The sequence below is a fragment of the Suncus etruscus genome, chromosome 4 (genome assembly GCF_024139225.1).
Source record: "Suncus etruscus isolate mSunEtr1 chromosome 4, mSunEtr1.pri.cur, whole genome shotgun sequence".
Taxonomy (NCBI): domain Eukaryota; kingdom Metazoa; phylum Chordata; class Mammalia; order Eulipotyphla; family Soricidae; genus Suncus; species Suncus etruscus.
Window position 1 is genome coordinate 165,625,426 of NC_064851.1, and position 144,179 is coordinate 165,769,604.

A 144,179-nucleotide genomic window follows, 5' to 3' on the forward strand; every position below is an offset into this window, starting at 1 on the left:
GAAAACTTCAAAAAGAAATGGCAGAACTAAAAAAAAGTAGTATGTGAAATAAAAAAAACTCATTAGAAAGCTTCATCAGCAGAATACCATCTGTGGAGGTCAGAATTAGTGAACTGGTAGTGAGCTGCTTATGTTATTATTATCCAAAAACAATAGAGATGAGGACCAGGTAAGCTAGTCTATGCAGGAAGCTTGCCACAAATAGTTGGGTAGTGCAGTTAGAGTAGAGTAAAAAGACTATGACAATGATAGTTACAAAAGATCACTTCACTCTGGACAAGAACTCAAAAGAGATAAAGTTATATGCATGATACCCCTTCAGTAACATTATTAAAATCCACTATGTCAAAAGGAAAACAAGGAAGTGAGAGATAAAAGAAAAATGTCTACAACAAAAGTAGGTATGATATAGGACAGGAGAGAGGTGAGGAAAATTGGGAACTTTAGTGTTGGGAAATGTACACTGGTGAAGGGTATTGTACATTATATGACTGAAACTCAATTTTGAATAACTTTGTAACTATATCATGATGATTCAATTAAAGAATATATTGACAAAATAAAAATACCTTTAATAAAACAATTACTATATTTCTCAGTAGAAACAGTAAATGCTAGAAGACTATTGACATCTTTAAATTCTGTGAAAAATTACTACTAATAGAAATGTTTACATAAAATATGCTTTTATATAAATGATGCAATTACAATATTTCAGATTAAGATAGTCTAAAATAATTCATTATTAGCATCTAAGAAAAAACTTTACTAAGTTTCCAAGGAAAATAAAAATATTCCAAATAATATGTTGGAGATGAGATCACTTTTTAAAACAGCAAACATGGAATTAAATGTTTTACTGAGACATTTAGTGAATAACAAAATGTCAATACTTAAATCATAATTTTTGAATGTGTAAACTTTCCTTGCAGAATTCTGGCTCTTGGATAATTAAACATTTAATATCCCCTAATTTTCCATGTGACTTTCCATGTATGGAAACTTCTGATTCATGTTGTATATCCTAGAAACAAATCATACTCACAGTTCAACTCAATGTGGACTTACAAGGTCTGTGATCAATTTAGAATAAGTATTTCTAAACAGCCTGCAACCATCCTCCTTCCCCAAATAGGGTAAAAGCAATTATTACTTGAAAAAAAATTAGAATAAAAGGAAATAGCACACATTTCTATGCTGATACAGAGAATATAATGCGATAACAGAAGGTTACCATACAATTATTTAGAGATGGTCTTTTGTTAAAAATCAAAGTCTATTTCTCAAAGTCTGTCATAAGTCAAACTCAACTCACTCCTCAGTCACAGCTAGGATTGGACCACCTCCATCTGAATAGAAAACTTTCTCTATTCTGCTTGTATGATCTATGCTCAATCAGCATTATTTGTGCATTATAAGGCAATGAATATTTCTATGTGTTGACCAAAGAAGCAACTGATTTAATTCAAACCATGCATGACTTGTGATGGAGGCCATTTCTGGTTCCCTGTCTACCTCCAAAGTATAATACCTCTATCTCCTAAGAATAATGGGATTAGGGAAGGGAGTGGTAAAACAATTATACAAGTCATGTCAATGGAAGAAGTTAGGGAGTGGAAGAGAGAAAGTAAGTTACGCATGAATGTGAGAAATGCATCTAAAAATAACCATGGTATTTTTAGCACAAAGAAATTTGACCTAAACTCATGATGAGTAAAACGACCAAAAATTTAAATTGTGAAATACTTGTATTACAAAACTGGAGTGAAAATGTGTAAATTGGGGCCAGCGAGATAGCGTGGAGGTAAAGCGTTTGCCTTCCATGCAGAAGGACAGTGGTTCGGATTTGAATCCCGGCATCCCATATGGTCCCCAGTGCCTGCCAGGGGCGATTTCTGAGCGGAGAGCCAGGAGTAACCCCTGAGCGCTGCCGGGTGTAACCGAAAAACAAAAAACGGAAAAGAAAATGTGTAAAAATATCCACGAGTGGTTAGTCTGTCTCTGGCACTGTTTATACTCATAATCAGGCTGTTCAAGATTTGCTACAGAAAGTACAAGCACTTCTTTTTTTATTTGTTTATTTATTTTGGAGTCACACCAGGTGGTGCTCAAGAGTTACTCCTGACTGCACTGAGAAATCACTCCTGACAGGCTCAGGGGACCATCTGGAATGCCAGGGATTGAACCCGGTCTGTCCTGGGTCATCTGCATGGAAGGCAAATGCCCTACCTATGATACCTATGCTATCACTCTGGCCCCAACAAGCACTTCTTGAAAATGTTCTGAGCCTCTGGCCTCCCAGCACCAAGAGCTAAAGAGAATGAAACTGCTGATTGCCTGGCCATGACCATATTTAAGTCTCCTGCAGAAGAACATGTGGCATTTCATACAAATATCCATTGTTTGCATGTCAATTATCATATTCTATGTAGACAGGCCAGAAAAATAGTTAATACATGTACCATTTGTCAGCCCTTAATTAAAAGAACACATGTAGCTGTGGCCAACCCCAAAGACTAATGAATTGTGGCAAATGGATATCACACATGTGTATTTAATTTTTTTTTTCAAAAAAAAAAAAAAAAACAACCCTATCTTCATGTGGTGGTGGATAGATAATCCCATTTTATACAGGAGTTCCAATGACTTCTGGAAGAACTAAAGCAGTTTTCACCTTCATGCTACAATGCTTTCTGTTATGGGGGTTTCTCAATCCATTAAGACAATGACCCAGCCTATGTAAGTAAAAGTTTTTCAATTATTTTGTAAGGAATGGCAAATCAAGCACATCATGGGCATCCTATATAATCAAAGAGGACAAACCATAGCTGAAAGAGGTCACAGGACTCTCAAAACTCAACTATTAAAATAAAGAAAAAATGGCGTGTCACCATTGACATTCTATCTTTAACATTACTGTTACTAAACTTCTTACATTTAACTCAAGAAGAAACCTATACCACTGCAAAAAGACTTTATAGAAGAAGATGCTCAGATACAAAAAATAATTGATTTACCTATGGGTAAAAATGAATAATGAATAGATTTGTGGTAATCTCCTCATTTGAGGAAAGGATATGATTATATTTCAACCAATGGCAACCTGGTCAGGAAATTCTGGGCCCCACTTTGCCTTTTCAGAAGCTGGATTCCTACAAATGAAAAACATCAGCCACAAACGCACAAGAAGGTAAATCACCCCTCGACAGACACACATCACTCAAAAGGACGTGAACAGGAAACAAACTGTGGCTACAACAGGCACCAAGTTTCTAACTTCTTAGCCAGACAGGTCTGATGAAACAGGGTAACAACAGAGAAATAATACCAAGCCAGTGAGTAAAAGAGTCATTGGAGTCTTTCTGCTTTTACTTCGTAGCCACTCTCTGCCATGTGCTCTTCCTCCCCAGCTCAAGCCAGAACTCCTTTTGTTACTTAAACCAACTACTAATCCTAGGTATGGGAAGGTCAAGTCAGATACAAAGGTAACTATCCAGGAGGCTTTTAAATATCAAAAGAAGTTACTAGGAAGAGGGAGTTGGGGGAACACTTTTTTTTAGAATTTTACCTCATTCACCTTTTATCTTCACCTTTTCTGTTTTAAACAAAACAACAAAAATGAGAAAAGTTACAAAATGTTTGTTCTTCTTTTCTCTGCTAGAGGCTTAAACCCCAGATAAGAACTCAAAGCATCAAAGTTTAAATTGTATACATCATTCAGAAAACAATCAGCCTTTTCCATATGTTATACATATCACAAAGTGTTTCATTGATTTCTCTGAACAAAAATATTAGAACTTTTCTACATATATAGTTTGAAATTATTTTTAAATATTTTCATATTCTTTTACTTTAATAACAATGTCATACTTCTCTGAGTATAGATCTTTCACCCTTTTGTCAAGTATAATTCAAAGTATTTTCTTTTATGATACAAATGGAAATAAAATATTTTTCTTTATATTTTATTTGAGACAAAATTTACAATACTATTAATAATACAATTTCATGTATTCAGCTAAATTTCTCTTCCTTTCTTCTAAATAATTACTTTCACATAAAACTAAAGTAGATTTTTATTTTATTTTTAAATCATTCTAAATGTAATTCTTTTTTATTTTTATTATTTTTATTTTTTCTTTATTTAAACATCTTGAATACAAATACGATTGTGATTAGGTTTCAGTCATGTAAAGAACATCCCCTTCACCAGTGCAACATTTCCACCACCAATGTCCCAAATCTCCCTCCATCCCACCCCACCCCCACCTGTAATCCAGACAGGCTTTCCAGTTCTCTCATTCATTCACATGGTTATGGTAGTTCTCAGTGTAGTCATTTCTATAACTGCACTCACCACTCTTTGTGGTGAGCTTCATGAAGTGAGCTGGAAGTTCCAGCCCTCCTCTCATTGTCTCTGAGGATTGTTGCAAAAATGACTTTTATTTTTCTTAAAACCCATAGATGAGTGAGACTATTCTGCGTCTCTCTATCTCTCCCTCTGACTTATTACATTCAGCATGATAGATTCTATGTACATCCATGTATAGAAAAATTTTATGACTTCATCTCTCCTGATGGCTGCATATTATTCCATTGAGTATATGTACCATGGTTTCGTTAGCCATTCGTCCTTTGAAGGGCACCTTGGTTGTTTCCACAGCCTGGCTATTGTGAATAGTGCTGCAATAAATATAGGTGTGAGGAAGGGGTTTTTGTGTTGTATTCTTGTGTTCTTAGGGTATATACCTAGGAGTGGAATAGCTGGATCGAATGGGAGCTCAATTTCCAGATTTTAAAGGATTCTCCATATTGCTTTCCATAGAGGTTGGACTAGACCGCATTCCTACCAGCAGTGGATAAGAGTTCCTTTATCTCCACATCCCGCCAGCACTGATTGTTCTCATTCTTTGTGATGTGTGCCAATTTCTGTGGTGAGAGATGGTATCTCATCGTTGTTTTGATTTGCATGATTAGTGATGAAGACCATTTTTTTATGTGCCTTTTGGCCATTTGTATTTCTTTTTCGTCAAAATGTCCTTTTCTTCTCCCCATTTATTGATGGGATTAGATGTTTTTTCTTGTAAATTCTGTCAGTATTCTGTATATTATGGAAATTAGCCCCTTATCTGATGGGTGTTGGGTGAATAGTTTCTCCCACTCGGTGGGTGGCTCTTGTATCCTGGGCACTATTTCTTTTGAGGTGCAGAAGCTTCTAAGCTTAATGTATTCCCATCTGTTGATCTCTGCTTCCACTTATTTGGAATGTGCAGTTTCCTCCTTGAAGATGCCTTTAGTCTCAATGTCATGGAGTGTTTTACCGACGTGTTATTCTATATATCTTATGGTATCAGATCTGATATCAAGGTTTTTGATCCATTTGGATTTTACCTTCATATATGATGTTAACTGGGGGTTATGTTCACTTTTTTTGCAAGTGGCTAACCAGTTCTGCCAGCACAACTTGTTAAAGAGGTTTTCCCTGCTCCAATTAGGATTTTTTGCTCCTTTGTCAAAAATGAGGTGATTGTATGTCTGGGGAACATTGTCTGAGAACTCAAGCCTATTCCACTGATCTGAGGGTCTGTCTTTATTCCAATACCATGCTGCTTTGATAACTTTTGCTTTGTAGTACAGTTTAAAGTTGGGGAAAGTAATGCCTCCCATTTTTCTTTTCCCTAGGGAGTGCTTTAGCTATTCAAGGGTGTTTATTGTTCCAGATGAACTTCATAAGTGTTTGATCCACTTCTTTGAAGAATGTCATGGGTATTTTTAAGGGGATCACATTACATGTTTAATGCTTTGGGGAGTATTGTCATTTTAATGATGTTAATCCTGCCAATCCATGAGCAGGGTATATGTTTCCATTTCCATGTGTCCTCTCTATTTCTTGGAGCAGGGATTTATAGTTTTCTTTGTATAGGTCCTTCACATCTTTGGTCAAGTTGACTCCAAGGTATTTGAGTTTGTGTAGCACTAATGTGAATGGGATTGTCTTCTTGACGTCCTTCTCTTCCCTATCATTTTTGGTGTATAAAAAGGCCATTGATTTCTGTGTGTTAATTTTGTAACCTTGCTATATGAGTCTATTGTTTTTAGAAGCTTTTTGGTAGAGTCTTTAGGGTTTTCTAAGTAAAGTATCATGTCGTCTGCAAACAATGAGAGCTTGAATTCTTCCTTTTCTATCTGGATTCCCTTGATATCTTTTTCTTGCCTGATCGCTATAGCAAGCACTTCCAGTACTATGTTGAAGAGGTGTGGTGAGAGCGAACATCCTTGTTTGTACCATAATTTAGAGGACAGGCTTTTAGTTTTTCTCCACTGAGGATAATATTTGCCATTGGCTTGTGGTAGATGGCTTTAACTAGATTGAGAAAGGTTCCTTTCATTCCCATGTTGCTGAGAGTTTTTATCAAGAATGGGTGTTGAAACTTATCACATGCTTTCTCTACTTCTATTGATATGATCATGTGATTTTTATTTTTCTTGTTGTTGATATTGTGTATGATGTTGATAGATTTACAGATGTTAAACCATCCTTGCATTCCTTGGATGAAACCTATTTGGTCATAGTGTATGATCTTCTGGATGATGCATTGGATCCTATTTTCCAGGATTTTGTTGAAGATCTTTGCATCAGCATTCATCAGGGATATTGGTCTGTAATTTTCTTTTTTGGCAGCGTCTTTGTCTGGTTTTGGTATCAAGGTGATGTTGGCTTCATAAAAGCTGTTTGGGAGGGTTCACGTTTTCTCAATTTCATGGAAGAGCCTGGCTAAAATTGGTAGTAGCTCCTCTTGAAATATTTTAAAGAATTCATTAAGAAATCCATCTGGGCCTTGGCTTTTCTTTTTGGGCAGATGTTTGATTGCAGTTTCAATTTTCTCAGTAGTGATGGGGGTGTTTAGATATGCTACATCCTCCTTAATTAAATGTGGTAGATTATAAGTGTCCAAGCATTTTTCCATTTCTTCTAGGTTTGCATGTTTAGTATTATAAAGTTTCTCAAAGTAGTCTCTGATTACCCTTTGGATCTCTGCAATATCTCTCGTGATCTACCCCTTTTCATTTTTAGTACGGGTTATCAGGTTTCTCTTTCTTTGTGAGTTTTGCCAATGGTCTATCAATCTTGTTTATTTTTTCAAAGAATCAACTTCTGCTTTCGTTGATCTTTCCGATTGTTTTCTGGTTTTCCACTTCATTGATTTCTGCTTTCAGCTTTGTTATTTTCTTCAGTCTCCCTATATTTGGTTCCTATTGTTTGTCATTTTCTAATTTTTTGAACTAGTCATTAAGTTATTCAGGTATGCCCCTTCGTCCTTCCTGTGTGTGCTTGTAGAGCTATAAATTTTCCTCTCAGGACTGCTTTTGCTGTTTCCCATAGATTCTGGCAGTTTGCGTCTTCATTATCTTTTGTTTCCAGGAAAATTTTGATTTCCTCTTTGATTTTATCTCTGACCCACTGGTTGTTTTGTAGCAGGGTGTTTAATTTCCAATTGTTAAAGTTTTTCTTCTGTGTGGCTTTGTAGTTCACATCTAATTTCAGAGCCTTGTGGTCAGCAAAGGTAGCCTGCAAGATTTCTATTCTCTTGATTTTGTGGAGGCATGTTTTATGTGTCAGCATGTAATCTATCCTGGAGAATGACTCATGTACATTGGAGAATTTTTATCCAGGTTTTTTGGGATGGAGTGTCCTATATATATCTACCAGTCCTCTTTCTTTCATTTTTTAAAATATTTATTGTGACCAAAGTGCATTACAGATCTTTCACAGCATCATTTATGGTACATAGTGACAATGAAAGAGGGGCATTCCCACCACCAGTTCTGTCCTCCCTCCACCCCTTTTCCCAGTATGCATCCCATATCTCCCTCCTCTACTTTCCCAGAATGCTAGTACAACTTGTATCTACTTTACAGCTTGTTGTAGATTGAGCATCTCTTCCACCGTCATTGGAGATAAAAAAGATAAGAAAAAATTTTTCTGACAACTACCAAAAGAAGAAAGAAGAGAGAGAAAAAAGAAAAGAAAAAAGAAGAAAAAAGAAAAAATGGACCCAGCAGATAAAAAAATCTCTAAATAATAACCACAAGAGTAAAAAAGAAAGAGAAATGTGGAAGAGAAAAGAGAATAAAATAAAGTCAAAAACTTACAAATCAAAACAAAACAAGAAAAAATATGGATGCTGAGAGGTAGGGTTTGGTGTTCCCCCCACTTTTTTTTTCATAGGCACAGTAAGCATTGGAAAAGAAAGGGAATTCCCATGGCCTAAGAAATTCAGGATTTCTCCACCCTTGAAGCATACCATCATGTGATCAACCCCTGGCTCCAAATATACTCATTACCCCATCCCAAAGGCTTTTTTGTGATGCCAGGAAAGTTTTCTCTCAGTTGTGTCTGAGAAAATCAAGCCACTGTAGCTAGTGATCTTGGTATTTGTGCAGGTTATAGGTCAGGGTCTAGGATAGAGTCTCTAAGTTCTAGAGGTTCCTATCCATTGTTTTTGTTGTGTTTAGTCTTCTGTAACACTTGCTCCCTGTTTCGTTCAGTCTCTAAGCCGAAGCCTAGGATATTATGAATCCAAAGGTTCTCTTCTATCTTTGTTGTCCAAGTTAGACCTCTGCAATACGACATCTTGTTGTTGTTTTATGTGTCCTGGCATACAGCCTACGGTAGGCTTTTTCTTATTAGTTCCAAGGTAGTCTCTGTTCAGTCATGGTTGTCAAAGTCAGTTTTTTATTGTTGGTGCTCTTATTTTTCACAGTTCAGAGGACGATATCTCTTCTGATTTCCATTTAGTGTTAGGTGATGTGATAGGACATCCTGGTCTTAGGTCAAGATTTTCTTTCCTCATTGACATATCAAAACTGGCACAAATTGGTGCCAGAGTAGTGTTATAAATCTCCCAATGGAGCTTAGTTCCTGGTGGTGTTGCCTGGAGCTGTATCAGTTCTATGTCAGGGATCTGAGGTTTCAGTTGGACTAACACTGTCCAATTTCCTGGGGACTGGTTGTATCCACATGACACATGTTCAGGATGGCAGGTACCCTTCTGCTATAAAAAGTGAGTTCTTATCCCTAGAAGATAAGATCTTGTTATTGTGTCTATGGTTTCTCCTTTTTTTTTTTACTTTGCCCATATAAAAACGTATGGTGTCATACTCTGTTGCTGGTGCTATTCTGAGTAAGGATGACAGGCTGCACACATGGTGTCTGTCATCTGGTTTTTTCTGAGCTATTATCCCAGTCAAGGCTTTTTGTACCAAGAAGCACTAAAATGGTAAGGATAGAGAAAAAATGTATATATTAAAATAGAACAAATAAATAAAACTGAGTTTTATTTATAAAGTACGCCTGCCCAGTGGGGCCCAACTGTGAAAAACTGTGAGTGTGACCTGTATATGTCTGTCTACTGTCCTCTTGTGTGAAACTCTTGCAAGTGGGGCAAAAAGAGGCTCCAGCGGAGCATGGCCGTGTCGCTTCTTTCTAAGGAAAGAACACCATTGCAACAAGAAGGAAAAATCACACTAAGAACAGTGTTATATCACAGAAGCAAACATTTCTCTCCGGACTGTCTTCTCTGTTGCATGCTCGGGCCTAAGATTTGACCCAGTGTGAGGCTTCATCCACGGAGGACTCCCCTCCCTTAGAGGCAAGCCAGCCCATCCAGAAAGGGAGGAGCCAGAGGAGTGTGCTGCCTGCGTCATATAGCCAATGAATACCACCACAATACGTAGAAAAACCCACAATACAAGTGTGACAACGGGGAAACAACGCAGGCCAGCATCAGACATAGAGAATGAAGATGACAATTCTGAGGACCAGATAATGACTGAACAACTAATCAACCTCTCAGATAAGGACTTTAGACTAGCAATATGGAAGGTGCTCAACAGACTCCAAGAAACCATGGATCGAGTTGAACAGAACACTAATAAGAACCAAGAAAATATGAAGGCAGAAATGACAAAACTCCAAACTGAAATAACATGCCAACTAACAGGACTGAAAAAGTCAGTAAACGAAGTGAATGACAAAATGGATAAGCTCTGGGACAGGGTATCAGAAGCTGAGAATAGACTTGGTGCTGTGAAAGATGAGATACATAACAATTCCATACAGCAGGAGAGATTGGACAAAAAACTTAAAGCAAATGAGCAGACAATGGAAAAATTAGTCAAAGAATGGGAACAGATGAAAATAGAGGTCTATGATAAGATCAACAGAAACAACTTAAGAATCATTGGAGTCCCAGAGACTCAGGAAGAAAATTTCCAGGAAGAATCAACGGTCAAGAACATCATTAAAGAGAAACTTCCAGAGCTAAAGAATATATGTGATCAAATCCTGCATGCCCGAAGAGTACCAACCAAAAGAGACTCCAGAACAACCACCCCAAGACACATCCTAGTCACAATGACAAATCCCACAGATAGAGACAGAATTCTGAAAACAGCAAGATCAAAAGGGGAAATCACGTTCAAGCAAGCTTCCCTGAGATTTACAGCAGACCTGTCACCAGAAACACTCAATGCCAGAAAGCAGTGGTATTGTGACAAGACTGAATGAAATGAATGCTTCACCCAGAATACTATACCCAGCAAAACTCACTTTCCGGTTTGACAGAAGAATACATGGTTCCACAGACAAAAAACAGCTCAGAAACTTTACAGACACAAAACCAGTCTTAAGAGAAAAACTGAAAGACCTAATCTAAGACAAGACTACCCAAAAGACACACCAAATTTCGAAATAAAGATGGTGTTAAATCCTAGGACAATTCTTTCTCTCAACGTCAATGGACTAAATGCACCAGTTAAGAGACACAGAGTGGCTAAATGGATCAAAAAACTCAATCCAACCTTCTGCTGCCTACAAGAAACGCACCTGAATAGTCAGAACAAACATAGACTCAAAATAAAAGGCTGGAGAAAAGTTATCCAAGCAAACAACACCCATAAAAAAGCTGGAGTGGCCATACTAATATCAGATAATGCAAACTTTATACTCAGGAAGGTTGTAAGGGACAAAGATGGACATTTCATATTAATCAAGGGGTACGTAGAGCAGGAAGAATTCACTCTCCTAAACATATATGCACTGAATGAGGGGCCAGCAAAATATTTAATACAACTGTTGACAAATCTGAAAAATAATATCAATTAAACTGAGTTAAAAAGAAAAGGTATTTGAATAAAACAAGTGCTGAAGGAGGCTACTTCTATACTTAGGAATACACATCTTAAGATATATTGTTATATAGGTATTGAGCTTCCATAGGCATTATAAGACTCCCAATTAAGTATTTTGATATATTCTTGTGGGGGGTAAAAGCCAAGGTACTTTTCGATTCACAGGTCTTGGAATTGAGTTTGAGAGATGCTTTGCTGCATTACGAGACCATATTGTGTCTTTGAGCTGGGAGTTTTGTGAGGCCGATTCCTGTATCATGCAACAGTCCATGATTTGGTGGGGATGGGAGAGGCAATCAAGCATGAGTCAGTAGGCGTGCTGGTTGTAGTTCTTTGCGGAGGCATGAGAGAGGGGACCCAGAAGGTGTCTTTCACTGAGGAGCTGGAAGGTAATCTGTTGGAGCAGGAGGTCAATATTGTTGCCTACCAAGTTAGGAACTGAGGGTAAAGATGGTTAAATTAGGGGAAGATAACAGATCAGGATTGGGATATGAGGGGATAGAAGAGACACAGGGGTAGAGGAGAGGCAATACATGACAGGGGCTATATACAACATATATATGTGTGTGTGTATATATATATACATATATAAATTGTTTGTGATTTCAGCTTGGAGTCAGTACGGAAAGTCACATCCATAAAGACTGATTTCAAAAATCTATTTGAGTATTATCATCCAAATCTTTGGTATTCTGTTTCCTTTCCTAGGAACCGTCTACAATACAGAACATTTTTAGATAATGCTTTAAAAGTATATTTGTACCCATGCGGTTATGAAAATGAGTATTAGTAAGAAAAGACACCGCTGTAGGGGGTCCAGTTGAATATGGGAGGAGTTACCCTACTCCCCACTTCCCTCATAGCCCAGTTGCCAGACCTGGCCCTGAAGACCAGTTTTGCATGGAGGAATCTCGGTCTCCTGGACTAAGTGGTCAGCCCAGGAGGCCATTGGCCAGCTGTCTGCCCAGATTCTCAGCCATACCCAGTAGGAGAGGAGCAGGATTCCTGGCATGTGGGATCGTCTGGGTCCAGCTGCAGCCTCCCTCTCCAGTATGAAAAAGCATAGGGGAGAAGTTTGTCTCCTCTCCATCCCCCAGAGATCAGGTGCCAGACCTGGCCCTGAAGACCAGTTTGGCATCGGGGGATCTTGGTCTCCTGGACTAAGTTTTCAGCCCAGGAGGCCATTGGCCATCTGTCTGCACAGATTCCTAGCCATACCCGTGAGAGAGGAGCAGGAATCCTGGCATGTGGGATCGTCTGGGTCCAGCTACAGCCTCCGTCCAGTCCTTTTTCTTCCATTACTCTTTTCAGGGCTAGTATGTTTTTGTTGGGTTTCAGTCTGGTTGACCTATCAAGTGTTGATAGGGCCGTGTTGAGGTCTCCCACATTTGTTGTGTTATTATTGGTATCTTCTTTCATATTTTTCAGTAACTGTATTAGATAATTTGCTGGTCTCTCTTTGGGTACATATATGTTTAATAGTCGGATTTCTTCCTGTTGCTCATATCCCTTGATTAGTGCATAGTGTCCATCTTTGTCCCTTCCCCCTTTTCTGAGTATAAAGTTGGTGTCATCAGATATTAATATGGCCACCCCAGCTTTTTATAAGGGTGCTGTTTGCTTGTATTAATTTCCTCCAGCCTTTGATTTTGAGTCTATATTTGTTCTGACTATTCAGGTGTGTTTCTTGTAGGCAGCAGAAGGTTGGATTCATCTTTTTGACCCATTTTGCCACTCTGTGTATTTGAATTGGTGAATTTAGTTCATTGACATTGAGGGAGATGATTGTCATAGGATTTAATGTCATCTTTGTAGATAAGTTTGCTGTGCTTGTTGGTCTCTCTTGTCTTAAAGTAGACCTGTCAGTTTTTCCTTTAAGACCGGTTTTTTTATCTGTGAAGTTTCTGAGCTACTCTTTATCCATGAAGCTATGTATACTTCCTTCAAACCTGAACGTGAGTCGGGCTGGGTGTAATATTCTTGGTGAGAAATTCATTTCATTCTGTCTTGTCACAATATCCCACCACTGTCTTCTGGCCTTGAGAGTTTCTTGTGACATGTCTGCTGTACGTCTTAGGGATGCTCCTTTGAATGTAATTTCCCTTTTTGATCTTTCTGCTTTCAGTATTCTATCTCTATCTGTGAGGTTTGTCATTGTAACAAGGATGTGTCTTGGAGTGTTTTTCTTTGGGTCTCTTTAAGCTGGTACTCTTTGGGCATGCAGGATATGATTGGATGTAGTCTGTAAGTCTGAGAGTATCTCTTTGATGATGTCTTTGACAGTTGATTCATCCTGGAGGTCTTATGGGCCTCTGGGACTCCAATATTCTGATGTTGTTTCTGTTGAGTTTATCAAAGACTTCTATTTTCATCTGTTCTCATTCCTTGAGTACTTTTTCCATTGCCTGATCATTTGTCTTAAGGTTCTTTTTCGATTTCTTCTGCTGTGTTGAGTTTTTCTGCATCTCATCTTCCAGCATGCCGATTCTGTCCTCAGCTGCTTTTACCCAGCTGTTGAGGCCATCCATTGAGGTTTTCGGTTGAGCTACCATGTTTTTCAGATCTGTTATTTCAGTTTGGAGTTTTCTGATTTCTGTGTTAGTGTTTTGTTCAGATTGATCTATGCTTTCTTTGAGTTCTACAAACATCTTCCATATTGCTATTTTAAGTTCCTTATTCGAGAGGTTAATCAGATGGTTGGAATTTTTTAGTCATTCATGCTATTGTCTTCATTCTCTGTGCATGGTGTTTGCCTGCAAGGTTTCCCCATTGTCACACTTATAGTGTGGTTTTTTCTGCGTGTTGTGGTCGGGTTCATTGGTTAGAAAGAGTGTGCCACCGTGAAGTGATGCCGCTAATTGACAGTTTTTGGGGGTGCGCTCCCTAGGCCTCTGAGGAGACCTTCAGGTATTCAAGGAACACAGACAGGCACAGGAGAGATTTCCCTTGAAATCCTCATAGTGATCAAAGGCACAGTAGGTCGGAGCCTCCTCAGGCCAGATAGCTCATCTTATTGGTTGGCGACCCCCCACAGCCAGACTTTACTCACTAGCTGGGCAGCTTCAGAATGCAGTTTTTAGGGGGTGCACTCCCTAGGCCTCTGAGGAGACCTTCAGGTATTTAAGGAACACAGACAGGCACAGGAGCTATAGTTTGAAATTCTTGGGGCAGGAACAATAGCACAGTGGTAGGGAAAACTCGAGACAGACACAAGTTTGATTTCCAACTTTCTGTATGATCCCTGATTCTGCCTGGAGTAATCTGAGCACAGAGCCTGAGCACCTCTGGGTGTGGCTCAAAAAGCTAGAAATTCTTAAACATTCTTAGATGAAGCACTATGAATCTAGAACATTCATTCCCTCACCATAAACTCTAAACAAAATCACAAGAACATTTCTGCAAAAATAATTTGAGAATAAGTTGCCATATAATAATGCACACTAAAACATAGCAATTGGGAAGCATTCACTAGGATAAATGAGAACTTTTAAAACTCTAACAACATTATGTATTTCCCCAGAATTATGCAAACCAATATTAAACCACTAAAGTTAGTACAAAATTTTCTGTTTGCAGTGGGGCATAAAACAGACAAAAGATCTATACAGATAAAAAATTTAACCAGTGCAAATAAGTTTAAATTTAATTTAACTGGTGCAAATAGGTTTAAAAGATTAGCATAGAATAAAATTAATTTTTTTTAGATGTAACCCAGGTTCAGGAGGTTCTGATGGCAGCTTCTCCTTAGTTGTGTTTTGACTGGGCTTGATTCCCCATCTTCTTCTCCATCTGTTAGGCTGCTGAGGTCATCTGTGACAGAAAGGCTTTAGGTTCCTCAGCTGCAATCTGATTAAGGGGAGCTGCTCATCTGCATGCTGCTGATCTTCCTACAAGGGAGATTTCTCTTTGGCTCCTGCCCCATCATAAACTGCTTCAGGTTGAGAGGCCAAGGTCCTCGCACAAATCACCTTTGCTAGAAGAAAGGCCATGGGCCGTGGCCTCTGGGAGGCTGCTCAGAGTCTTCAGCTCTCTCCCTTCACTGCCTAATTCTGTCCCATCTTGAGGGGTCTCTGTCGAATTCAGAACAAGTGTCACGTGTACGGATGTTCTGGTGAGGGTCTCTGCATTCTCAGTTCAGTTTAAGAAGGCCATGATTAGCCATTAGATGGTCAAAGGACTCACAATTTTTGGGGTTTTCTAGTGTCTCTGGGTTCTGTGTCACTGTTCAAACACCAGTTGTAAAATAAAAATATCTATGAGTGGTGAGTCTGCCCCAAGCACCATATTTCTAATCCCTTAGGCAGACAGGTCTGATAAGAGAAGTAGGGTAACAGCAGAGAAAAATTTACCACGCCAGTAAATTAAAGATTCATTGGAGTTATTCTGCTTTTAATTCATGGCCTCTCTCTGCCATGTGCTCTCTTGGCAGAGCATAGAGTTAGAACTTTCTTTATTCGAAGGAACCAACTCCCAATCCCAGATGGAGGAAGGTCAAGTCATATACAAAAGCAACTATCCAGTGGGCTTTTACATATTAAAAGAACTTACTGGGAAGAGGAAGTCTAACTTTTATTTAGGCTTTTACCTTACAAATGAGCCTTAATGTCAAACAATCAAATAAATGGAATATTAAATGTGGTTTCTCCCTGTAGAAAATTGACAAAAATGAATCACCTGATATTAATAAGTTTAAGGTATATGGTCAATTTTTTAAATAAATAGTTTGTCTATCTTCTTGGAAATGTGTTTATGCTAATAAGCTGCTTAGCAAATTTTTCTTATAAAATATTTTAATTTTGTCCCATTATTTGCAATGAAATAACCTAAGATCAAATAAATGTATTTATATTTTACTTTGAAAATAACTTTAAATACATCCCTATGTCTGCTGCTACATTGAAGCTGCTAATAACTTCCTTCAATGCAGTAGTCAAGTTTGCATATCCTTAAACATACAAAAAGAAAAGGCAAATTTAACAAGCCTCAAGAACTTCTTACATAAGATGTCTCAATTTTTATTTTCGAGTATTTACCTTTCTTACATGGGTTGCTATTTATTCTAAAAAAGAGGCCTAGCCCCTGAAATAATGTTGACAATCCTCCTCTGTGTTTCTTTCCCCCATGACTGTAGACATGTGACCAATTTGCTTTGGAAAAATGCTTCTTAATCCTGGCCAACTTTCCCCTACAGCCATGGTCTCTGCTAACATCCATACAGGAGAAACACTGCCAAATATTTCAAGCTTCAGAAGACATCTGAAATTCATTGTTCACTGCTTTCATGGACCACACCTTTATGAATACTTGATTCCATAACCAGTCACAAAACTCTCATGGAAACAAAGAATGATTGCCCACTACAAGTCTCAAAAGATCCCCATTGTCTCCTGTACTGTCTTGGTGGATTGGGGACTCAAAGGAATCTGGGAGTCATTTTGCCTCCCAGCCAGAACATATCGAAATAGTCCTCATTTATTATCCTCCTTAAATTATTGTCATAATGCAATTATGTAAATGAGGACTTGAAATCACACTGAGTATTTGTTCTGGATTTGAGGCAAATACTTATTAGATCAGAGCAGATTAAAGAAAACAAGAGAACCCACCAACTGAATTCAGGCAAGGGAAAGAGCATGAGAAATTCGCATTGAAACAGTTCCCAATGTGTTGCATAAATAAAGGTACGAACTGCAGGAGCATCCCTGCCCAACCCTCCACTTCTGAGAAAGCAGCTTGTTTAGTTGAAGGAATGTGCCAGACTCAGGCATCACCCCGACTCCACCCCGCAGCTTTAATCCGAATTCTGGAGAGTAGTGTATGAGGGAGGGAGGGAGGGAGGGAGGGAAGGAGGGAGGGAGGGAGGGAGGGAGAGAGAGAGAGAGAGAGAGAGAGAGAGAGAGAGAGAGAGAGAGAGAGAGAGAAAGAGAGAGAGAGAAGAACGAAGTGTGTGCATGTACGTGTGTGAGAAAAAGAGTAGAGTGTATGTTTGTGTGTGCGTGTACACACCACACATACACACAAGTGCATGCATGCACGCGTTCTTTTTATAATCACCAGCTTTCTCCAGCTCTCTCTCCCACCTCTCCCTCCTCGTGGCCCTCCACAAAGAAGCTCCAGCAGAGAGCAGCTGGTGCCCCTTATTGGCTGCCTTCCCAGGGTTAGGGGCTTTCACAGGAAATCAATGGCTGCTTCTATCCCCTTGTCCTGCGTTTTATGTGTAGACTGACACAGCCCCCACCACCCCAATCCATTCTGTGAAGCTATTTCCATTCAGATGTGCCTCTTTACAAATAGCGGAAATTAGTGGAGGGCCAGTGTCAAATGGCTTGTCACATCTTGTTTTCCATCTGTGGAAATCAGGTTTATAGTGTCCTATTCACAAACTCAGGCTCCTTTGGAGTTGCACAATACATTTCAGGAGTTCCATCAGGCAATGAAAGCAGAGCCTCACATTGCCATTAAAAAATAATCAAAATCATTAGGCTTTTGAGGTTTTTTTTTTTTGGGGGGGGGGAGAAGCACTTAATTTGCATTGAATGTGTTATTTTAATTGCAGCACGTCATTAATTCCTGGGCATTCATCTCTCTAATGCATAAAAGTATTCCTAGCTCATTTGTCAGTATCAGAGCCATGGGGCGTGAATGGTTCTGGTGATTTGGTGGCAATGAATGAACAACTAACCAAGCAGTGGGAGTGTGAACAATGACAATTCCATACTCTACAATGCTAATATCCCCCGAACTTCCACATAACAATTAGTATTTATGGAATGCAAGCCCCACTCCTGGCTCACCACTCAATGCTTAGCAACTCATTTAATCCTCACAAACACACATTGTGGTGATTTCTATTATGATCCCCTTTACAGATGAGGTAATTGAGGTTTAAAAGTGATTAAGTAGATGCTCCCTGTGTCACAGTTTGTTAGAGACAGAGCCAAACCAACCGACTCTCACTCGAGTCTAACAAGTGCCTGCTCTGTAGTACATTCCTTGAAAACTTTAATATTTCAGATTTGGGTTTATTTTATGGTGCTTACTGTGCAAATGTACCCAGAAAGCCAAGTTTAGATCTGAACTTAGTGCTAGAACTGTCTTTAGTCTAGGGATAGAAAAGTGAAATCAAGTGTGATGCATTTTACCGAATGCTTTGGATGCTGTAGTTCTGGGTTTGCTGTAAGAAAATAGCTTGGATATGCAAAGAACTGCACAAAAGAGGAAACTATGTAGAAGGAAGAAGATAAACAGAGGGAGAGACACACTTTCTTTATATATATATATATATATTTATATATATATATATTTATATATAGATATATTATATATTATATATAAATATGTAACTATACATTTATATGTATAATTGCTTTATTTAAGCATCGTGTGACAGAAATGGTCATAGTTGGGTTTCATCCATAGAATGTACACCACCTTTCACCAGTGCAACTTTCCCACCACTAATGTCCCCCACTTCCTTCCAAACCCCTACTCACTCCACCAGTCTCTGGTTGCTGGGGCAAATATTTTGCTTCTCACTCACTCTCTCCTCTCTCTCTCTTTTTCTCTCTCTCTCTGTCTCTCTCTCCTTTCTGACACAGTGTTTGCACTATTGTGAATGAGGGAGTGCCATGGATTCCACTTTATCCCCTTTCAGCATTCAGTTCTTCTTCAGAGTGGTCGTTTTAAATATCATTGAGACATACATTTTGAGAACAAGACAATGTAGAAATTATTATTTTTCTTTAGTAATTTATTTAAGCACATGGTTACAGAAATGTTTGTAGTTGGGTTTCAGTCATAGATTGTACACTACCCTTCAACAATGTAACTCTCCTGGCATGAATGTCCCCATTTCCCTCCTCCTCCCCACCTATCTTTTGAAAAAAATGAAGATAAATTTCTCATAGAAAAATTCCTATGAAATTTGTCTATACATGGATGTACATGGAGACTATTATGCTGAGTGAAATGAATCAGAAGGAGAGGGATATACATAGAATAGTCTCACTTATCTGTGGGATATAAAGAAAATAAAAGACAGTATGGTGATAATATCCAGAGACAATTGAGATGTGGATTAGAAGTACTTCCCATGATGCGAAGCTTAACACAAAGAGTGGTGAGCACTGTGGGAGCACTAACTACATAAAAGCAACCATGACAATATAGAAATTCTTGTGCCAATGAAACAGCTGTAGCATGGGTATTTAAGCAGGTCTCTTGAATATGATGTTTCTCCTGGAAGTCACCAGAACAGTTCAGAGTATTGTTCATGGAGACATTCAGATTGGTAAGGAAAAAGAATGTACAGATCCAAATCTTACCGTTCCACTCATAATAGAACAACTTTCCTCTTTAAAAACTTGTAAATACTGACCTCTCAGGAGAAAGTATGGAAGTTAAAGCCTTGCACACAACCATTCTTGGTTCAATACCCAGCATGACCTTTGGTTCCCTGAGCAGAGATTCAGAAGTAAGGCCTTTTTTTAAATGTTAAATAGATTTATTAAGGATATAGTAAAATCATATAAAAATTACCTAGGTCAGTGGTCAGCAATATTACACTTTTAATTTGGCTCTTCTGTGTGCTCCGCGGCCACTCCAGGAGTCAGGACTCTGTTCCTAGCCTCTGTCAGCGTCCGCCCTGTATGCAGCCCTGGCAGCCGGCTCCATACATCTCCAGTCAGGTCATGTGGTATGGGGGGCGTGACTTTCTGTCTGGTGCCATGCATTGAGGCAGCATCTTCTTTGCACTACAGACTGAGGAGCCTCACTAATATTATAATACTATTTACACACACATAAGATGCCATATATGTGTCATCCACAGATCCCCCCATAACAGTGCGTCATCCACAAATCCCCCCATAACAGTGCGTCATCCACAGATCCCCAATAACAGTGCATCATCCTCAGTTTTGCTTCCTTATTATTAAAAATCAAAACTTTTTTTTGAGAAAGGTGTTCACTATCCAGAATTAACAAACAATTAGTGGATTCAAAAACTGTATTTCATGGTGGATGTTACTTCACATCTAAATTACCTTAATAATAAACTACAGGGGAAAGGAAACACAGTTTTTTCGATTTTAGAAGAAGTTATTTCGTTTGAAAACAAAATATCTGGTTTTGCTCAAGATTTTGACAGAGAAACTTTGATTCACTTTCCAAGCCTGCTGAAACATCGCCAAGAAAATATTTCTGATATTGACATTACCTAATTTTTTATCTTTATTTAAACACCGTGATTACAAACATGATTATAGTTGTATGATTACAGTCATGTAAAGAGCACCCCCCTTCACCGGTGCAACATTCCCACCACCAATTTCCCAGATCTCCCTCCTCCCCACCCCCCTACACCTGTACTCGAGACAGGCTTTCCACTTCCCTCATTCATTCACATTGTTATGATAGTTTTCAGTGTAGTCATCTCTGCAACTGCACTCATCATTCTATGTGATGAGCTGCATGTCCTGAGCTGCACCTACCAGCCCTCATCTCTCTTGTCTCTGAGATACTGTTAAAAATGTCCTTCATTTTTCTTAAAGCCCATAGATGAGTGAAACCATTCTGCGTCTTTCTCTCTCCCTCTGACTTACTTCACTCAGCATAATAGATTCCATGTACATCCATGTATAGGAAAATTTCATGACTTCATCTCTCCTGATGGCTGCATAGTATTCCATTGTGTATATGTACCACAGTTTCTTCAGCCACTCATCTGTTGAAGGGCATCTTGGTTGTTTCCAGAGTCTGGCTATTGTAAATAGCGCTGCAATGAATATAGGAGTAAGGAAGGGATTTTTGTATTGTATTTTTGTGTTCCTTGGGTATATTCCTAGGAGTGGTATAGCTGGATCGTATGGAAGCTCAATTTCCAGTTTGTGAAGGAATCTCCACATCGCTTTCCATAAAGGTTGCACTAGACGGCATTCCCACCAGCAGTGAAAAAGAGTTCCTTTCTCTCCACATCCCCGCCAGCACTGCTTGTTTTCCTTTTTTGTGATGTGTGCCAATCTCAGTGGCGTGAGGTGGTACCTCATAGTAGTTTTGATTTGCATCTCCCTGACGATTAGTGATGTTCAACATCTTTTCATGTGCCTTTTGGCCATTTGCCTTTCTTCTTTTTCAAAGTGTCTGTTCATTTCTTCTCCCCATTTTTTGATGGGGTTAGTTGTTTTTTTCTTGTATAGTTCTGTCAGTACCTTGTAAATTTTGGATATTAGCCCTTTATCTGATGAGTATTGGGTGAATAATTTCTCCCACTCAGTGGGTGGCCTTTGTATTCTGGGCACTATTTCCTTTGAGATGCAGAAGCTTCTCAGCTTAATATAGTCCCATCTGTTTATCTCTGCTTCCACTTGCTTGGAAAGTGCTGTCTCCTCCTTAAAGATGCCTTTAGTCTCAATGTCCTGGAGTGTTTCACCTACATGTTGTTCTATATACCTTATAGTTTCAGTTCTGATATCAAGGTCTTTAATCATTTGGATTTTACCTTTGTACATGGTGTTAGCTGTGGGTCTGAGTTCGCTTTTTTGCAAGTGGCTAACCAGTTGTGCCAACACCACTTGTTGAATAGGCTTTCCCTGCTCCATTTAGGATTTCTTGCTCCTTTATCAAAAACAAGGTGGTTATATGTCTGAGGAACCTTCTCTGAGTACTCAAGCCTATTCCACTGATCTGAGGGTCTGTCTTTATTCCAATACCATGCTGTTTTTATAACTGTTGCTTTGTAATACAACTTAAAATTGGGGAAAGTAATGCCTCCCATATTCCTTTTCCCAAGGAGTGCTTTAGCTATTCGAGGTTGTTTGTTGTTCCAGATGAATTTCAGAAGTATTTGATCCACTTCTTTGAAGAATGTCATGGGTATCTTCAGAGGAATCGCGTTAAATCTGTACAATGCTTTTGGAAGTATTGCCATTTTAATGATGTTGATCCTGCCAATCCATGAGCATGGTATGTGTTTCCATTTCCGCGTGTCCTCTCTTATTTCTTGGAGCAGTGTTTTGTAGTTTTCTTTGTATAGATCCTTCACATCTTTAGTCAGGTTGACTCCAAGATATTTGAGTTTGTATGGAACTAATGTGAATGGGATTGTTCTCTTAATGTCCATTTCTTCCCTATCATTATTAGTGTATAAAAAGGCCATTGATTTTTGTGTGTTAATTTTGTAGCCTGCCACTTTGCTATATGAATCTATTATTTCTAGAAGCTTTTTGGTAGAGTCTTTAGGGTTTTCTAAGTAGAGTATCATGTCATCTGCAAACAGTGAGAGCTTGACTTCTTCCTTTCCTATCTGGATTCCCTTGATATCTTTTTCTTGCCTAATTGCTATAGCAAATACTTCCAGTGCTATGTTGAATAGGAGTGGTGAGAGAGGACAGCCTTGTCTTGTACCAGAATTTAGAGGAAAGGATTTTAGTTTTTCTCCATTGAGGATAATATTTGCCACTGGCTTCTGGTAGATGGCTTTGACTATATTGAGAAAGGTTCCTTTTATTCCTATCTTGCTGAGAGTTTTCATCAAGAATGGGTGTTGAACCTTATCAAATGCTTTTTCTGCATCTATTGATATGACCATGTGATTTTTATTTTTTTTGTTGTTTATGTTGTGTATTATATTGATAGATTTACGGATGTTAAACCATCCTTGCATTCCTGGGATGAAACCTACTTGATCAAAGTGAATGATCTTCTTGATGAGGCACTGGATCCTGTTCGCCAGGATTTTGTTGAGGATCTTTGCATCCAAAGATCTTTTGCAAAGCAAAAGAAAGAGAGAAACTTGATAACGCGTATTAGAAATGAAAAGGGGGAGATCACTACAGATACTGCAGAGATTCAAAGGGTATTCAGAGAATACTTTGAGAAACTCTATGCCACTAAATATGAGAACCTGGAAGAAATGGATACATTTCTGAACTCATATAACCTTCCACGTTTGAATAAAGAAGAGGTAGCATATCTAAACACCCCCATCACTATTGAGGAAATTAAAACTGTAATCAAAAATTTACCCAAAAACAAAAGCCCAGGCCCTGATGGATTCACGAATGAATTCTTTCAAACCTTTCAAGAGGAACTACTACCAATTCTGGCCAGGCTCTTTTATGAAATCGAAAAAACAGAAATACTTCCAAATAGCTTTTATGAAGCCAACATCATCTTAATACCAAAGCCTGATAGAGATGCTGCCAAACAAGAAAATTACAGACCAATATCCCTGATGACATTACCTATTTTAAAACAGCACTTTTAAATATGAGGGAAGCTTTTCTCAAGAGGTTTCAGGATTTTAGAAACAGCAAAGCGACATTGACCTTTGTTAAAAAAAAAACCTCTGGATGCCACCGTAATGGAATTAAAATTTTCTCCCTTTAATATAGACATTGGCAACTTTGAAATGCAATTGCTGGATTTAAAAAAACAAAGAACTGTGGAGCTTGAAATTTGAACATCATTGTGCTAATTTAGAAAGATTGGAGAAACGCAAATGTGAACTTAGTTCACAGCACAAGTGGTCTGCTTTGAAAGACCTGGAGAAGAAAGATATGATGATTTTTAACTCCTAGAATAGTATTCCTGACTCGTATAATCAACTAAAAAAGCTAGCGTTTGCTGTTCTTTCCTTGTTTGGGTCTACATATTTATGTGAACAATCATTTTCAAGCATGAATCTTATCAAGAGTAAATTGAGAAATTGTCTCATCGATGAGAACCTGGAATCATGCCTAAATTTAAAAACAAAAACATACTTACCGTATTCACTGGCATATAAGACGACCCTTCAACCCATGAAAAACTTCCTAAAAGTAGGGAGTCATATTATATGCTTGTACACGGCATGCTGAAATGTGCTCCAGCTTGAGGGATGAGTGATCTGCACCCCTCTTACTTTTAAGAAGTAACTTACTTCTAAGACTTTTAGGAAGTTTCTCATGGGCTGAGGATTGTCTTATACACCGGCAAATATGTTACTCAAACTATCCAAGGAAATGCAAGGCCAATGTTCACATTAGTGTTTGTGACTTTGTCAGTCATTGTCAGGGTGTAATTTTCTCTACATTGTAAGGCAAATTTTATGGAATTTAACGTTATCAATAAATAATATTGTTCTAAAGTTTTTGTTTTATTAGTTGTGTTATTTGTATCCTCCCGATCTATGTGGATACTTGCATGCAGAATATTCTCAATAAAAACTTATTGAAACTAAAAACAGTGTAGCATCCTATGTATTTTCGGTTTTAAGAATGTGGCTCTTGGGGCCAGAGAGATAGCATGGAGGTAAGGTGTTTGCCTCTCATACAGAAGTTCGGTGGTTCAAATCCCGGCATCTCATATGGTCCTCTGAGCCTGCCAGAAGCAATTTCTAAGCATAGAGCCAGGAGTAACCCCTGAGCACAGCTGGGTGTGACTCAAAAACCAAAAAAAGGGGGGGTGGCCAAAGAGATAGCACAGTAGTAAGGCATTTGCCTTTGCATGTGGAAGGTTGCTGGTTTGAATCCCAGCACCCCATATGGTCTCCTGAGCCTGTAGGGGGTGATTTCTGAGCATAGAGCCAGGAATAATCCTTGAGCATTGCCGGGTGTGACACAAAAACCAAAAAAAATGTAGCTCTCAAAATAAATTTCTTTTTTTGTTTTGTTTTTGGTTTTGGTTTTTGGGCCACACCCATTTGACGCTCAGGGGTTACTCAGGAGCCAGCAAATTAAGTTAATGGCCAGGTTCTGAGGTCAATATATAACAGTACCAGTGAGGACTATTTGAGTGAACCCTGCTTAAAATATCCCAATACAAATGTTGTACCACAGGGTAGGGGATGGACGGGGTCCAGCTGGATAGTGACTCACCAGACACCTTGATGCAGCTACTGACCCACGTGTTGAATAGCAGTGGTGAGAGAGGACAACCCTTTCTTGTACCAGAATTTAGAGGAAAGGCATTTAATTTTTCTCCACTGAAGATAATATTTGCCACCGGCTTGTTGTAGATGGTCTTAAATAGATTGAGAAAGATTACTTTCATTTCAATCTTTCTGAGAGTTCTTATCGAGAATGAGTGTTGGACCTTATCAAATGCTTTTTTTTGCATCTTTTGATATGATAGTGTGATTTTTATTTTCTTGTTGTTGATGTTCTGTATTATGTTGATAGATTTATGGATGTTAAACCATCCTTGAATTCCTGGAATGAAACCTACTTGCTAGTATTGCATGATATTCTTGATGAGGCATTGAATCCTATTTGCCAGGATTTTGTTGAGGATTTTTGCATCTGTGTTAATCAGGGATATTGGTCTGTAATTTTCTTTTTTGGCAGCATCTGTCTGGTTTTGGTATCAAGGTGACATTTGCTTCAGAAAAGCTATTTGGAAGTGTTCCTGTTTTTAATTTCATGAAAGAGCCTGGTCAGGATTGGTAATAGTTCCTCTTGAAAGGTTTGAAAGATTTTATTAGTGAATCCATCTGGGCCTGGGCTTTTGTCTTTGGGCAGATATTTGATTACCATTTTAATTTCCTCAATAGTGATGGGGGTGTTTAGATATGCTACATCTTCCTTATTCAACCATGGAAGGTTATAAGAATCCAAGAATTTGGGCCCGGAGAGATAGCACAGCGGCGATTGCCTTGCAAACAGCCGATCCAGGACCAAAGGTGGTTGGTTCGAATCCCGGTGTCCCATATGGTCCCCCGTGCCTGCCAGGAGCTATTTCTGAGCAGACAGCCAGGAGTAACCCCTGAGCACCGCTGGGTGTGGCCCAAAAACCAAAAAAAAAAAACAAACAAACAAACAAACAAAAAAAAAAAGAGTCCAAGAATTTATCCATTTCTTTCAGGTTCTCATATTTGGAGGCATAGAGTTTCTCAAAGTAGTCTCTGATTACCCTTTGAATCTCTGAAATATCTTTAGTGATTTCCCCCTTTTCATTTCTAATATGGGTATCAAGTTTCTCTTTCTTTGTGAGTGTTGCCAATGGTCTATCAATCTTGTTTATTTTTTCAAAGAAACAATTTCGTTTTGTTGGTCTTTCGGATTGTTCTTTGGGTTTCCAATTCATTGATTTATGCTCTAAGCTTCATTTCCTTTTGTCTTTCTATTTTTGGTTCATTTTGTTGATGATTTTTTTAATTTTATGAGCTGCATCATTAGGCTATTGAGGTATGCCCCTTCTTCCTTCTTATGTGCTTGCAAAGCTATAAATTTTCCTCTCAGTACTGCTTTTGCTGTGTCCCACAGATTCTGATGATTTGTATCTTTATTGCCATTTGTTTCCAGGAAAGTTTTTATTTCCTCTTGATTTCATCTCGGACCCAATGTTGTTCAGTAGTAGGCTGTTTAATTTCCATTGTTAACACTCTTCTGTGGTCCTTTGATTTCACATCTAATTTCAGAGCCTTGTGGTCAGTGATGATAGCCTGCAAAATTTCTATTTTCTTAATTTTATGGAGATATGTTTTATGTGTCAGCATGTAGTCTATCCTGCAGAATGACTCACGTACATTGAAGGCCTTATATAAGGCCTCTTTCTTCCATTTCTCTTTTCAAGGCTAGAATATTTTTTGGGTTTAGTCTGGTTGACCTATCAAGTGTTGACAGGGCTGTGTTGAGGTTTCCCACAATTATTGTGTTATTATTGATGTCCTAGTTCAAATTTGTCAATAATTATATTAGATAATTTGCTGACCTCTCATTGGGTGCATATATGTTTAGTAGTGTGTGATTTCTTCCTGTTGCACAAATCCCTTGATTAGTACGAATTGTCCATATTTGTCCCTTACAACTTTTCTGTGTCTAAAGTTTGTGTCATCTTATATTAATATGGCCACCCCCGCTTTTTTAAGGGTATTGTTTGCTTGGATGATTTTCCTTCAGCCTTTGATTTTGAGTCTATGTTTGTTCTGACTATTCAGGTGTGTTTCTTGTAGTCAGTAGATGGTTGGATTCATCTTTTTGATTCATTTAGCCACTCTGTGTCTTTTACCTGGGGCATTTAGTTAACTGACATTGAGGGAAATGTTTGTCATGGGATATAATGTCATTTTTGTGTATAAGTTTGGCATGTCTGTTGATCTATTTTGTCTTAAAGTAGACCTTTTAGTTTTCCTTTAAGGCTTGTTTTGCATCTGTAAAATTTCTGAGCTGTTGCTTATCCATGAAGCTATCTTTCCTTCCTTAATCTTCCTTCAAATATGAACCTGATTCGGGCTGGGTGCAATATTCTAGGTGAGGCCTCTATTTCATTCAGTCTTGTCACAATATCCCACCATTAGGAAATCCTTGCCACAGCTGAATGTGGGCTACAAACAAATAATACATTTAAAATACATTAGGAGTCCTTACTTTAAAAAATGTAATATAAAAAATTAGCAATTTGAGGAGTTAGATTGGAAGGAATTTATGAAGAATAATATATGAACTAGCCTAAATCCAAAACACATTCTAAAAGATCAATGAAAGTGAATGTTGGTTCTTTGAAAAAATAAACAAGATTGCTAAACCACTGGCAAAACTCACAAAGAAAGGGATAGAAACTTGATAAACTGGATTAGAAATAAAAAGGGAAGATCACTCCAGATACTGCAGAGATTCAAAGGATAATCTGAGACTACTTTGAAAAACTTTATGCCACAAAACATGAGAACCAGGAAGAAATGAATAAATTCTTGGACTCCTATAATTCTCTACTGTAAAACCAGGATGATCTAGCTATCTAAACTACAATCCAATCCATCACTACTGATGGATTAAAATTAAGATAGTAATCAAAAGTCTTCCCCAAAAAACAAAAGCCCTGGCCCCAGATGGATTCACTAACAAATTCTATCAAACCTTTCAAAAGAAAGTATTCCTAATCCTTTCATTCTCTTTCATAAAATTGAAGAAACAGGAACAATCCCAAATAATTTTTATGAAGCTAACATCACCTTGGTACCTAAACAGCTGAGATGCTGCAAAAAAAAAAAAAAAAAAAAAAACTACAGACCAATATTCCTGATGAACACAGATGCAAAGATCCTCAACAATATCCTGGAAAATAGGATCCACACTTTATTAAGTAGGTTTCATTTCAGGGATGTAAGTATTTGTGCAATCAAACATGATTGATAAACATTAATAAATAATTAAGTGGCCAAGCAATAATGTAGTGGGTCGGGTACTGTCTTTGCATGCAGTAGACCCAAGTTTAATTCCAGAATTCCATATAATCTCCTGAGGAAACACCAGAAGTCACTCCTGACATAGAGCCAGACATAACTCCTGAGCATCTCAGAGTATGCCCCAAAATAAAAACAAATGATAAAACATACTGAAAGTGTCACTTAAAAATACAAATGTTTTAATTTTATTCATGAAAAGATGCAATCAACTCATTCGCTGCAGATCAAAAGGAAATAATAAAAACTATAGAGTTCTGGAGGTCAAAGCAATAACACAATGTGGTAAGGAATTTGTCTTGCATGTGTCTGATCAAGCTTTCCATATGAGCATCCAAGCACAACCAGATATAACTCCTGAATGCAGACAATAGTAACCCCTGATCAATGCTGGTGTGACCTAAAAACAAAGCAAAACAAATCAAAAATTGTAGAGTTCTTTAAAGTGTAGAGGTAGGGGGCAAAGCAGTGGTGCTTGAGGTAAGGCTAGCTGGAGCTAGCCTAGGACGGACTGCGTTCGATCCCCCGGTGCTCCATATGGTCCCCCAAGCCAGAAGCAATTTCATAGTCAGGAGGAATCCCTGAGCGTCACAGGGTGTGGCCCCAAATCAAAAATAAAAACAAAAAACACACACAAAAAAACCCGTAGAGGTAAAACATACAATTTAAACAAAGAAGAATTTATTAAAACCTTATTTTCTCCTTTTTAAATTTTCTTCACAACATTGCATGTGAAATTTGTTAAAGGCTTTTACTGAAGGTGCATGGACACAAAGTATTAGAACAATTCTATAAATAGCACAAAGCTATTTATATGAACAAAGAATGTTCCTAATTAAAGAACATATAATGCACAACATTACTGACAAGAAATTTTGTTCCATGTTTAGAATCAACAATAATGTAACAAGAGGCTATCGGAGTTTCATTCTTGTAACCTTGATTTCTATACACCACCAGAAAATTTTTAAGTGTCAGTAAAATTTAGTTCTCTACTAAAAAAAGGGAGGGTTTCCTTAGCAGAGAGGAGTACTTGAACTAGTGAGTTTACTATGCAGCCATCAGGAGAGATGAAGTCATGAAATTTTCCTATACATGGATGTACATGGAATCTATTATGCTGAGTGAAGTAAGTCAGAGGGAGAGAGAAAGACGCAGAATGGTTTCACTCATCTATGGGCTTTAAGAAAAATGAAGGACATTTTTAACAGTATCTCAGAGACAAGAGAGATGAGGGCTGGTAGGTGCAGCTCCGGACATGAAGCTCATCACATAGAGTGATGAGTGCAGTTGCAGAGATGACTACACTGAAAACTATCATAACAATGTGAATGAATGAGGGAAGTAGAAAGCCTGTCTCGAGTACAGGTGTAGGGGGGTGGGGAGTAGGGAGATCTGGGAAACTGGTGGTGGGAATGTTGCACCGGTGAAGGGGGGTGTTCTTTACATGACTGTAATCATACAACTATAATCATGTTTGTAATCACGGTGTTTAAATAAAGATAAAAAATTAAGTAAAAAAATTATCTAGATTTTAAAATGTTATTTATAAAATTACAAATCCTGAAATTATTTTTAATTTCTGTGTCTTGTTTTGTTTGTACTCAATGTTGTAAAAGGCACAATTTCTATTGATACTCAATACTTCAAATTATGTACTATACTTTTCATAAGTATATAGTACACACACACACACACACACACACACACACACACACACACACACACACATGATCCTGCTGCCATGACCAGAAGAAACCAGACTTTTTTCCACATTAACCAATAAAGATATTCTATTTGTTATACCTTCTCCAACAACAACAACAAAAAAAAAAAAAGAAAGAAAGAAAGGAAACTTATAGAAAGAGCAAGAGCAAGTAGGTGTATACTTATAAGGAACTTATTAAAAATCATTGTCACTTTTTATCAAAATAGTTGTTTTGTGAGATTTGGGGATTTAACAAAGAAATAGTGCATTCTTATTTTTATTTTATTTATTTATTTATTTGGTTTTTCGGGTCACACCCATTTGATGCTCAGGAGTTACTCCTGGCTAATCACTCAGAAATTGCCCCTGGCTTGGGGGGAATCATATGAGACGCCAAGGGATCGAACCGTGGTCCTTCCTTGGCTAGTGCTTGTGAGGCAGACACCTTATCTCTAGCGCCACCTCACCGGCCCCACATTCTTTTTTTTAAATAAATGTTTTGAGGTCAGACCAGGATTACTCCTGATTCTATAGTCAGGTATCCCTGCTGATCTCAAGAGACAGTGTGCTGGCAAGGGATTTTACCAGTCAGTCACATGCAAGCAAGTGCCTTTGTTTGGCCTCTAAAAAAGCAGTTTTATCTCTCTTTTTTTTTCCTTTTCTATTTAAGCTCTAGTAATTCCATTCAGCCCCATTTTACCTCACAAGATTGATTTTTCTCCTACATTTTGTTTTGTTTTTGGACATCCTGGCTCTGCATTCAGAAATTACTCCTGTTTGGCTCAGGGGACCATATGGGATGCTGAGGATCTAGCCCAAATTGGCCACATACCAGATTAATAATTTATCTACTGATATATTCTTTTATAAATAATTTCTATCTTGCACTGATGAATAGATAAATCCAGTGCATTGTGAAGGAGCATTTGAATGTTGGTGGTGAGCATGGTATGGTATCCTTGAAACATACTCATGTAGAAAAATTCATTATGCCAGGAAAAGAGAATTTCTAACTGGTTTCTAGCCTCAAAGTTTTTCATTTACTTTGATCAATGAGCATTTCTGGTTATCCACAGAGCTGACTATGAAACAGTGATGAAACTAAAAATGTGGTTCATTCATAGAGCAAAGACTTTGTCACATTCTAACACTTACTTATAAATAAAGAGTACAAAGTGGAAAAGGACAGTACAGTGAAATAACAAAATATAAATATCTGTTATGGGAGTAAAAGTTTTGTTTAGAATAATAATGTGACACTTTTCTTGAGGTTAGATGAATGTCTAATCATTAGAAGTTGTTACATTTTGATTTTTAGCCGGCACAGACGGGCAGCTGGCAGGCCCCCCATGGGCCAGTGGCCTTTTGGTCAGGCCTAGGGTCAGGGGGGCCCGGACCTGGGTCACCCGACCCCCCTCTCCCCCATTCCTCCGGATCTCCAGGTGGGTTTCTGGGAGAAGCTGACGGGGCACCCTGGGTTTTCCCCACTCCCAGGCCGGGCCGGGACACTGGCCTAGGGTGGGGCTCCAGTCCCTGAGCTTCGGGCTTGGGAGGGTCTCTCTCCTTTTCCGGAGCAGGATTTTTAGCCGGCACGGACGGGCAGCTGGCAAGCCCCCCATGGGCCAGCGGCCTTTTGGTCCGGCCTAGGGTCAGGGGGGCCCGGACATGGGTCACCCGTCCCCCCTCTCCCCCATTCCTCCGGATCTCCAGGTGGGTTTCTGGGAGGAGCTGACGGGGCACCCTGGGTTTTCCCCATTCCCAGGCCGGGCCAGGACACTGGCCTAGGGTTGGGCTTAGGGGGTAGAGTTTGATCTGGAGGGTGGCAGATAGCTGCTCAGCTATACTCAGTCTGTCACTGGTAATTTCATACCAGTCTACAGTTTGCAAACCGCGGGGGGGGGGGGGGACTAGCGCCCCCGCGCGAACATTTGCTCCTTCCAACCATCAGTACCCCAGATTTACCCTTCTTAACTTCAGTAACACATAGTTCTCATCTCTGACCTAAGACAGACAGTAGATCTAACAAATCCCAGAACTATTTAGAAGGACACAAATTGAACACATATATCTTTTAAATATTTTATGGGTATTTTCTTTAACTGATGTAACTATATATTCTTCTACCATGATGTTTCTATTCACTTTCATCTTGTCTATTCTTTGTAAGCTGTTCAGTAAGGATTGTTGGTGGAACTGTCCCTCAGTTTGATGCCTATGATTGAACTATGTCATGGAAATTGCACGTCTTGTTCCTATTGCCTCCAGATGCACCAATAACGCCCCATGGCATTGATCCTTATTTGCATAGACACATTAAAATGGGAAAACACCATACATACAGATAAGTTCTTATCTAATAAATCTCAGTACAATGTATCTTACACCCTGAACATTGATATAATGACCTGGCACAGGCCTCAATAGAATGGGCATCCTCCATTCACGCCGGAACCAGACAAGCTATCTACGAAACATCCAAGGTCTTTTACAGCAACAGCTGGAAGCAGTCCTCTACCAGGAAAGACACTACCAAGGGTCTGACATCGACCCCCTAAAAAGAAACTTCCGTTTACACTGAGAAGACTTGACAACAACAATGACCTGCTCTACAGGACATGGTTCTCTCTAGTGCCCCTTAAGTGTGAGGTGAAACGAGAGGATGCTCTGCACCATCCTGACTGCAATATGGGATATGCAGACTCCAGGATTTTTAATACAGAACATGATACCAACAACAGAGACTATGTGAGGAATGGAGGTGTATTGCCACTACAGACGATGACTTGAATTGGAAAAACTAATTTGCCTGGAGCCTAGAGTCAGTCCTGTGCCAGGAAACTTCAGGGTTAAGGTCTCCTTGTATTTAGACCATAATTTGTTTTTCCATGTCCCTTATGTTTTGATGGGCCTATGCAAACAAATGCCACTTTAATACCATTTTTTACTATGTTCCCTTGACTCCAATTCTTAAGAAAAACAAGCCACTAAAACTTTTGAGGTTAACTTAAACTAGTTAGTATGTACATGGAACTAGAGAAATGTACTTTGCCCTTAATGTTTAAGGAACTACATAAGTATAATGTCTTTAGATTATATTGTGTGCTGCTAAGAAATAATATGTACTACAACTGGGGATTTGAGGGACAAGAAATTGTATTGTACATGGGTTCAATTTTGTTTTTCTTAATGCTCTTTGGCTGAAAGTTCAAGGCTGGGATATCATCGATGGGACTACCGAGAATTCTGTTTATGGGTGATTGGGCTTCCACTGTAACTTTACCCTGTCCTCTTCTTTACATCTTTATTGTCATAATTAAAATAAAAAAGAAATGTAAAATAATAATAATAAAAAAGAAGTTGTTACATTTTATGATCTCACATTCATTGTACAGTTCTTGAAGGCAAAACCTTCTACTTCTTATGCCAAGGCAACATGAGACATTCACTCTATGGTTGTTTTATTATTTATTAGGGAGAAACATGCGAGTTGTACAGATAAACAGGACACTATACTATGGCTTCTATGTAATAAAGGTTTCACAGGTTTTTTTTATATCAATGAAGCTGCTTTTTCTAAATTACTAAATTCCTCTTAAATTACTAAATTTCTTCTAAATTACTATCTTACTAAATTTAGTACTATAATTTCTCCTAAATTACAGTACTAGATACTGTACTGAGAAAGCATCTGTTGACCATTATAGGTCAACTCTGTCTAATCAAGTTTACGCCTAATCTATTGAGCTTGTTAACATGAGTAGAGCCAGATCAACAATACGTGTATTTCAGAAAATGTTGAAGGAGTTTGTAAAAATCAGAAGAAAGGTTTTTCTTATTTAATGTTTCCTTACAGAACATAAATAATTCTCCAATGACAACCAAGACAAAGACTCTTAAAATAAAAAGAAGAAGCAGCACATTTGAGAAGAGTGGGTGGAGAAAACTGAACTTGGGTTTTTGCTTGCTGAATAGCTACTAACAAAATTTATAGGATAGTATGAAAAACTAGTCTATATGAGCCACCATCCAGATCCAGATTAAAATAATGAAAACCAAATCAATTTTTAATTTCCAGTCAACAAAAATGTCTATGTGAGTGTTTTTTATATTACCGCTGGTATTTTTTAAAATGTTTGTGCCTATATGGTTCAAATATCTAAAGACTAATAGAGGCCAGAGAGATAACATGGAGGGAGGTCGTTTGTCTTGCATGCTAAAGGACAGTGGTTCAAATCCCTGCATCGCATATGGTCCCCTGAGCCTTTCAGGAGCAATTTCTGAGTGCAGAGCAAGCAGTAACCCCTTAATGCTGCCAGATGTGACCCAAAAACCAAAAAAAAAAAAAGTACTATAATATGGTATACTTAATTCTTAAATATTTAGTGTTTTCTAAATTCAAACACATTTAAAGATATTATTTATTTTCTCCATTTCCTACAAAGGCACTGTTTCTATATTATTCTAGAATTTTTTATTTAAAATTATTTTTCTGACATCTTTGCCATTAAAATAGAAATAGTTTCTTCAATATGCTTCTATCTCTACAGTGTCTTCTATTGTACAAGAATGTCCATCAATTATCTCAACAGCCTTTACCATAGTATATTTGGAGCATGTTCAACATACTCGTGGGCCAATAAAATGACAAATAAGCTGTCAAATATATCATTTGCAGACATTCAGGAATGCATGTAAGTGAACTTTCTTGCTATCAAAGTAGGAAAAATATGTTTAAAAATGTATGCAGGGAGTCAGAGAGATAGCAAAGCTGTAGGGCCTTTGCCTTGCATGCAGACAATCCAGGATGGAAAGTGGTTCTTATCCCAGTATCCCATATGGTCCCCCATGCCAGGAGTGATTTCTGAGCTCAGAACCAGGAGTACTCCTGAACACCACTGAGTGTGACCCAAAAAACATGATAAAAAAAAAAAAACATTTACAAATTTCTACATAGCCACCATCAATGACATAATACAATGAAAACTATTTTGAGAACCAGGATAATTATAATCATCACCATTTTCAAGTATAGAGGGAATAGACTGAAAAATTCCAAGCCTAAATATTCACTTAAAAACTAAATCCAATCAATGACCAGAATTTTAGAAAGCCAATTTAGTGGTGAGTTTTGAATATTTTTCAAACATAATCCTACAACAAATACTAAGAAAATTTGTTAGAATTGTATCTAACAGCACAATGGAAATAACTATATAAAATCAGAACAAAACTACTACTAAGATGAAAGAATGAAATGACATAGTGTTTATTTTACTATAAATATCTTCATATAAATTAATCAGAGTTGTCTAAAGTTAACATGTAGAATTGAAAAAAATGAGGACTTGGATTTTTCAAAAAATTTTTTTGTGGTAAATATATGCAAAATACAGTAGTCCCTTGAATTTCCTTTGCTTCTTCATCTGCAATTACTGCTTTGCCAAGGGCCTCACCTCATCGCTCCTCTGTGGCTCTCTGCAGCGACACTAGTCTGGCCAGGTATGCCTGTGTAGGGACTGGTATCACAAGGATGTTTTGAAAGGAGTACAGGCATCCCAACTCTCTCATATTCCCAGAAGACCTGGCAGCTGAAGACACAACCCACAAAAGCTCTAGACTCCGCAATAGTACTTGGAATTCCTGGACCTCACATCTGCATTCACAGCAACGTGATGACTCCATTTTTGTTTAATATTCTCATTGTCTCTGATATTCAGAAACAAATTATGTAACAGAATGATCTATTAGCAATAAAAGCTTAGAATAAGCCTTCTGACTTATTGACCTCATTGGGGATATAATAATTTTTTAAAATGTGCTTATTGATCTACTCTTTTTTCTCTTCCTCTTCCTTCATTTTTTCTTTCTTTTTTCTTTTTTTAATAATTTCTCTACCACTTACATGGAAACCAATGTATTATGATCAGCTATGTCAAATATGTGCTACATGCTATTTAAATAAAGTAAATTAAATTTTAAAAATAATTTGTAAAAATAAATATAAGGGGCTGGAGAGATAGCCTTGCAGATAGGGCACTGGCCTTGCATAATCTAACTCAGGTTTGATTCATAACACTTTATATGGTCCCCTGAGCCTCACCTGAATGCAGAGGCATGAGTAATCCTAAGCATTGTCATGTGTGAACCTCCCCGCAAAAATCAATAAAATAAAGAAATCTTTAAAGAAAAGAGAAACTAACTATAATAATTTTATTATAAAATTAGATGTTTCTAGTAGGTTGTACTATAAATACAGGCCATTTATAATTTTATTTATTTGTTTATTTATTTTTTGTTTTTTAGGTCACACCCAGCAGTGCTCAAGGGTTACTCCTGGCTCTATGCTCAGAAATCGCTCCTGGCAGGCTGCGAGGGACCACATGAGATGCCGGGATTCAAACCACCATCCTTCTGCATGCAAGGCAAATGACCAACCTCCATGCTATCTCTCCGGTCTCCATTTATAATTTATTATATAAATAAAATGAAATACATATCTATTTTTCTTCTTTTATTACATATCCAAAGGGGTGGTATCCACATAAGGTATTAGAATATAATTGTTAGTTATGAGTTGTAACATTTATTGATTTTTTTTCCCTTATATTTCATTTGCAACTCTTACCTCTAATTTCTATATGCATCTTGGGTTTCCCAATTTCTTTAGAAAAGGCTAGAGAGTAATTTTGCAGTCTTCAGGAGGCTGGGGATTACCCAACTCAAAGGGAAGTGCTGGGTCAAGGGTATACCCTGGGCTATACCTTATGGTACTAGGGTCCAGCAATGAAAAATAAATCAGTTTGGTAAATAAATCAGGCTCAGCATGAACAGCACATGCTTTAAATATTGTATAATTTCTCCAGCCCCATAAATGTGTTTTGAAAAGAGTGATTTAAATACATTACATTAAAATATACTTAAATATAATGTAATATTAATTGAAGTATTTTTCATAATTATACTAAGAAATTAATAGTCCAATAAATAGGAAATGGTTGAGTACAGGGACTGTTTATTTAGCAAGTTTTATGTGATGAAAAACACATAGAAATTTTAAGCCCATGTCCTTGAGAGAAACTATGGTCATTGATTGAATCCTATGAAATGAGAAAAAAGGAAGTCTAAAAAAATACAGGCACATTATTTGGGCAACAGCTTAAAATATACCAATAGTTAAAGGAATATTTTTGAATTATGGTACTGCTTATACAAGGTGATGACTTTTCCAATATTTGTGTAATTTTGTTTATAGATTTTTGTTTTGTTTCTTTGTTTTTGCGAGTTGATATTAGTATCAACCCATCAGTTAATTCTGTATTAGCCTGAATTAATCCATAATCATTTATGACTTTCACATAATCATAAATTTCTTTTTAGTTAATTTTTATTCAGCAGTTCTAATATAAGTGAATCTGGAAAGTGTCTCTGAAATCATCTTGAGGAGGTCAAGTTTATGAAATTCTTTACATTTTGTTTTGTATTTAACTTATGAACATGAAATCCTGGACATAATAAGAACACATTAAACATTATGGCCCAAATTTCTCTCTAACTAAAGATCATGTTGACAATTTTTGAAATTTGAGAATATATGATTTTCAATGCCTTCAAATTTGGGAACTTTTTATTTGTAAAAACCTGATATTTGAGCATACATTTGATTCATACAGTTCCTTAGCTCAAGCTATTTTTTAAAATCTGGCTCATATTAAATTAATAGATATGTAATTTAACATATAAACATATGTGGATTGGTGGATCATAACAGGAGGAAGAGGTTGAAATGTAAGATGTCTATACTCTGCTCAATGCTTCCCAATACACAGGTTACATAACACGTCATTTTCTACTCTGCCTTGATGCTAGAGTCCTATTTTTCTAATGTTGAACACAGTCTATCATTTCCAATAAAACAGTGAAACTCCTAGATAAACACTATATTTGGTTTTTTCTTTTGTTTAATGTCTTGTGGGGAGGGGTTCTTTTATCAGAAAAAAAAATTTCTCCAATGTCAAGTATAAAAAGAAAGTTCCTGATTTTGCTCTTCCATTTTCGTTATTTAACACTAAAGAATTGCTGAAGCATTTACTTGGCCCTCTCTGTGACGCACAAGACAATATATTCCTATTTGTCATTATTTTTCAGGCCTCCTGGCAGGCAGCTTAACCTCTACCAAGTATAAATGGACAACTGATAAGGTGCAAGAATAAAAGGACTGAAAGAGATGAGTGATCAGTCATGATTTAGCTTGAACGGGTTTGAGGGAAGGGGACACTATGTTATTAACGGTGTTACAGGGTGGTTTCCCTTACAGACTTTGTTTTCCAGAACCCCAGAAGTGAGAAATGGATCCGCACACCCCCATGTTTTTCTTTAGTGAGATTCCTCCAGGCTCTACCGCTATAGAATTTAGTAAATCAAAAACTAGTATTTCTCAAGAAGTTATTTGTTTTCACGCTCATGCTTCACAAAGATGGCATTGACGAATCACACCATGCAGGAAAAAGGCGGGGAAAGTAAGGAAAGGGGTGAAACCCTATATTCCATATTTAAAATAATGCTCCTCAGAGTTTGCTCTACTGAAACATTTTATTAACATTTTATCTTAATAAATGATAATGCACAGGTGTGGGAGGTAGATAGCAACTTTTATATCATGTACCCTGCTATATTTCTATATTGGTTCTGAGTTCCTTAAAGCAAATTCTAGGGAAGGAAGAATGAACAAATCTGACACGATTTTGGCTTGTTTCTTTAGTCTGGGTTTATTGCTAACTTTGCTTATGGATCATTTTGTCAGAATTCTGGGGATCATACCAGGGTCAGCTGTATACAAGGCAAGAACCTTAAGTTTATTACATCTCTGAGTCCTGAACTATTCTATATTATAAGGAAAATGAAAATATGGTGAGGTTTTCATCTAATGATAATTTCAAGAATATTTATCAAAATAGGAATCTCTGACTTTTGTTGTTTGTTACTATAAAGTCTAGACCACTGTGACTATTGACCAGTAGAACTATGAAATCACAAAAAGATGTTGTATGAAGTTGGTAGTAATTTGTACATAGACTAGAAAGTACATGTATTTTTCATCTTTATTTATAGAAGTATCTTGAAAAAAATCTGTTTAATTCACAGATGAAATCTTAGCACCTTAAACAGTGAGTAAACTAAACAGAGATATTTTTTCCTTTTTATTTAAACACTAATTACAAAGTTTTTCAAGATTGAGGTTCAGGGAGCTGGAGCAGTGGCGCAAGTGGTAGGGTGTTTGCCTTGCACGTGCTGAGGACAGACAGCAATTTGATCAACTGGCGTCCCTTTTGGAGCCCCAAACCAGGAGCTATTTCTGAGCCCTTAGCCAGGAGTATGCCCTGAGTGTCACCGGATGTGGTCTAGAACCAGAAACAAACAAACAAAAAAATTGAAGTTCAATCTTAAAATGTACAGCACCCTTCACCCATGAACATTTCCCACCACCAATATCCCTCGTTTCCCTCACAATCTCTCCCCTGCCTGCCTTTTTAACAGGTATTTAAATCTTCCTCTTTATTTTTTTTTCTTATTTCTACTTTTTTTATTTCTTTTATTTTTTATTATCATTCCTCCTCTTCTTTCTTTCTTTCTTTTTTCTTTCTTTCTTTCTTTCTTTCTTTCTTCTTTCTTTTTTCTTTCTTTCTTTCTTTTCTTTTCTTTCTTTCTTTTCTTTCTTCTCTTCTTTCTTTCTTTCTTTCTTCTCTTTCTTTCTTCTTTCTTTCTTTCTTTCTCTTTCTTTTTTCTTCTTCTCTTTCTTTCTTTCTTCTTTCTTTCTTCTTCTTTCTTTCTTTCTTTCTTTCTTTCTTTTTCTTTTTTCTTTCTCTCTTCTCTTTTTCTTCTTTCTTTCTTCTTCTCTTTCTTTCTTTCTTTCTTTTTTTCTTTCTTCTTTCTTTCTTTTCTTTTCTTCTCTTTCTGCCTTTCTTCCTTCTTTCCTTCCTTTCTCTTCCTTTCCTTCTTTCTTCTCTTTCTTCTTTCTCCCTTTTTTCCTTCCTTCCTTCCTTCCTTTCTGTCTTTCATTTCTCCCTTCCTCCCTTCCTTTCTTAATCTTTTTCTTCTTTCTCCCTTTCTTCCTCCTTTCCTTCCTTCCTTTCTCCCTTCTTTTCTTCTTTAATTCCTTTCTATCTTTCTTTCTTCTTTCTCCCTTCTTTCCTTTCTTTCTTTGTTTCTTTTTCCTTCTTTCCTTCCTTCCTTTCTCCCTTCTTTCCTTCTTTCTTTCCTTCCTTCCTTCCTTTCATCCTTTCTTCTTTCTCCCTTTCTTCCTCCTTTCCTTCCTTCCTTCTTTCCTTTCTCCCTTCTTTCCTTCTTTCCTTCCTTTCTTTCTTTTCTCCCTTTCTCTCCTCTTTCCTTCTTTCCTTCCTTCCTTCCTTCCTTCCTTCCTTCCTTCCTTCCTTCCTTTCTTTCTTTCTTTCTTTTTCTTTCTTTCTTTCTTTCTTTCGTTCCTTCCTTTCTTTTTCTTTATTTCTTTTCTTTCTTTATACTTTCTCCTTCCTTTTCCCCTTCTTTCCTTTCTTCCTTTCTTTTCTCCCTTTCTCTCTTCTTTCTTTCCTTCCTTCCTTTATTTCTCTTTCTTTCTTTTTCTTTTTCTTTCTTCTTTTCTTTTTTTCTTTCTTCTTTCTTTTTCTTTTCTTTCTTTCTTTCTTTCTTTTCTTTCTTTCTTTCTTTCTTTCTTCTTTCTTTCTTTCTTTCTTTCTTTCTTTCTTTCTTTCTTTCTTTCTTTTTCTTTCTTTCTTTTTCTTTCTTTCTTTCTTTCTTTCTTTCTTTCTTTTTCCTCCCCTTCCTTCTTTCCTTCCTTCCTTCTTCGCTCCCTCGTTATTTCAGGAGCTACTCTTAAGCAGACAATAATTGTATAATTTATTTCAGAAGTGGAAAAATGTTTTCTAAACTAGTCTTACTATTACTATCCATGTGCTCAATTATCAAAATTAATTTTTTCTCAGAGGACAAAAACCCTAACATACCAGAATCAAGTTATGAAAAATACAATTATTAAATTTTCTTTCTCCCTTATATTCTACTTCTATCATAAAGAAAAATCATAGCATTTAAATCATAGAAATGAGTTCCCATCTCAACAAAAAAATTATAAACAATATTAAGAGTAAGAAAAGGAACTGAGTGTGGTCGCTAAAAATTCTCTCACTCAGCACTTAGAAATTTGATTTTTATGTGGATCATTCATATAATTAGACTCAAGCAAATAACTCAGTACAGAGTAGATTAAGGTTTGTTTGTTTGTTTAATGAGGGAGAAGTCAGGTAATGTAGCTCAGCAATGGGGCAGATACTTGCACAGATAAGATAATGGTACTTACTGTAATTCTCACCACCATCAAAAATAAAATGAAGATCGTAGTTATCCACTGTAATTCAAACTGAACGCATCTTTATCCCTGGGCCTATTCAAATAAAGTATTGTATCTGCCTAGTACAGGTAGTCCTCAGTTAGTTTTATTTGGTCAAGCAATGTGTTTCAAAGTTTATTGCCTTCAAGACTATCATATCCTTCTATCACCATCTTGCTTAGACCAACCAATTTAACCACACCTGAAGGCTTATGAAAAATACAGAATTCCTGATTCTGGCTCAAATAACGAAATGCACAATTTGAAGTCATAATCATATCCTCTGCTGGTAATGAATAAGTTGTGAAGTAAGAATCAGATAGCAGTAACTTTCTTGCATTTACATTTACTTACCTTGTTACATTTACTTACCTTGTAGTTCCAGTGGACTGTTCATATTTGGATGACCTGAATCTTTTGATATGAAAATATTAAAAGTAATATTTAAGATCTATCAGTCTTGGTATATGTAGGAACCTTATTCTAAACTCTAAAGACAATGCCATTAGCCTTTTACATAGGCTCAGTAAATTCTGCGTTCATGTCTACACATGAATAAAGAAAACTTGCCATGGTGCTGAGAGGATTATATGAAATAATTCTTCCAGAATATTGAACATAGACTCTAGCATATAGAATGTGCTCCCTGATCATTAGGTGCTATCTATCAGTACCACTGTTTTCAAAGTTGCCATAAAAAGATAGTGAACAACCTCCTGCAATGGACACTTGTTCCACTCATCCAGATTACTCCTGTGAATTGTATTCGCACATGGACATCTCACAATTTCTCATAATGAGATACTTCACTAGAATTCAGCCTTTTCTTACCTTCATGGACACGACAGAAAGTAAGAAACATCTCATAGAAGCGAACTGTTAGAAGCTATTTTAGAGGACAGATGAAATAGCTCTTTGTCAAGGACAAGGCAACAAGCTTGGAAATAGTGACATCTAGACCAGATTCATATAGAAACTATGGAAAATAGCTTTCAGTCACAAAGACAAAATTTCAAATGAAGAGAGTCTTTGGTAAATTAAATCACTGAAGAAAAATTCCTCTCTCAGCAATTATTTCAGCCAGTCATTGTGAAAAAGAAAATGACAATAAAGTTTTTGATATACAATGTATTTTAGTGCAAATTAACTTGTTTACAGTGACAATTCTGCCTCCTCAAAGATAGAAGTGAAAATTAGATACATATTTAAATAATTCCTTAAACTCTGGGCGCTGACACTTTTTAAAAGAAGTTAGTTGGTGTCAAGTAATTAAAAGGTAGGTGAACTTTCAACAGGAGATATCTTTATCTACAGGTTCAGAACATGATGAACTGACATTATTTAGCACCAGACACTAATGTTTGTGGATGTCCATATTAATTAAATAGCATCTTAAAAATCAATCCTGGTCGATAGAAACTCTAGCCTCTTCTTTCTTCTCCAGTGACACATGATTAGCTGGTAAAAGAGAAGACCTTGTATTACATCTGTTACTGTCATTTGCAAACCTAAACAACTGTGAACTATCTTATAAATACCTGACAATACTGACAAATACTCACAGGAACCTCAGGTCTAGGTAGGAGTTAAGTCTTTAAAGATCAACAAATCAATAATCTCAAAGCTCTGTTGTACTGCAGTCAATATTTTCTTTCAAGTCTCAGGCAAACAGCACATCAAGAAAGAAAGAAGAAAAGGGGAGCTATTGGGAGCAGAAAAAGTAAAAATGGAAGCATTTACAACAGAGAACCTCAGATTTTGAAACCTTATCTAAACCTGGAGCATCTTGGTTTCTCTTCCGTGGCAAGTATTTCCAGTTATTTCTTTTTTTTTAATGCATAATTTTTTTTATTTAAAACACCTTGATTACATACTGATTGTGTTTGGGTTTTCAGTCATAAAAGGAACACCACCCATCACCAGTGCAACATTCCCATCACCCAAATCCCAAATCTCCCCTCCTCCCCACCCAACCCCCGCCTGTACCCTAAACAGGCTCTACATTTCCCTCATACATTCTCAATATTAGGACAGTTCAAAAATGTAGTTATTTCTCTAACTAAACTCATCACTCTTTGTGGTGAGCTTCCTGAGGTGAGCTGGAACTTCCAGCTCTTTTCTCTTTTGTGTCTGAAAATTATTATTACACAGGGTGTCTTTCATTTTTCTTAAAACCCATAGATGAGTGAGACCATTCTGCGTTTTTCTCTCTCTCTCTGACTTATTTCACTCAGCATAATAGATTCCATGTACATCCATGAATAGGAAAATTCATGGACTTCATCTCTCCTGACAGCTGCATAATATTCCATTGTGTATATGTACCACAGTTTCTTTAGCCATTCGTCTGTTGAAGGGCATCTTGGTTGTTTCCCAGAGTCTTGCTATGGTAAATAGAGCTGCAATGAATATAGGTGTAAGGAAGGGGTTTTTGTATTGTATTTTTGTGTTCCTAGGGTATATTCCTAGGAGTGGTATAGCTGGATCGTATGGGAAGCTCGATTTCGCTGACCACAAGGCTCTGAAATTATTTGTGAACTCCAAAGGGACTCAGAAGAAACACTTTAACACCTGGAAGTTAAACAGCCTCATGATCAATAACCAGTGGGTCCGAGATGAATCAAGGAGGAAATAAAAAAGGTTCCTGGAAACAAATGACAATAAAGGACACAAACTATCAGAACTTATGGGACAACAGAAAAGCAGTACTGAGAGGAAAATTTATAGCTTTGCAATGATTCTTAAGTTATTTCTGTTGAGTTTATTAAAGACTTCTACTTCATCTGTTTATATTTTTTGAGGATTTTTCCATTATCTAATTATTGGTTTTAAGGCTTGTTTTTAATCTCTTTTTGTTGTGTGTAAGTTTTAATAACATCTCATCTTCTAGCTAACTGAATCTGTTTCTTAGCCACTCTTACTCTATTTGAGAAGCTTTCCAGTAAAGGTTTTTATTTTTGCCTACAAGGGTTTTAGTTCTGTTATTTCAGTTTGTATTGTTTTTATTTCTATTTTCATATATTCTTAATTCTTATTTGTGATTAGTTCAGCTCATTCCATGCTTTCTTTGAGTTCCATGAATCCTTTCCATATTGCTTCTTTAAACTCTTTATCTGAGAGGCTAAATAAGTGGTTAGCACTATTTGGGTCAGCAGAGCTGCCATCTTCACTTTCTATGCATGGTGGAGGCCTACAATGTGTATTTTCTAATTATTGTGCTGGTATTCAGTGACTAGGAAATAAGGAGGTGTATGCAACTAGAAAGCAAAGTGGAGTGCCCAGGCTCTTTTGCCTTTCTTAGGAGAGTCAGCTCACTGTTGTTGATATGGACAAACAGGAGCTCTTCTGGGTTAGGTGGTTCACTTAATCAATAGTGGAGCATCAGGATGGTCCCATGTAACATACACAACAGAGATCCTAAAATAAATTATCACCGGTAGCTTCCACACAGAAAATTTAAAGTCCTGTGGTCTTAGTTTCCACCGTAAGAACCGTGCCTGCATCTGTCCCAGGTTCAATCTCAGGGAAACTATATGATCCTCTGAGTTCACAAAGAGTAAACCTTAAGTGCAGAGCCAGGAAAAAGTCCTGATCACTCTAGGTCTGCTGAGTCTCCTCACCCAAACTCTCTTGCTCCCAGAGTCCTTGGTATTATCTATTTCTTGAAATACTTTTTTTTACTCAGTGCAGTATCAGTGCCAAATTCTCTGTTCCAATTTTGGAGCCTTGTAAACAGATTAAACCTAAATCATGACATCAGCAAGATGAATGCTCAGTGAATTGCTCACTTCTTGCAGGCAAGACCATATTTATTATCATCTTCTAGTCACTGGTGACAGTACAGCACCTACCACATGCAGAGAGTCTTGTCCAGGGATTACTAAGGATCTTTGTAAAAGTCTTATACTGAGGGCTGATCACAATTCCTTCCTTACTAGCCTCCTACCCATCTCCTCTGGCATGGCATGCAAAGTGGCACCAAGGCGGGCAGGGGGCCCCAGGAAGGAGGCTGGAGATGGGTTTTGGCGACTCTGCATGTGCATTCATGTGCAGGTATGCATATGCCCACGTCTGTGTCTATGTGCTCATATGGGGCCCTCTCCCTGGTTTCTAGCTTGTGTGCACCTCTCTGCCACTCAACGATGAAGCAAAATCCCAGACTGATCATGTGGTTGCTTCTGAGACAAGAAACACAAAGTGAGTGCAAATAACAAAGGCAACAAGACAGTGTGAGCAATGGGGTAAATGAGTGCAGCACATCTGCGACCAGCCACCAAGAAGCAATAGTCAATCAAAAACGGTAATGTAAAGACAGACACTCAGATCAATAGAATAGAATTGAGTTTTCAGAGAATGTTCCCCAGACATAGAATCAATTAATCTTTGATAAAGGGGCAAGAAACATAAAATGGTCAGCCACATGCAAAAAAGAAACCTCAAACCTCCATCTAACACCTTGCACAAAGGTCAAATTCAAATGGATTAAAGACCTTGATATCAGACCCCAAAACATATATATAGAAGAACACATAGGTATAACACTCCATGACACTGAGACTAAAGGCATCTTCAAGGAGGAAACAGCACTCTCTAAATAAGTGGAAGTAGAGATTAAAAATATGGGACTATATTAAGCTGAGAAGCTTCTGCACCTCAAAGAAAATAGTGACTCAAATACAAAGGCCACTCACAGAATTGGAGAAACTATTCACCAAATACCCCTCTGATAAGGGGCTAACAACTGAGATATACAAAGTACTGACAGAACTTAACAATAAAAACATCTAACCCCATCAAAAATGGGGAGAAAAATAGATACTTGCTCAAAGAAAAGAGTACAGATGGCCAAAAGGTACATGAAAAAGTGCTCCACATCACTAATCATCAGGAATATGCAAATCAAAACAATTATGAGATACCATCTCACACTACAGAGATTGGCACACATCACATAGTAAAAGAACAATCAGTGCTGGCAGGGATGTGGGGAGACAAAACCTCATTCATTGCTGGTGGAAATGCCACTTATTCCAACCCTTTTTGGAGATACAATATGGACATTTCTCAAAAAACCTGGAAATTGAGCTCCTATATAATCCAGCAAAACCACTCCTATGCACACAACAACACAGTACAAAAATTCCCTCTGCATACCTATGCTCATTGTTTCTTTATTTACAATAGCCAGAATCTGGGAAAAAAAACAGATTAACAATAACACATGAGTGGCTAAAGAAATTGTGGCACAATTCGATAATAATAATTTATTAGTAGCAGTAATAGTAATAATAATTAAATAATATTAATAATTAACAATATTTTATTATTATAATAATTTGGCACACAATAGAATGCTGTTCATCTATCAGGAGAGATGAAGTCATGACAATTTCCTATACATGGACGGTTATGGAAACTCGTATGCTGAGTGAAATGAATAAGAGGGAGAGAGTAGAACAGAAATTCCACATATCTGTGGGATTTAAGAAAAATAAAGAGAGTCTGGTAATAATTCTCAGAGGACAATAGAGAACAAGGATTTAAAGGATATGAAGAATATGAAGCTTACGCAAAGATTGGTGAGTGCAGTTAGAGAAATAACTATACCCAACAACCTATCAAGAAATGCTAGTGAGAAAAATAGATTGTTGTCTTGACGATAGGTGGCAGAGGGAGAGAGGATAAGAGCATTGGTGTGGCAAGTTTGCACTGGTGAAGGTGGGTGGATTTTATGACTGAACCTAACTACAAGCATATTTGTAACTATGGTGCTAAAATTATATTAATAAAATATTAATTCGACTAAAAATAATAATTTCGTTTGACTTTTGCATTGAATCTTATAGCTTGCTCATTTTAGAAAGATGTTTTTGCTACGTATAGAATTCATAATATTATCAAGATTTATACCTTTTTTAAATATAAATTTTTGTTATTAAAATATTTTTTGATGCTCCATTCTGTTATCTTATGTATACATACATAATAATTGTAGTTTCAAGATTTTTTCACAGTCCACTGATTCCTTGTTCCATTCTCAACTTATGTGTGAGTGTTTTCTTTAATCTTTAATGTTTAATTTAGAATGTTGTGTATTTATATCATTTAAATTAACTTCTAATTTTTTTTAAAAAACAACCCAAGCCAAGATTCAGAAGCATTTCCTAGCCTGTTTTCTTTTTTTCTTTTTTTTCTTTTGGGCAGGAGGGGGAGAGAGAAGTCAGAGGAGAACAGGGAGGAAGGATAGTGAGGGGAGGATGAGGAGGGAGAACCGCCTGTTTTCTTTAGTAAAAATTTCTGAACCACTGTCTTACCCTCAAGTTAATGTCATGTAAAATATAATTTCATTTAATGTGAGAATACAAGTATATTTATAAAAGTTACACCCTTTCATTTTACTCCAGGAGAACCAAATATTAATGGAAAAGTTATAATGCCAGTTTTTTTCTTTCAAGGTCTCACACATCTGAAAATTTATAGTTATCCTTTCTTCAGATAGTACAAACACTGCATATATAACTTAATAGACACCATTTTAGTTCTAGAATATAGTGCTGAAAAAGTAAACAAAAAGAGCCTGTTAGGAGTCTCATGGGTTCACTGTCTGCGCTATAAAGTAGGGAAAAAGTTGGGTCAGGAAGGAGATTCAGTGGCAAGTCACAGGGAGTAAAGTAAAAGGATTCTACTCAGAAATTTTCCATTCAGAACAATGAAAATTCTTGCAAAATCCAAAGCATCTCATTTCCTCTAGTTCCTAACTTATCTAAAGACAATTTCCAAGGTTATGTGGATTATGTTCCTTATAGGTGGTATAGCTTAGGAGAGAATGCACAACTCCAAATGCAATTATTTTGCTAAGAAACTATTGCCACAGTATTTCCATAAATTGTTCACTTCACCATTCACTCCTATAGACCTCAATGTAGAATTTTGTCATGTATCTCATTTATTTTTCTACAAAGTGTGGACACACACCTCTCCTGAATGTCTGCCTCTAGATAGCTACTTCAAGTCTCCTCCCCTCTACTGCTGCTTCCCATTTCTCAAGTCAATACCAAGAAGGTCAACATTCATTAGACACTTAAATAGAAATATGAGCTAAAACACTTCTAGATAAGGGAATAGTTATAGTGGAAACTTTCAAAAAAGAATTCTTTCTTAAGACAATTTTCCTCCCCTGCGTCCAATTTGTGCAATTATACATGGCTTATATCTCTCTGAAATCAAATGAAGCATATGTTAAAAAAACATCTGATCATTTCAAGCCTTTCATGAGTTGTACTACAAGTTCTATTTTCAACATTTGACAATCTGCAAATTTCTCCATCAATGAAACTCACATCCTTCATGACAAAATTGCCTCTTTCTGCTCAACCTTCCTACTTGAATTTCACTGTAGTGTTTAATCTTCATCAGGATGCAGGCAGCTCAATATGACTCTTCTTTTATAAAATCATACTTGACCTTCCATTTGGCAGGCAAAGGAGGTATTCCTACTTTCTTCTCTTATTGGTGTTGGACTAACTGACGGGGCAGAGGATATTGATGATATCTTTCTATAATTACAGTCTATTATATGTACAGAACTAAATCAATTCTTACCGAGACTGGTTGTTATCTATACAGTATGAATAAGCGGGTTTTTCTCAAGGAGCAGAAGTAAAGAATGAAGGACTATGATTGCAGCATTTTTACCAACTGATTACAATATAAACATATTTTATGTGCATTGAAACAGACACCTAATTTGCTGTCCATTTTTATTTATGGACAGTCAATTCTTGACCGCCAGCAGCACTGTGTACCTGGAGAATGTTTACTGATTGCATGTATTTTATGCCTAGGATACACCACAACCTTGAGTTTTGAGATACTAGCTAGTACTTCATGAACTGGAGGGACATCATTTAATAACAAACAACACTTATAAAAAAAGATCACCTATAAATATGTTGCACCATACAAATTACTCAAAGGATAACTGTTGAAACATATGAACAAAAGAAAGCAAAGCTTCACTTTGTTCAGCTTTAACTAAGAATATGTGAGACACGACTCAAGTCTGTTTCATGAGGCACATATTTACAAGTGCTCAATGAAGCATTTGTACGTATTGATTTGGGAGCAACATGCAAAAGTAAATGAACTTAAAAAATAACAGAAGGTATAAGTGAGGGTAGAAGACAGTGATTTATCAGGTAAGTCACACTTTATACAGCCATATTGCTATTTTGATCTCATTCAAAAGTTTTAATGCATCTAAATATGAATCAATAATATATCATTGAATAATTACTTGGGTTTAATTTCCTTAAGGGTTAGTTGTGGATATTTTATGTACTATTATAAAGATGAAGCTAACACATAAAATAGATGAAAATATTTGGCCACTAACGTGGAGAGGCACCCACTGATAGAAAAGTGTGTCCATGAGAAGACACGGCATTTATTCACATGAGCAGACACATGAAATGTACTTGGTGGTGTGAGATTCTTTCTGTAAATTACCAGGTGGTCTTGAAAATACTCTTCTAAAATACAGTATAAATTGGGCACGGAAATGAACATTTTAGAGACTGGGAACCATCACTAAGGTGAAGAGTCCACTCTATGTTTTGCAAATTGTAGGTGGGAAGGAACTTAATAGAACTCTACTGCTGAACTTCCAGCAAGGTTTGTTTCAGATTCTTGGACTTAAGCGACTCAGAGCTCTCTCTCCACTCTCTCCTGCCAATTCATTCATATGTTTGTGTTGCTGTGATGTTCTCCCCTAGAAAAATCATACTGTAGTTAGATACAATTGACTTGTGTCAAAAAGTGAAATTCCTCCATGAAAATGTGGTAGTTAGCCTTAGAGATTCTAATCTTTTCTTTCCATGAAAAACAATAGCCCTTTTATTCCTTTTCTACAACAGTGCAGCACCATTTCAAGCTGCAGAAATATTCTAGTCACTGCTGTTATTGTTACTGTTCAACTGCCAAGACAAAAGGTGAGGTAGAGAACCTCTTTTTAAATATGCCCCCATCTCAATCAGTAGTAGGAGTTTTGAAACCTGGAATACCAAGTATTGTGTCCAGCAAGAATGGGTGGTATAGGTAACAGCACTACTGTAGGGGCTTGTACATAAATTTAAATTGATAGGAAGAAATGTCCAATGAAGCAAAATAATTACAGTGAAGGTAGTAGCAGGAGTTCTGAGTCAGATAAAATAAACCAACTAGAAGTTTGGCAGAGTTTTTAACTATAACCATTAGCTGAGCTTAATAGTAAGCATGTTTGCCTTGTGAGCAAAAAGCATTGATACCAAAAAAAAAAACCCTCTGCATCAGAGTGAACCAGAAGGAACCTAGAGAAATAAAATTGAGAAAAACAATGTAGCAGAGCAGTTTGTGAGCCCTTTTGAAGAATTCATAAGTACTTTTACATTACTTTAAGAGAGATAAGAAATGAATGCTTATGTTTTAGAGTTAAATAGAAAAATAGGCATCATTTTAATAGAATAATAGTAAATTTGTGGCAAAATATTTCAGAAATAATCTAAGGATATAGCCAATAAAATAGCTGAGACAATTCGCATATTATCTCCAACTCTAGTGACATGAAAACCCTTTTTCATAAGCACTGTTCTCTACTTAAGACTAGAGAAATTTAATTGCTAGCTGAATTTTCCTGTCCAAATGACTCTTTCCAAGTTTTACTCACTTGCATTACCACTGTTATTTGAAGCACTGGAAAATAAAATGATACAAAGTGTGTCTCAGGCAGAGCCTTGGTTTCCTGTTCCCAAGAAAACTTTTTCTAGTTTCTTTCATAACCCTGCCCAGAAAACCCCCCAGGCAGTTTACCCATCTTGTCATTTTGCCCTGGATAGATTCAAGTTTAAATGTGGTGGCATTAATATACATTTCTCAATGGGCTAAGGAGATAGTGTCAGGATTAAGGAACCTATGTTAGACCCTAGTTCAATCCCTAAAACAGCACAGACTCTGAGCATTGCAACAAAGCACTGGAGGATCCCCAGTTGTGGCATGGTAGTTCTGATGAAACTAGAGCATTCCAAAGCCCAAGCAGTGTTACATTCTCAGGCCCTTGAATTGTGTGGCTAGCTAAGTTGGCCATCCTCAATTTATTCTGGCTCTGCAACAGAAATCACACCCTCTATGGGACTTGAGGGACTATATGGTTTCTAGGTTGAAACCTAGGTCAGATGCTTGCAAGGCAAGTATTCTAGCCCCAATTAGCACTCTATTTCATAGGCTGACTGAGTTGTGCTATGAGAGGTTCTTTGACCTTCTGAATCAGCTTGTAAATTATCCACATGCGTGTGCACGTGTGTGCCCCCCCCCTCACATATCAAGATAAGTTATAAGAATAAGTTAAATGTTTTTTGGGGGGGTCACACTCGGCAGTTTTCAGGGGTTACTCCTGGCTGTCTGCTCAGAAATAGCTCCTGGCAGGCACTGGGGACCATAAGGGACACCGGGATTCGAACCAACCACCTTTGGTCCTGGATCGGCTGCTTGCAAGGCAAACGCTGCTGTTCTATCTCTTCGGGCCCAAGAATAAGTTAAATCTTAAAACATGATTTAATAAAGAAAGCATGGTGTTAAAGATGGATCACTTCTGCTAGAATGCAGTGAGTTTTGATATATAAGGTCTGAAGTCATGCATAAATAAAGAGGCTAAGCTCACTTGCTCCCAGATCTGTACTGGATAATCTGTCTTTACTACCTAAATCTAGAATTTTAAGTAACAGGGTGCCAGACCCTCAGTATGTCTGAGATCAGAAAATATGATAAGTAGGACAGAGAAAGTAGAGCAAGATAAAGAGATAAGGAAGGGAAAATTAGGAGAGCCAAAATGACATGAACAAGTTTAAAAAGTCAAAGAAATCATAAGCATTTCAAAAGATATAGTATGATATCATGTAAGGCTGAAGAAACACTTTTATATGTAACCATAAAAATGACTTAGTCTTGGCTTGCTCTTCAAGCTCATGTTTGTTCTTGAACACAAAAATTTAATTTGCTTGAGTCTATGTCTCTTTTTCTTGCTTATTCCCACTCTGGAAAAGCCTTTGTTCTGTCATGAATATTCCCCCTGTCTTTCTGACCTTGCATATTTCTAAGCAAGTTTTGTTTAATAAACTACCTTGAGGGGCCAGAGCAGTGGCACAACAGGTAAGGCATTTGCCTTGCACGTACTAACCTAGGACAGACTGCAGTTCGATCCCCCCCGCATCCCATATGGTCCCCCAAGCCAGGGAATATTTCTGAGATCATAGCTAGGAATGACCACTGAGCATCATCATGAGTACCCCCACAAAAAATACTACCTTGCCAAAACTTAAAAATCAAAGACCCAGTCTCAAACAGAAATTTCACAACTTAGGAAAAAGCTAGATTTTAGAAGTTAAAATGAAGTTAGCAGACACTCTGAGCCAAGTTCCCTAATTATGCAATAAAACAAAAATCCAACAGTAGCTAGAAGAGCTAGAAGCACCATATGTCTTCACTCAAATTGTGCCCTCTAACTTGATGTCATTTTTAATTCTCACAGGGCATTACAGCTTCCAAATTAAAAATAAAAAACAACTTATTCAGTCAAAACTATCATTATACTTTCAGACAAAAGGAAAATATCATTAATTATATTTTAAATAAATGAGAAAAAGGACATGAATTTTTCCTAGAAATCACCAAATAATTTCACACTAGAGTACAGTTTCATGTGTGAAACACCATTCCTAGAGCCACTTAACATATTACAGAAACATTATCTTTCATTTGGGTCAATTATTGAAAAATGTCCCCTGTCATTATATAATGATGTGATATCAGGGCTTGCATGTGTTGAAAGACAAATTAAGGGAGGTGCTTATGGTCATACTTCATTTCAGGTTCACTGCTATTTCCATCATCTCTATATTTGGAGTTAATGCTAATTGAAAATACAGAAACCACTAGAAATTACAAAAAAAAAAACCTTTACAATTGTCAGAATCACATTCATTCTCTTCAAACTAAGCTCTATGCTAACTACAGAAGACTGGCTGTGACAACCATGACTGGGCAGAACTTATCCTGGGACCAATAAGAAAGACTCTACCCTAGGCTTTAGCCCAAGACTTGTACAAAAATCAAGATCTCAAATTCCAGAGGTCCGACTTTGACAACTGAGACTGAGTAGAACTTCTGGAACTATAATGAAGACTCTTTCCTAGGCTTTGGCCTAAGTTCTGAGCAAAAATCAAGACCACTTATTACAGAAGACTGATTACAATAACGATAGAACAAAACTTTTAGAACCGTAAAGAAAGACTCTATACTAAACTTTGTCCTTTGACCTGTACAAATACCAAGATCTCTAGCTAGAGGCCTGATTTTATCATCTGCAACTGAGTGGGAAATTTTCTGACACCAGAAGAAGACCTTGGGGTGTGGTAATGAGCATGTATGGAGCCAGTAGTTGTTCCCATTACAGTATGGTTCAAGGGTGGAGAAACCCTGAATCTCTTAGGCCAAAAGAATTCCTGTTCTTATTTCCCCAATACTTACTGTGCCTATGCAAAAAAAAAAAAAAAAAAAAAAAAAAAAAGGAAGCACAAAACCTTGCCATATCAGCACTCCTTTCTTTGTTTGTTTGTTTTTTCTTTTCCTCTTTTCTTCTTTTTTTCCTTTTTATTTTTTTTTTACTCTTGTGGTTTTTATTTGGTGATTTATGTGTTGGTGGGTGCCTTTTATCTTTTGGTAGTTAGTCTTTTTTATTGTTGTTTTTTGTTGTTGTTGTTATGTTTTGTTTTGTTTTTTTTTTAGTATTCTTCCAGCAGAATCACACAACTTGAATCACCTTGTTCTGCCTCATGAATTGAGGGAAAAATAAAAATGAATGGTATCAGGACCAAACAGCCATATGAACATTGGAAATAAAAAATGATCAGACTTCAACGCCAAACCCATAATTAACAACAACAGAATACCTTATCTACAACAAGCTATACACAGAGGGGAACAGTTACACTAGCACTCTGAGGGGCAAAGAAGGGAGATATGGGACATATGCTGGAAAAAAGGGGTGGAGAGAGGACAACCCTAGTGGTGGGAATGGCCCTGATTCTTTGTCACTATATTCCTTAAATATTATTGTGAAAGATTTGTTATTCACTTTTGGTCACAATAAAATTATTAAAAAATAAAAAATAAACTAAGCTCTAAAATTAAATGGCCATGCCTTCTTTTTTTCTCAATTCCTTGAGATGAAAAAATAAAGAGATTACTCAATGAAATAAACCTTTTTGAATTTCTGTTGAGAATACAACTTGATAAAGCTGTATTGAGCAGAAATGGTAGAGCACAGGCAATTATGCTTTTATATAAACCCTACTCAATCATTCCATTTTTAGTTTTTAACATAGAGAAATGATTACAGTGCCATAGAGCTGATGTTTTTGCTATGAGGTTACTGAGAGATCAACGATAAAAGGCATGCTAGATATTCAACTCTGTGAGATGGGATAAATTGAGGTGTGCATGTGCCACGTAGAATCTCCTGGGCTAAGAAGAAGTAGAGATGTAACTGTGTTTATAAACAAGAACACATTTCAAAATATATTTGTCATTGGAGAGTAACTGGTGTACCACTGTGCTTGGAAATCAAGCTCAGGATGTCACATTCTAACACTTGAGTCATATTCCAATCCCCATTTCAAAACCGGAATTAGATTAAAACAGAAAAAAAAATTATCTAAGTGACAGTGTCAGTGGGCTGAGCATATTCTGTACAAGTGAGCACCAAGCTCAATAGCCAATAGCACAAAGTTATCCTTTGCGTTGCCAGAAGTAACCAGTGCACACAAAGGGGGTAGGAGTGGAATGTAGGTGTGATACCATGGGATGTGCGCTTTAAATTAATAAAAACCAAATAAAGAAAATAAAATCTATACTCCTGTATCATTTGAGTAACTGAACCCATGCATACATATGTGTGTGTGTATAAATCATTAAGAGGTCTCCCTTAGGTTAGGAGCTATTTATATGAAGAAATAAAATTTAGGATGTGAGATGAAATAATTAACAAAGCATAGTGAAAAACAAATGAGAAGCTCTAAATCATGATGAACTCAACTCTACTGCTGACCAAAATTCTAGAAATCTAGAAGTTATAATGGGGAGTAAAACTGTGAGTAAAGCTAAAACAATAGGCATAAACAAAAATATATTTAAAACATTTGCTAATTATGCAATTAACTACAACATGGATAGAACTAGATGCTAGTATGTTAAATGAAGTAAGCCAGAAGAAGGATAAATACATGATTCTTTCCTTTATATATGGTATTTAGAATAACTTCATGGAGAAATGCAATGGTTTAAATGGGATTGTCTAGAATACTCTTCATCTCAGAGTATAGTGAGGAGAAGCAAAAAAACTGAGCGGAAGAGGATAAAAACAGATGTGAAATAACAGGAAACAGGCCAAGGAGACTCAAGTATATTGGTTATGTTAAGAAGGGAAAAAATAAATAACTAAGCCACAGAATCAACAACAATAAAATCATAAATCTAAAATTTAATGGGCAAATTAAAAAATTTAGCTATTACGATGAAAGTCTGGGGTGGGTTAGTGATGGTATGAGATATATTCTGGGAATATTGGTGGAAGGTTGGTACTAGAGGTTGAATTGGTGCTGAAACACTGTCTAAAACTTAACTATAAATAACTCTGTAAATCATATCTTAAATACAAATGAAGAGAAATATTTGCTATCCAATAAAATATTTGATGTCACTTTTAGGAACCCAGAAACATTATTATGTATATGTTAAAACACATACATAGGATAAAATTAACAAGTCATTAATTCAAAATTATTCAGCAAATAGTAAAAAATAATGATATTCTTCTTCATGGAATACTACATCAGTAAAGTACACTGACCAAGGAAGATGTAGTGGCTTTAGAGAACCAGGCTTAACAACCATGTTTTCTTTAATATTTAAGGAGAAAACTCTTTGTCATACATTTTCCAGATTAAAGTATACAAGATTAACCTTTATGTACCTAACACCAACCTGATTGTCACATCATAGGCTGAGTACTATGGTTAACAACATTATTAGCATTTTCTAGGTACTTACAACTTGGGATTCTTGTTATTAGGACCTCATTAAATTCGAGTGATTCCATAAAAATAGTTATGATTAGAAACATTTCAAGGTGAAAATAATTAGGGAGAGGACATGGTTTCCAGTGTAAATATAGTTTAGAAAAAATGTTAATCAAAACCTTAAATCATGTTTTCAAAAATACATCATATTGTCCTTATGTAAGACTGTTTGAACATTGATTAAATTTCATTTAAAATATTTTTCTTGTTTTTATTTTAGAGTTATGCCATAACACCCAGGAAACCACATTCTAGGGATTGAATTAGGGTAAATGATGTGCAGGAAAAGCACCTTAGTAAGACATCTGGACTGTTTCTAAGTTGTTCTAAGAGCAGTGATAACCACAACTCTGCACACATCCTTTTGAATGAATGACATTTTTGTTTTAGAAATTGGTGCCATAAAGTGGCATCATTGGGTACAATAATCAAGATATGCAAACAATCCAAGAGCTCCACTATGGATGAATTTTTCAAGAACTTTTGTATATATATTTAAGAAAGATTTAAGAAAGAACAAAAATAATGCAACTTTGCACCACTTTGATGAAGAAATCGTGGTGGGGAATCAGTCAAAAGCAAAGGGAGAGATACAAAATAATATATCTCTTATGTATAAAGTGTAAGGATACATAACAAGGTAGTTACAAAGATTCAAAGGCACCAAAACAAGAAAACTAAGCTTTGTTTGGGAGGGAGTGGCATGTTGAAAGGGGAGGTCATTGAGGATCTTGTAGAGAAAGATGGGCACACTGATGAGAGGTGTGCTGTTGAAATTACATTGCATAGAATATTGTAAATCAATTAAGAATATTGTAAATCACAGAACTTCAATGAATTTGTGTAAAAAAAAAAGTCTAAAGTAATGGGAAAGTTCCTTAATCTGTTTTATCTCTTCATCCCCTAAAATTGTAACATCTTGGTTCTATTCAACCAACCCCTTTACATTTGCATCACGCTACTCTGCTACTCTCCCCTTTCTGAATATTACGTGTCAAACAGAAGTGCATTTTATTACATTTTTTTTCGGCAGAAAAAGCAATATTAACCAACTAGAGAACCAAATTTTACTTTCTGAGAACAACTTGACTTGCTAAACAAACAGAATGAAAACAGAAGAGCACTGCACTGTGGCCCAGACCAGTATAACATCAGATAAATTTCTAAAACACATTTCATTAACAGGACTAACTGAGATTTACACTGGCTTTTTCTCGGCAATCAGGAAATTACGTTTCCTGGCTAAGAACAGTTACAATGACTGATAAGAGATTTTGTTGTTCACTGTTTCCATCCTGCTTTACTGTTCACATTCAGTCAGCTGGAATCAGGAAAATCCGTTTGTGAGCAGGATTGGTGAATTCAGCCAACTTTACTATCACTTTTTCTGTCAACTTGAAAGAGTTTTGTATAACCTCTAGAGCTATATTACTGTTTTTAAATAGTTTGGGCATAAATGCAGTTTTCTTATGCTATCTATTGCATTTTTTCTGACATTAATGTAGTCCTTTCATGGATTAAAGGAGATTGTGGCAATGTAATGCCTAGAATATAAGTGAGCCCTGAGAATAGTAGTAGGCTGCTACAAGATTAGAACTGTAAGCATGCTGGGAAATTCCAGGACAAAATATGTTCCTCAAAACACAATGCTCTCCTAGAATAAAGCCATAGTTGATCCAACTTTAAAAAAAAACTAGTTATTTTGAGTGTATCACCAACTTTTACAAAACATGAAAGAGTAGAAATAGCTAACAATGTGGTGAAACATTCATTACAAATGTAAAATATGTCTAGAAAAATAAATAAATAAATAAATAAATAAATAAATAAAGACTAGCATGAGCATTTTGTACATGTTTTCTTCTCATTTCATCAGTTCTTTTTCTTAGGCTTTTTCTTAGTGTTTTGAAACTGCAGGTTATTTTCCAGTATCTGGGCAATAGAAAATCTGTATAAATGTCTTCAAAAATAGTTTTACATGTAATGCTGGATCAGAGTCTGTAATAATCCAAACTTACAAAAACTTTCTTTGTAAAAATTAAGATGAAAGAGAAAAAAACTGTAACCCATGCCATATTTTTTTAATCATATCTCTTAAAAATTTCTTTTGGAAAATTATGGCAACTGACTCTTCCCAGATTGTCTGTCCAGGTTGAAAACTGTGGCCTTCAAACAGAATGGAAGGGGCATATTACCTGTTCTGCTTAAAAGCATGGCAGCGCACAGCCACACCTAATAAACAGACTAGTTCCATAAATGAACTCAAATAATATGAGCAGCTGAAACTTCACAGGTGGGATCAGGCTGCAGGCTAAAAATTCTGGAATATTCTCATAGTGGGAGCAGGCCAAGTCCACCTCATATGGAAACACAATAGACTCGATTCACACCTACAATCTTAGCAAACAATGGCCCAGCTCCTTTACTAAACTCTAAAAGGAAAATATGCTGGCCAACTTTCCCAGGTAGTGTTGACTGTGACTGGGCTGAAAGCACTGTGTAACTCTCAGAATCAGTGTAGACAGTGTAGACATGTTCACCTTTCTATGTGAAAGCAATGTAGTCCATAGATATGCCCAACATGCTCCAATAGAATCAACTGAGCTACACAACTTAACTTTATAAAATTTCCAAGCTACCAAGTCTGTTCCAAATCTATAGATCTTGGAATTGACTGGTCTCAAAATTTTACAGTAGTAGGAAATTTCACAGCACATTAGGAAAACAAGAACTATGATAAGAAAATGACTAAAGACCACCAATCTCATTGAGACTAAACAATAAAGAAAGTTCAACTAGCACCAACCACAACCCAATAAATTTTTAGACACTGATTTCAGTAACACCATTGAAATATACAACTAACCCTTATTGATTAAATGTTTTTAATAATAATTTGTTTATTTAAGTACCATGGTTACAGATATGTTGTAGTTGGGTTTCAGTTATCTAATGAACACTTTCACCAGTGCACCTTGTATTCTGCCCTTTCACATGCCCCTACAAAGCTCATTTTTACTCCTTAACTCTCTCACCCCCCCAACCATCAATACCTAACATTTACCCTTTTTAACTTCAGAACTTCATAGTATTAATTACAGACCAAAGTGGTACACTGGATTTAATACCCCCAACTATTTCAAAAGACATAAAGTGAGGATTTTCCCCACTTTTTATCTGTTCTTCTCTTTTTGAGCTGTTTAATAAGGAATTTTGGTGAAAGAGTCCCTCAGTTTAATGCTTCTGTTTGAACCAAGTCATGGGGATTGTTGGCCTTGTTCTTGCGGCCCCCATATGCGCCGATAACGCCACATGGCATTGTTCCTTGTTTGCATAGGCACATTAAAATGGAAAAATACTATACATACAAATAAGTTCTTATCTAATAGAGAGAGAAATGAACAAATCTTGTAGTGCAATGGGACCTTACACCCTGAACATTGACATAATGACCTGGCACAGGCCTCAGAAGAATGGGCATTCTCCATTCACCCCGGAACCAGGGAAGCCATCTATGAAACATCCAAGGTTGTTTATGACATCACCTGGAAGCAATTCTCTACCAGGGAAGATCCTACCACTGCTCTGACATCAACCTGCTCAAAAGAGACTTCCCTTAACAATGAGAAGATTTAACAGCAACAACGACCTGCTTACAGGACAGGGTTCTCTGCATTGCCCTTTAATTCTGAGGTGAAAGTAGAGGATGCTCCACACCATCCTGACTTCAATGTAGGATATGCAGAATTCAAATATTTAATACAGAAACCTGATACCAACAACAGAGACTGTGTGAAAAATAAAAGTGTATTGGCACAACAGACAATGACTTGGATTGGACAAACTAGTTTGCCTGGAGCCTAGAGTTGGTCTTATGGCAGGAAACTTCAGGGGTAGGGTCTCCTTGTATTTAGGCCAAGACTTTTCCTTTCCATGTCCCCCATATTTTGGTGGACCTATACAAATAATAATTGCCACTCTAACACCATTTTACTGTGCTCCTTTGACTCTAATCCTTAAAAAAAAACACTTAAACTGTTGAGGTCAACTTAAACTCATATGCATGTACATGGAAATGTAAAAAGAATACCATGCCTTCAATGTTTAAGGAGTTACATAAATTTTATGGCTTTAAATTTCTCTGTGTACTGCTAAGAAATGTCATAATGTACTACAATCTGGGGACTTGAGGAACAAAGTAAATGTACATGGGTTCTGTTTTATTTTTCTTAACGTTCTTTGGCTGAAAGTTCAAAATTAAGGTGTCATCAAGGGGATTACTTCTGAGAATTCTGTTTATGGGTGATTGTCCTTCCACTGTAACTTTACCTTGTCCTCTTTCTTTGCATCTTTGTTGTCATAATTAAAAATTAAAAAATTAAAAAATTAAAAAAATAAGGAAGAAAGGAGAATAGATGGCTGGGCTATTGTTTCTTTTGCTGAATATTTATCAAATGCTGTTTTATGTTTTTGAAACGATAAATTGGGAAGTATACCAGGCAGTGTGTAGGAACTATTCCATGTTCTGTTTTTAGAGATCAATCCTGGAGTGCTTGGAAGAGCATTTCTAATGTGGGCTAATAAATTAAAGTCAGCAGCATGCAAGGCAAGCACATTTACCTCCATGCTATATATTCAGTCCTATTTTATTATACTTTTAAAAAGAATATATGGAAATAAATAGTTCATTTTAAAGAGTCTGATTATTCTTAGACCAATTTCTCAAAATCCTGTCAAAGAAGAATTTACTTTCTAATCTCACCAATAATCATACACATAAATACACATTTACAATAGTGGGTAGCCTGTAAAATTTTGATAAAACACTCAAATTGACCTTTATTGTCTAGACTTTTATGTATTGCCTCTCCCCTCACCCTGTGTCTCTCCTACCTCCTCATAGCCAAACCCTGAACCATTATCTTCCCCTTATTCAACCCTCCTTATCCTCAGTTCCTAATTGGGTAGACACCAAGACTGACCTTTTGTCCCAACACCACCATCCAGCTCCTCATTGAAGGACACCCTCTCGGTCTCCAGCTCATGCCTCTACAAATAACTACAACCAACACGCCTGTTGACCCATGCTTGGTGGCCCCTCATGCCCCCATCAAACTATGGACTGTTGCATGATACCGGAATCAGCTTCAGCAAAACCCCTAGTTCAAGGACAATATAGGGTTCTGCAATGCCGCAAAACATGTCTCAAACTCAGCTATCACCTGTTGTCTTCAAATACCCTTATTTTCTTTCTTTGTTTTCTTTTTAAAACATAAAAGTGTACATGTATCTCTTTTGTATATCTTAGATGTATTCCCTTAACATCTATAACTTTTCGAATATCCTCATATAGTGACAATTTTGCCCACTAGATTAGTTATTTGATTGTTTGATTTTCCCCCTGTGAGATCTGTTTTATAAGCAATACTTGTATAAGAGTAACTCTGTATAGATTTCACGTTTATACCAAGTTAGGGGAAATGTTGGACTTTATTCGTCGGCCCCCAGATGCACCAACAATATATTGTGGCATTGCTTCTATTTTGCATAGGCACATTAAAATGGGAAAAAAATACATATGCAAACAAGTTCTTATCTAATAGAGATTGGAACACAAATTTGGTAATGTAATTAGGCCTTTTACCCTGAACATTGGCATAATTATTTGGCTCAGGCCTCAGAAGAATGGGCATCGCCCACACACACCTGAACAATGAATACCATCTATGGAAACAACCACAATTGTCTTTAACATTACCAGGATCCAAGCCTCTACCAGAGAAGACCTACCACTGCTTTGGTATTGACTTACTCCAAAGAGTGCTCCCAACACCCAGGTGACTCAGCAACAGTCTGCATGCAGGGCAGATTGCTCCACATTTAATGATATGCTGAAACTAGAGGATGCTCCACATCAGCCTGACATCGATGAAAGAAATGCACAGAATCCAGAGTCTTTAAGAGTCTGATACCAACAATAGCTAAAGTGTGAAAAAGTTTCACCGGGACCTTGAGAATGACTGGAGTTGGATAGACTGGTATGCCTGGAACCCAGAGTCTGTCTTATGCCAATAAACCTCTGGGGTGAGGCCTTTTTGTAATCAGGTCAAGGATTTTTTTTCCATTTTTTCCATTTTCCTGGACCTATGCAAACATTGGCGATGGCCAATATCACACCTTTACTATATTTTTTTACTCTTATTCTTTAAGGAAAAAAATACAACTTACTGAACTTAAAAACAAATTACTGTAGTAGAATGGCTGTCTCGAATACAGGCAGGGGATGGGAAGCGGGGAGGGGGTAATGTTGCACTGGTGAAGGGGGGTATTCTGGTTATGACTGTCACCCAAATATGATCATGTTACTTAAATAAAAAATATATTTAAAAAAGATGCATATTGTAATATGTAACATATAAAATATACATGTATAAATATATATATTGGGGGGGGGTTGGGTCACACCAAGTGGTGCTCAGGGGTTACTCCTGGCTGTCTGCTCAGAAATAGCTCCTGGCAGGCACGGGGGACCATATAGGACACCGAGATTCAAACCAACCACCTTTGGCCCTGGATTGTCTGCTTGCAAGGCAAACACCGCTGTGCTATCTCTCCGGGCCCGATTAAATATATTATTATAAAATAAAAAGAAGAAAATACAGGAGAATGGAGAGCTAGGACACAATTATTTTTTTCTAGATACCATCACATACAGCAACCGCTGATATGAAATTTTGTCATATGAAAGTATCTCCTGGAACAAAATTAAAAAATGAGAAACAATCTCGCCAATGAGTGTGTAAAATGAGGGGCTGATAACTGGTTTACAAAGATATTCAGTTTCTGAATAGCCGTAACATGCCATGAGCAAAATTCATTTATGCTTTGAGAAGCTGCTGAAATGCATTTCAGTGATTTTTTGAAAATTCTTTGCATAGACTCCTAGATTACTAGTTAATCTCAAAAACAGTATTAAAATTATTTTCAAAAAGATGTTTAATTCCATCTCTCTTTTTCAGCCTCTTGTTGTTTGTAATGTGGTGTTGTGATGCTACTAAAAATAAGTAATAAACAACTGGAACTAGAAAGCAACATTCTTCTGAAAACTACTTATTTTGAAGAAGTTTGTGTGGCCAATTAAAGTGTGGTCATAACATTTCAAAAGACTTTTTAGAAAAAGTGTGTCTCCCCAACTTTTAGTAAGTGGCATTGGTAAGATGTTAGACAGATGTTCTTAAGTAATTCTTGGGTAACTTTAATGGATGAGAACTAGTTCTACTATTAGAAGCACGAGTGTCAGTAATTGTTTTTCTAATTTTAAACTATAGGCACACTGTCTCTTTACAGTAATGAATATACTTTTGAAATGGCAAACCATTCTTTAGTACATCTCTAGGGAATAGAACTAAAACACCTGTTGTTGAGTACATTATATCATGGAAAAAAACTAGTCTATCATAGAGACAAAGGTTGGTAGATTTTACATGGATGATCAGGAAAGTAAATTGTTATTTTAAGTATGGATAGGCAAGAAGCAATTTTTCATAGAATGATAAGGATCTTTAAGAAGTTATGAAAACATCTAACTGATGTGTTTTCATTTGGGAACACCTTACAGTTGATATCATGTTCTAAAGACTGTGTCTCCAGCATCAACACAGAGGTTCTTGTGCTCAATTCTTTTGTACTTAATGACAACTATAAAGACTACTCTGCTTTAGTCTATTTAACAGATTTTCAATAAACCAGTTGTTGAAGACCATTCGAGTTCCATAAGCAAGTAATTCACTTAGTTACAAAATAAAAGAGAAACAGAAAATTTAAAAAATTGAATCATTTTTTATGGTTAAACATTTTAACCAAGGCAGAAATAAAAGGAAAAAATAGGGCCAGAGCCATAGTATAGTGAGTAGGACACTTGCTATTCCTGTCGCTAACACAGTTTTGATCTCCAACACAATCTCTGGTACCCTACTCAGTGTGACCTGAGTACAGAGCCTGGAGTAAGCCCTGTGTGTTGACAGATTTGACTCAAAAAAGAATCAAACAAAAATTTTACTTAGTACCTTAATGTTTTTATGGGCATAACATTGACCTTTAAAAGCAACTTACTACTAAAATCAAATATGATAAGCTACTGAAATTGATAGTCATATTTTAATAATGTGAAAAGGAATAAAGAATGCAACAAATTTTACCTTTATCCAAAACACTTGGATACTGATAAAATTGGAAAGAAAGATATTCAATCATTGTTAAACATTGTTTACTATTTATTTTTAAACATAATTTACTGTAATAAAATAGATAAATTTTGTTACCCTAGTATAAAATATCACACATATAATGAAACTTAAAAAGAAATAGTTTATTATTTGAGTAGTTAACTTAAGTTTTTCCTATTTTCAATGATTAGTTTTTGGTTAATATCAAAGCACATTTGTATTTTAAAGCCAAGACAATCCTATGCTTGACATTTTAAGTGTCTCTATTGTGTCAATGGATAATAGTGACCACTACAATCAGATGCAAATTGGCAAAAAGGTCAACAAAGAGTTTGAAACTGTATAATATTCTTTTGTAAAAGTTACAATACATTCTCCAATGCTCAGGGATCATTGCTGGATTTGTACTCAGAAGTAATCCCTAGTGCTAATCTGGCAACTATATTCTGGAAATTGAACCAAGTTTGGCCACATGCAAGGCAACTATCTAACATCTGTATGATCTCTTCAATAAAGTGATCTAATATTATTTCTATATTAAATATCATAATTTCTTTCTCTTTTTTCTTTCTTTCTTTTTTTTTTTTTTTTGATTTTGGGTCGCACCCAGAAGCACTCAGGGTTACTCCTGGATCCATGCTCAGAAATCGCTCCTGGCAGGCTCAAGGGACCATATGGGACGCCGGGATTTGAACCGATGACCTTCTGCATGAAAGGCAAATGCCTTACCTCCATGCTATCTCTCCGGCCCCTAAATATCATAATTTCTAAAACTTTGGAGCTTTAACAAGTTTGGAGTTGGGAATCATTTGTGAAAATCATTGTTAACAACTAGATGCAATCTTAGTGATTCTTTCTAAATATATATAAAATACATGAAGAACACATAACTGTATGTTCATCAATACCACAAAAATAATAAATTTAAGCATAATATTTAAGGTTTGATATCAAAAGAAAATTATCAAATAGAAGCAGAGAAACAATAGATTCAAATAAAAATAATCCAAAGAGTGATATATCAAACTAGGAGTTTAGTCTGTTTTAATAGAAATTTTAAACTACTAGGAGTCAGAGCTGTGGCATAGAGTGGTAAGGCATTTGCCTTTCTGGCACTAGTCTAGAAAGAACTGAGGTTTGATCCCCCATAGAACTATATGGCCCACCAAGTCAAGAGCGATTTCTGAGCACATAGCTGAGAGTAACTCCTGAACGTCACTGGGTATGGCTGAACAACCAAAAAAAAGTTTTTTAAACCAATTTCTAATCTCTGAACATTATTTATAAATATAACAGAGATTTGGGTGTTTACAAAAGTTATCAAAATGCCATTGGTTATTCTGAAATAGCAAATTTAAAACTGACATTAAAAAATATATAACAAATTTTACTTCTCAATTAAATGATGTTCAAATCCTTAATATTAATGGGATTTTTTTAAAAGTTGGCAAAAGGGCTGATGCAATAGTACAGTGAGTAAAGTTTCAAACATATGACCAGGGATTTATTACCAGAACTCTATATGAACCTCAAATCTCAATAGAAGTGATACCTCAGAGCTGTCAGGTGTGATCCAAAACAAAATTTAAAAAGATAAAAATTGTTGACAAACATCTGGAGAGATAGTTCAGGGGTTAAAAAACTTGCCTTGCATATGGTTGGCCCTAGTTCAATTCTCAGCACTGCATATAAGCCTTACCAAAAATGACTCCTAAGCACAGAGCCAGAAGTAATGCTGAGTACTGCTGGGTGAGGCAAAAAGAGAGTGGGGAAGAAAATTCTTGGATATATTGCAATTAATTAGCAGTTAGGGCCAAGCAATCGGTAGGGTTCTTGCCTTGAAAGCAGCTGACTATGTTTGATCCCTGGCATCCTATATAATCTACCATGAACTATCAGAAGTAATCCCTGAGCCAGCAGTAAGGTCTTATAATACAGAGGCGACCCCAAAATTTATCACACTTTAGCCACTTTATAAAACTTATAGGAATATTCTATTTTTTGTTATGAAATACATGGGAAAGATCACAAAGAAAATGCCCCTTTAAAATCTTTGAACTGGATGGAACCATTGTTCAAATATCTTGAACACTAGTCATTTCTATTTTAGTAATATGTGTGAGAGGTCTCCTTTTTGTATAGCTTACTGTAGATTGGGTATCAGTTCTGTTGTCATTGACTTTGTGTTTGGTGCTGAAGTCTGATATTTTTTTATTTCCACTTAATGTTCATGTGACTGTTTCGTCATTATTTCCCCCTCAATTTATTTGGTAGAACAAGATGACTCAAATTATGTGGTTCTGTTGGAAGGAAAAAAGGGGTGGCAAAAATCAAACAAGAAAAATGGGAGGAGTCCTTCTAGAGGCTATAAATATAAATTTAAGAGAAGAAAGGGGAAAAGGAAGAAAAACAACAATACCAAAAAAAAATCAAACAAGCAAACAAAAAACCAGCCCAGCAATAAGGACAACAACCAAACAATAACCACAGTCCTGGAATAAAAACAAAACAAAGCATGAAAATAACAAAACAATAACAATAAAAACTTAATTTGTACTTCCCTTTTTTTGCATAGGCACAGTAAATATTGGAAAGATTAGAAAAGGAATTCTCTTGGCCTAAGAGATATAGGGTTTCTAAGATCTTGATGTATACTGTCGTGAGATTAACCACAGTCTCCATACATGCTCTTTTACTCTCTCCTATGTCCTTTTATGGTGTCTGGAAACTTTCTGCTCAGTGGTGAATGTTAAAATCAGGCCTCTGTAACTAGAGACCTTTGTATTTGCACAGGTCATAGGATGGAACCTAGGATGGAGTCTTTCTTTATGGTTCAAAAGTTCTGTTCCATCACTGTTGGTTTAATCAGTCTTCTGTAGTTGGTGGTCTTGGTTTTTGCACCAATCCTAGGATGAAGCCTAGGATAGAGTCTTTCATTATGTTTCCAGAAGATCTGCTCAGTTGTAGTTGTCTCAGTCAGACCTCTGGAATTAGAGATCTTGTTTGTTGCACAGATAATAAGCCAAAGCCTAGACTAGGGTCTTTTTTATTGGCCCAGGATAAGATCTGCCCAATCATGGTTGTCACAGTCAGTCTTATGTAGATAGTAATAATGGTTTTGCATAGATCAAAGGATGACATGTATTCTGATTTCATCTTATCTTTAGGTGGTGAGATAAAACAACCTGCTCTTAGATCAAGTTGTTGCCATTTCCTCATTGTCAGGATGTCATAACAAAACTGAAGCATGTTGGTGTCAGAGCAGTATTAATAATGTCCCAGAGGGAGTTTTGTTCCTGGAGCTGTTGTGGAGAACTGTGTCCGTTCTATGGCTGAGATCAAGGGTTCGAGGTTGGATGGTCACTGTCTAATCACCTGGAGTCTAAGTTGGGTCAGCATGACATATATTCAAGGTGGGAGGTGCCCTTGTATTGTAAAATTTATGAATTCTTATCCTGAGTAGATAAGAGCTTGTTTTTATCCATAAAATTTTCCCTTTTTAGTATGCCTTTGCAAAATAAATAGTGCTATATTATATTGCTGGTGCATTTGGGGGTGAGAGTGTTAGGCTCCATCATCTCTGTGCCCTGGTTTTCACCTGAGCTATTATCCCAGGCAAGACTTTTTCTTGTAGTTTTTTGTACCAAGCAGAATCAAAGCAGGTGAAGTTAAGGAAGAAAAGAAAACATGACAAAATACGCACGCACACATACACACACACATATAAAATAAATAAAAATGAGTTTACAAAAAGTAATTAAGGGAACAAAGTGATGAGGGAAACGACCTTACTTTTGGTGATAAACAGATTAAGAAGTAGTATTATAGGGGTCTTCAACTTATAAAGGAAATATAGGCTTCCACATTGTCTTTTGAGATATTCTTGTGGGGGGTGGAATGCAGGACACATTTTGATCACACACCCTGGTCTTGTTGAGCTTTAGAAGTGATTTGTGGCAGAAAGGACTTGGGTAGAGTTCTTGCACTAGGGGTCCTTCTGGAGCTGAATCTGGTATCAAGCAACAGTAGACATTTTTTGGGGGGAGGGTCACAGATAATGAGTCAACAGCAGTATTGGTTGTAGTTTTTTGCCGAGGGATGAGATGGGGGCTGAGTGGTTATCCTTTCGTTTGAGAACTGGGTTATGGCTTATTGGGGCAGTCGGTTGGTATTGATACCTAATGGGTTAAGACCTGAGGGTAAAGATTGTTACTAAGGCAGGGCATCAAATTGGGATTGGGGGTGAAGGTATAGTAGGATTTCTGAAGGAGGGAGAAAAGGAATAGTATATAGAAGGAGCTATATACACTATAGGCATGGATTGTTTACAATTTAGGTTTGGCTCTCATAGAGGAGTTCTTTTTCTATGCTCACCTAAAGACATACATTAGAGATCTATTCTTAAGGTGTTGTTAAAGATCTGACTCTAATAGGATGGGTCTGAGCTCTAAGGACTGGTTTAATTAAAATAAATAATTACCTTAGGTATAGCTTAAGAAAGATAAGAAGGGATAGCAAAAGATAAGAGAGAGGAGAAAAGAAAAATAGGTAAATATATTAAAAAATAAATCAAATAAATTAAAAGAGATTGGGTTGGTGTGTCAGAGTTGGAGGTTTTCCCAGTTTCTAGGCATTTTATCAGTGATGGAGTTGGACTTTGCTAAATGAAAGTTTCAGGGTTAGATAATGGCTGGAGCAGTTTAGGATACACATAGGTTTTGCATCTTCAATATTAAACAATATGTTAATGAGGCCTACCTATGAAGGTGGCTACCCTATATAGTATTGTCCGCTGCATCTTATGTATCAAAGTTCCTTTCCTAAAGAGAAAATAACAGTGTGGGTTTTATTTGACATAGATTGAATTGATGATGATGATGAGGAAGAAGAGGAAGAAGAAAGGGGAGAAGGAAAGATGTAAGGAGAAGAGAGAGGAAAGGAAGAGAAAGGAAATGTTAATTTCCCAAAACATGTTTGATAAGTTGGACCTGTTACATAAGTCTATGGTTTGCAGTTGACTATTTCTGTGGTCTGGATGGTCACATGATTCAGGTCCTAATAGAGGCCATAAGTCAGAGAAAAAGAGTATATTGGAGTGTTTTATCAAGACATTTTCAAAATGCAAACTGATTATGGTTTCTAGTATGACTGAGGTGTAAAATTAGAGTGTCCACCCTTTGTGTCCAAGAATCTCTGTGGACAGAGAAGCTGAGAGGTTATTTTATGCCTAGTAAGATAAAGGCATTAAAACATATTGCTAGAAAATGCTACTTCTAGAGTCTCTGGCTTCCAATCATATTCTTCCCTTATCTGTATAAGCTCCCTAAGACATTATTATTACAAGCCTTTGTAGTAAAAGGTCAATTACATACCTGTTCACTCTGAATGGTTCTTTCTTTTGTTGCTGCATTCCTTATGGTAAAATGTATAGTCAAGGCTTTGTGTTGTTCCTCTTCTACTTGTTTTAAACATTTCTCCCCCATAAATGTTGACAACTACAGTGCTTGGAGTTTCTACCTTATTATATGTATATATGGTGTATATTCTAAGTACCTCAGGAAAGTGCTATCATTCTGTATTTATACTTCTCCTTTTGGCTTACTTCATTTAACATAATATTTTCTAGATCCATCTATGTTGCTGCAAAATTTATGATTGTTTAATACCTAACTGCTATTTAGCATCCCATTGTGTATAAATACCACATCTTTATGATCCACAATTTGTTGTTGGACATTGAGGTTGACTCCAAATCTTGGATATTGAGCTGAATGCTGTGGTAAATAGTGGAGTGCATACATAATTTGGAATGAATGTCCTTCTGTCTTGGGGATAGATACCCAGAAGCACGAATGCTGGGTCATATGGCAGCTCAATTCTGAGTTTACTGAGCACTCTTCATACTGTTTTTCATACGGGTTGGACCAGGGATTGGTCTCATTATTTTTGATGTGTGCCATTCTCACTAATATAAGGTGGTACCTTATAGTTGTCTTTATTTAGATCTCCCTAATGATGAGTTATGGTGAGCATGTTTTCATGTGTTTATTGTGCATAGGCACAATAAATATTGGGAAAATTAGAAAGAATCCCCTTGGGCTTAAAGGATTTTCTCCACCCTTGAAGCATACTGTCATAGGAGCAACTACTTTCTTCATACATGCTCATTCTCAAGCCCCAAGGTGTGTTTTTGGTGCCAGGAAACTTTCTGATTAGTTTTGGATGACAAACTCAGTACTCTGTAGCTAGAGATCTTGGTATTTTATTGGGTCATAGGACAATGTCTAGGATAGAGTCTTTTGATACGGTTCTAGAAGATCTGGCCCTTCATGGCTTCTTGTAGTTTTTCTTCTGTAATTAGTGATCTTGGCTTTTGACAGATTCTAGGTCGAAGCCTAGGATAGAGTCTTTCCTTCTGGCACCATAAGTTCTGTTCAGTCACGGTTGTCAAAATCAGAATCCTGGGATTAGAGATATTGTTTTTTGTACAAATCCTAGACTAAAGCATAGGCTAGGATCTTTCTTATTGGTCTCAGAAAAGCTTTTGCACAGTCGTGGTTGTCGTAGTCCATCTTCTGTAATTAGTGATTTTGGTTTTTGCACAAATCAAAGAATAGCCTGTCTTCTTATTTTATCTTACTGTTAAGTGATGCAATAGGGCAACCGTGCTTGGATTAAGTTTTTGCTGATTCCTTTGTCAGGAAAATAAGACAGACAAACCACTGGCAAAACTCAGCAAAAAAAGTAGAGGGAAAACACCTAAATAGGTAGGATCACAAATGAAAGGGGAGAGATTACAACAAAAGCCCAAGAAATACAACATATCATGAAATCATATTATGAACAACTATACTCAGTTAGGCTAGAGAACCCAGTAGAAATCAACAGATTTCTGGAAAAATACCATCTTCCAAGACTGGATAAGAAAGACTAGAAAGACCTAAACAGACTTCAGAGGAAATTGAAGATGTAATTAAAAACTCCCTAAGAGTGCTTCTTCTGAGGAAACTGAGGACCTGAAGGGAGCTCTGGCCTGTGCTTCTCTGTCTTTCCTGAATTCTTGAAGCTCTCCTCAGAGCCCTGGGAAGCAAACCCCCAAAAAACTGCATGCCGAAGCTGCCCAGTGAGCAAGTGAGTAAGAAATGGCTGGCTGTGGAAGTTGCCAGGTGGAGTGCTGATTGCTCTACCTGCAGAGACTCTTCCCTGCTGTGCTTCTTCTGAGGAAACTGAGGCCCTGAAGGGAGCTCTGTACTGTGCTTCTCTGTATTTTCTGAATTCTTAAAGCTCTCCTCATAGCCCTGGGAAGTGATTCCCAAAAACTGTCACATAGAGGCCCCAGGAGAGCCTCTAGGTAGCCCTTTCTAACAAATAAGTCCCACCACAACACAAAGGAAAAACCACACTACTAGTGTAACAATGGGGAAAACTCGCAGGCAAACACCATGCACAGAGAATGAAGACAATAGCTTGGATGACCTAAAAAATTCCAACCACCTGATTAACCTCTCCATAAGAAACTTAAAATAGCAATATCGAAGATGTTTGTAAAACTCAAAGAAAGCATAGATCGATCTGAACATAACACAAAGATAGAAATCAGAAAAATCCAAACTGAAGTAGCAGATCTGAAAAATACGGTAGCTCAACTGAAAAACTCAGTGGATGGCCTCAACAGCAGGGTAACAGCAGCTGAGGACAGAATCGGAGTACTGGGAGATGAGATGCAGAAAAACTCAACACAGCAGAAGAAATTGGAAAAGAACCTTAGGGCAAACGATCAGGCAATGGAAAAAGTACTCAAGGAATGCAAACAGATGAAAATAGAAGTCTTGATAAACTCAAAAGAAAAAACATAAGACTCATCGAAGTCTCAGAGTCCCAGGTAGAAGATCTCCAGGAAGAATCAACTGTCAAATACATCATCAAAGAGATTCTTTCAGAGTTAAAGACTACATCCAAACAAATCCTGCATGCTCAAAGAGTACCAGCTCAAAGAGACCCAAAGAAAAAAACCCCCAAGACACATCCTCGTTACAATGACAAATCCCAAAGATAGAGATAAATACTGAAAGCAGCAAGATCAAAAAGGGAAATTACATTCAAAGGAGCATCCCTAAGACTTACAGCAGACATGTCACAAGAAACTCTCAAGTCCAGAAGACAGTGGTGGGATATTGTGACAAGACTGAATGAAATGAATGCCACAATGAGAATACTGCAGCCAGCCCGACTCATGTTCAGGTTTGAAGGAAGGATACATAGCTTCATTGACAAACAACAGCTTAGAAACTTCAAAGCTGAAAAACAGCCTTAAAGGAAAAACTTACAGATCTACTTTAAGTCAAGAGAGATCAAAAGCACAGCAAACTTATCTACTAAGATGACATTAAATCCTATGACAATCATCTCCCTCAATGTCAATGGACTAAATTCACCAATTAAAAGACACAGTGTGGCAAAATGGATCAAAAAGATGAATCCAATCTTCTGCTACATACATGAAACACAACTTAATAGTAAGAACAAACATAGACTCAAAATCAAAGGCTGGAGAAAAATCATCCAAACAACACCTTAGAAATGCTGGGGTGGCCATATTAATATCTGATGACACCAACTTTATACTCAGAAAAGTGGTAAGAGACAAAGATGGACACTATGTACTAATCAAGGGGTATGTGCAACAGGAAGAAATCAGACTATCAAACATATATGCAACCAATGAGGGACCAACAAATTATGTAATACAGTTACTAATAACTCTGAAAGAAGACATCAATAAAAACACAATAATTGTGGGAGACCTCAACACGGCCCTATCAACACTTGATAGGTCAACCAAACTGAAACCCAACAAAAACATACTAGCCCTGAAGAGTAATGGAAGAAAGAGGACTAGTAGATATATATAGGACATTCCATCCCAAAAAACCTGGATACACATTCTTCTCCAATGTACATGGGTCATTCTCCAGGATAGACTACATGCTGACACATAAAACATACCTCCATAAAATCAAGAGGATAGAAATCTTGCAGGCTATCTTTGCTGACCACAAGGCTCTGAAATTAGATGTGAACTACAAAGGCACACAAAATAAAAATTTTAACAATTGGAAATTAAACAGCCTGCTACTGAAGAACCAGTGGATCAGAGATGAAATCAAAGAGGAAATAAAAACTCTCCTGGAAACAAATGACAATGAAGACACAACCTGCCAGAATCTATGGGGCACAGCAAAAGCGGTCCTGAGAGAAAAATTTATAACTCAACAAGCACACATCAGGAAGGAAGAAGGGAAATACCTGAATAACTAATGACGCAGCTCATAAAATTAGAAAATGACCAACAAAAGGAACCAAAAATAGGGAGAGAGAGAAGGAAATAACAAAACTGAAAGCAGAAATAAATAAAGTAGAAAAACAAAATCAATCGATAGATCAACCAAAGCAGAAGTTGGTTCTTTGAAAAATAAACAAGATTGATAGACCACTGGAAAAACTTACAAAGAATGAGATAGAGAGAGAAACCTCATAACCCATATTAGAAATGAAAAGGGAAGATCACAACAGATATTGCAGAGATCCAAAGGGTAATCAAAGACTACATTGAGAAATTTTATACTACAAAACATGAGAACCTAGAATAAATGGAAAAAACTCTTGGACACATATAACTTTCCACAGTTAAGTAAGGAGGATGTAACATATCTAACCACCCCCATCACTATTGAGGAAATTTAAACTGTAATCAAATATCTGTTCAAAAAGAAAAGCCCAGGCCCAGATGGATTTCCTAATGAATTATTTCAAATCTTTCAAGAGGAGCTACTACAAATCCTAGCAAAGCTCTTCCATGAAATTGAAAAAAAAGGAACACTCTCAAACAGCTTTTATGAAGCCAACATCATCTTGATACCAAAAACAGACAGTGATACTGCCAAAAAAAATTACAGACCAATATCCCTCATGAACGCAGATGCAAAGATCTTCAACAAAAACTGGCAAATAGGATCCAATGCATCATCCGGAACATCATACACTACGAACAAGTAGGTTTCATCCCAGGAAAGCAAGAATGGTTTAATATCCATAAATCTATCAACATCATACACAACATCAAAAACAAGAAAAGTAAAAATCACATGATCATATCAATAGATGAGAGAAAGCATTTGATAAGGTCCAACACCCTTCTTGATTAAAAAAAAAACTCTCAGCAAAATGGGAATTGAAGGAACCTTTCTCAATCTCATTGAAGCCATGTACCACAAGCCAATGGCAAATATTATCCTCAACGGAGAAAAACTAAAAGCCTTTACTTTAAATTCTGGTTCTAGACAAGGCTGTCCGCTCTCATCACTCCTCTTCAACATAGTACTGGAAGTGCTTGCTATAGTGATCAGACAAGAAAAAAATATCAAAGGAATCCAGATAGGAAAGGAAGAAGTCAAGCTCTCATTGTTTGCAGGTGACATGATACTCTACTTAGAAAACCCTAAAGACTCTACCAAAAAGCTTCTAGAAACAATAGACTCATATAGCAAGTTGGCAGACTACACAATTAACACACAAATAAATGGCCTTTTTATACACCAATAATGATAGAGAAGAGAAGGAAATCAAGAAGGCACTCCCATTCACATTAGTGCCACACAAACTCAAATATCTTGAAGTCAACTTGACCAAAGACGTGAAGGACATATACAAAGAAAACTATAAAGCCCTGCTCCAAGAAATAAGAGAGGACACACAGAAATGGAAACATATACCCTGCTCATGGATTGCCAGGGTTATCAACATTAAATTGGCAATACTCCCCAAAGCATTATACAGATTTACTGCGATCCCCTTAAAAATACCCATGACATTCTTTAAAGAAGTGGATCAAACACTTATGAAATTCATCTGGAACAATAAGCACCCTCTAATAGCTAAAGCACTCCTAGGGAAAAAGAAAATGGGAGGCATTACTTTCCCCAACTTTAAGCTGTACTGCAAAGCAATAGTTATCAAACCAGCATGGTATTGGAATAAAGACAGACCCTCAGATTAGTGGAATAGGCTTGAGTTCTCAGACAATGTTCTCCAGACATACAGTCACCTAATTTTTGACAAAGGAGCAAGAAATCCTAAGTGGAGCAGGGAAAAACTCTTCAACAAGTAGTGCTGGCACAACTGGTTAGCCACTTGCAAAAAAAGCAAACATAGACCCCCAGTTAACATCACGTATAAAGGTAAAATCCAAATGGATTAAAGACCTTGATATCAGACCTGATATCATAAGTATATAGAACAATACGTCGGTAAAACACTCCATGACATTGAGACTAAAGGCAGCTTCAAGGAGGAAACTGCACTTTCCAAACAAGTGGAAGCAGAGATAAACAGATGGGAATACATTAAGCTGAGAAGCTTCTGCACCTCAAAAGAAATAGTTTCCAGGATACCATCTCACACCACAAAGATTGGCACAGTCACAAAGAATGAGAATAAACAGTGCTTGTGGGGATGTGGAGAAAAAGGAACCTTTATCCTCTGCTGGTGGGAATGCCGTCTAGTCCAAACTCTATGGAAAGTGATATGGACATTCCTCAAAAAAATGGAAATTGAGCTCCCATTCGACCCAGATATTCCACTCCCAGGGATATACCCTAAGAACACAAGAATACAACACAAAAACCCGTTCCTCACACCTATATTTATTGCAGCACTATTCACAATAGCCAGGCTCTGGAAACAACCAAGATGCCCTTCAACAGACGAATGGCTAAAGAAACAGTGGTACATATACACAATGGAATATTATGCAGCCATCAGGAGAGATGAAGTCATGAAAGTTTCCTATACATGGATGTACATGGAATCTATCATGCTGAGTGAAATAAGTCAGAGGGAGAGAGAGAGACACAGAATAGTCTCACTCATCTATGGGTTTTAAGAAAAATAAGGGTCATTTTTGCAACAATCCTCAGAGACAATGAGAGGAGGGCTGGAACTTCCAGCTTATTTCATTAAGCTCACCACAAAGAGTGGTGAGTGCAGTTATAGAAATAACTACACAGAGAACTACCATAATCATGTGAATAAATGAGGGAACTGGAAAGCCTGTCTGGAGTACAGGTGGGGGTGGGGTGGGATGGAGGGAGATTTGGGACATTGGTGGTGGGAATGTTGCACTGGTGAAGGGGGTTGTTCTTTACATGACTGAAACCTAATCACAATCGTATTTGTAATCAAGATGTTTAAATAAAGAAAAAAATGAAAAAAAAGAAACTTCCTTAGAACAAAAGTACAAATCAGATGGATTTACAGGTGAATTCTATCAAACATTCCGAGAAGACTTACTACCACTTTTCCACAGGCTCTTCCAAACCATCGAAGAAACAGGAATTCTCCCAACTCCTTTTATGAGGCTAATATCACACTCATTCCCAAAATTGGCAGACACCACCAAGAAAGAAAACTACAGACCAATCTCACTAATGAACATAGATGCAAAGATTCTATACAAAATTTTAGCAAACCGAATCCTACACTTTATCAAAAAGATCATTCATTATGACCAAGTGGGTTTCATACTAGGAATGGAAGGTTGATTCAACATACGCAAATCAATCAACATCATACATCACATCAAGAACAAGAAAGACAAAAATCAACATGATCATATCAGTCGATGCAGAGAAGGTTTTGAGAAAATCCAAAACCCTTTCATGTTGAAAACACTCAGTAAAATAGGGATAGAGGTAACCTTCCTCAAGATTGTTACAGCTATCTATGATAAGCCCACAGCCAACATTATCCTTAATGATGAAAAACTAGAAGCATTTACACTAAACTCAGGAACTAGGCAAGGCTGTCCACTCTCTCCACTCTTATTCAATATAATCTTAGAAGTCATAGCAATAGCAATCCTACAAGAGACAGGAATCAAAGGAATCCAAATTGGGAAAGAGGAACTCAAACTATCTCTTTTTGTAGATGATATGATGATATACATCAAAAACCATAAAGAGTCCACAGTAAAACTCCTAGAAATAATTAACCAATACAGCAAAGTGGCTGGCTACAAAGTCAATACACAAAAGACAGTAGCAATTCTCTACAAAAATAATGAAGTTGAGGAGAGAGATGAAAAATACAACTCCATTTAAAATAGTATCAAAAAAATATAAGGTACCTAGGAATCAACCTTCCAAGGGAAGTGAAGGACCTATACCAGGGAAACTTCAAAATGCTCCAGAAAGAAATGGAAAAGAATCTAAGGAAATGGAAGAACATCCCATGCTCATGGGTAGGTAGAATCAACATAGTCACAATGACTATCCTACCAAAACTGCTATATAGATTCAATACAATCCCAATCCAAGTGCAGACATCATTCTTTAAAGAATTAGAACAATCAATCTTAAAATTTATCTGGAACCACAAAAGACCCAGGATAGCCAAACACATACTAAAAAAAAAACAAGAAGCTTGGTGGCATCTCACTACCTAGCCTGAAGCTATACTATAAAGCCATAGTGATCAAAACTGCATGGTACTTGTACAAGGACAGAGCCTCAGACCAGTGGATTAGAACAGAATTTCCAGACATAATCCTCCAGATATAGTCAACTAATATTTGACAAAAGAGCCAGGAACTTGAAATGGAACAAAGAAAGTCTTTTCAACAAATGGTGTTGGTACAACTGGAAAAACTACATGTAAGAAATTCAAAATTAATCCATACCTCACTCCTTATGCAAAAAACAACTCAAAATCGATCAAAGACCTCGAAATTAGACCTGAATCTATAAAATTTATAGAGAATAAAAGAGATATAACACTCAAACACCTATATATCAAAAACGTCTTTGAGGATGGAGCACCAATGGCAAGAACTTTAGCATCAAACATAAACAAATGGGACTATATCAAACTAAAAAGCTTCTGTATGGCAAAAGAAACCCTACAGAAAAACAGTTAACTGACTGGGAAATAAATCTTTTCACCCGACATATTAGATAAAGGGCTGATATTTAGAATATACAAAACACTCAGAAAGTTGAGCCCCCAAAACCAAATAAAACCATAAAAAATGGGAAGACGATTTCTCTCTGCAAAGGCACACTAAAAAAGGGGGAAAGCTTTCACATAAAAAAAGAGCTTTTATCTACTAGAGATAGAAACTCAGAGTTGTTTACAATACAGGGATAACTCCTACCTTGAAAATATGTCATGTGGAATCAACTTAGACCTCAGGAGATTAGATCCCATCCATCCAACCTTGAACCCTGGATCCCAGTCACAGAAATGGCACAGTCCTTCACAACAGCTGCAGGTAACAAACCCCATCCGGAACAACCTTATTACTGCTGGAACACCAATGAGTGCCAGTTCTAATATGATATCCTGACACCGAGGAAAAGGGGAACAACTTGATTTAAGAGCAGGTTATCCTGCCCTACCAGCCACCGATAAGACAAAATCAGAAGATTTGTCACCCGCTGGTAGGTCCAGAAGCCAAAAACGCGATTTACAGTGGACTGGCTGCTAGAACCATGACCAGACTGTATATATCTTGGGACCAATAAAAAAGCCCTAGCCTAGGGTTTGAGCTACGACCTGCACAACAGCCATGATCCCCAGTTCCAAAGGTCTGGCAGAGACAACTGTAACAGAATGGGGCTTCTGGAAACGCAAGGAAAGGCGCTATCCTAGGTGCCATCCCAGGGTTAGTGCCAAGAGCAAGACCACCAACCACAGAAGATGGACTGGAGTGACACGGAGGGAACAGAACTTCTACAACCACAAAGACTGACTTCATTATAAGTCCCACCCCTGTAACTGTGCAGATACTGAGATCTCTAGATACAGAGGTCTCACTATAACACCCAGGACGGAGCAGAAGCCTCCCAAACTCCACAAATGCACCACCAGGAGAATAAAGGATCATGAACAGAGTCTATAGTTGATCCCATGACAATATACTCCAAGGGTGAAGAAACCCCATATCTCTTAGGCCATGTGAATCCCTTTTGGAATGACCCCAATATTTACTGTGCCTGGGCAGGAGGGAAAAAAAAAACAACACATTGTTCATTTTTCATATATCACTTTTTGATCTTCATATACTACTATCATTATTTTTATTTACCTATTTATTTTTGGTCGATTTCTTTGTTTTAGTGTGGTTATTGAAGTTATTGTCCCCCACTTATCTTTTTTTCTCCCCCCTTTTTTTCACTTTCTTTTCTTATTTTCAGATTTCTGGATGGCACCCGACAGTGCTCAGGGATTATGCCTGGATCTGGGCGCAGAGATTGCTCCTGGCAGGCACGAGGGACCATGTGGGGCACAGAGATTCGAGCCGATGACCTCCTGCATGAAAGGCAGACGCCTTGCCTCCATGTAATCTCTTAGGCCCCTTCTTTTCCCTCTTCATGGGCTATGCCATGATACCTTTCTCAAGACCACGACATTTTTTGTTTGTTTGTTTGTTTGTTATGTTATGTTTTTGGGGTGCTTAGCGTTATTGTTGGAACCCTTAATAGATATTTGACACTTCATTTTGTAGGGGTGGACTGTTTCACCTTCTTTTTCTCCTTCGTCTCTCAAACCGAGGGCGAGAGCCTCTAGAAAAATTTTGCTTATTCCCAGCGTATTAGACTTTTACCCCAGTTTATTATGTTTCTCCTCTTCAAACAAAACCACATAACCTGAACTAGCTAGTCCTGCCCCCCAATTGGAGGGGGAAATAAAGGAGGCATCAGGACCAAACAGGTGTAAGACTATGAAGTAATAGGATAGGTACAGAGGGGACCACGTATTCTAGCAGCCCTGGGGGTGAGGGAAGAGGATATGGAAGGTAGGACAAACATGGAGGAGTAGGGAAGACAAACCAGTGATGGGAATCCCCCCTGATTTTATGTAAATATGTACCTAAAATATTATTGTCAACAATATGTAAGACACTATGATCAAAATAAAAACTATGTTAAGAAAAAAAAACAAAAAAAAAACAAAATAAAAGACTTTTTAGGTTGAATTCAAAAAAAAAATGGGAAGATGAAATGAAAATACACTTCTCGGAGGAAGACCAAAAGATGGCTAACAAATACATGAAAACATACTCACCTTCACTCATCATCAGAGAAATCCAAATTAAATCATCAATGAGGTACCACCTTACACTAGTGAGGATGGCTCACATCAAAAATAATGGGAACAGCCTCTGTTGGCAGGGATGTGGTATGAAAGGCACTCCCATCCACTGCTGGTAGGAATGCCCCCTAGTCCAACCTCTATGGAGAACAGTCTGGAGAGTGCTCAAGGAAATCAGAATTGAGCTGCTATTTGACCAGTAATTGCTCTCCTAGGTATCTACCCCCAAGTCAGAAGGACGTTCATCCCAAAGTATGTGTGCACACCATTATCTATCGCAGCACTCAGTATAATAACCAAGTCTTGGAACCAACCTTGATGTCCAACAACAGAAGAGTAGATAATTATGATCTGATTCTATACACAATGGAATACTACATGGCAGTCAGCAATGATACAATGATGGACTTTGCAGCAACATGGATGGACCTAGAACATATTATGTTAAACGAAGTAAGTCAGAAGATGAAAGATAAACACAGAATGATAGCACTATTCTGAAGCACCTAGAACATACACCCTATATACAACTAATACTCAACAATCAAACAACAGGGTTTAACAGGGTAGAAACTTCAAACACTGTAACAGTCAACATACACCAGGGAGCAGTGCCCAAAACACATGAAAGAACAACTCCCTCTTGACTACAAACTCTTTTTTTTTTTTTTTTTGGGTTACACCCGGTGACGCTCAGGGGTTACTCCTGGCTATATGCGCTCAGAAGTCGCTCCTGGCTTGGGGGACCATATGGGACGCCGGGGGATCGAACCGCGGTCTGTCTCCTAGGCTAGCGCAGGTAAGGCAGGCACCTTACCTCCAGCGCCACCGCCCGGCCCCTTGACTACAAACTCTTGACTACACATTATACCACAAAGAAACCAGCAACGGCAGAAGCAGCAGCACAGAGAGAACAGGTATGCAATCAGCCTTCTACTACAAAGGCCCATAATAATCCCTTAGGGATCTTATACAGGATTACAGGTAAAGAGTACCATGGGAAATCACTGACTCCAATGGGAACATCTCATAATAATATGTTTTAATGCCTTAATCTTACTATATTTAAAATAACCTCTCAGATTTTCTGTCCACAGGCATTCTTGGATACAAAGGGTGGACAATCTAAGATGGCATCTCGGGGCCCAGTCACATAAGATACCATACTCAGCTTGCATTACAAGAATGTCCTGAGAAACTCTTTAACATACACTTTATCTGTAGGTTATACCTTCTTTTAGGACTTGAAGCATGGGACCAGCCAGAACACCAAAGCAGCAACTGTGACCTACAGATTTATTCAACAGGCCCTACTCATCGAACATATTCAAGCAAACTAGCATTCCCTTGCCCTTTTCTCCTTTCATCTCACTACTTTATTTTTCCTTTTCTTTTTCTTCTTTCTCTCTTCTTCTCTTTTTCTTTTTAATGTGTTTTCTCTTCTTTCCTGCCTCTTACATATACTTTCCCCTTTCCCCCCTTTGGAAATCCTACTATCCCTTCACCCCTCAATCCCATCCAGATTTCTCACTTTATTAAAACTTCTCACCCTCAGTTCTTAATCTATTAGGCATCAAGACTGACCTCCTTCCACAACAAACCAGTACCCAGCACCCAAGCGAAAGGGCAACCAAGTTAAACCCACAACTCGTCCTGGCAAGAAAAGGTAACCAACTCCCCTGCTTACTCATGCTGCATGGGCCTCCTTACCAACTCTTCCTAATGTGGACTGTTACTTGAAACCGGACTTAGCTCTAAAAATATCCCCAAAGCAAGAACTCTTCCCAAGATCCCTGCCGCAAAGCTTTTGTCAAACTCAAGAAGGTCAGGGTGTGTGATGAAAAGGCAGCCTGGAATCTACACACCACAAGAAAATCTCAAAAGACAATGAGGGAAACCTGTAGTTCCTTCATAAGTATAAGACCTGTATTGCACTACCTCTTTACCTGATATTCCCCAAATGTAAGATAGTCTCTTGCACCATTTTGTTCCTTTAATTACTTTATTTCATTTTTTTAAATCTTTGTTCCATATATGTGTGTGTGGTGTGTGTGAGCACATATATTTTTATTTCTATTTTTATCTTTTTTGTGTGTGTGACCTGTTTCCATTTTCTTCTTTTTCTGCCCCCAAATGCACCAGCAATATAATGTAGCACCATTTCCCCCTACAAAGACCCACTAAAAAAGGAGAAATCTTACATATAAAAATGAGCCCTTATCTACTAGGGATAAGAACTCATACTTGTTTACAATACAGGGACATCTCCCACCTTGAAAATATGTCACGTGGACCCAACTTAGACCCCAGGTGATTAGACACCATCCATCCAGCCTTGAACCTTGGATTCCAGACATAGAAACGACAGAGTTCTTCACAACAGCTACAGGAAACAAATCCCGTCCGGGCTCAATACTGCTCAGACACCAACAAGTGCCAGCTCTAATACGATCTACTGACAACAAGGAAAATGGGAACAACTTGACCTAAGAGCAGGTTATCCTACCCCTCCAGCTGACGATAAGACAAAACCAGAAGACTTGTCACCCCTTTGTCAGTCCAAAAGCTAAGAGCGCAATTTACAGATGACTGGCTGATAAAACCATGACTGGACTGTATGTATCCTGTGACCAATAAAAAAGCCCTAGACTAGGGTTTGAACTACGACCTGCACAAGAACCATGATCTCCAGTTCCAAAGGTCCGTCTGAGATTATTGCAATGGAATGGGTCTTCTGGAAACACAACGAAAGACGCTATCATAGGCTCCATCCTAAGGTCAGCACAAAGACCAAGACCAGCAAACACAGAAGACGGATTAAAATGACACTGAGGGAACAGAACTTCTAGAACCACAAAGAAAAACTTCATCATAAGTTCCACCCCTTGACCCAGGATGAAGCAGAAGTCTTCCAAACACCACGAAAGCACCAAGGGGAGAGTAAATGAACCTGAATGGAATCTATAGTTAATCCCATGACAATATACTCCAAGAATAGAAAAACCCTGTATCTCTTAGGCCAAGGGAATTCCTTTTTGAATGACCCCAATATTTACTGTGCCTATGCAGGAGGGAAAAGAAAAAAAAAAGCACAAAAATTTTTTTTATTTAATTTTTTTTTATTTCTAGCTTTTGTCAATTTCTTTGTTTTGGTATGATTACTCAAGTTGTTCTCTCCATTTTTATTTATTTATTTATTTTCTTCTTTTCTTTTTCTTTAGGTGCTATGCCATGTTTTTAATCTCAAGACCATGGGTTTTATGTCGTGCTTATCTTTTTTGGGAGTGCTCACTAAATGTTTTATTTGATACTTCTTTTTGTACTGTTGAGGTTTTTCACCCTCTTTTTCTCCTTCATCTCTCAAACGATGATGCGAGCCTCTAGAAGAACTCCACCGATTTTCGACATATTTGATTTTTACCCCAGTTTATCACTTTTCTCTTCTTCAAAAAAACCACATAACTGGAACTATCTAGTGCCACCTCCCAGTTAGAGGAGGAAACAAGGGAGGTACCAAGACCAAAACAGGTGTAGGACCACTAAGTAGTAAGCTAGGCTCAGAGGGGACCAGTATTCTAGCAGCCCTGGGGGTAAGGGAGGAGGATAAGGAGGTAGGATGGGAATGAAGGTGTAAGGAAGATAATTCGGTGATGGGAATCCACCTGATATTATGTTAATATGTACCTAAAATATTATTGTCAACAATATGTAAGCCACTATGATCAAAATAAAAATTATATTATAAAAGGGGGAGAGAGTTCACTAGCAGTTATACTTGTAAAAATTATTGTATCACCAATAAAGTCATTACTACAATAGCCAAAGATTTAGTACACTCCTTTTTTTCTTTAGAGATTGAAAATACACTTAAAAAAAGATGTACATGTGTGGCAAATTTTATTTGCATAGGCACAGCAAACTTTGGAAGGAATTGGAAAGACCTTTGACCTAAAAAACAGGAAGATCTTATCCCAAAAGTATTTTGGTATAAGACCAACTCAAGGATTCAGGCATACTAGGTTGTCCAATCCCATGGTTATTCTCAGTGGTCAGCTCTTCACCATCACAGTTGTTGTCAGGTAACTGTAGTTATAGATCCTGGTTTCTGTATAAGTCCTATGTCAAACAAATCTCAAGTGGTGTGTAGTGTTTTCTGGTTCCATCTCACCATCAATTAGCATTTCAGGGAATCCTCCCCTAAAAGCAGATTGCTGCTGTTGCCCAGTTGTCAGAGTGACATAAGAACTGTCTTTGGAGTAAGTCAGTGCCATGGCGATAGTGGGTCCTTCCTTGATAGAATTTATGTTCCTGGTGCTGGTGTAGGAAACCATGTTTGTTTCTGTAGGTGATATCCATTGATCAGAGGTGAATGATCAATGTCCAAGTCTAAGCCAAGTAACTGCCAAGTAGGGTATATACTGCAGTATATAAAAATTGTGCTGTTCCTTTCTTTATTAGATAAGAACTTGTTTGCATCTGTTAACCTTTCCCATTTTAATGTGCTTATACAAAAAGAGAAAATGTCACAGGGTATTACTAGCGCATGTGGGGGGGCCACGGTGTCAAGACCAACAGTCACCAGAACATTTTGCTTACATGAACTTTGAACAGAGACTTATCTACTAGTATTCTATAGTGAAGAGATCCCGAGGATAGAGGAAGTTGCTGCATACAAAATGATATTCGATAATGGTTGTGCCTATTAAAGGAGTGTATCTAAAAGAGTACAGTACTTTCCCCCACTAACTTCTCAGGTAATATTGGATAGAAGTCTTCTCTGTGCCTTTTTTATTTCTCTTTAATAACATCACTTTGATCTTGCCTAAAGTGTCCAAATCTCCAAGGCAAGTGCATTCTTAAGTGATGAAAGATTGTGTTAACTTATAGTTGAAGAAGTAAGGTTGATAGCAACTTTTTGCAAAGTAGATGATCTGCCATCCTGAGAAGGGAAGTATTGAACTGATCTATAGAGTTGTAGTAGTCTTTGCAGCAAATGAAAGGAAAGGAGCACTTCCTGTCTGTGTGCTTAAAGAAGGGAAATTTCCAGGGTACCAAGTAATGTTGCCTTCTCAGTGAAGGTGGTGCAAATCAAATAGGGGGAGGCTGAAGAGGGAGAAAGAACAGAGAAGGAAGGCTAGGCGGAGAAATGAAGCAGTTAAATGGGTGTTCCAGCTGTTTGCTTCAGCCTAAGCAGAATCCTTCAAGTCCCTCTGTGATGGCAGGGTCCTGGGTCCTGAGCCAAAGGCATCACTTCTCTAAAACCACATCTATTGGTTCCAGGCAGGGGAAGATGTGTGGGATTGGATGACGCCAAAGCTAAAGGATAGCTGATGAAGGGATACACTGAGGAAGTCAGACTTCAAAAAGAAAAGATTTCTTTTACCAAGAAAAATACTGAGAAATTTCATTTGGAATCACAAAAATTAGACCTCTGGGCAGGTTTGGAAGAGTTGGGCAAGCATGACCAAATGGACAGGAAGAAAAAGGAGACATTTCAACTCTGGGCATAAACCATCAAATTTTTCACTTGACCTACACAGATCATTTTCAAAGATACTAACATTATTAGAAGGGAGACTGGTATTTGATTAGATTCAACCACAGGCGAAATCAATTTTGACCTTCTATTTTGTATCTCAAGCTTAATTTGTCTTTTGTCTAGTGACCTCTCTAGTTTCCACTGTGTATATTATGAGGTGATCTTCTCACTTCCTGAAATCTGCCTTTGAAACTCTGATTATATTTACTACCCAAAAGGAATCACAGAGGAGATCAAAGGAAAAGTTTGGTTTGATTTAAGTAATCAACTCTGCCAGGCTGTTTGGCTTAATTATAAGCAATGACCTCTCAGTTCTAGGAATAAAGGAACATTTGGATAAAAGCAACTAAAGATGATTACCCAATAGAGGAGTTTGTTTTATAAAATGGATGAACAAAGTTTTCATTCAATCAATTATGTAAAATTCTCCCGTTTTTATTATATCTAGCATCAACTCATTTAAAAATATTTTAAAAAGTAGATGAGGAAATGTTATTGTTCCTGTCAACTGGAGTGACTTCATTCTACACAGAAAAAGAGATCCTATATTAATCAGACTCTTGTTGAATGCACTATATTTTCTTAGTATTTTCACATTTTTATGAAAGACATGACAAAAATTATTCCGACAATTACCTTAATAAGATGGAAAGAACTAAAGGAACATCAAGGGAGAAAATATTTCTCAGCAACAATTTCACTCCAGCCCCAAACTCATCTCATTAGTTCTGAAGGATGAGGGAACTGTATATATGAGGGCTGTTGCCAGCATTTCTGACATTCTAGCAACACTTTAAATTCAGGACCTGTTCAACTAAATAATACATTTCTTTATCTGTTGTACATATGGTCAGTGAATATGTTGCTGAATATTTCAGTACAAGAGTTCAGATGAAACTAAAACGAAGTAGTAGCAGATGGGATCTCAAAGTAAAAGAATAGAGGACTATGCAGATGGTGGGTCACTCAGATTGCAGAGGCTGCTGAGTGCAGAGATCAATGGTGACTCACTGCAATCAATGTAGAAACTCTACATGGCATCATGATTAGAAACCTGGCTTTGTTTATACACCTTATCACATGCTTTCACCTTAAAGATAAATAACTGAGGACTAAACTATACCCATTTTCCACATATCAACCTGCTTTGTACAAATTCTGTCATTCTTTTAAGATGGAGCCAAAGGCACATTATTTACTGTTAAAGCAGATTTAACTGCCAACTTCTGGATTGCTTAAACAAACAAATTCATTTAGTATATACACACACACACACACACACACACACACACACACACACATATATATATATATATATATATATGGTGTCATTTAAACATCAAAAGACATACTGAAAGAACAATCTCATTAGAAACATTTTATATTTTTCTGATTGTTTATTGGGAGAAAAATTTCTTGTTAATAGTAGAAATATGATACTATAGATTAAAAAGTACCAAGTTGTGCCTGGAGAGATAGCACAGTGGCGTTTGCCTTGCAAGCAGCTGATCCAGGACCAAAGGTGGTTGGTTCGAATCCCGGTGTCCCATATGGTCCCCCGTGCCTGCCAGGAGCTATTTCTGAGCAGATAGCCAGGAGTAACCCCTGAGCACTGCCGGGTGTGGCCCAAAAACCAAAAAAAAAAAAAAAAAGTACCAAGTCCTCAACAGAAACCATTTTATCAAAAACAACTTATTTTACTCTCTCCATAAAGTGTTCTATCAGATGTTATTAATATCTGTCAAATAGTTCCTGTTTATTTACTTAGGGGCCATACCCAGCTCTATGACCAAGAGTGCTCATGTGTAAAGGGACTTCCAGAGTTCCAAGATTCAAATCAGGTTGGCCACCTTCAAGGCAAGTGCTCTACCCACTCTACATTGCTCTGGAACCATATAGTTCTTTCTGAATCATTTCAACAGACAAGTGCAAGTGGTTCGAAAAGACCACACCTATCTATTTTCCCATATGTGCGATCTCCTTTTTTTTTATTAAATGGAACAAGAACATACTGGATAGAACTGGAGTATCATTTCAGTCTAAACTATGAAGAGGAGCCAAAACACTCATCATGTAAGAATAATCAATAATTGTATAAGTAGCCCAATGACCACTTTGATACCTTCTCATGCCTACCATGAATCCTCATGGCTGGTTTCATGTCATAGACTGTTTTGTATATTGGCTGACTATGCCATATATGTTTATAGGTACATATCATGGTGGCAGTCAAAGTCATTATATTACTGGTACAAGATATGGTTTGGTTGTAGGTGAGAAAAATAATTTCCTCTATGTCCTTTTTTTCAAATCCTGGTCATTCTTTGATTTCAATATCCTCATTTGATGCTTTTTTAATTTATACTAATAAGTCCCTCTGATGGTGGAACCTGTTATGCCTCTTGTTATAAGAAAGTCAAGAGCTCATGAAACCATTTTCTTTGGTTATCATTGCCCAAATAAATTTAATGTACTTTGCATTTTATTATGTAAAATATTCCTGTTCAGATTAAAATTTAGATTTATTAGAAGAAAAAGAATTCTAAAATGTTATTTTATACCTAGCACAGGTTGAGCATTTGTTTATAAAATTAGATTGGCACCTTAAATTAATCTAAGGGCTAAAAAGACACTTCTCAGTTTCCAAAAGTGTTGAGAATTAAGAGCTTTTGATGACTGTTTATATGCAGAGTATATATATATATATATATATATATATATATATATATATATTTCTCCATCATAATGTTCATGTTTAGAATCTTCTGCTCATGGAATATAATATATAATACCACCATGAACTGGTGGTAATCCATAATGGTAATCCCAGAATGGTAGTCTTCTTGCTCAAAACTCAGGAAAATGGTGGTATCATCCTGCAGGCTGTTTGTGCAAAGTTCACTCATCTCAAAATGGAGGGTTGATTTTGCTTTAGTTTAAATTTAAATGACTGCCTTTCATTAAAGAGAAAAGGTCTTGAAAAGAAGTGGATGCTCTGATCCCCAAAGATAGATTCCATAGTAACTATACAGATCACTTATATATGACTTTAATTCAGTAACCAGATATCATATTATGCTCTTTTTCTCCAAGAATTTGGGGCAGGAGGTCATACCCTGCAGTACTCAGGGGTTGCTCATAACTCCTCTCAGAAGTCACTCCTGGAAAGCTCAAGAAAACATATAAAATGCCAGGATTCGAACCAGGATCTGTTCCAGGTCAACCACATGCAATGCAAAAGCCTTAACACTGTGCTATCTCTCTGGCTCCTATCCAAGAATTTTAAGCAAAAAGGCAAAGCTATAAAGGAATGATAAAATAGGTTTATACTAGAACACAGACACGGGCACTTGGTAAGGCAGGGATATCAAATCAAACTTGCCTTCTACTCCAGAGGGAATGAGGGGACCTGGCTATTGACATTATCCAAAAAGTAACAACATGGAAGATGCAAGAACATCTACTGCAACACTCCAAATGAATAAAAGAAAACACATAATGAGTGGGCCAGAGGCCCATTTCAGCAACTAAGTCACGTGGTTTATAAAGAATGGGTATTAACCTGGAAGAATAATACCAAAGCATACTGAGTGTAGGATGTGCATCAAGACTAAATTTTGAGCACAATGTTATTTTGTTAAAAAATAATAAGCATGGGACCGGCGAAGTGGCGCTAGAGGTAAGGTGTCTGCCTTGCAAGCACTAGCCAAGGAAGGACCGCAGTTCGATCCCCCAGTGTCCCATATGTTCCCCCCCCAAGCCAGGGGCGATTTCTGAGCGCTTAGCCAGAAGTAACCCCTGAACATCAAACGGGTGTGGCCCCCCTCAAAGAAAAATAATAAGCATGGAAATTATGTGGCCAGTCATGGTAATTTATTTGGTGCTGGAATCATAGTAGAATGATACATGGCTATTCCCTTTAAGAATTGACCTTTAACTCTCTGACCCCATTCTAAAGTTAATTTCAACTTAATGTGGTAAGTGCTAATAAAAAAAATCAAGGTGGGAATTCAGACCAAACTAAGAGATCAAAAAAGATTTCCTAGAAGAGATCATTCTTGAACTTTTTTTCTTTCAGATCAAAGATCAAAGCTCAACACTATTGAACTCTGTGTTATTTGGCAGCTTGCAATTATCCCTTTGAGTATTCTTCATCATTAATTAAAAATGGGTAAAATAATACTGGTCTTCCTATTTTATTATGATGATTAAAAGATTTAACATATAAAGTACATTTGTGTTACACCCATCCCCCATTCTTCCTGTGTAATCTTACCTGATGGTAAGAGCTGCCCATTTCTGTGAGAGGTCCTTGGTAGGCAACAAAAGGATTGTCTCAGGGGCAGGGAGAGGATTGATTCAAGGAGTCAGAGGGAGATGGAGGAAGAAGCAGCAGGGGGAGAGATGGCAGAACGAAGTTGAGATGAGAGGGCTGACTATGGAACCAGCATAAAAGCCTTTAAAGCTTGGGAACCACATGCAGTGGCGAGGGCCTGAATAAAGCTGATGTCTCCTGAAACCTAACTGTCTGTGGATTATTCCCTCGTGGCTATTCTGAACCGTTAGATCCGCCAGCGGGAAGAGTTGGAGGAGTGTGGCCTGGGCCAGCAGAGAAAGGCCTCTCCAGCTATCTCACCATCATCCAGCCCCATCCAGACTCCATAATTAACATCATATTCTACACATTTGTACATTCTAAGTGTTCTCATTCCTACTTTATAAAATATTAGTGCTGAAGGAACTGAAGGTATGCAATATCTAGGCTGCTCTTTGATAATAGCTATGAATCTGGGTAGCTAGTCAAAGGACTACTAGTCAGGACAGAGCCTGTTGTTTACACTCCCAAACTTTAGGAAATCTTAAAAATCTCATCTCTCAGGGCATAATGAATATAAGCAAGTAAGAGTGATAAAAAAGACATCTATATAAGACAGTATGTATGGAAAATGTGGTAATATTAGGAAAAATGAGATGAACCTTAAAATTCTGTAAAGTAGGGGCTGGGAACGTGGCGCTAGAGGTAAGGTGTCTGCCTTGCAAGCGCTAGCATAGGACTGACAGCAGTTCGATCTCCCCGCGTCCTATATGGTCCCCCAAGCCAGGGGCAATTTCTGAGCGCATAGCCAGGAGTAACCCCTGAGCATCAAATGGGTGTGGCCCAAAAACAACAACAAAAAAATTCTGTAAAGTAGTTAAGCAGCTGATTTAAAAACAAATCTAAATGAGATCTCACATCAAAAATAACCATCAGACTTAGAATCATGCATTAAAATAGTACTTGCTCAAGATTTAACCATGAGTTACTTTAAGCTACCTTAAATAAGAAAGTAAAATTAATTTCAAAGTCCAAAGGAAAAAGTATAACTGACAATAATTTTTGGAAGCAATCTTTAGGTTTATCCAACTCAGCTTCATATCTTGAAACTATAGTTGAGGCTAGATAATTTCCTAAACACTGATGTGAAAGTTGTCTTGCAGGATTTTAAGCAGTAAAATTCACAGGTTTTTTTTTTTTGTGGTTTTTGGGTCATACCCGGCAGTGCTCAGGGGTTTTTCCTGGCTCCGTGCTCAGAAATTGCTCCTGGCAGGCACGGGGGACCATATGGAACACCGGAATTCGAACTGATGACCTTCTGCATGAAAGGTAAACGCCTTACCTCCACGCTATCTCTCCAGCCACAGTAAAATTCAGTTTTTATGTCTGTAACAACTGCCACTTTAAGTTCTAACAAATAAAAAGGAAAGTTTTTACACATGTGTGATCAGTGGGACAAAACTATAGCTAACTGAGAATGATTAATTTAGATTAATGTTTCATTAAGACATATTTATTGTGCACTTTATGATAATTTTAAAGATTTTGAGACATTTAAAAATCATGTAAGTTAGTCCTACTCATTAACAAAGTTCCTTTATTGAGCACTGTATTATCAGTTAAAATAATATCTATTATATTTATTTTGAGCAATAATATGCATAATTATGCTAGTAATAAAAATATATTTGAAAACGTTTGCTATTAAAGCTACGGAGATAATACAAGTGGTAGAGTACATACCACACAAATATGAGGTACAAAGTTAGATTTCTAGTATCTAGATGGCTCCCCTCCCCAGAGCATGGTCTAATACAGCCCTGATGAGTTTCTATCACTGCGAAATGATAACATTTAATAATAAATAAATAATAACAATAGTTATTATTATTATAAAAACAGTGTTGTGTTTCCTTTTGTGGTTAGGAAAATTTTGAAGAGTTGTTTTATATCACCCACCTATTACTAAGTGGAAGAACTGGAGCTTATTTACATAATTCTAAATGCAAACTTTGTTCTTTTGCCTGCTGCCCTGTAGACATATACCCTATGTTTTTGCATGCTAATGAAAGTATTAGGATTAATTGAGAATATTGTAATTTTGTATATACTATAAAAGGTCTTTATCTTTTTTTAAAATTTTTTTCAAGTGATTGGGAATTATTTGGAACTCTTTTGTTTCTTTTTTTTCTTTATTTAAACATACTGATTACAAATATGATTGTGATTCGGTTTCAGTCATGTATAGAACAACCCCCTTCACCGGTGCAACATTCCCACCACCAAGTTCCTATCTTCCTCCATTCCATACACAACCATCTGTATTCTAGACAGACTTTTCAGTTCCCTCATTCATTCACATGACTATGGTAGTTCTCAGTGTAGTTATTTCTATAACTGCACTCACCACTCTGTGGTGAGCTTCATGAAGTGAGCTGGAAGTTCCAGCCCTCCTCTCATTGTGTCTGAGGATTGTTGCAAAAATGACTTTTATTTTTCTTAAAACCCATAGATGAATGAGAATATTCTGCGTCTCTCTCTATATCCCTCTGACTTACTTCACTCAGCATGATAGATTCCATGTACATCCATGTATAGGAAAATTTCATGACTTCGTCTCTCATGACAGCTGCATAATATTCCATATCGTATATGTACCACAGTTTCTTTAGCCATTCGTCTGTTGAAGGGCATCTTGATTGTTTCCAGAGCCTGGCTATTGTGAATAGTGCTGCAATAAATATAGGTGTGAGGAAGGGGTTTTTGTATTGTATTCTTGTGTTCCTAGGGTATATCTTTAGGAGTGGAATAGCTGGGTCGAATGGGAGTTCAATTTCCATTTTTTGGAAGAATATCCATATCGCTTTTCATAGAGGTTGGACTAGACGGCATTTCTACAAGCAGTGGATAAGAGTTTCTTTCTCTCCACATTCCTGCCAGCACTGATTATTCTCATTCATTGTGATGTGTGGCAATCTCTGTGGTGAGAGATGGTATCTCATCATTCTAATTTGCATCTCCCTGTTGATTAGTGATGAGGAGCATTTTTTAGTGCCTTTTGGCCATTTGTATTTCTTTTTTTTTTTATCAAAGTGTCTGTTCATTTTTTCTCCTTTTTTTTGATGAGATTAGAAATGTTTTCTTGTAAAGTTCTGTCAGTGCCCTGTATATTTTGGATATTAGCCTCTTATCTGACGGGTATTGGGTGAATAGTTTCTCCCACATGGTGGGTGGCCCTTGTATCCTGGGCGCTATTTCTTTTGAGGTACAGAAGCATCTCAGCTTAATGTATTCCCATCTGTTTCTCTCTGCTTCTACTTGTTTGGAAAGTGTAGGTTCCTCCTTGAAGATGCATTTAGTCTCAATGTCATGGAGTGTTTTACCTATGTGTTCTTCTATATACCTTATGCTATCAGGTCTGATATCATGCTCTTTAATCCATTTGGATTTTACCTTCGTACATTATGTTAACTGGGGGTCTATGTTTGATTTTTTGCAAGAGGCTAACCAGTTCTGCCAGTACCACTTGTTGAAGAGGTTTTCCCTGCTCCACTTAAGATTTCTTGCTCCTTTGTCAAAGATTAGGTGACTGTTTGTCTGGGGAACATTGTCTGAAAACTCAAGCCTATTCCACTGATCTGAGGGTCTGTCTTTATTCCAATACCATGCTGTTTTGATAACTATTGTTTTGTAGTACAGTTTAAAGTTGGGGAAAGTAATACCTCCCATTTTCCTTTTTCCTAGGAGTGCTTTAGCTATTCGAGCATGCTTATTTTTCCTGATGAACTTCATAAGTGCTTGATCCACTCCTTTGAAGAATGTCATGGATATCTTTAAGGGATCACATTAAATCTGTACAATGTTTTGGGAAGTATTTTCATTTTAATTACGTTAATCCTTCAAATTCAGGAGCAGTGTATGTGTTTCCATTTCTTTGTGTCCTCTCTTATTTCTTGTAGCAGGGCTTCATAGTATTCTTTGTTTAGGTCCTTCACGTCTTTGGTCATGTTGACTCCAAGATATTTGAGTTTGTGTGGCACTAATGTGAGTGGGATTGCCTTCCTGACATCCATCTCTTCCCTATCATTATTGGTTTATAAAAGCGCCATTGATTTCTGTGTGTTAATTTTGTAGCCTGCCACCTTACTATATGAGTCTATTGTTTCTAGAAGCTTTTTGATGAATTCTTTCGGGTTTTCTAAGTAGAGTATCATGTCATCTGAAACAGTGAGAGCTTGATTCTTTCCTTTCCTTTCTGGATTCCCTTGATATCTTTTCTTGCCTGATCACTATAGCAAGCACTTCCATTACTATGTTGAAGAGGAGTGGTGAGAGTGGACAGCCTCGTCTTGAACAAGAATTTAGAGGGAAGGCTCTTAGTTTTTCTCCATAGAGAATATTTGCTATTGGCTTGTGGGAGACGGTTTTAACTAGACTGAGAAAGCTTTCATTCATTCCCATCTTGCTGAGAGTTTTGATCAACAATGGATGTTGGACCTTATCAAATGCTTTCTGTGTGTCTATTGATACGATCCTGTGATTTTTATTTTTCTTGTTGTTGAAGTTGTGTATGATGTTGATAGATTTACGGATGTTAAACCATCCGTGCATTCCTGGGATGAAACCTACTTGGTCGTAGTGTATGATCTTTTTGATCCTATTTGCCAGAATTTTGTTGAAGATCTTTGCATCTGCATTCATTAGGGATATTCGTCTGTAATTTTTCTTGGCAGCATCAGTGTCTGGTTTTCGTATCAAGGCTATGTTGGCATCATAAAAGCTGTTTGAGAGTGTTCCTGTTTTTTCAATTTCATGGAAGAGCATGGCTAGTAGTAGTAGTAGTAGTAGTAGTAGTAGTAGTAGTAGTAGCTACTCTTGAAAGTTTTAGAATAATTCATTAGTAAATCCATCTGGGCCTGGTCTTTTCTTTTTGAGCAGATGTTTGATTAAAGTTTCAACTTTCTCAATAGTGATAGGGGTGTTTAGATATGCTACATCCTCCTTAGTTAACTGTAGAAGGTTATAAGTGTCCAAGAATGTATCCATTTCTTCTAGGTTCTCATGTTTAGTAGCATAAAGTTTCTCAAAGTAGTCTCTAATTACCCTTTGGATCTCTGCAATATCTGTCCTGATCTTCCCTTTTTTTTGTTCTGTTTTTTTTTTTGGGGGGGGTCACACCCGGCGTTGCTCAGGGGTTACTCCTGGCTGTCTGCTAAGAAATAGCTCCTGGCAGGCACAGGGGACCATATGGGACACTGGGATTTGAACCAACCATCTTTGGTCCTGCATTGGCTGCTTGCAAGGCAAACACCACTGTGCTATCTCTCTGGGCCCCTGATCTTCCCTTTTTATGTCTAATATGGGTTATCAGGTTTTCCTCTCTTTCTTTTTTTGTGTTTTGACAATGGTCTAAAAATCTTGTTTATTTTTTCAAAGAACCAACTTCTGCTTTCAATGATCTTTTGGATTGTTTTTTGGGTTTATACTTCGTTGATTTCTGCTCTCAGCTATGTTATTTCCTTCTGTCTCCCTATTTTTCAGTCCTTTTGTTGAGCACTTTCTAATTGTATGAGATGCAGCATTAAGCTATTCAGGTATGCCCCTTCTTCCTTCCCGATGTGTGCTTGCAAAGCTATATTCTCTCAATACTGCTTTTCCTGTGTCCCATAGATTCTGACAGTTTGTGTCTTCATTATTATTTGTTTTCAGGAAAGTTTTGATTTCCTCTTTGATTTCATCTCTGCCCCACTGGTTCTTCGGTAGTAGGGTATTAAATTTTCGATTGATAAAATTTTTCTTCTGTGGGCCTTTGTAGTTCACATCTAATTTCCGAGCCTTGTGGTTTGCAAAGGTAGCTGCAAGATTTCTATCCTCTTTATTTTATGAAGGTATGTTTTATATGTCTGCATGTAGTTTATTCTGAAAAATGACCCATGTACATTGGAGAAGAATGTGTATTCAGAGTTTTAGGGGTGGAGTGTCCTATATATACTTACTAGTCCTCTTTCTTCCATTACTCTTTTCAGGTCTAGTATGTTTTTGTTGGGTTTCAGTCTGGTTGACCTATCAAGTATTGACAGGGCTGTGTTATTATTGTGTTATTATTGATGTCTTCTTTCAGATTTGTCAATAATTGTATTAAATAATTTGCTGGTCTCTCATTGGGTGTATATATGTTTAATAGTCTGATTTCTTCCTGTTGCACATATCCCTGGATTAATATATAGTGTCCATCTTTGTCCCTTACAACTTTTCTGAGTATACAGTTGGTGTAATCAGATGTTAATATGGCCACCCCATTTTTATAAGGGTGTTGTTTGATTGGATGATTTTCCTCGAGCCTTTGATTTTGAGTCTATGTTTGTTCTGACTATTCAGGTGTGTTTCTTGTAGGCAGCAGAAGGTTGGATTCATCTTTTGACCCATTTTGCCACTCTGTTTTTTAATTGGTGAATTTAGTCCATTGACATTGAGGGAGATGATTGTCATAGGATTTAATGTCATCTTTGTATATAAGTCTGCTGTGTTTGTTGGTCTCTCTCATGTCTTAGAGAAGACCTTTCAGTTTTTCTTTAAGGGCAGTTTTTTATTTGTGAAGTTTCTGAGGTGTTATTTATCCATGAAGCTAGGTGTTCTCCTTCAAACCTGAACGTGAGTCAGGCTGGGTACAGTATTCTTGGTGAGGCATCTATTTTATACAGTCTTGTCACAATATTCCACCACTGTTTTCTGGCCTTGAGAGTTTCTTGTGACATGTCTGCTGTAAGTCTTAGGGATGCTCCTTTGGATGTAATTTTTCTTTTTGATCTTGCTGCTTTCAGTATTCTATCTCTATCTGTGGGCTTTGTTATTGTAATGAGGATGTGTCTTGGGGTGTTTTTCTTTGAGTTTATTTGAGCTGTTACTCTTCATGCATGCAGGATTTGATTGGATGTAGTCTTTAACTTTGGGAGTATCTCTTTGATGATGTCTCTGACAGTTAATTCTTCCGGGAGATCTCCTACCTGGGCCTCTGGGACTCCGATGACTCTTATGTTGTTTTCGTTGAGTTTATCAGACTTCTATTTTCATCTGTTCACATTACTTGATTACATTTTCCATTGCCTACTCATTTTCTTAAGGTTCTTTTCCAATTTCTTCTGCTGTGTTGAGTTTTTCTGCATCTCATCTTCCAGCATGCCGATTCTGTTCTCAGCTGCTGTTACACTGCTGGTGAGGCCATCCATCGAGGTTTTCAGTAGAGCTACTGTGTTTTTCAATTCTGTTATTTCAGTTTGGAGTTTGCTGATTTCTGTCTTTGTGTTCTGTTCAGATCGATTTATGCTTTCTTTGAGTTCTACAAACATCTTCCATATTTCTATTCTATACTCCTTATCCGAGAGGTTAATCAGATGGCTCAAATTTTTAAGGTCATCTGAGCTATTGTCTTCATTCTCTGTGCGTGGATTTAGCCTGTGAAGATTCCCCATTGTCACACTTGTAGTGTAATATTTTTTGCATGTTGTGGTGGGGTTTATTGGTTAGAAAGAGTGCGTGGCCGAGAAGTGAAGCAGAGCCTCTGGAAAAGCTTTTTATCTGGGCCCTTTTCGGCTGACTCCCAAGAGGTTCAGAAAACAGGACATTGGGAAAACATGCACAGCAAATCTCACAGTTTCTCACAGTCGGGTACCACTGGGTGAGTGTATATATTCCCAGCCCGACGTCACAAACAGGGGACTTGCCTTTCTACAGAATACTGCGGATAACTGGTTTTCATGGTTGGACACAGTTCCTTGGCGTTCCAGCCCTTGATTGAGCCTCTGGGAGAGCTAATATTCTGGATCCTTTTCGGCCCACTCCTAAGAGGTTTGGGAGACAGGACAGTGAGAAAACACGCACAGGTAACACTCACAGTTTCTCACAGTCGGGAACCATTGGGCAGACATAGATATTCCCAACCAGACGTCACAAACAGGCGTCTTGCCTTTGTGCAGAATACTGTGGATAGCTGGTGTTCAGGGTGTTCACAGAGTTCCCTGGTGTTCTGGCCCTTGGATGAACCTCTGGGAGAGTTATTTTTCTGGGTACTTTTCTGCCCACTCCCAAAATGTTCAGGAGACAGGACAGTGGCAAAACACACACAGGCAACATTCATAGTATCTCACGGTCGAGAACCACTGGGCAAGTGTAGATATTCCCAGCCTGACGTACAAACTGGGTACTTGCCTTTCTGCAGAATAGTGCGGATAGCTGGTTTTCACTGTCAGACACAGTTTCTTGGTGATCCGGAACTTGGCTGAGTCTCTAGGAGAGCTATTTTTCTGGTTCCTTTTAGGCTCACTCCCAAGACTTTCAGGAGACAGAACAGTAGGGGGAAAAAGCACAGGCAAAACTCACAGTTTCTCACAGTCGGGAACCAATGTGCGGGCGAAATTATTCCCAACCAGACATCACAAACAGGGGTCTTGCCTTTGTGCAGAATACTGTGGATAGCTGGTGTTCACGGTCAAACCCAGTTCCTTGGCGTTCTGGCCCTTGGATGAGCCTTTGGGAGAGCTATTTTTCTGGACCCTTTTCTGCCCACTCCCAAAATGTTTAGGAGACAGGACAGTGGGAAAACACACACAGGCAACACTCATAGTATCTCACAGTCGGGAACCACTGGGCAGGCGTAGATATTCCCAGCCTGACGTACAAACAGGGGACTTGCCTTTCTGCAGAATAGTGTGGATAGCTGATTTTCACGGTTGAACACAGTTTCTTGGTGTTCTGGACCTTGGATGAGCCTTTGGGACAGCTATTTTTCTGGGCCATTTTTAGCCCACTCCCAAGAGATTCAGGATACAGGACAGTGGGAAAACACACACAGGCAACACTCACAGTTTCTCACAGTCAGCAACCACTAGACAGGCATAGATATTCCCGGCTTGACTTGGCTTTCTGCAGAAACTGCAGATAGCTGGTTTTCACGGTTTGGCACAGTTCCTTGGTGTTCCAGCCCTTGGATGAGCCTCTGGAAGAGCTATTTTTCTGGGCCCTTTTCAGCCCACTGCCAAGAGGTTCAGGAGACAGGACAGTGGAAAAACATGCACAGGTAGCAATCACAGTTTCTTACAGTCGGCAACAACTGGGTGGGCATAAATATTCCTGACCTGACTTCACAAACAGGGGACTTGCCTTTCTGCACAATACTGCGGATAGCTTGTTATCATGGTCAAACACAGTTCCTTAGTGTTCCAGCATTTGGATGAGCCTCTGGGCGAGCTATATTTCTAGGCCCTTGTCTGCCCACTCCCAAGAGGTTCAGGAGACAGGACAGTGGGAAAACAAGCACAGGCAACACTCACAGTTTCTCACAGTCAGAAACCACTGGGCAGGTGAAGATATTCCCAACCTGACATCACAAACAGGGGACTTGCCTTTCTACAGAATACTGTGGATCACTGGTTTTCATGGTTGGACACAGTTCCTTGGTGTTCTAGCCCTTGGATGTGCCTCTAAGAAAGCTATTTTTCTGGGCTCTTTTTGGCCAACTCCCTAAAGGTTCAGGACAGAACAGTGGAAAAACATGCACAGGCAACACTCAGTTTCTCACAGTCCAGAACCACTAGGTGGGTGTAGATATTCCCAGCCTGATCACAAACAGGGGACTTGTCTTTCTGCAGAATACTGTGGATCACTGGTTTTCATGGTCTGACACAGTTCCTTGCCATTCCAGCCCTTGGATGTGCCTCTGGAAGAGCTATTTTTCTGGGCCCTTTTCAGCCCACTGCCAACAGGTTCAGGAAACAAGACAGTGGGAAAACACGCAAAGGTAACAATCACAATTTCTCACAGTTGGGAACCACTGGGCTGGCGGAGATATTCCCAGCCTGACTTCACAAAAAGGGGACTTGCCTTTCTGCACAATACTGCGGATACCTGGTTTTCACGGTCAAACACAGTTCCTTGGCATTCCGGCCCTTGAATGAGCCTCTGAGAGAGCTATTTTTGTGGGCCTTTTTGACCACTCCCAAGAGGTTCAGAAGACATGATAGTGGAAAAACACATACAGGCAAAACTCACAGTTTCTCACAGTCAGAAACACTGGGCGGGCATAGATATTTCCAGCCTTATGTCACACATAGGGGAATTGCCTTTCCGCAGAATACTGCGGATAGCTGATTTTCATGGTCAAACACATTTCCTTGGTGTTCTGGCCATTGGATGAGGCTCTGGGAGAGCTATTTTTAGGGCCTATTCAGCCCACACCCAAGAGTTTTAGGAGACAGGACAGTGGGAAAACATGCACAGGAAATACTCACAGTTTGTCACAGTTGGGAACCACTGGGAGGGCGTAGATTTTCCCAGCATGACGTCACAAACAGAGGACTTGCCTATCTACAGAATACTGTGGATCGCTGGTTTTTATGGTCGGACATATTTTCTTGGCATTCCGGCCCTTGGATGATCTTCTGAGTGAGCTATTTTTCTGAGCTTTTTCGGCCCACACCCAAGAGTTTTAGGAGACAGGACAGTGGAAAAACACGCACAGGAAACACTCACAGTCGGGAAACACTGGGCGGGCATTGATATTTCCGGCCTTATGTCACACATAGGGGAATTGCCTTTCTGCAGAACACTGCGGATAGCTGTTTTTCACGGTCGAACACAGTTCCTTGGTGTTCCGGCCCTTGGATGAGCCTCTGGGAGAGCTATTTTTGTGGGCCCTTGTCGGCCCACTCCCAAGAGGTTCAGGAGACAGAATGTGGGAAAACACGCAAGGCAACACTCACAGTTTCTCATGTCAGAAACCACTACATGGGCAATTATATCCCCAGCATGACGTCACAAACAGGGAAATTGCTTTTCTGCAGAATACTGCAGAACTCTGGTTTTCATGGTCGGTCACAGTCACTTGGCATTCTGGTCCTTGGATGAGCTTCTGGGAGAGCTATTTTTCTGGGCCCTTTTCAGCCCACTCCCAAGAGGTTAAGGGGACAGGACAGTGGAAAAACACACACAGGCAACACTCAGTTTTTCACGGTCCATAACCACTAGGAGGCCATAGATATTCTCTGTCTGACCTCACAAACAGGGGACTTGCCTTTCTGCAGAATACTGCAGATAGCTTCTTTTTATGGTCAGACACAGTTCCTTGGTGTTCTGGCCTTTGGATGAGCCTCTGGGAGACCTATTTTTCTGGACCCTTTTCAGCCCACAGCCAAGTAGTTCAGGAGACAGGACAGTGGAAAAACACGCACAGGTAACACTCACAGTTTCTCACAGTCGGGAACCACTGGGCAGGCAAGATATTTCTAACCAGACGTCACAAACAGGGGTCTTTGCTTTGTGCAGAATACTGTGGATAGCTGGTGTTCACGGTCAAACACAGTTCCTGGCATTCTGGCCCTTGTATGAGCCTTTGGGAGGGCTATTTTTCTGGACCCTTTTCTGCCCACTCCCTAAAGGTTCAGGAGACTGGACAGGGGAAAAACACGCACAGGCATCACTCACAGTATCTCACAGTCGGGAACCACTGGGCAGGAGTAGATATTCCCAGCCTGACATAGAAACAGGGATTTGCCTTTCTGAAGAATACTACGGAGAGCTGGTTTTCATGGTCAGACAGAGTTCCTTGGTGATCCAGAACTTGGCTGAGCCTCTGGGAGAGCTATTTTTCTGGTCCATTTTCGGCTCACTCCCAAGAGGTTCAGGAGACAGAAAAGTGGGAAAAAACGCACAGGGAACACTCACAGTTTCTCACAGCCAGGAATCAATGTGCGGGCAAAGATATTCCCAGCCTGGCCTCACAAACAGGGGACTTGCCTTTTTGCAGAATACTGCAGAGAGCTTCTTTTCATGGTCAGACACAGTTCCTTGGTGTTCTGGCACTTGGATGAGCCTTTGGGACAGCTATTTTTCTGGGCCCTTTTCGTCCCACTCCCAGAGGTTCAGGAGACAGGACAGTAGGAATACACACACAGGCAACACTCACAGTTTCTCACAGTCAGCAACCACTGGGCAGGCGTAGATATTCCCAGCATGACGTCACAAACAGTGGACTTGCCTTTCTGCAGAATACTACGGATAGCTGGTTTTCATGGTCGGACACAGTTCCTTGGTGTTCCAGCCCTTGGATGAGCCTCTGGGAAAGCTATTTTCTGGGCCATTTTAAGCCCACTGCCAAGAGGTTCAGGAGACAGGACAGTGGGAAAACATGCAAGGTAACAATCACAGTTTCTCAGTCGGCAACAACTGGGTGGACGTAGATATTCCCAGCCTGACATCACAAACAGTGGACTTGCCTCTCCGCAGAATACTGCAGATAGCTGGTTTTCACGGTTGGACACAGTTTCTTGGCATTCTGGACCTTGGATGAGTCTCTGGGAGAGCTTTTTTTCTGGTCCCTTTTTGGCCCACTCCAAGAGGATCAAGAGACAGCAGAGTGGGTAAACACACACAGGCAACACTCACAGTTTCTCCCTGTCAAAAACCCGTGTGGGCAAAGATATTCCCAGTCTGAAGTCACAAAAAGGGGACTTGTTTTCTGCAGAAAACTGTGGATAACTGGTTTTCTCAGTCAGACACAGTTCCTTGGCGTTCTGGCCCTTGGATGAGCCTCTGGGAGGGCTATTGTTCTGGGCCCATTTCGGTCCACTGCAAAGTGGTTCAGGAGACAGGACAATGGAAAACCATGCACAGGGAACACTCACAGTATTTCACAGTCGGGACTCACTGGGTGGGTGTAGATATTCTCAGCCTGACGTCACAAAGAGGGGACATGTCTTTCTTCAGAATACTGTAGATAGCTGGTTTTCATGGTCGGACACATTTCCTTGGTGTTCTGGACCTTGATGAGCCTCTGCGAGATCTATTTTTCTGGGCCCTTTTCAGCCCACTCCCAAGAGGTTCAGGAGACAGGACAGTGGGAAGACATGCACAGGCAATACACAGTTTCTCACAGGTGGGAACCTCTGGGAGGATGTAGATATTCCTTGTCTGACATCACAAAGAGAGAACTTGCCTTGCTGGAGAATACTGTATATAGTTGATTTTCACGGTCAAATTTCCTTGTCATTCTGGCCCTTGGAGGAGCCTCTTGAAGAGCTACTTTTCTGTGCTCTTTTCAGACTACTCTCAAGAGGTTCAGGTAACAGGACCATGGAAAAACATGCACAGGCAACACTCATAGTTTCTCAGTCGGGAACCACTGGGCAGGCGTAGATATTCCCAGCCTGATGTCACAAACAGGGTACTTGTCTTTCTGCAGAATACTGTATATAGCTGGCTTTCATGGTCAGACATAGTTACTTGGCATTCCAGCACTTGGCCGAGCCTCTGGGAGAGCTATTATTCTGGGCCCTATTCAGCCTACTGCCAAGAGGTTCAGGAGATAGGACAGTGGGAAAACACGCACATGCAACACTCATAGTTTCTCACTATCAGGACCACTGGGCAGCATAGATATTCCCAGCTTGACATCACAAACTGGGGACATGCCTTTCTGCAGAATACTGTGGATAGCTGGTTTTCACGTTGGACACATTTCCTTGGGGTTCCGGCCCTTGGCTGATCCTCTGGAGAGCTATTTTTCTGGTCCATTTTAGACCCACTCCAAAGAGATTCAGGAGATAGGACAGTGGGAAAACACACAAAGGCAACACTCACAGTTTCTCCCAGTCCGGAACCAATGTGTGGTCGAATATTCCCAGCCTGGCGTCACAGAAAGGGGATTTGCCTATCTGCAAAGTACTGCAGATAGCTAGTTTTCATTGTCGTACACAGTTCCTTGGCGTTCTAGCCCTTGGATGAGCCTATTGGAGAGCTATTTTTCTGAGCCCTATTAGGCCCACTCCCAAGCGATTCACAAGACAGGACAGTGGAAAAACACATACAGACAACACTCATAGTTTTTCACATTTGGAACCACTGTGCGGTGTAGATATCCCCAGCCTGATATTACAAACAGGGGACCTGCCTTTTTGTAGAATACTTGGATAGCTGGTTTTCACGGTCAGACAGAGTTCCTTGGTGTTCCAGAACTTGGCTGAGCCTCTGGGAGAGCTATTTTTCTGGTCCATTTTTGGCTCACTCCCGAGAGGTTCAGGAGACAGAACAGTGGAAAAACATGCACAGGCAACACTCACAGTTTCTCACAGTCAGGAACTACTGGGCAGGCATAGATTTTCTCAGTTGATGTCATAAACAGGGGACATGCCTTTCTGCAGAATACTGTGTATAGCTGGATTTCATGATCTGACACAGTTTTTTGGTACTTTTTAGCCCACTCCCAAGAGGTTCAGGAGACAGGACAGTGGAAAAACACACATAGGCAACACTCACAGTTTCTCACAGTCGGGAACCACTGGGAGGGTGTAGATATTCCCTGTCTGACATCACAAACAAGGGACTTGCCTTTCTGCAGAATACTGTGGATCGCTGGTTTTCACTGTCAGACACATTTCCTTGGTATTCCGGCCCTTGGATGAGCCTCTGAGAGACCTATTTTCCTGGGCCCTATTTATGCCACTGTCAACAGGTTCAGGAGAAGGACAGTGAGAAACCACGAACAGACAACACTCACAGTTTCTCACAGTCAGGAACCACTGGGCGGGTATAAATATTCCCAACCAGAAGTCACAAACAGGGGTCTTGCCTTTGTACAGCATAATACGGTTAGCTGGTTTTAATGGTCGGACACATTTCCTTTGTGTTCTGGCCCTTGGATGAGCATCTGGGAGAGCTATTTTTCTGGGCCCTTTTTGGCCCACTCCCAAGAGGATCAGGAGACAGGATGTGGGAAAACATGCACAGGCAACACTCTCAATTTCTCACAATCGGGAACCACTGAGTGGGCATAGATATTCCCAACCAGACATCACAAACAGGGGACTTGCCTTTCTGCAGAATACTACGGATAGCTGGTTTTCATGGTCGGACACAGTTCCCTGGTGTTTCGGCCCTTGGATGGGACTCTGGGAGAGTTATTTTTTTTTTTGGGCCCACTCCCAGAGTTTCAGGAGATATGACACTTGGAAAACAAGCACAGGCAACACTCACAGTTTCTCACAGTTGGGAACCATGGGGCAGCGTAGATATTCCAAGCCTGACATTACAAACAGGGGACTTGTGCTTCTGCAGAATACTTCGGATAACTGGTTTTTACGGTCGGACTCTGTTCCTTGGCGTTTTGGCCCTTGGATGAGCCTCTGAGAGAGCTATATTTCTGGAACTTTTCGGCCACTCCCAAGAGGTTTCGAAGACAGGACAGTGGAAAAACACGCACAGCAACACTCACAGTTTCTCTAGTCAGGAACTACTTGGCGGGCATAGATATTCCCAGCCTGACTTTACAAACTGGGGACTTGCCTTTCTGCAGAATACTGCAGATAGCTGCCTTTCACTGTCGGACTCAGTTTCTTGGCATTCTGGCCCTTGGTTGTGCCTCTGGGAAGCAATTTTTCTGGCCCTTTTCAGGCAACCCTGAGGATCAGGAGACAGGATAGTGATAAACCACGCACAGGCAACTCTCCCAGTTTCTCATTTTTGGGTACCACTGGGCGGGCGTAGGTGCTCCCAGCCTGACTTCACTAGTAGGGTTATTTTCTTTCTGCAGAATACTGTGGATAGCTGGTTTTCAGAGTTGGACACAGTTCCTCGACGTTTCGGTCCTTGGATGAGCCTCTTAGAGAGCTATTTTTCTGGGCCCTTTTCAGCCTACTCTTAAGAGGCTCATGACAGAGGACAGTGGGAAAACACGCACAGGCAAAACTCATAGTTTCTCACAGTTGGGAACCACTGGGCTTTGTAGATATTCCTGACTTGAGGTTACAAACAGAGGGCTTGCCTTTCTGCAGAATACTGTGGATAGCTGGTTTTTATGGTAGGATTTCCTTGTCGTTGTGGCCCTTGATGAGCCTCTGGGATAGCTATTTTTCTGGGCCTTTTTTGGCCTACTCCAAAGAGGATCAGAAGACAGGATAGTGAGAAAACATGCACAGGCAACACTCACAGTTTCTCACAGTTGGGAACCATTGGGCAGGTGTAGATATTCCCATTCTGATGTAACAAGCAAGGCACTTGATTTCTGCAGAATACTGTATATAGCTGGTTTTCAAGGTCTGACACAGTTCCTTGGCATATTGGGCCACGGATGAGCCTCTGGGAGAGCTATTTTTCTGGGCCCTTTTCAGTCCATTGCCAAGAGGTTCAGGAGAAAGGACAGTGGGAAAACACACACATGCATCAATCATAGTTTCTCACATTTGGGATCCACAGGGTTGCATAGATATTCCAACCTAACTTCACAAACAGGGGACTTGCTTTTTGCAAAATATTGTGGATAACTGGTTTTCATGGTTGATACAGTTTCTTGGCCTTCTGGCCCTTGGATGAGCCTCTAGGAGAGCTATTTTTCTCGGCCCATTTCGGCCCACTCCCAAGAGGTTCAGGAGACAGGACAGTGGGAAAACACGCACAGGCAACACTCACAGTTTCTACCAGTCGGGAACAACTGTGAGGGTGACGATATTCCCTGCCTGATGTCTCAAACAGGGGACTTGCCTTTCCGCAGAATACTGCGGATCGCTGGTTTTCATGGTCAGACACAGTTCCTTGACATTCTGGCCCTTTGATGAGCCTCTGGGAGAGCTATCTATCTAGTCCCTTTTCGGCTCACTGCAAGAGGTTCAGTTCCTTGGTGTTCCAGCCCTTGGATGAGCCTCTGGAAGAGCTTTTTTTTTGGGCCCTTTCAGTCCACCTCCAAGAGGTTCAGGAGACAGCACAGTGGAAAAACACACACAGGCAACACTCACAGTTTCTCACATTCGGTAACCACTGTGCAGCATAGATATTCCTAACCTGATGTCACATACAGGGGGCTTACCTTTCTGTAAAATACCATGGATAGCTGGTTTTCACAGTCGGACACATTTCCTTGGCATTCTGGCCCTTGGATGAGCCTCTGGGGGAGCTATATTTTTTGTCCCTTTTTAGCCCACTCCCAAGAGGTTAGGAGAAAGAACAGTGGAAAAACTTTAAGACAAGACTGAACAACAGACACACCAAGCTCCGATATAAAGATGGCACCAACTCACAGGACAATTTTTTCTCTCAATGTCAATGGACTAAATGCACCAGTTAAGAGACACAGAGTGGCTAAATGGATCAAAAAACTCAATCCAAACTTCTGCTGCCTACAAAAAATGCACCTGAATAGTCAGAACAAACATAGACTCAAAATAAAAGGCTGGAGGAAAATCATCCAAGGAAACAACACCCGTAAAAAAGCTGGAGTGGCCACAATAATATCAGATGATGCAAACTTTATACTTAGGGACAAAGATGGACATTTTGTATTAATCAAGGGATATGTACAGCAGGAAGAAATCACTGTCCTAAACATATATGCACTGAATGAGGGGCCAGCAAAATTATGAATAAAATTGTTGACAAATCTGAAAAATAATATCAATAACAACACAATAATTGTGGGAGACCTCAACATGGCATTGTCAACACCTGACAGCTCAACCAGACTAAAACCAAACAAGAAAATATTAGACTTGTAAAGAGAAATGTAAGAAAGAGGCCTAGTAGATATATACAGGACACTCCACCCCCCCAGAAGCCTGTATACACATTCTTCTCCAATGTACATGGGACATTCTGCAGGGTAGACTACATGCTAGCACATAAAACATACCTCCATAATATCAAGAGGATAGAAATTTTGCAGGCTACCTTCACTGACCACAAGGCCCTGAAATTATATGTGAACTACAAAGGGACACAAAAGAAAAACTTTAATACCTGGAAGTTAAACAGCCTAATACTGAATAACCAGTGGGTCCGAGAGGAAATCAAAGAGGAAATCAAAACCTTCCTAGAAACAAATGACAATGGAGACACAAATTATTAGAACCTATGGGACACAGCAAAAGCGGTACTGAGAGGAAAATTTATAGCTTTGCAAACACACATCAGGAAAGAATAAGGGGCATACCTGAATAGCATAATGACGCAGCTCATAGAATTAGAAAGCATTCAACAAAAGGACACAAAAATAGAGAGACAGAAGGAAATAACAAAGCTGAGAGCAGAAATCAATGAAGTGGAAACCCAAAAAACAATCAACGAAAGCAGAAGTTGGTTCTTTGAAAAAATAAGGAAGATTGATAGAACACAAGCAAAACTAACAAAGAAAGAGAGAGAGAAAATTGACAACTTGTATTAGGAATGAAAAAGGAGAGATCACTTCGGATATGGTAGAGATCCAAAGGGTAATCAGAAACTACTTTGAGAAACTCTATACCACTAAAAATGAGAACCTGGAAAAATGGATAATTTTTTTGGACTCATAATATTCCATGGTTGAATGAAGAGAATGTAGCATATCTAAACACACCAATCACTATTGAGGAAATTAAAATAATAATCAAATGTCTGCCCAAAAAGAAATGTTTAGGCCCAGAATGATATACTAATGAATTCTTTCAAATCTTTCAAGAGAAACTTCTACCAATCCTGGTAAGACTGTTTCATAAAATCGAAAAAACAGGAACAATTCAAAATAGCTTTTATGAAGCCAACATCACCTTGATACCTAAACCAGACAGAGATGCTACCAAAAAAGAAAATTACAGACCAATATCGCTGATGAATACAGATGCAAAGATCCTCAACAAAATCCTGGCAAATAGGATTCAATGCCTCATTAAGGAGATCATCCACGACGATCAAGTAGGTTTCATTCCAGGATGGAAGGATGGTTTAACATCCGTAAATGTATCAACATAATACACAACATAAACAACAAGAAAAATAGAAATCACATGATCATAACAATAGACGCAAAGAAAGCATTTGATAAGGTCCAACACCCATTCTTAATCAAAACTCTCAGCAAGAAGGGAATGGAAGGAACCTTTCTCAATATAGTTAAGGTCATCTACCACAAGCCAGTGGCAAATATTGTCCTCAATGGAGAAAAAAAAAAACCTTTCCTCTAAATTCTGGCACAAGACAAGGCTGTCCTCTATCACCACTCCTATTCAACATAGCACTGGAAGAACTTGCTATAGTGATTATGCAAGAAAAAGATATCAAGGGAATCCAGATAGGAAAGGAAGAAGTCAAGCTCTCACTGTTTGCAGATGACATGATACTCTACCTAGAAAACCCAAAGTCTCTACAAAAAAGCTTTTAGAAACAATAGTCTCATATAGCAAGGTGTCAGGCTACAAAATTAACACACAAAAATCAATGGCCCTTTTATACACCAATATTAATAAGAAAGAAATGGACATTAAGAAAACAACCCCATTCACAATAGTGCCACACAACTCAAATATCTTGGAATCAACTTGACTAAAAATGTGAAGGACCTATACAAAGAAAACTATAAAACTCTGCTCCTAGAAATAAGAGAGGACACGCAGAAATGTAAGCACATACCCTGCTCATGGATTGGCAGGATTAACATCATTAAAATGGCAATACTACCCAAAAACATTGCACAGATTTAATGTGATCCCTCTAAAGATACCCATGACATTCTTCAAAGAAGTGAATCAGGCAGTTTTGAAATTCATATGGAACAATAAACTCCCTAGAATAGCTAAAGCAATCATTGGGAAAAAGAATATGGGAGGAATTACTTTCCCCAAGTTTAAACTGTACTACAAAGCAATAATTATCAAAACAGCTTGGTATTGGAATAAATACAGGCTCTCAGATCAGTGGAATAGGTTTGAATACTCAGAGAATGTTCCCCAGACATAAAATCACCTAATTTTTTTATAAAGGAGCAAGAAATCCTAAATGGAGCAAAGAAAGCCTCTTCAACAAGTGGTGTTGGCACAACTGGCTAGCCACTTGCGAAAAATTGAACTTAGACTCCCAGCTAACATCATGTACGAAGGTAAAATCCAAATGGATGAAAGATCTTGATATCAGACCTGAAACCATAAGATACATAGAACAAACTGTAGGTAAAACACTCCAGGACATTGAGACTAAAGGCATCTTCAAGGAGGAAACTGCACTCTTCAAGCAAGTGAAAGCAGAGATTAACAGATGGGAATATATTAAACTGAGAAGCTTCTGCACCTCAAAAGAAATAGTGCCCAGGATACAAAAGCCCCCCACTATGTGGGAGAAACTATTCACCCAATACCCATCAGACAAGGGGCTACTCTCCAAAATATACAAGGCACTGACAGAAATTTACAAGGAAAAAACATCTAATCCCATCCAAAAATGGGGAGAAGAAATGGACAGACACTTTGACAAAGAGGAAATACAAATGGCCAAAAGACACATGAAACAATGTTCCACATCACTAATCATCAGGGAGATGCAAATCAAAACAACTATGAGGTACTACCTCACACCCCAGAGATTGGCACACATCACAAAGAATGAGAATAAACAGTGTTGGCAGGGATGTGGAGAGAAAGGAACTCTTATCCACTGCTGGTTGGAATGCTGTCTAGTTCAACCTTTATGGAAAGCAATATGGAGAATCCTCCAAAAACTGAAAATCGAGCTCCCATACAACCCAGCTATACCACTCCTAGGAATATACCCTAGGAACACAAAAATACAATACATAAATCCTTTCCTTACACCTATATTCATTGCAGAACTATTTACCATAGCAAGATTCTGGAAACAGCCAAGATACCCTTCAACAGATGAATGGCTAAAGAAACTGTAGTATATATACACAATGGAGTATTATGCAGCTGTCAGAAGAGATGAAGTCATGAAATTTTCCTATACATGGATGTACATGGAATCTATTATGCTGAGTGAAATAATTCAGAGAGAGAGAAAGACGCAGAATAGTCTCACTCATCTATGGGTTTTAAGAAAAATGAAAGACATTCTTGCAATAACAACTTTTAGACACAAAAGGAAAAGAACTGGAAGTAACAGGTCACCTCCTGAAGCTCACCACAAACAGGGATGAGTTTAGTTAGAGAAATAACTACGTTTGGAACTATCCTAATAATGAGAATGTACGAGGGAAATAGAAAGCCTGTCTAGAATACAGGCGGGGATTGGGTGGGGAGGAGGGAGATATGGGACATTGGTGATGGGAATGTTGCACTGGTGATGGGTGGTGTTCTTTACATGACTGAAACCCAAACACAATCATGTATGTAGTAAAGTTGTTTAAATAAATAATAATAAACATAAAGAAAAACTCACACAGGCAACACTCACAGTTTTTAACAGTGGGGAACTACAGGGCAGGCGTAGATATTCCCAGCATGGTGTCTCAAACCGGGTACTTGCCTTTCTGCAGAATACTCCGGATAGCTGGTTTTCATGGTGGGACACAGTTCCTTGGCGGTCAGGGCCTTTGATGAGCCTCTGGGGGGCTATTTTTCTGGGCTCTTTTCGACCCACACCCAAGAGGTTCAGGAAATAGGACAGTGGAAAAAACACGCACAGGCAACACTCATAGTTTATCACAGTCAGGAACCACGGGGCAGGCATAGATATTCCCAGCCTGATGTCACAAATAGGGAACCTGCCTTTCTGCACAATACTCCGGATAGCTGGTTTTCACAGTCGGACAAAGGTCCTTGGCATTTCGGGCCCTGGATTTGCCTCTAGAAGAGCTATTTTTCTGGGCTCTTTTCATCCCACTCCCAAGAGGTTCAGGAGACAGGACAGTGGGAAAAAGGCACAGGCAATACTCAGAGTTTCTCCCAGTTGAGAACCATTGGCGGGGTAGATAAACTCAGCCTGATGTCACAAACAGGGGACTTGCCTTTCTGCAGAATACTGTGGATCGCTGGTTTTCATGGTCATACACAGTTCATTTACTTTCCAGCTCTTGGATGAGCTTCTGGGAGAGCTATTTTTCTGGGCCCTTTTTGGCCTACTCTCTAAAGGTTCAAATGACAGGACAGTGGAAAAATACGCAAGGCAACACTCACAGTTTTTCACAGTCGGAAACCCCTGGAAAAGATTTTTTTTTTTTTAATTTTCATGATTAAAATTTGGAGCACTTGGTGTCAGGAAAAATATTTGGTGAACCTCAGTTTTTGCTGTTTTGCTGCTGTCAGGTATTGAACCCAGGAACTAATATATGCAAGGCATGGGCTTTTGTTCTGAACCACATCTCTAGCTTTCAATATAATCTGTGAAGTGAAAGGATGAATGTTTGTAATGGAGGGTTTCCTTAAGAAATATATTGGCAGTTTGCTTTGCATGTATATTTACTTTGCATGTAGAGACCATGCTGAACTGGAGGCCAGAAACTACTATGACTCTCATCCCGGTTCTTTTACATGCTAACTTTTCCATCTACAATAAATCATTCAACTTGCTCTCTTGGGCCTAAAAATAAAATAAACACATGAATACAGACTTTGTAAATGGTAAATGCATAATACAGATTGCCATAAAAGTATTATCTGAGACTCACTTGAGGATAACATACTGACATAGTGTCTCCCAGTCTCTTAACTACTACTTCTCCATTTTGAAAATAAAAAACATGAATAATTGTCTTCCCCACTTCCTTAGACTTTATTTCTTAAACTCAACATACAATAAATATGAACAATTTACACCTGAGTGTGTCCTAGCCTAATTCTTTCTATCAATTCCACTTTTCTCTTATTCAACCTACCAGATTTTTGTATCCCCAGAACAGTATGTTTAAATATAGCATCTTTGTATTTATTTTTATTTTTTTGCATTTTTTTATTTTTGAGGGGAATTTTTTTCTTAGCTTTGGGCATTAAGTGTTGGTGCTTAAGCTTATTCCTGGCTCTGCACTTTGGGAAAACTCCTGGTAGGTTTTAAAAACATATGAAGTGCTGATGGTATTAAACTCAGGTCAACTACATGCTGTATTATCTCTAAAACTCTGTATCCTTCTTAGTTGATTTTTTCTTTTTCTTTTTTTTTTTTTTTTTTTTTTTTTTTGGTGGTGAGGAGTGGTGGGATGGTGATGGTGGTGGGAGCTGATTTTTTTTTTTATTGATGCACCATAGCTTACAATACTCCTAATAGCCTTAAAATAGTCTCCTTACAGCTTTTATGTTTTTTTCCAACTTAAGTTCTGCCCATAGCCAGGGCACACATTTCCTATCACAGACCTTCTTGGATGACTTATCTAGTAGCGTTCAATGCTTTCCCACTACTTTTCAGACATTTCAGACATACTGAGAGCCTTGACAACCCACCAGTCCCATGCTGTCCTTGTCCATAGTACTTGTCTTTGAACAAGCCCCAATTTCTCTTCCTGTAGATTTTCTACACATATAATTCTTTTGTTCTTTAATTCTCTTCTTTTTCAGTCATAGTTCTTTCTCAGCTTTTGTATCACAATTCCCCATTCTGCCTTCAACTCCTCAGCCTCCTGCTTTGTACTATGATGACACACTGTCTTCATACTATTTTGAGGCATTTTAATTGATGTCTACTTTGCTTGTAGAAAGGGGCTTAAGTTGTATTTTCTTGCATAACTTTTGTGCTTTCTTACAGTCTTATTATGTCTCTAAAATATGTCTATTTTATTACTGAATGTATAAATTTGTTCCCAGAATGCTTGCTCTTATTTCTAAAAAGGTTTCAGATTCAGCATCCTGACAAAGCAGATAATCTAAATAAATAAAAATCAAGGATTTAGTAATAAAAGACATTGGTTTATCATTCATTTTTTCTTGGCTTGTGCTAATAAGCATCTGAGAGGTCTCTCAGTTCTTAAAACTAACCCAATAGATAGGTGACATCACTTTGCCAGTTTGTCTTTAAGAATGGGATGACAACTTGCTTAAAAATCACATAGCCAGGGGCTGATGAGATAGCACAGCATAGGGCATTTGCTTTGCAAGTGGCCAATCCAGGACCAAAAAGGTGGTTGAATTCCAGCATCCCATATGGTCCCCCGAGCTTTCCAGAAGTGATTTCTGAGCACAGAGCCAGGAGTGACCTCTGAGTGCCACCAGGTGTGACTCCAAAACCAAAAAAATTTATATAGCCAAAGATGGTGCTCTGTTGGGATATGTTGGAAAATAATGAATCAATTGATGGAGAATGGGGCATTCTGTAGGGCAGACCTAGTCAAGGTCAGGCTAAAGAACTCCATTGAAGGACTTTCTCATTAGGACTTAAGATGTACCCCTCTTTGGTTAATGTGAGGAATATGTGTGATCTCAGAGACAAAAACCAGACTTGACTTTCTTCTAAACTTCCAAAATTGTGGGATCATTTTTATTGATAGAAGGATCTAAATGAGCAGCTAAAATTCTCTGCACAGAAAGGACTTTGATATGCTGTCTCATTTCAAAATGCCTGCAGTCAAAGATACTTTTGCAGTGTCTATATGTAGCTACATATTCTACCATACCACCATACCTCACCGTTTTGTTTTCCCATGGGGAACCAGGCAGGCAGTTTGTCACTTTATAGCAACAGCACAAGAGAAGAAGGGTAAAATCAAATCAAGATTCTCAAAACCATAGAGGTCATGTGAAAATGTCTGTTCCTCAACCATGTAGTAGAATGAGAAAAGTGATTACAAGTTTGATCATTCTTTTCTTCCTTTCTGAAGAAACACAGAGTGTCCATATAGCCATCGCAGCTGGGAACAGGCACTGAGTGAGGGCATTTGTGCACAGAGACTGTATAGCCTGTCATTCTTACCCCCAAATGCACCAGCAATAAAATAAATATGGCGCCATTCCCTTTTGCATAGGCATACCAAAAAAGGGGAAATCTTATGTATGAAAACAAGCTCGTATCCACTAGGGATAAGAACCCATAAATTTTATAATATAGAGGCACTTCCATTCTGAACACTTGTTGTGGGGACTCAACTTAGACTCCATGTGATCAGACAGTGAATGTCCAACCCAGAACCCCAGATCTCAACCATAGAATTGACACAGTTCCCTGCAACAGCACCAGGAACAAAACTCCACTCAGGATTTCCTAATACTGCTCTGGCACCAACTTGCTCCAGGTTGATATGACATACTGACGATGAGGAAACAACAACAACTTGATCTAAGAACAGGTTGCTCTATCTCATCACCTAATGAAATATGAATTCAGAAGACACACTATCCTTCGATTTGTGCAAAACCCAAGATCACTAATTACAGAAGACTGACGTTGATGATTGTGAAAGAGCAGAAAATTTTCTGGGACTAATAAGAAAGACCTTAGCCTAGGCTTTAGCCTAGGATTTGTACAAAAACCAAGATCTCTAATTTAGAGGTCTGAGTTTGACAACCATGACTGAGCAGAACATCTGGAACCATAAGAAAAAACTATATACTAGCTTCATCCTAGGATCTGTGCAAAAAACAAGATCACTAATTAGAGAAGACCGACTACAACAACCATGACAGAGAAGAACTTCTAGAACCATAAAGAAAGACTCTATCCTAGAATTTGTCCTTTGACCTGTGCAAATACAAAGATCTCTAATTATAGAGGACTAATTGTGTCAACCACAACTGAGCAGAATGTGTCTTGGCACCATAAAAAGACCCTGCATTTCGATGATGAGCAGGTCCAGAGCCTGTAGTTATTTTCATGACATTTTGCTTCAAGAGTGGAGAAACCCTGTATCTTAGTTCAAGCAATTCACTTTCTAATTTCCCCATCTTACTGTGCCTATGCAGAAGAAGAAGAAGAAGAAGAAGAAGAAGAAGAAGAAGAAGAAGAAGAAGAAGAAGAAGAAGAAGAAGAAGAAGAAGAAGAAGAAGAAGAAGAAGAAGAAGAAGAAGAAGAAGAAGAAGAAGAAGAAAAGAAGAAGAAGAAGAAGAAGAAGAAGAAGAAGAAGAAGAAGAAGAAGAAGGAGGAGGAGGAGGAGGAGGAGGAGGAGGAGGAGGAGGAGGAGGAGGCGGCGCTAGAGGTAAGGTATCTGACTTGCAAGGGCTAGCCAAGGAAGGACTGCGGTTCACGGTTCAATCCCCCCGGCATCCCATATGGTCCCCCCAAGCCAGGGACAATTTCTGAGTGCTTAGCCAGGAGTAACCCCTGAGCATCAAGCGGGTGTGGGCCGAAAAACCAAAAAATAAAAAAATGAAATAAATGTGTAGATATCAAGAACTGGATTCAGTGCTACAGACTAACACAAATGAGTAAGATGTGGTCTTTGTCATTAGAAAACTCTCAATATAGTAAAAAGAACAGAGACATGCAATTAGTTAATTACAAATGTAATTTATTTTCAATTTTAACAATGTAAGAGCAGGAAACATTACTTTGTCTCCTCAATGTTTATCAGAGCACAATCTACATGCCAGGTATTCAATATATGAGTACCAATGCAGGAATTAATGAAATGCAATGATTGGGGCACCTGTGGAAAAGATGCATAATGGTCCATTACGTTAGTATCATAGAGCATTTAACTGTAAGTCAAGAAGTTTTTTAGAGCTTACATATTACTAGTAAGTTTCTATGATGGCTGTTTTTTAATATCACCCTCAAACCACCTTCTTCTGCTAGCTAATGGGCCCATATTTTCAATAACTGATCCCTAGGCTGTTAATGAAAATGAGAAAGATGAGATATGGGTCATTTCCTGGGGTTAATCATACCTGAGAATATGATTAAGAAATGTTTATAGAAGATATATATATACATATATATATAGTAATAAGAAATACCTTTCAAAATTCATCAACTCCCATGAAGTAAAAATAGAGAATGTTAACTTTTAGATTTTTTTTTCAAGAAGAAAAAAAGATAATTGGTCAAATATTTTTAAAGGGGAGACTGATGTTATTCAATAATAAAGAAGTATTTTGTACAATGGAGACATAAATAATAACCATTTTATATTCTAGAGGAAAAAACAAGTTCACATATGAGTCAGATATATAATGTACATGGTGCAGTTGTACTAAAACTGTACATTATAAGAAATCTTAATATGCAATACTATAAAACTAAGGTATAGATATTTTTCTACATATTTCAGTTTTCTTATATCTATCTCAAAAATACAAAATACCAATTTCCACACCTACAATCCTAGCAGTGTTATTTTTAATAATGAAGACCTGGAAATAAACTCAAGTTCACACACACAACAGATGAATTGAAGATACATTCTCCTTAATATATATAAATACTATTTAGCTATAGGAGGAGATGAAATTTTGGTTTTTATGACAACATGAATGGAAATAGAAAGTATAATTTTAAATTATATAAGTCAGAAGGCAAAAGACAAATTTTGGAAGATCTCATTCATATGCACTTTACAAAGAAACAAATCTAGGAAAAGGATAAATGACAACAAACCCTAGACTCTGGCCAGAAAATTAAGGGTTCAAGTGGATAAAATGGGTTAAAAGAAACCTTTAGACAGTGGTTGTGGGATATTGGTATTTGGTGGATGTGGTATGGTTGATATTGTCATCCCCAAAACCAAAATTTATAATGCAGATCATTGAAATCTCAATATGATCCAAATTTTAAAAATCATTTTTTTGGTTTTAGTTTTGGGTCACACCCGGCAGTGCTCAGGGTTACTTCTGGCTCTACACTCAGAAATCGCTCCTAGCAGGCTCAGGGGACCATATGGGATGCCAGGATTCGAACCACCATCCTTCTGCATGCATGGCAAATGCCCTACCTCCATGCTATCTCTCTGGCCTACAAATCAATTTTTAAAGGAAAGAAAATTACTGATGTTTGCCAAATTTTTCTTAGTGCACATTTATCTGAAGCTACCTTCAATTTTTAAATTTCATGACAGTCTTAAGCCAGTAACACATGTGGTTCTGCTATTGCTGTTTCAGATGACAACAAATCACATGTATTTCAGCAGAATTAGATTTTAATGTCAGTTATTCTTCACCAAGGCTGCCCAAAATGATCACCCTGTGTGGCTCTTAAACCATTTCACACCTTTTGATTAAGTCCCCTCGAATACCAAATTCTCAGAACAAATCAGTTTTTGGTCTATGCCAAGAAGGTCTGGGAATCCTTGATACCTCCTGAGCTGCAGGTATTAACCCACACTTCTACAACCTGAGTAAGGATAATAATCCAACAGGAATCTGGATAACATGCAGTTCTGATTCAGCAGGAAAAACTAGAGTCTATCTGGCTAATAAAGCTGCATGTAAAGCAATATTGCAGCTGGTGGACACACATGCAGAAACTGTGGATGGTCAGCAAGCAGTGAAGAAAGATATACATCAAAGGTGTCATTTAAAGTGACCTACAGCTGGCCCATGCATATGTAGTCTTTTGGTTTAAGTCAAAAAACCCAGGTTGGTAAATAGCTAAGCACTGTGTGTCCCCACGCCAGTACCTTCTCTCAAAGAGCTGGGAGTCTCATTCCAGCAATGCAAGTGTTTCTACCTCTCACCTCTGGGAAATGTCAGGACTAGTTCAGCCCTTGATGTCCATTTTTCTTTCTGATTGGTCAGAGCCACTGCTGAATTGACCATCAGTTTTTGTAAATACTGCTCTGGAGCAGCATACCAAGATTTGACCTATGAATGGGTCTTACTAAGAAAACTGTCCAATGGCTCTGTTGAGACTGTTTGTATTCAAGTGAGTAGCAGCACTTCCTATTATGGATGGGCATCAACAGAACAGACCAGCAGGATCTAATGACAACAGACATAATATGTAGAAAATCTGACTTGGACATAAAAATGTAGAAATAGCATTGATTCATAAAACATATTTATTGGGAGCAGAAAATTGAATAATAGAGAAGTCTTGGTTTAAAAAAAGATTAGAGATACTACAGAATGAAAAATAATAGGAAAGATTACTGAACTGTCAACATAAATTAGAGCTCTTGCTAAAAATTATGACAGTTTATTCATAGCATATTATGATGAGCCTCTTTGCCCAATTTTTAAAAATAAGCAATTACAATGGGGCCAGAGTAATGGCATAGTGGTTGGGTATTTGCCTTGCGCACGCTGACCCAGGACAGACCATGGCATCCTATATGGTCCCCCAAGCCAGGAGCAATTTCTGAGCGCATAGCCAGGAGTAATTCCTGAATATCCATGAATATCCTTGGTCCAGTGAGCACTGCCAGAACTGAAATAGCCCAAACCACCACTGCATATTTCCTCTTGAAAAATTTGAAAAACTCAATATTCAAGTGGTAGTTTAATCTACTCTTTGGATTTAAAGAGTATCTTTCTTCCCTGTCTAGTTAGGAAACAAAAGAACAGAAGGAAAAAAGCAATGGAAAATGTTTGCCATGAAGTGCTTGAGGAAAACAATGGTGGGTTTTTTTTTATAGTTCTACATTGCAGCTCACTAAAATAAACCTATAATCTAAATTCTCACTTCTCATGAGAAAACTCAGCTCTCCAGAATTCTCAGTAGTTTTTAGTCAAATGTATTGAATTTGAGTCACTGTGTTATTATAACAAGTTCTTTAAGACTGTTCTTGTAAGGCACTTCAAAAGGTATCTCCAGTAAGATTGCTAATGTAGATTTCAAGGTCTTTGCCTCCGAATCCTTCCAACTTCAACCATGGCCTTTTCCCACCACATGCTTAAGTCTTTTTTTTTTTTTTTTTTTTTTTGTTTTTTGGGCCACACCCGGTGACACTCAGGGGTTACTCCTGGCTATGCGCTCAGAAGTTGCTCCTGGCTTGGGGGACCATATGAGACACCGGGGGATCGAACCGCAGTCCGTCCTAGGCTAGCGCAGGCAAGGCAGGCACCTTACTTCTAGCGCCACTGGCCGGCCCCCACATGCTTAAGTCTTACTGATCTTGGTATGACTGAGACCTTTAACTACACATTATTCTGGAAGTTCTATCATGACCCATAATTACTAATATAGTTTTTGACTTGCAAATTTTCCTCTTAACTGTATATAAGCCAAACACTGCAACATAGCAAAGGATATTTTAAGCAGCTGCTCAGAAACACACATGGCAAATTGTGTCCTGCCAAGAAATTCTTCTTTTTGGTTTTAGCCTCTCCCTTGCAAGAGACATTCTTCCTCTCTTCACCCTATACCCCACCCTGAAGCCCTCACTCACACATCTAATATCAGAACCTAAAAAGCCTCTCACCATATGCCAGAGATATTTGATCTTTTTCTGTCTATGCCTGCGGTGGGGCTTACACTTCACACTGTCTGCTCTGATTCCTCCTCAAGGGAGTCTGATTTCACAGGCTAACTGCCCTAAATAGCCTTTTGAAACAGTTCTTTTTGGTAAGAATGAGAAAAGAAGTGCCATACAGGAGTAGAAATACATAAACAGCCTTTCCATAACTCAGAGGCACACAGATCTCCTCAGTTCGGCAGACCCTGTGTTTTGCAGTCATCTGCCTCTGGTGGGTGATAACTAGCCAAAAACCCTTGTCAACAGTGTGGCATCAGACTTGGCAAAATGTGAAGAGGGTATAGCAAAGCTAGCAGGTGTAGCTTATGTCATATTTTATGGCATTAAACATAGAAGTAAAAATAGGAAAAGTAAAAAAACTTAAGGTGAAAAAACAGAATAATCAGGTGGAGAGTTACAGGGGCAGGGAACCCAGACACACTCATTATAAATAGGTGTGCTATACCTATATATATGAACAGAACCAACAAAATGGAGGGCATGAAAGTAACCATGCTCAGAATGTGCCTGTCTAGGAAGCAGGCTTGGGTTTGGAAGGGAATAGGGAGGCGTTAATGGACGATGTTAATCTAGGTTATGGCATAAATGTTGGAAAAAACGATACCTGAAACAACAACCTTGTAAATTACAGTGCTCATTAAAAAAACTTAAAAAGTGATTCCTCGAGTTTTGAAAACAGTGACTGAAAGACCCATCTTCATGTATGACATGTCCTTTTCAAACACATTGGTGGAATCATTTTCCTCTCTACTGGTCCCTGACTTCTGTCTACTCTTGGGAGAAGAAGAAGCTGCATATAGTTTTGCACCAAGGGACGCTGGGATAGATGATAAGGTCTTGTTGGATTCCAGCATAAATTTTTGTCTCCTCTAAACACTATCACCTTTATTGGGGGGGGGAGCACACCCAGTGATGCTCAGGGGTTACTCCTGGCTATGAACTCAGAAATCGCCCTTGACTTGGGGGACCATATGGGATGCTGGGGGATCGAACCACAGTCCATCCTAAGTTAGCATGTTAAAGGCAAACACCCTATGGCCTGTGCCACCACTCCGGCCCTCACTAGCAGCACCTTTATAAAAAACCTACAGCCAAGTTTAATTTAACTATATGCTTTCTTGACATGGCAGGCCACTGGGACTGGTGGTGAGTGAAGCTCAGTCATCTATGGAAAGAATCAATCATCTCTCTAAGAAAAATGTTCAAGGACTGCTTTTAATGTCCTACCAATGAAGCCGGATAGAGCAGAGTGGTAAACTGTGTTCTAAGTGGTCCTCAGGAGAGAAAGATCCCCACCACCCCAAAGAAGCACTTCTGTCCCTGATTAGAGAAATGAGAAATGTATTTTCATGTCAAAGAAATAAAAGCAAGTTGATGGTGCTAAGGATGCGTGACTGCAGGGTAATAATGGAGAGCTAGCAAGGTTGGCACCTCACTTCACTTTCCCTCCCCACTCACTAGTGACCACTCACTCTTCCACACTGCTAACAGAAAACAAGCCATTATGCTGGGAAGAAGAAAGATCAAGGCTGAAACAGCGAACACAATGGATCCCAACAAAATATACATCCTGCACTGTTAATTGGAGTCACATTAAACAAGAAATGGAACATTTACCTGAAAGTAAAGCTCACTTCTAGCTTTTCTGGGAGAGCAGCATACAGCAATTTTCATTTTCATCGACTTGTAACCTTTCCCATTTGCTTAAATTCTTTCTCTTGGATAAATGAGAGAAACTGGAGGCATTTTGGCAAATTCCTTTTAAATCTGGGTACGCATGGCATTAAAATGTTCCTGAAAAATATAAAGTGACTCAGAAAAGCACAGAGGGAGAATGACAAAACAGAAAAGTAAGTTTTAATGTGTCTTTTGGTTCTTTCCATGCTCTTAACTCACTGGACACTGACCAACTGAATCTGTTATTCATTATACTCTTACACTTTGGATTATGTCAAAAGATAGTGAGGAATCTCTCAGCTTATGGCCAGCTATGAAAGGAAGTTAAACATTTATTCTACAAGGACAGAACCAAGTTATGCCAGCTTTGGATCACTCTGTGTAGACATGGGGGAAATGTTCCTCTTCTCCCCTTAGAAATCAATCCTGTGATTGTTAGGAAGGGTGCACATATTTTACATTTATATTCTCTGATATACAATTGGTCAGGTATTTAATTACAATGCTAACAGGAAAGGCAAACAATGCAGAGACACACAGAGCCTGGTTCAAGTGGGTATTAAGCAGTCTAATCTGTGAAGAAAACTAGTTGGTATGGATCATGTGAAGTCTTTGCATGCTAGAATTCTGAGTCCAGCCTCGGATCTGGGTGTCAGTTCAGAAAGCTCAAAATTACAACCTGCCTCTTGCTATATCTAACATGATGCTAAGAATTCACCAGGAGCCCATTTCAGCAAAGTTATGAAGCCCACTTCCTTTCCTCATCCTGACTAGACCTGCCCAATGGCTCATATTGGAACTTATGTGTTCACTTTTCTATGTTTATTAACATAGGGTGCTTAAGCCTGTATAAGCTTAAATCGTGTAATATAGAATAGCAGATAAGAGTATCACACATAACCAAAGTATGCTCCCCTAATGCCTTGACACAGCATAAACTAAAATATGTTTAGGCTCGCATATATTACCCTGACACAGAGCATTGGATATGGAAGTTGAGACAAAATCAGAATAGGAGGTGAACCTTCAGCGGCAACGGGAAATTGTGGGACAAAATGGCTAGATTCTCATCATGTGAATCAATCGGAGAGAAAAATTCAGCTGAGCTGGGTCAGTGAAAATGAATGAAGTTCTGTGGAAGAGAAAATCATAATATCTCAGAAGTCCATACCGTAGAAAACTACACTTATTTTTCACTGTGTCAAAATAAAAAGCAAGAAAAATAAAAGTGACTTATTATGTTAAATATAATACTGAACATGACAATTTAAGAACTAATTGGTGATTAGGCAGTATTAGGTACTACTTAAGTGATATTCCTCTTAAATATTCAGGTTTATATGCTCCAATCCTATATAAAAATGTTGAATTTTTTTATTTCCACTGTCAGTTCTCTTTTCTGATCTTCCAAAGAAATATAGACAAATGTCAGCTAATATATAAGTGTTCATTAAACCACTAATTTGGCTGATTAGAGATATTCTTAGTTGTTCCTTACCAGGGAGGAATAAAACAGAGATCTAAGTCTTTCTTCCCTGAGAATTTCTTATAGGTCTCATGTGGATTTTATTATTTGTAGTAGTATGTTTGTGCTTTTTGTTTTTTTATTTTGCAAAACAAATAACCTAAAAGACTGTCACAGAAACCTTCACACCTAAATATCAGTCCTTCCTGAGATATGTGAAAGATATGAATCCCATATCACTTGACCTAAACACCGTCCTCTTTCAGAATATTCCTAGAAGTGCTAAAGTCTAGCCTCCAGCCCTTCCATGGCAAGCAATTTCTAGTCTATCTTATAGCTCAGGTGAAAGTATAATTGAATCTATAACCATTATGTGCTCTAACAGGTGATTTTCCTCTAAAATGGTCCATGACTCCATGTTTAACCCATCAACTATCAGAGTTGTACATCTGTATTTTAATGTAAGGCAGCCTTTTAATCTAGCAGCTGACAGGAGCCTATAGATCACTCTGTCTGCCATGAAAACTCATCATTGGTGCATTGCACAACCATAAAATTATTTGTGCTCTAACCACTCAATTCACATTGGCTCTCCACTTTAAGCTGATAGGTTTACTTGACAGAACATCTGCTCATTTTTTCATAGCTTTTGTTATATTTATTTGACAACTTCTAATTGAGCATTTTCTCCAAGGAACTGAACTGACTAACCAACATACATAATGTACCAGGCTCATTTTGACTTTTTTTTTAAAGCATCAATACATAAGGAAAATGAATCTGGGTAATGTTTAGAGTCATGCTGTGTTACCTAAGAATAGGACATTAAGATAGGGTAATCATTCAGTTCTAATGTGTTTTTTGTACTTAGGTATTGAAGCATAAAATACTCAACTCTTCAGCGATTGTAACTGACTCTCCCCTTCCTTCTCATTACCTTATAATCAATTAGCCATAGTTTCCTCCACTCCATGTTTTACTATTAGGTAAAACATCTTGTAAGTTTTCTCTTATTCCCTCAACTTCCATCTCTTCCTGTCACACAAAGAGCTTCCTCCCTTTTTGCTGCTTCTCCCATCTTTCACATACAGTAAGTTAGATTTCTACAACCTTCTTCCAATGTAGTTTCCTTCTTAAACTTCCCAATGTACCTCAACAGGTCTTTGAACTCCTTCTTATCACACCCTCACACTTAGGATTAATTTCTCCTTCATTCTTTTATTCTGAATATATTCAGCCTTCCTGCAAGAAACAGACCAGTGAATATAATACTGCAAATCTTATACACACATGCATGATTGCATGTACACTCCAGCTGTCACTTCCAATCCATAGACAAGACATGCGCCAAGAATCTGAATCATGCTCAATAATGTTATCGAAGCTCATAATAAACAGAACTGCATAAAATCTTCAGCAACTATCTGAACAGAATGCACTGTCAGTCATCTCTGGGCATGAATGAGGAAACTGAGTCAAAAGTATGATTCAGAACCTATCGAGGGACCAATGAGAAAGATCCCAGCTGAGGCTTCGGCCTAGGATTTGTACAAAACCCAAGATCTCTAATTTCAGAGGTCTGACTTTGACAACTGCGTCTGAGCAGAACTTCTAGAACCATACTGAAGGACTCTATCTGAGCAAAAACCAAGACCACTAATTACAAAAGACTCATTACAATAACAGTGATGGAACAGAACTTCTAGAACAGTAAAAAAAAAAAAACAAACAAAAAACTCTCTCCTAGCCTTTGTCCTATGACCTACGCAAATAACAAGATATCTAGCTACAGAGATGTGATGTCATCCACAACTGAGCAGAAAGTTTCCTGACCAACATAAAAAGACTTTGGGGTGTGAAAATGAGCTTATATGGAGTCTGTAGTTGTTCCCATGGCAGTATGCTTTAAGGATGGAGAAACCCTGTATCTCTCAGGCCAAGGAAATTCCAATTCTAATTTCCCCAATATTTACTGTGCTTTTGCAAAAAAAAAAAAAAAGGAGGAGGAGGAAGAAGAAGAAGAAGAACAAGAAGAAGAAGAAGAAGAAGAAGAAGAAGAAGAAGAAGAAGGAGGAGGAGGAGGAGGAGGAGGAGGAGGAGGAGGAGGAGAAGAAGAAGAAGAAGAAGAAGAAGAAGAAGAAGAAGAAGAAGAAGAAGAAGAAGAAGAAGAAGAAGAAGAAGAAGAAGAAGAAGAAGAAGAAGAAGAAGAAGAAGAAGAAATACAAACATTTTTAAGTAATTGCTGGTTAAATTTTTTTTTACTGTTTTTGGGGGGGTTTTTTTGGTTTGTTTTTATTTTTTTGTTCATAGTTGATAGGTTTTTTTTTTTTGTTGTTGTTGTTGTTGTTGTTGTTCTTTTTGTACTTTTGTTGTTACTGCCATATTTTTTGTTTCTGTTTTTCGGGTTTTTTTTTTTTCGTTTGTTTCGTTTTGTTACCCTTTTCTTCTTTTTCCCTTTCTTCTTCTAAAGGGAAATTTATAACACCTAGACTAACTCCTCCTAGTTAGCTCCTTTTTTTATTTTGTTTTTGTTTTCTTCTACCTTATCTATACATATACCTTCAATAGAACTACATTACTGGAATCATCTTGTTTAGCCTCATAATTTGAGGAGGAAAAATGGATGGTACAAGACCAAACAGTTGTATGAACATTTAGTGGAAATAAAAAATGATCAGACTTGAACACTAAACCTAAAGTCAATGACAACAGAATTTATACCCAATTTACAACAATCTATACAAATGGGGAACAGTTACACTGGCATTATGGGGGGTTGGTAAAGGAGGGAGATATGGGATGATGCTGGGAACAGAAGTTGAGGGAAGACAACAATGGTGGTGAAAAAGGCCCTCGTTCATTGTCACTATGTGCCTCAAATATTTCTGTGAAATATTTGTAATTCACTTTGACCACAATAAAAATTTAAAAAAAGAGTATGATTCTGTCACTCCTCTGTTGTTTGATGATTATTAAGTGGTGACACAAGTGTTAACAGCTTTATCACTTTATAGCATTTCCTCCTCCAAACTTTCTTGAAAAGACTAATTCAATAATTGGCATGTTTGAAAATAGAATTCCCATTGCATTGTACAACTCATAGGCTTTATAGACAGATGGATAGATGTCTCTTTCCAGTACCTTGTTTAATAGCTAAGTAGAATATATATCCTTGTATAATATTTTCCACTAAATATTTCTGATTTTTCTTACACACACATGCTACAGCTCCTTTGCATTTTGGCACAGCCATATGGCTTGTTGTGGCTGATGTGACATGAGAAGTGACTTTTTGCTTCAAGCTGATATTGTGGAAGTGCTATTCATAATAGGCTTGTTTTCCCTTTGATTTGGCTTTTCAACAAGACTAACAGAAATGTCAGGATTTAGAGTGCCTATACCAAGCCACACTTAGGGCATCTAAACTAGGTCTGAGAGGAAACAAACTTACAGGCTTGTATACTCTGAGTGCAAGTTGGGTTGTTATCAAAGCATAACCAACTCACAAAACTACAGTAGTGTATAACATTATGTAGAACTGTTAACTGTGTATACTAGATACAATTACAACAGTGTAGTGTATTAGATCATACAACTATGACAGTGTCTCAGAGTGTGTAAAGACAACAGAACATGGGCATGGAACTGCAACTGTGCATAACAACCTATCTCACTATACCAGTAGATTGAGAGGCTATATGACAACTATGAAACTGGGTAGTGGCAGAGTCTAACATTCTGTTTATAACAGTTGTGAGGGAAATGTCTCTGAAGGATTATGATAAGTGATTCAAACAGAGAAATACAAACCGGACTGGCTCACAAGTTCCACCTCAAACATCTAGAAAACATCCGCAGGAAAGGTGGTAAAGTGAAGCTTTTCACCACTGAAGAGTCTGACTCTAAAGAATTCAGCCCTATTGTGGTCTTGCACATAAATGGGAGACATCAGCAAGATAATTCGGAGCAAGGTTTGCTTTAGAAGTCTTGTATCACAATCATTCTGTTCGGAGCCTTAGTCATGTTTTTGTATTTTTCTCTATCCAAACAATAATTCTCTACTCTCTAAATGTACATTCCTTTATGCCTCATCCTTTAATGTGTTTTAATCTAGTTTTTAAGTATCCAAGTATGTCAGTGAACTATGTAATCACAGAGATGATACCCAGAGCTTTTTCTGTATATAACAATTCAAATTCTAGTATCTTCAGGAATAAATTGATGGAAAAAGTTAAGATCACTCAGTTTTAAGAAAAATTAATTAGCATGCCCTGGTAACTGAATTTTTCTGATTAACTACCCACTTTCATCGTTGTTATATATTCTCTCAATACACTGGCATAGTGAGATAAGTTGTTATGCACATTGCAGTTCCATGCCCATATTCTGTTGTTTTTACACACTCCGATACACTGTCATAGTTGTATAATCTAGTACACTACAATGTTGTGTTTTACATTACTTGAATTGTAAGTTTAAATTTTAAAATGTTTTTGCTCCCATAGTTTGTAATTAATACAATGTAACTGCTATTTGTCAATAATCAAAGATGTACAGATTAATATCAATCACATCTAACTACTGTAAAGCACATATCTTTAGCTATAAGAAGTTACCTGCATATACATTGACAACATTCCTCAAAAATGAAGACAGTAAATGTCTAGCTAGTAATTTAAAGATTAGCAACCATAAGAAAAATCTGATTGCAAAAGACTTAATGTTTTAAGTTCTAGTTAAGAAGAGACTATGCTCAGTTAATTTTAACTTGATATTTCCTAAATATGGGATAATCAGAAATTTCTGGAACTCTTTATAATAATAACAGACAAATCCTTTCTAAAGAAAACATATGTATTGATTAGGCATTTCAGAAGACTCTAGAATCTGGAAACATTCATTTGATAATTAGAAAATTATGCATTTTTGACATATAGATGAATGGTAAGGGAAAGAAAGAAGAAGAGGTCAGAAGATAATCATTGATTGAATAATAAATAAAAATGAGAATACACTTCAGAGGAACATAGGGTGTTTTTCTTTTCCAGTTTCTGAAATCTACATCTTGGTGAAACCTTCTAGCTAAGGGTCAGGATAAGCTCGAAATAGTTGTACTTGCTACTAACAATTCAATTTGGACTATCTCAGCCAGTCTTATTGAATTCTCTTCGAGCCCCCAGAGGCAAAAAAGATAAGTACTGCTGTACTTAACTATTCAATAATGTACACTGTTAGGTCTCCTGCAACATGGTTATACATTCAGCATGATCTCGTTTCAGCATATTGAGCAATCAATTTCAACGTGTTATTGTCATTGGAGTTTGAGAATTTAATAAAAAATTACCTGAACACATTCCTTTACACTCTAAATTTCTACTGAGATGTCAATCCGTTTTCAGGCCTCAGGCAGCTATGCCCTTCAGAATGTTTAATTGAATGAGTCTGTGATGCAATTATTCCTTGCCTGTGTTTTGACTGTGATTTATAAATCTGAATAAAGTTGTGTCCTCATAGTGATGAGTGGGAGAGTAGAAATACGTGAGAATCTCAATCATCTAACAGGTATGGAGAATATAACTTCATCTTTTTTGTATAGAATTAATCTCAGATCTCCTTATAGCTTTCTTATAGGAAAAAATATAAAACTTTTCATATATACCGGTAAATAACCATTTCTATATAGAGATATACATAGTTACATGCATGAATATATATCATATGCAAAGTTACATAATATGTAGGTCAACATGAACATATATTTATATACCTCACATATATTTACATATAAGATAGATAAACATGCATTTTTTTCTTTCCCTACAAAGAAAGTGGTGGTCTTTCATTAATAATAGTGTTTGCTTAAAAAACTATTGAAGAAATCTTCAAACTACAATAAAAGTTCCTTGTATCTACTCTGTTTATATCTAGAATAGGGATTGGCGTACTTTTTCTGCCAAGGGACAAATGGTACATATTTTAAGATTTGCAGACACACAATCTCTGTCTCAATGGTTTGAACTGAGCATGGTCCCAGACAATACAAAAATTAATGGGTGTGGTTTTGTTCCAATAACACTGTATTTACAAAAATAGATGGTAGACCCAAAAATAGCTTATAAGCCAATGTACTAACCTATGGCCTGGAAGACTTAATAGAAGTTATTTTTGTATTTTTCAAACTTTACTGGTTGGATTAATGATTTGGGATGGCTATTTTTTTGTTTTGTTTTGTTAATTTTTTTCTCTGAAAAAAACAGAAAGTTAATTCCAGGTTTTCTTACTAGTACTTCTCTTGTATTAATGAAACCACAGGTATTGCTATTTCAAGGGGCGTTCTCCTTTGATTTTTGGAAGGATGCATAAGTATGTGATAACCTTGTGGTTTCACTTAACATTTAAAAACTGTTACCAAGGGCTGGAGTAGTAGTACAGAAGTAGGGCATTTGCCTTGCAAATGGCTGTCACAGGATGGATGCAGATTCAATCCCCAGCATTCCATATGGGTCCCTGAGCCAGGAGTAACCCAATTAGTCAATTCTTTCAAACCTTTACAAAAGAACTACTGCCATTCCTTTTTAGGTTCTTGCAGGAAATCAAAGAAACAGAAACACTCCTGAACAGTTTCTATAAAGTAAGCATTACACTGATTCCAAAAACAAAAAGACACTATACAGAGAGAAAAGAGGGGGGGGGGAGTGAGAGAGAGACAGAGAGAGAGACACACACACAGAGAGAGACAGAGAGAGAGAAACATCTGTGATGAACACAGATGCAAAAATCCACAACAAAATACTAGCAAATAGACTCCAACAATTCATCAAAAAGATCATATGCCATGACCAAGTGGGATTCATCCTGGGGCTGCAAGAATAGTTTAATATGCTTACCTCAATTCATATCATATACCATATCAATATGAGAAAAACAAAAATTATATAAACATTTGTCAAGATAAAACACCCATGCCAAAGCAATAGCATACCAGATAGGGCATTTGCCTTGCACGTGGCTGATTCAGGTTCAATGCTCTGCATCCCATGTGGTTGGTTCCCCAAGCCTGCTTGGAGTAACTTCTGAGCTCAGAGCCAGGATTAATGCCTGAGCACATCCTGGTGTGGCCCACCCCCCAAACATATATAGCACCCATTTATGATTTTTAAAAATCTCTTACTTAAATGAGAATTGAAGGAACTTTGCTCAAAATAATCAAATTTATTTACCACAAGCCTATAGCGAACATTATTATACTCAATGAGGATAAACTAAAAGCTTACCATCTAACATCAGGCACAATACAAAATTGTCCATTCTCACCACTTCTATTTAATATATTACTAGAAGTACATGTCATCGTGAATAGGTAAGAAAACGCTGTTAAGGGCAGTCAGACAGAAAAGAAAGCAATCTATATCTCACTAATTTTGAATTATAAGCTACTATTTAGAAATCCTAAAGATCTTACAAAGAAGCTTCTAAAACAATCTATTTGTATAGTAAATTAACAGGCTGAAAAATTAATATATAAATGTCCATAGCTTGCTTATATGAAAATAGCGAAAGAGAAGAGACACAAATAAAAATCTAATTCACAACTAACTTAACCAAAGACCTACTACAGAAAGAGAACTACAGAATACTACTCAAAAATTTAAATATGAAAATAAGATTGTGAGGATCAACATCAGAATGACAATACTTTCCAAAGCATTACACAAATTCTTTGCACTTCCATAAAAATAATCGTGACATTTTTCAAATAAATAAATCAAACACAACTTAAATAGGAACAACAACAACTCTCCCAAGTTCCAAACAGCCAAGCAATTCTTGGGAAAAAGAAGATAGATAGCAATACTTTGTTCAACTATAAACTGTACTATACAGCAGTAGTAATTAGAAGAGTATAGTACTAACGGCAGATCCTTTGATGGGTGGAATACAATGAAATTCCAGAAACATACTCCAGGTATAAAGTCAGCTAATATTCAATAAAGAAACAAAGAAAAAATTCAACTCCATCAAAAATGGGGAGAGAAGATGAATAGAAACTTACTCAGTGTAAAAATACAAATGCCCAAATGGCATGTGAAAAAAAATCCTGTAACAAGAACCATAAGGGAGACAGAAATCAAAACAATACCACCTAATATCAAAGAGACTCGCACTCTTCATAAAGAATAGCAGATACAGGGGAAAAACTACCTTCATTCACTGTTGTTGAGAATGTTGGCTGATCCAACCTTTTTGAAAAGCAATATGGATATTTTTTTTATCAAACTATAAATGGAGATTTCATATGACTCAACAATTCCTCTCCTGGGAATATACCCTAGGTATCCCAAAATAGTGCAGAAAAGACATCTTCGCCACTATGTTTATTGATGAACTATTCACAATAACCAAAAATCTGGAAGAAATCCAAGTGCCCAAGAAAAAATGAGTGAGTAAAAAAAATCGTTGGTATATATACACTATGGAATACACAGACATTAGAAAAGTTGAAGTCAAAAAATTTGTTGCTATATGGGTGGATCTGAAAAGTATTGTGCTGAGTAAAATAAAACAGTGAAAGTGACAAAAAGTATGATCACATTTATGTGTGTGATATAAAGAGAGGTATTTGGAAAAATAATAGCCAAAGACTTAAGAGACGAAAGCCAAGAGAACTGATCCCTTAGTAGAAACTTGCCACAGTATGGGAGGGTCAGATTAGAAGAGGGAAGGGATCACTACAAAAATGATAGGGAAAAGTGGTCACTGGATAAAAGGAGGTAATGAGATATGCACAGTAAACTTTTTTAAATTAATTTTTCTTTTCTTTTTTTTAAAATATCTTTAACACCATGAATACAAACATGACTTTAGTTGGGTTCTAGTCACAAAATAAACACCCCCCTTCACCAGTGCAACATTCTCACCACCAGTGCTCCCATCTCTCTCCTCCCACACCCCTGTCTGTATTTGAGATAGGCATTCTGCTTCTCTCACTCATTAACATTGCCCTGGTATTTGTTAGTGTATTATTTCTCTAACTACACTCACCCCTTTTTCAGGTGAGTTTTATATCATGACCCTGTCCTTCCGGCCCTCAACTCTGAGCATTATTACAATGATGTCTTTTATTTTTCTTAAAACCCATAGATAAGTGCAACTACTGTGTGTGTGTGTGTGTCTTTCTCTCTGAATTATTTCACTTAGCATGATAGTTTCCATGTCCATCCATGTATAGAAAAATTTCATGACTTCATGTCTCCTGGCGGCTGCATAATATTCCATTGTGTATATGTACAACTGTTTCTTTAGCCATTCCTCTGTTGAAGAGTACCTTGGTTTTTTTCAGAGTTTGGCTATTGTAAATAGTGCTGTGATGAATATAGGTGTGAAGAAGGGATTTTTGTATTACATTTTTGTGTTCCTAGGGTATATCCCTAGGAGTAGTATAGCTGGATCATATGGGAGCTCAATTTCCAGATTTTTGAGGAATTTTCATATGGTTTTCCATAAGGGATGGACTAGACATCATTCCCACCAGCAGTGAATGAGAGTTCTTTTATCCCCACATCCCCACCAGCACTGATTGTTCTTGTTCTTTGTGATATATGCCAGTCTCTGTGTTGTGAGATGGAATCTCAGGTATCTCATTGTTGTTTTGATTTGCATCTCCCTGATAATTAGCGATATGGAACATTTTTTGATGTGCCTTTTGGTCATGTATTTCTTTTTTTTTCTTTTTGTTTGTTTGTTTTTTAGGCCACACCTGGTGATGCTCAAGGGTTACTTCTGGCTATATGCTCATAAATTGCCCCTGGCTTGAGGGACCATATGGGATGCCAGGGGATCGAACTACAGTTCTTTCTGTGCCACAGCTCCGGCCCCATCCATTTGTATCTCTTCTTTAAGGAAGTGCCTGTTCATTTCTTCTCCCCATTATTGATGGGGTTAGTTGTTTTTTTTTTTATCTTATTCAGTTCTGTCAGTAACTTGTATATCTTAGATATTAGCCCCTTGTCTGATGAGTATTGGGTGAACATTTTCTCCCATTCTGTGGGCAGCTTTTGTATCCTTTGCACTTATTTCCTTTGAGGTTCAGAAGCTTCTCAACTTAATGTAGTCACATCTGTTTATCTGTTTCCACTTATATGGAGAGTGCTGTTTCCTCATTGAAGATGCCTTTAGTATCAATGTCATGGAGTGTTTTACCTATACAGTATGTTGTTCAATATACTTTATGGTTTGGGGTTTGATTTCCAGGACCTTAATCCATTTAGATTTGACCTTTGTGCATGGTGTTAGATGGAGGTCCAAGTTTGCTTTTTTGCAAGCAGCTGACCAGTTGCCCCAGCAGCACTTGTTGAAAAGACTTTCCTTGCTCCATTTTGCATTTATTGCCCCTTTGTTAAAGAGTAATTGATTTCATATATAAGGAACATTTTATGAATACCCAAGTCTATTCCCCTGAGCCTGAGGGCCTGTCTCCAATACCATTCTGTTTTAATGACTATAGCTTTGTAATACAATTTAAAGTTGGGAAAAGTGATACCTCCCATACATACATACACCATACATACCAAGGGTTGCTCTAGAAACTTGTGGGTTAACCTTTTAGATACAATATTGTACACAGTTCCTAAAAGAAAAAGAGAAAATAGGTACCATAGTGGTAGGCTGGGGTGGGGGACAAGAGAGTAACTGGGGTCAGTTTTTGAAGGAAGTAGACATTTGTGATAGGACTGGTGCTCAATCATTTTAATATTGAGACTCAATTATAAATAATTTTGTAGCTTTATATTTCATAGTAATTCAATAAATTTAAAATGAAATTACCAATACCATTAGTCCAATGTATTATTGAAAGTACTAGAGCACCACATCTAACTACATTAATTGTCTGTATAACACCGGGTTTGTGTACAACTGAAAGTTACATTAAACTAAAATATCCAAATAATAATTTGTTGTTATTTACTATTTTTCACACTTCCTACTTCGTATTTCCAGGGGAGACCTCCTGCCCTCAACACACATTGTCAATTCTATACCTGATTTGTTCATTTGTTCACTCTGTCTCCAAAACGACATTCTACTCTTGCGCCTCTCCATCTATACTTTCCCATCTAATGCTTTTTTCTGTAGCCATTGTAGTCAGTGATCAGTCCAGGAGGGTAACAGGGGTCAATATATGGAATTGGGAATGGAACCTGGGTTGCCTGCATGGAAAGCAAGCATTGTCCTAGCTCTCTAGTTCTATCTCACTGTACTCTCTATCTTTCTCAAATTTGCGAACATTCTTTTACTCCTGAAATATTTAAAAATGTACCTACCTTTATTAGTTTTTAAGAAGTTGAACAGACTTCTCTCAGTGACTTTTATCATCATCTACCAACGAAGATTGCAGCTGATTTTTCCTATCAAAATATCACCACAGACTGCAGTTGTAGTTCGATGGGAGAGCACTTACCATGGATGTGTGAAGCCCTGTGCTAAATTCCTGATCCCAATTGACAGTCAAACACAAAACTGGGAGGAGCCACTGAGCACTGTTAAGTGTGGCTCTAAATCAAGACCTAAAAGGTGACAAATGAATAAAATGCCTTCCCAGAATCTATTTTCTGACCCTGCATTATTTTACTTTTCTCAACTTTTCCTAATACCCATTACATAATTCCATGGTAGGAGTATATTATAGAGTTTGCAGCACTTTTTTTTTCCTCTTGCTTAGCCACAAACATAAAAAAGACAGCACATTTATAAAAAGTCATAAAATTAAACCCAAAAATAATTATAAAGAGTCCTTTAGGAAAACACTAATATAATGACTTAAAGAAGGCTTGTGCAATATCATCTGAATTTGAAACCCACTGGGCCACACAGCTGTGTAGCCTCTGACAAGCTAACATTTTAGCAACATTATCAGTATGCAAACAGTTTATGAGTCACTTAGAACAATATCTGCCATAGAAAGCAGGATAAATTATACATGGAAAGATAAAGTGAGAAGTCCATTAATATGTATGTAAATATAGGCATATATTTGTAAGTGTACATAAGTATATTAATAATAATGTAACTTCAGAAAGGATAAATTGATGTGCAGCTAAAAATTTAGTGAGAATCACCAGGCGGTTTCTCCAAGACACAGTTCAAGTTACTTTAATTCTGACGAGCATTTTTCTCAGGGGTGACAAAAATAGAGTGCTGATAAAAAAACACCTGTGAACTATTAAGAATGAAATCCTCAGATGTCATTGTTCTTGTTCTCCAAATCCCGGCTATCCTGTAAAACCTACCTCAAGCTCCAGAACTTCTACTAAATGCTTCCTATTCACTCAACTCTAGTAATCTTTTGTGATAGCAAACTATAACTTTTCACTTTTTGGACCACCAATGCAACACTTAAGTATGATTTCTCCATTTGCATAATTTCCTGGTTTATTATTCAGTGGTTTGTATTCATAACACATTAAATATTGTGTGTGCAGTATAAAATACTCTTTGAACAATGGACTGAGAACATAACCAGACTGAAATGTAGATTAATAAGAACAAATAAAAAATGGAATGGAATGAGGAAGGTTTAGTGTGTTTCTCAACAGAAGACCATGGCTTGAATTTTGTATCACTGAAGAAAGAAAAATTTTAATGGGGACAAGGAGAATAAAATCAAAAACAATCTTCAATAGTGAAATACAAGTTTACTTTATGTTTATATATCTTGCTGCAATGGATATATAACAAGTAAAATAATTTTCCAGTTTGCAGGTACTTGTGGCCACCAGTTGAAGTCTAGAATAGAAGCTGGGTGTATAAAAATAAAAATAAAGCAGCTTCAGTCTTTAACTTTATGATACAAGGAAACTGTCTAAGGAACATATAAACAAAGTAGTTGAGATGGCAGATTTTGTTTACTTTTTTTTCTATATACAAATTGACTTAACTGTCATCCAAAAATATGTCTCCTATACAATAGTTACATGGTGGCTGGAGAGATAGTACAGCGGGTAAGGTTCTTGTCTTGCCTGCAGCTAACACAGTTTCTATCCCCATCACCCCATGTGCCAGGAGTGGTCTCTGAGCTCAGAGTCAAGAGTAATTCCTGACCACACCAAATGTGATCAACAAACAAAAAATTACTACTTGTAAATGAAGGTGTTTAATATTATGTACTACAAGAAGCAAAGGAAAATTAATATTATTAGACCTGCAAAATAATTCTAGGATAATGATCCCAGCTGAATTATAAAAGAATGGAAAAAAGCTCAGCAAACTAAGAATGAAACTGTCATATGTCCCAGAATTCCACTTTTATGTATCTAGTCAGATCTAAAAAACATTAATTTCAAAGAATATATGCACAATATGCATTGCAATAATTCAGTACAATAACTAAGATTTGGAATCAATCTACATGTCCAACGGCAGATGAGTAAATCATGAAGATGTGTTACATAAACACAATGGAATACCACACAGAGTTAAGGGATGATGACATCATGCCATTCACTGCCATGTGAAGCAATGTGAACAGAACTGGAATATATCATATTTAATGAGGTAAACCTGAAGAAAATAGACTAAAAACACAAGATGATATCATTTATATGTGGTATTTAGAATAACTGTATGAGGGAATGCAACAGTTTAAAGGAATAGGAACCCAGAGTATATATAGAAGAGAAGGAAATATATTAGAATGGAGGAGGAAAAAACAAATGTGAAATAACAGAGAACACACATATGTTTAGCTGTGTGCAACACATCACGTGTTCTATTGGGGTTCCCAGATAGCAAAGCAGCTGGTGCCAAGGGCTCAAGGTATGTAGGTGGCACGGAGAATGGAGGTTGTCACCTTGAGCTTACAAAACAGTCACATTTGACTACTGAACAATTCTCTGGTTCCCTCAAAGTAGGATTTTAAATTTTTCTTTCCTTAATGAAGTCTAACTTAAATAATATAGTAATCATGAGGCATAAAAATAAATATGCTTTGTCTTTAGGAGAAAAGCAAAATGAAGCTAGAAAGCATATTGGGGTTGCCTACTTATAACTCAGCCATGATTTTCTTTTATTCTGAGGCCACATTCTATGATGTTCAAGTTAGCCTGTGGTCTCTTGTGCTATGCCTGATGGAGCAAACCGACCAAGGGATTCAGTGATTGTGATATCCTGGGGCCCACCAGGCCTTGCCTCTTGAAGCTCAGGGTACTAGGGAATCAAATCGGGATCTTGCACATTCTAGGATAAAATGTACCACATACTAGCTACCCTACCCCTAACCCAGCTTTTAATTTATCCCTTAGAATCATTCTTAAATGATTCATAAGTGCAATGGTGACTAGAGTTCCATGGTTCTTAAAGCAGTAGTATTTTGGTAGTCTCCAAAATTACATTATACTTACATCTACAAAGTGTTCTAAAAAATTAAAGAGCCTTTATGGTCTTACATCTACATTAGTACTTGCCAGCTACAAAGACCAACATGTCCAGCACTCTCCTTTTAAATATCCACTAAAGACATTTGGAACTGACAGTCAAGTTAACTAAATTCTTCTTTTGCTCATAATTTATTTGAGGCAGCAACTTAATCCTCATTCATTTGAACAACATTCACTTTCAGTATTCATGTTATATAGTAGTGCTAGTGTAAGTGTTCCAAAGCTGAAGAGGATTCTATTCATTGCTTTGGGAGGGAGGGGCATTGGAGAAATAAAAGGTAGGAATTAAGCACCACAACTTAAAGTTGTATATAAAGCATTCCTACTAAAATCAAACTTTATTTCACATTATTATAATACAACTACAATAAATTGTATTTATTAAAATGCAGAGAGAACACAAAAGGAGACAATTTCCAAAGTGCCACAGTAAAATATATAGAAATCTTTTTTTAATATTTTTATTTAAACAAATTTATTACATACATGATTGTGTTTGGGTTTCAGTCATGTAAAGAACACCAACCACACATTAGGAAGAAAAAGGAGCATACCTGAATAGCTTAATGACAAGGCTTATAAAATCAAAAAATATTAAACAAACAACCAAATATAGGTAGACAGAAGTAAATAACACTTAGAGCAGAAATCAATAAAGTGGAAATCCAAAATATAATTCAAAAAATTAACAAAAGCAGAAGTTGGTTCTTTGAAAAATAAACAAGATTGATAGACCACTAGCAAACTCAAAAAGAAAGAGAGGGAGAGAAGTTGATAAACAGAATTAGATATGAAGAAGGGTGAAATCACTACAAACTCTCATCATGATGGGAATAAAAGGAACTTTTCTCAATATAGTTGAGGCCATTTACCACAAACAAATGGCAATTATCTTCAATGAAGAAAAACTAAAAGTCTGTCCTCTAAAATCTGGTATAAGACAAAGCTTTCCTCTCTCACCACTCCTATTCAACATAGTACTGGAAGTACTTGCTAAAGTGATTAATCAAGAAAAAGATATAAGGGCATTCAGATAGGTAAGGAAGAAGTCAAGCTCTCACTGTTTGCAGATGACATGCTACTATACTTAGAAAACCCTAAAGAATCTACCAAAAAGCTTCTAGAAACAATAGATTTATATAGAAAAATGGCAGGCTACAAAATTAACACGCAAAAATCAATGGCCTTATTAAACACCAAAAATAATAGAGAAAAAATGGACATTTAGGGAAAAAACCCAGGATCTGAGTGGTGGCGCTGGAGGTAAGGCTTCTGCCTTGCAAGCATTAGCCTAAGACGGACCTCGTTCTATCCCTTCGGTCCCATATGGTCCCCCAAGACAGTGGCGATTTCTGAGCACATAGCCAGGAGAAACTCCTGAACATCACTGAGTGTGCCATCCCCCCCAAAAAAGAAAAGAATAAAAGAGAAAACCCACTTACATTAGTGTCACACCAACTCAAATATCTTGGAGTCAACTGAACTAAAGACATGAAGGACCTATAGAAAGAAAATTATAAAATACTGCTTTAAGAAATGAGTGGACACATGGAAATGGAAGCACTCACATGATCATGGATTGGCAGGATTAACATCATTGTTTTGGGCAATACTCCCCAAAACATTGTACAGATTTAATGCAATTTCTCTAAAGATATCCAGGGCATTCTTCAAAGAAGTGGACCAAACACTCCTGAAATTATTTTGAAACAATAAACACCCATGGCTAGCTAAAGCAATCCTTTGGAAAAGGAATATGGGAGGCATTTTTTCCCTCAATTTTACAATATATTACAAAGCAATAGTTTTCAAAATAGCATGGTACTAGAATAAAGACAGATTCTCAGATCAGTGGAATAGGCTTGAGTATTCATAGAATGTTCCCCAGACATGCAATCCTTTAATCTTTGATAATGGGGCAAGAAATACAAAATGGAACAAGGAAAGTCTGTTCAACAAGTGGTGTTGGGATACCTGATTAGCCACTTGCAAAAAAAAAAAAAAGCACTCAAACTCCCAGCTAGCACCATGTATGAAGGCAAAATCCAAATGGATTAAAGACCTTGATATCAGACCTGAAATCATAAGGTATATATAATAACACGTAAGTAAAATACTCCATGACATTGAGACTAAAGTCATCTTCAAGAAGGAAAAAGCACTCTCCAAACAAGTGGAAGCAGAGTTAAATAGATGGGACTATATTAAGCTGAGAAGCTTCTGCACCTCAAAGTTAAATAGATGGGACTATATTAAGCTGAGAAGCTTCTGCACCTCAAAGGATTCAAGAGCCATACACTGAATGGGAGAAATTATTCACACAATACCCATCAGATAGGGGCTAATATCCAAAATATACAAGGCACTGACAGAACTTTAGAAGAATAAAACATCTAATCTCGTCAATAATTGGGAGAAGAAATGAACACTTTGTCAAGAAGAAATACAAGTGGCCATAAGACACATGAAAAATGCTTCACATCACTAATCATCAGGGAGATGCAAATCAAAAAACTATGAAGTACCATCTCACACCACAAAAATTGGCACACATCACAAAGAATCAGAACAAGAAGTGCTCAGGGTTTATTCCTGGGTCTGTGCTCAAAATCACTATTGGCAGGATTGGTGGAAGATATGTGATGCCAGGTATAAAACCAGGATCAGTTCTGGAACAGTAGCATGCAAGGCAAATGCCCTATTGCTGTGCTCTCACTCCAGCCCTGATAACAACTTCCTAACTTGCATTTCAACTTGGAATGAATAAATGTTTTAACTTGGCATGAGCTAAAATATAAAATATAGCTCCTTGGCCTCAATGGATTATTTTTATTGCTTTGTGTCAAAAATGCTTGGCAATATGTTTTAGAAGAGGCAAATTTATACTATAGCATCCCATGGCAACTTAGAGAGACATCACCTCTCCTTCTGTTAAGATATGTCTTGAATCGGACAGGCTCCTTGTTCTCCATCTCATCTGAAACAATTTGTATTTGGAACAAAACAATGTGAAAGTATGGCTGTCCAGTTAAATAAAACCCATAACTAACACAATAATGACCCATATGCCACTTATTATGTCTAAAAGTACAGTTAGGGGGCAGGAGTGAAAAAAATATAATATTGCAAACAGAAGTCTCTATTGTCATATTAAACAATATTGTATTCAATCTGTATTATATTAAATATATATAAAAACCTGTGTTTATATCATTATATTAAACCTGTATTAGTTACATTAGATCTGCAAACATGAGAGAAAAATAGGAACTGTGGGTGACATATTTCTTCCATTAGCACTTCAGACAAGAGGACTACATGGCATGCACTAGTGAGACATATCCAAATTCAGCCTCCATAACCAGATATAAATTTAGGATAAAGACCATAGCCCACAAAGTAAAGGATGAGGGAAGTCAAATTCTTGAAACTTTTCAGTGAATGGTTTCTGTGTGTGACCTCACTGCACCATATAGTAATGATCATTTTATTGTGGGTCTACTATTTACCTCTGAGTGCACTTCGCAAAACCAAATGTAAGGAAGAGAGCTGGAAAGAAAAACCTTCTCCTAATTTTTTTTTATCAGTGTAAGCCTCTATACTTGAGACATTTATTACTCTGGCTCTCTCAGACTCAGTGCTGACAATGAATTCTACTCCCCATACCACCCTAAAATCAGTAAATCATCTTTGTAGAATCTAAACAGTTGATAGGAGAAAAAAACCATCTGGTTGACAGCTCAATGTTCTACTACACATGAGGCACCATCTGAAACACAGATCAATGCAGAATTTAAGAAAAAAAATCTTTTCTTTTTAGTATAAAACACACCTTAATAACTTTATAGGCTTATTTAGACTGTCCCTTAAAATTTCTTAACTGTCGTCACTCTTACTAAATTGCATACTTTTAGGATTTTCCTACTTTCTTTTAATTTTTAAATATATTAGAATTTAAAATGTGTATACCTATAAAATTTAAATACACAGTTTTGAAATTTTTATTTTCTTCATCAACTTATCATTGATTTAAATTTTTCTAGAATTTCACAAGTTTAAGCTTTATTTATATATATTTGTGTAGATGTCACCACCTCTATAATTCACAAAAATATTTCTCTCATATTTAGGATATAAATAAACATAATAAGGAAACAAATGGTCAAAGTAACCTAAACTAGAGATTAAGTCTACAGAACTGAAGTTACCTGAATTGGCTGAATAGTACCTTGAGACAGTGATGGAAGGAAGAGGGTTCCCTGGTGATAGGCTTGGTACTGGAATGGATGCTTGCATAACAGGTATACTTAAGAGTGTTGTAAATATCAATATCTCAATAAAATAGTTATAAAAAGAAAATAATGTAAGAGGCGATACCTGGGGACAAGTCTTGGATAAGTATACAGAGGAACAAGATATGATGATCAAGGTATTCTAAACATAATCACATAAGCAGTGGGTTGGGAAGTAACAGTTTAAGGGGCATAGGGGTGCAGGGCAGCAGGAGAGGAGAATCAAGTTTGAGAAAAAGTCAATCAAGTAGAGCTTTGTAAGCTATGTAGCTGTCTATACTTGGTTTTCATCTGGATGTCTCAAGAGTGGCACACAGTAGGACCAGAGCACTAGTAAAGTGAGTTGGGGATATGCCTTGCACGTGGCCGACCCGGGTTCGATCTCCGGCATCCAAAATAGTCCACTGAGTCTGCCAGAATAATTTCTGAATAGTGCCAAAAGTAATCCCTGACCATTGCTGGGTACACACACACACACACACACACACACACACACACACACACACACACACACACCACATACACACAAATAGAATGCCACATAGTGTGCAAGCTGACCTTAACCAGGAGAAGACAATAGATTTCAATAATGCCCTCTGAGCCCCTCCAAGAACCAGCTCTGGTTCAGCCTAGGCCTCTCTACTAACAGCACTGGCCATGTGGAAGAGAAGAAAGTTTTTTTTTTTTTATAAGCTGCTGATTTTGTGAAGAAAAAAATCACATTAATCAATGACCTTTATAGCAAGCCTGGTTCGCCTTGCTTCAAAATTCTTTGTTAAGTTTCCATTACATTATTCTTTACTTTCTAAAAATCACTGTGAAAACATATACATTATGCAAGATTTGCAATATATGCTACGTACATCATCCTTTTGTTATAAAGATGATATACATCTTTTTGCTTCTCTTTAAAAAATATCTTTATTTTTAAAAAATATGGCAGAGAAAAATAAGTTGACTTTACAGAAATAATAAACAATAATAAATTAAGAATTTGATGAGATAAAAATGTAATGTCACAATTATAAAATAGTTGCTACAAAATATCTCAAATGTACAAATACGTAAAAAACACTTATTCTTCAATGAAATTTGACAAATGTCAATTTAATCTTTAGACTTTAAAAATTGTTAAATCTTCCCCTTTGTGGGGCCGGGTAGGTGGCGCTAGAGGTAAGGTGTCTGCCTTACAAGCGCTAGCCAAGGAACGGACCGCGGTTCGATCCCCCGGCGTCCCATATGGTCCCCCCAAGCCAGGGGCGATTTCTGAGCACATAGCCAGGAGTAACCCCTGAGCGTCAAACGGGTGTGGCCCAAAAACCAAAAAAAAAAAAAAAATCTTCCCCTTTGTGTAATTGAGTCTCTAATTACCACTACCTATTCCTTGAACTGTTTTCTCTTATTCAACT